The following is a 144,179-nucleotide window of genomic DNA, read 5'->3' on the forward strand; positions in this document are numbered from 1 at the left end:
CTGTGGTGCCCAGAACTGGACTCAGTACTCCAGGTGAGGTCTGACCAGAGCAGAATACAGTGGCACTATTACTTCCCTTGATCTAGATGCTATACTCCTATTGATGCAGCCCAGAATTGCATTGGCTTTTTTAGCTGCCGCGTCACACTTTTGGCTCATGTCAAGTTTGTGGTCAACCAAGACTCCTAGATCCTTTTCACATGTACTGCTCTCAAGCCAGGTGTCACCCATCTTGTATTTGTGCCTCTCATTTTTTTTGCCCAAGTGCAATACTTTACATTTCTCCCTGTTAAAATTCATCTTGTTTGTTTTGGCCCAGTTCTCTAATCTGTCAAGGTCGTTTTGAAGTGTGATCCTGTCCTCTGGGGTGTTAGCCACCCCTCCCAGTTTGGTGTCATCTGCAAATTTGATCAGGATGCCCTTGAGTCCATCATCCAAGTCGTTGATAAAGATGTTGAATAAGACCGGGCCCAAGACAGAACCCTGTGGCACCCCACTAGTCACTCTTCTCCAGGATGAAGAGGAACCATTGATGAGCACCCTTTGGGTTCGGTCAGTCAGCCAGTTACAAATCCACTGAGTGGTAGCATTTTACCAGCTTCTTTACAAGAATATCATGGGGCACCTTGTCAAATGCCTTGCTGAAATCAAGGTAGGCTACATCCACTGCGTTCCCTTCATCTACCAGGCTTGTAATTCTGTCAAAAAATGAGATCAGGTTAGTCTGACATGACTTATTTTTCAGAAATCCATGCTGACTATTGGTGATCACAGCATTCCTTTCTAGGTGCTCACAGACTGTTTGCTTAATGATCTGCTCCAGAATCTTCCCTGGTATTGATGTCAGACTGACTGGGCGGTAATTATTTGGGTCCTCTCTTTTCCCCTTTTTGAAAATAGGGGCAACATTTGCCCTCCTCCAGTCTGCCGGGACTTCGCCTGTTCTCCAGGAATTCTCAAAGATGACTGCCAGTGGTTCTGAGATCACATCTGCCAGTTCTTTTAATACTCTTGGATGGAGTTCATCTGGCCCTGGAGACTTGAATACATCTAAACTAGCCAAGTATTCTTGTACTATCTCCTTAGTTATTCTGGGCTGTGTTTCCTCTGCTGAATCATTTGCTCCAAATTCTCTGGATGCAGATGCTCTGCAGCTGAGTCTACAGCCCTATTGATTTCATGGAGTAAATAATACTATTGCTCCATCTGGTTCAGTATTGCCTTTGCTGACAGCAGATTTCTACAATTTCAATCAGGGAACTTCACCAGCCTTTTGGGAAGTTGCTGGGGACTGAACCTATGACTGCATGCATGCAACGCAGGTGCTCTACCACTGAACTGTAGCCTGTTACTCCCCCCTACCCCGCAGTAATGCTGTAATTCTAAACACATTTACTAGGGAATCTAACTGAACTCAGCAACAGTTACTTCTGAGTAAGCCTGTTGAGGAGTGCCCTGAAAACATAAAGTAGGATTGCCATTTTTTGGCTTTAGATTTCACTGTTATCTGCCCCAGTCCTTCTAAAGGAGGGGTGGTGAAATTGTCCCCCCCCCCAATGCTGTTGTACCATAAGCTCACAGTTTATGTGGGGGTTACGTTCCAGGGGTTGCGCCTAAAGCCATAATCACAAAAAACACATTGCGTTCAATGGCATGTGGAATTGCCAAAGGTTTTTTTCCATGGAATCCTGCCCCGTTTCTGCCCCCTTTTTTAAAAAAAATTTTTTTGCCAAGTTTGTTAAGCTGAATGCACACGGGTTAAATGCATGCAATGTGGGGGCTTACTGTATTTCAATTCCCAACATGTAAGAGAATTGTAGTCCAGTTATATCTGGAAGACCATAGGTTCCCCACCGACCTAGAGAGATATGCGTTGGACTGCACATGTCAGATTACTGTAGGAACTGGACACATAATGAATATATTGAGTCTGGATATCATTACCACATTGTAGAAACTTCTGTAGAGGCAGAGGTGTTCGTCTGGTGCAACAAACACAACCAAGTGACATTGTAACGCAATTTCTTATGCCATGATAAGCTTCTGTGGACTCCAGTCCACTCCATCAGTTACATCTGATGGACTCCAGTCCATGAACACTTCTGCCATAATCAATTTCTTAAGTCTTTAAGGTGCCACAATATTTTGTTATTGATTTGCATTATATTGCTTTCAATTTGATGCACATGTAAAATTGCATTCCCACATACATTCTGGCACTTGATGCAAAAAGACATTTTTAGAGCATAATAAGACAAGAATTGGGTTTTTTTAAAAATGCACAAACTAGATTCCCCCCAGATTCCACGTCTATTAGCCTCACATAAGGGAAGATGCAGAGGAGAATTCAGGAGTCAAAATGGGGAAGAAGCAAATGTAATACCCTGCCTTGGCTGTGGACAGGTTTGAGGATCAGTAGCAGAGGGGAAGTGTGTGAGCATGAGTCCTTGCGTAAGTGACAATGAATGGAAGCAGGAAGAACCCAACTTAGGTCATCATGCAAAGCATTTAAGCAAGTAGGCTGAATCGTGCAGATGAAGATTGTTTAAGGTATACTGAGTTGCTACTGATAAAATTAGTCAAGGATCAAGATAAAGAAGCTTTTTGTTTCAATTTTGGAACTGTAAATACCGGTATAGTTCCAATACTACATATGTATATTTCTTTTTAAAATGTTCACAAAGGAAAATGCAACTAACTTGCAAAGCCTCATGTCTTCCCAAATTTCCTATTAACCCAAAGGGAGGAAAGTCAAGATAACTAAATCAGGGGAAAGGGAATTCCATAGGTAGGCAAACTGAGCCAGCTTGTAATATCACCTGGAATCCATTGCTATGCAGACACTATGGCCAGCCTTCATGAACTTATATATGGATTTATTCTCCTCAACTGTTTGTGTATAGGGGAATCCCCACTTACACAGGGGTTCCATTACTGGCTACCACCCATGTCAGTGGGATGAGTGTATGTACCATCTAGTCTGCCTCCAAACTGCCCCCTTTGGATGCCACAAATGGCACATGTCACTGGTCGAGTGCGTTCTGATCATGCATGAGTGGGGAGGGGCCTGTATATGGTTCAGGGGTGCCAACTTGAATAAAATATTGGGTGGAGGCCAAGTAAGCTTCACTCTGCATAATCGATCACATGATGGGGCGCACCCACACTATTTGAATGGCAATGCCCATCAACTTTGGGGTGGCTCAGCTTCTTCAGCTATTTTATTGGGGAGGGTGAATGGACCTTGGCCCCGGAGTTGGCTCCTATGATATGGTTTTATACAAGGTCAATCAATATACTTGCAAGGGGAAATTTGCACCCTCAACGTTGTCCAATTAAAAATTGTCCCCAGACCCACGTCACCGGTCACCATTAACACCAAGCCTCCTAAGCCCAGCTCAAATGGCCAGTCAGTGCTAAGAGGTCCAGGAGAACCGATCTGGTCACCCCACCATCCTTCCACTCTGTGGTGTAAGTCATCTTCAGGAATGACAAAGGGCAAATCCTCACCATACTTTCAAAGCACAGTCAGCAGACATTTAAAGCAATTGACTCCCCCCCTTAAGACTCTTGGAAACTGTAATTCTCCCCTCACAGAACTACAATTCCCAGCATCCTTAACGAACCACAATTCCCAGGATTCTTTGGGTGGGGGAGAAGCCATGTTTAAATGTATGTTGTGAATCTGCCCTTTCCAGGAGCGTTCCTTGCAACAGCCGGCGGCTTCACGCGAACAAGACACTTTTGTCTTTTCTGCAGCAGTAATCGACGCCTCTGAAGCAAATTGCATTTGTAGACAAATTATTGGATCTTTGAACTAAGAGACGGCTTATTGCACGGGAGAGCCAGAAAAGAGCGCAGGAGGGGGAGAGCTGCGCCCAACAAGTTACTTACTCCATCCCGTTGTTGGGATTAAATGAAAAACACTTTTCAGTTACAAATGATAGCAATGGATAAACTGATTGTATTTATTTTTTTAAGGCTGTGCAATCCTAAACGGGCTTACTGGGACGCTAACTTCCTCGAAAGAAACAGGGCTTTCCTTGCTCACAATAAGGACTTCAGGGAAGATACGTTTCGAATGGATCATGTGGCAGTGTGAAATAGATCGGAGATCTAAGAAAGCCCTCCCAACTTAGTTTGTCCATGTTGTGCCGCGTATGCCCTCTCCCCTTCCCCGGCCACAGGCTCCCCCTCCCCACGAGCAACACCGCCTCCGAGGGGCTCTGTTGGGGCGCCGCCACGTTCCGCGACCGGCCCAAGGAAGCAGCGCTCTCCTTGCTGCCGGCCGGCAGCCAGGGCGGATCCTTGCAGCTTCGGCGCCGGGGAAGGCGCGGACTGAGGCGCAAAGCTCTCGTCGAGGTCTCCAACTCACGATCCCGCTTGGCTCCAGGGATCGTGCCGGCGGCAGGGCCCCGCCTCGGGATCTCCAAACTTGGAAGGGGCGATGGGCTCTCTCCACTGGCCAGGCGCAGCCCGGCCCGCGAGGAGGACCCACCCCGGGGGAGGCGAGAAGCCGCGCTCACCGTTGCCCTTTGGGCGCCGTCTGGCGTGAAGCCTCTTCGGCGGCGCGCCATGAAGGTCGAGTTCGCCCCGCTCAACATCCCCCTGGCGAGGAGGCTGCAGACGGCCGCCGTCTTTCAATGGGTCTTCTCGTTCCTGCTGCTAGGTAAGCGCGTCTGCGCCCCGTCTAGGTGCCCGATCCTCGCCTAGTTCGCTTGGACGTAAACAGAAACTGCAGTAAACGAGTGTGTTTGCGCCGCAGACTAGTGAAAATTTTGCTTTTCTGAGAGTTAAGCCCGATTGGAGCTGGGAATTGTAGAGTTGGTAGGGATCACGAGGGTCATCCCCCTATAATGAAGGAATCTCTTTACCCAAGTAGGACTCAAACCCACGACCTTGAGATTAAGAATCTCATACTGTACCGACTGAGTTATCCCAGCTGTCGAAGGGGATGCATATACGATCGGGCTATACATAATGGAATTCTGTGCAGGCAGCTCAGTAAGTTTTACTTTTGAGTAAACATGCATAGGATGGGGCAGGGTTCGAGCTCATGCACGGTGCAAGTTGACTCGCAAGTAAGTCTCACTAAACTGAGGTTCAGTCCCAAGCAGCTATGCTGTAAGCCTGCTGCCTTACTTAGGAGTAAGTTGCATTGAAACAAAGTGGGATTTAGGAAACCTGAGCTGAGTCTGGCTGTTGGCTTGCGGTTCTAAACGCTTTTGGCTAGGAAGTAAGCCCCTCCTCACTTGTTGTGATTTACTCCAGAGTAAGGCAGCAAGCCAGTGCGCACGTCTTTGTGACGAAATCTCCATTTAAAGCAGTGGGGCTTGCTTCAGAGTAAAAGTGCTTTAAGCTCAGACTGCACCATCTAGAAACAGGCAAGATGCATTCAGTGTCCCACGTGGGGATTTGGAAAACTGCCTACTGCCTACTAGCGTTCTAAGAGAGCAATCCTATGCAGCAGAAGCTGGCGGAAAGCAGTGTTAAGTGCTACCCCACAAGTCACGTGACAGAGCTGAATAGGTTCAGGCTCCAATTTAAGTCCCTCCTCTCTGGTCCCACACCCAGAATGCCCCTTTTTGGAAGTTACATTTGGCCTCACTTCAACTGGCTGAGCTGGAATGAGAAAATTATGCAGGGCCATCTTTAGCATATACGGTGCCATGATGCAAATTTTCCACCCACCGCCCCCCAAAGTTGTTGAGTTTTTTTTAGGGAGTCTTGCACTGCTAAAAACATACCACCGATCGCACCAGGGAAAGCGGCACACAGATTGCGCCAGGTAAAATAGCATATTAAAACGCCACCAGGGAAAACAGCATCACCGGACGGAAGGGGTGGCGATGCACACTTTTGCCCCTTCCCAAAGAGAAATCAGGAGTGTGCCATCCTCAGTGGCGTACTAAGGTCAGGTGGTGCCATTGAGGTGATTGATGGGTTAAGCAAATAAATTTTGATTACAGTACAGTGGTACCTCGGGTTAAGTACTTAATTCGTTCTGGAGGTCTGTTCTTAACCTGAAACTGTTCTTAACCTGAAGCACCACTTTAGCTAATGGGGCCTCCTGCTGCTGCCGTGCCGCTGGAGCACAATTTCTGTTCTCATCCTGAAGCAAAGTTCTTAACCCGAGGTACTATTTCTGGATTAGCGGAGTTTGTAACCTGAAGCATATGTAATACTGTATTTGTATACTGTATTACCAAAAGATCATGATCTAGGATTCCATGATCAGCAGAGATGTCTTTTGGAGATATTTAAAGGACTATCTATACCCAGAAGTAAAAACTGCTAGAGTACTGGTCTGCACCTAGTGACACATTTCCAAATTATTACTTGTAATTTTGGATCCCGGGGACCAATGGGTGGGTCGGGGCCGGTTGGCCACGAGTGGGCAGGCAGAGTAGCTTCATTTAGTCAAGCGGGTTGGTTGCAAGAAGAAGCCTCGCGCCCCTTTGGCTCCGCAGGTTCGGGTTGACGTGTCCATCATGCCTTGTACCAGATCTCAGTCTGAAACCCAAAGCGGAAATCGATTAGGAGACGTCACAAACCTCTAGAGAATGACGAGGCTTCGAAACTGGACACAAGCCCACTGTCAGTTTCACCCCAGGAGCAGGTCTTGCCTCTCAGCCCGTGTAAACGGCTTGGAGATGACAATCTCTGCAATGTCACCCAGTTGCTGCCTTGCTCCCTGAGTAAGCAGGGTAAAAAAAAAGAATAGCTTTCCGCCCACTTCTCCCAAGGGCCAGGCTTTACTTTTCAGCGAGCGTTCAACCCCCAAATCTCCAACTAAGGGCAGCAATTTGGGTCCCTCTCCCTTTCGTGGTGGTCAAGAAACCCCTAACACTTCACAGCAGCATCGCCACCCAAGGAGTATTAATTTTGGAGGGTCACTTTCTCATAACAGTAAACTATTTCCCTCCACCCACCCGGCAAAAAATCACAGTTCTTTTCAGATGTTGGTAACATCTGAAAATGTTGGGTGGCGCTGTGGGTAAAAGCCTCAGCGCCTAGGGCTTGCCGATCGAAAGGTCAGCGGTTCGAATCCCCGCAGCGGGGTGCGCTCCCGTTGCTCGGTCCCAGCGCCTGCCAACCTAGCAGTTCAAAAGCACCTTCGGGTGCAAGTAGATAAATAGGGACCGCTTACTGGCGGGAAGGTAAACGGCGTTTCTGTGTGCTGTGCTGGCTCGCCAGATGCGGCTTTGTCACGCTGGCCACGTGACCCGGAAGTGTCTCCGGACAGCGCTGGCCCCCGGCCTATAGAGTGAGATGGGCGCACAACCCTAGAGTCTGTCAAGACTGGCCCGTACGGGCAGGGGGACCTTTTCCTTTTAACTTACACTGCTGCTGCCACCCGCTGCTTTAGTGAACAAGATGAAACCCTGCTGAGCACAACAGGACAACTCCCATGGTGCTCAGCCTTCCATAAGTAGGTTCTGGAAATGGCCCTGGAGGTAGGAGCAGAGCCACTGAAGCACAGGGTTCCCAACCCCCACCTCCCTGAGATGCTCCAAAAGGATGCCATGGTACTGAAAACTGCCAGTCAATCAAGGGGAGCAAGCAGGGTCACATTCCACCTATCTTTCTCCCAACAACTGTCATCAACCATGGCTACTAAGGCAGGTTCAGTGGCATGGCCAGTCATGCAGCCAGACTAGAACGTATCCAAGTTGTTGCCTCCAAGCAAGTCTGGACTGTTGCCACCCTTTCTAGTGCTTTGCCCCCAAAGGGGCTATTTGCCAGTGTAATGGTTGTTTAACTACTGAGCCCAGGGAGATCATCTTAAGGCAGGGACACACCACTGCATTCAGAGCTACAATACCTCTCAGATAAAAAGGAACCTGTGAAATTCAGAGCTACCCAAAATCCTGTCTCGCGGGCAGATGCAAGAGTGCTGATTATCATTGTGCTGATGGTTATTCTTTTTCAAATGGAGCTACTGCACCCCACCCTGGGGTCCCTTGTGAAGAAGGGTAGGCTGAAAATATTTCAAGCAAATAGCTAAATGAGGAAAGCCCTGTTAAGTCTTACAGCCTAAAACCGGTTAACAATACAAAAGATTGCAACTGTTTTTCTTATAATCTGCTTCTGAAGTCAGAGCGGTGAGTCATTTTGTTGAAAAGGGGCTTTCGTTGTACTCTTTTTGCTGCCTGCTAAAAACATTTTTGTTTACCCAGATATTGAGAATGCTGATGTGTTCTTCTTTTATTGCTGTTTCCAATTCTTTGGATGTTTTAATTGTTTTCACTAATAATTGCGTTGTATTATTCTTTCTGTAAACTGCCTTGGGGGTTTTTCGGGGGCGGGGGGGGGCGGTTACAATCACTTGGTATATAAATTTCACGAAATAAATAAAAATAAATAATATGTTTAAAAACAAACAAACTCGGAGATAGCCACATTTCACTTGCAAGCATATCTTCACCCGCATCCTAGGCAGCTCATCCACGTGGCTATTGCCATACGATTGCCCCCTAAGTAATTTATAACTGCCTGACTTTAAGACTCTTCTGTGACATACTAGAAACAGTACTGGATGTACTGGAATTATTTAGCGTGTGTGTGTGTGTGTGTGTGTGTGTGTGTAGCATAGTAATTTCTAACAGGAGAAGCTACTCTTGCAAGTTAGAATATGGAGACGAGGTGGAGTCAGATACCAAAGTTATTGTGTGAGTATAATCAGATGCAGCTATTGGGGGGTGGGGAGAGAAGGAAAGAAAAATAATAGTAGCGCCATGGTGAAGTGCTACAGTATAACCCACGCCCTACTCCTTAAACCTGAATGATGAATAGAAATGGCATTAAGGAAGGAGTGCTTCAAAAAAACCATGCAAAACAAATATTTATTGTTCCTTCATTGAGATGGTTGCGCAGGGCTTCAGTAGCCAAGCCTTCCTCTTCTCCCCTATAAAAACATAACATAACCATAACCAGTGGCTACTAATCAGCTCATTATCCATTGGAAATAACCTTCTAAGATCCTTCACCATAGCTGTCGAGCCATTTGTTACAGCAAACTGAAGTCAGAGCTTCAATTTTCCAATTAAGTATTGGTTCACTGAGACTTCTCTGTCACATTACCTTCCTCCCTTCACCTTCTTGGGGATTTTTTTTTTAAAAGCTTTAACCACAGTTTAGCTGTAATTTTTAAGAGTAGTTTTTGTGTGAATTACCATAGATTGTTTGATGCTGTATGGTACTACTAACTGAAAACAGGGCAAAGAGGAGTTACTAAAAATAGCCATACCAACCAGTGCAGAGTTTTATATACAACCATCCAGATGGAAAAGATCCTGCTGGTTTCCAGTCAACTGCTTGGACCAACAAAATCTGCACAGCCCACCTGTGACTTGAAAAGCTGTCTTTCTGAAAGCACTTCCTTTGATGGGAAATAAAACTTTTCCAAAGCCACAAATTTGCTTTGTGAGCTACCCTGCACTTTTGGAAAACTAGGCTAGACATTTTTCTAAATAAAGTCCATGGAAAAGAATGGAAGGGAGAATAAACTTGGGTCACTCTTGGCTGCCTGCACACCAGAGTTTTTAAGAACAAAAAGTAAGCCTGCTGAATCAGGCCAATGGCTCATTTAGTCCTTGCAAGCTGGATGGGAGCACAATGCACTCTGCCCACTTGCAATTTGCAACAACTGGTTTTCAGAGGCATAGTGCCTCTGTCTGTAGTGGTAGAGCATAGTCATCACAGCTTGTAGCTATTGATAGCCTTGTTTTAGTAATAATAATAATAACAACAACAACAATAAATTTTATTTATACCCCGCCCTCCCCGGCCAGGGCTAGGCTCAGGGCAGCTAACACCAGTAAAATTACAGTAGAAACATAATAGGAAAAAAACCCCAATTTAAAATACAGGTTAAAATGCAATTTAAAATGCAGCCTCATTTTAAAAGTAGCCCAAAGATCAAAACCATAAGGGGAGGGAAACATAAGGGTCAGACTGAGTCCAAACCAAAGGCCAGGCGGAACAGCTCTGTCTTGCAGGCCTACGGAAAGATGTCAAGTCCCGCAGGGCCCTAGTCTCTTGTGACAGAGCGTTTCACCAAGTCGGGGCCAGTATCAAAAAGGCCCTGGCCCTAGTTGAGACCAATCTAACCACCTTCCGACTTAGGAAGTCCAAAATGTTGTCATTTGTGGACCTTAAGGTCCTCCGCGGGGCATACCAGGAGAGGCGGTCCCATAGATATGTGGGTCCTAAACGTTTTATAACTTTTGAAATAGTTCTTCTGAAATCTCTTGCTTAAAAGATTCCAAAAAAGGCCCTGATGATGACTGAGGTTTTCTGAGGACACAAAATGTCAACACAATATGCTAAAACTTTTTTGTATATATAGGAAATTAAGATTTGTACATTTCCTTTTGAGAAGCTACAATCGTTGCCAATATGAGTTATGTACAGCTGTTCAGTTTTGCAGTCCTAAACCCATTGATCTGGGAGTAAGTCCTACCGGTTTCAGTAAATACTTCCAAGTGAATGTCTTTAGGATTACTGCCATTGCAAAACAAGAAATGTGATCCATTTCCTAAGCATAAACGTATAAAGCAAAACTCAGCAGGATAGGTTACTAGGTCACTATTACATATGGAAGCAACCTAAAAACAACTGATTAGTGGTTTTATTAAATGTACACTACTCCCTCAGCAGCATAGCAAATACTGTAAAGGCTGATTAATTGTTTCATGCTCTGAAATGCATCCTTCATTAAAGTGAAGCACTGGACATTTGGCAATTCACTTGAGGAAGTTTGAAGTATGATATGTGTTCCATCACAATTTGACTATACTACAAAAGGATCGCAGGAGGAGCTAAATTATATACCATATTTTCCCATGTATGAGACAACACCCCCTCCATTTTTTAGTCCAGACTTTGGGGTTGTCTTATACACGGAGTTCTACCGTAAGTCTGTGGTGAGCTATGCGTCAGCTCAGGGGTTCCTGGCAGCTCCTGAGTCAATGAGGCTGGGCTGCGGAGGTAGCTGTGGAGCCAAGCCGAGGCGAGGGAAGCAAGATGCAGGCTCCTGCCATTATGCAGTGAAAATACAGCACCACTTCCATCAACCAGGGCAGTGGGTCGTTCAGGTGATTTAAAAGACTGATTTCTTAATTTTGGGCTCCCAAAATTGGAGTCATCTTATACATGGGGGCCTCTTCTACACAGAAAAATATGGTAATTTTCTGTAGGGCAGAAATTAACTAAAGTACCTTGGTGTGACCACCACATATTGTTTCCCCCTTATGCTGGTGGAGTTGTAAGGTACAAGAAACATATGTGGTGACATGAAACTATGTACCAAAGTTCTGAAAGCAGGTTGTAATGGAAACTGATATTATTGTTGGCAAACAGGTTGCCCTGGATGCTAAGTTATGTCTCATCCAATTTTGACGGCCAATTCTGACCTTACTTCTCAGCCATTAATTCTATATATCTGTTGCTTGCCCCTCATCTAGTGATCTGTCAAGTGTGGAAGGATGCATCTTGTTATTCTATAGATCTATTGCTTTTAAAAAAAGTCATGTTCTTTACCATTTCCAAAAAAGCCTGACTCATAAAATATGTGCCGCCAGGGGTGATGTGGACCCTACCGACTTTGCTTCTACTTTGGGGCCGTTTGTTATTTATATGACCTAACAATCCCATGGTTGACACATTCCCACTAAATATGAGTTTATTTGGCAACATTCATGATTATTTGGTACAAATAGGAACCCTGTATTCCCAGTCACCTGGGCGGGGTACAAATATAACAACTACTACTATTGAAAAAACAAATAAAGCAAAATGTAGTATTTACCAAAGTCTTAAGCATCCAGAGATTGTGCTGATGATGTTTACATTACTTTTATTGCTGCTGCTTACCTTGTGAGGGGTGGCCCTGAGGAACGCCAATCAAGGGACTTCAGAGAAGTCTAGTATGGCTTCGCGCATGCTGTAAATTGTGGACAGCTTGGTGTGGAGTTTTCCAGTTGTTAGCACTACAACAGACTTTTGAGCCAATGTTACAAATGCAATTTCTCACTGGAGAGAATGCAGAACATGGCTTCCAAATTCCAAATGTGTGATGTGTGGAGTGTCGCATTGTATGTCTGAGCCCGAATGAACAACCAGGAGGCACCTTTCCTTCAACCAGTGTGGCTAGTATAGGAGCAGTCAGAGCTGCAAGAGTCCCCTTCATAGCAGAGCTCTTGTGTCCTTATGAAACACTTCTCCATGACTAATATAGCAAAAAGCCATTTGCATGAATTTGTGAAAATACTCTCTTGGAACTTTCAGCTTGTGGCTCATTTGTCCTAGCATACATCTAGTTTCTGCCAGAGGCTGCTCTCCAAAGCAGAACAGACAAAGATAGCAGTTGTTCTCTTATTAATCATCTGTAAAGATCAAGGACATGGTGACACAAGGATGGCAACTGCATGGGGCTTCATGCAGATGAAAGAAATCAAGTCTCCTATCATTCCTGCTCGGCTCAGGCAAGTTTCTGTATATGGATGGGGCCCTACTGAGCATAGATTTTTCCAGATCTACTAATGGTTTATGTAGCGGAATAACTGCTAGGGAATTATTGGCATCTGTCTGTCTCGAGAGTCAATGGAGTCTGCCTCGGGGGTGAAATCAAACCGCTGGAAGATCACAACGTCTGCTGTGGCTGCAGAGACCGGTAACTCCTAACTGCTGCTTCCCAAGTTGTTTTTGTTGCATTAGAGAACTGAAGTGACCTCTCTGGGGTGCAAGCCTGGGCAGTGTTTATTATGGAGGTCTTGTACTGTCCAGATGACAATTCCCCTCTCTTGGCCTCACTGACGTGGTCCAAAGGAAAGCAGAGCAATACATTTGGCACCAGCTTGGCTGCAGGTGTTGCCAGAAAGAGGTATACAAGACACCATCCAGGTATCTTAGAGACTCCATTCTGGATTTGTGTAGAATTTGCTCCTTAGTCTTTTCTTCTCCTGCAGATGCCCCACAGGGTAGCAAGTACAGTTCCCCCCCCCCCAGGGAAAATTAGGACCAGAGTTTTCCTTCGCCTAGATGGTCTACCTTCCTGGGTTGATGAGCCACACCTGATCCTCACTTCCCTCTATGGCGCGTGCAGAAACCACCTTTTTGACCATTGGACCCACTATTGGTCTTGTCTGCTCAATCTGCTGGATCCTGTCTGCAGGGGAAGTCCCAAACCCACTGAGGGTTTGAGACCCATTGGCTACCCTCCCCTGGTTTAGTCAGCCAGTCGGAACATTTCCCAGAATGTGGCTGCTGTCTCATGCTGACAGCTTCTAGCAGCCACAGGTGAGAGCTGAGTGCAGGATGGGGACCAAAGGTGGGCAAGCTACCCCAGAAGTAGCATGATGTGTCCCCCGCCAGAGTTGTTCCTCCTAACCCCCCATACACTCCATACAAGAGAATAAAATGTTGCAAATAATTGGCGAAAAAAGATTGAATCCTTAGCACAGCATGCCACTCAACGTGCCCAGTGGTGCAGGGCAGGACTTTGGGCAGAAGTTCAGGGCCTCACTCAGCAGAATGAGGAAGAGCCCCCTGCCTCAAATGCAGCAAGGCTGGCTTGCCACATTTGAAACACGGCCATTGAAAGGAATTGCAATCCCACCTCTCCACATTCTTATACTGTTCAGCCTGGAGTCTAAAATTACCAAACGGCTCGCTTCTTTGTCGGTGAGGATGAATTGACTTTCTGTCATTCCATCCAATGCTCTGACAGCTCCTAAACCATTTATTATTCATTAATAGAAGCTAGAGGCACAGCCTCAGACAAGTGTTTCCTGCTTAATCCAATTAGTGTAATAATGTTTTGTTTGCTGAACACCCAGGGCGGATTAAGCAAAATTGAGACAACTTGCTTCAGTGCAATGACTTTGTGTGGTGCTTTTCTATTAGGTTTTTCTTTTATGTGTTGGATCCCAAATAATGTTGCGCCTATGTTGTATGTCTGCCTGGAGTCAGGCTGTTTAGATGAGGAGCTATACAAGTGAGCCAAAGTGGAAGTCTGGCTCCAAGCGCTTGCTTTCATGTATGTTGCAGTTCCATACAGTTTGAGGGTGAAAATAGGGATGTTGTCTGAATGCCAACACAGCTCTCTCCATTGCTGCACATTGCTGAAAGCTCTGCAATGACACCTCCTGCCATGTAACAGAAGCACAGTTATCTTCTTTTTAAACCTGGGGAATCTCTAATCTCACTATGAATCTGCTTGTGTATGCTGTCTAATACAACAAGTGGGTATTGCAGTGCAAATAAATGTTGCAGTGTGTTGGGCTCCCTATTCAGGATTCCAGTTGCTCCATTCTTTTCCACCACCCTGAGCAGTTTGCAATCCATAGCCACTAAGCACACTTGGGCTGGATCTAGACACATCAAAGAAGCGTTTCAGTTAAACACATTGCAAACTTTCTATGAGAAATTGGGTTAGCAAAAATGGAACTCCACAGCGCCATCTGGTGTCACAGTGTTAGAATGCATAAACAATGCATATAAAGCGATTTTTCTTTGCCAATGTAGCTGAGTCCTTGGTCCTCATAGGTCTGTTGGTGAATCACTCCCCTTCCTAGGCTTTTCCCCTGCACACTGCAGGGTCCCCAGCCCACTATCTTCTTCTTGTCTGTGAATGTTGCCATTTTTGGATGTGAAAGCAACAGCAATCACAATCTGAACATCAGAAATAGAGGAGATTATATATATTTATTATATGAATAAACACTTACATCAGGAATGGAAGTGAAGCTGATGCTCTTTTGTGAACTGGCCACTACTTTATTTAAAGGGAATCCTCAAAATTGTTGCCAAAGCCCCCGAGAGACAGTTTTTTACTAGGAACAGGTACAGTGGTACCTCTGGATGTGAACGGGATCCGTTCCGGAGCCCTGTTCACATCCAGAAGCGAACGCAACCCACATCTGTGCATCTGCGCGGGTCGCGATTCGCCGCTTCCGCACATGCGCGTGACGTCATTTTGACCGTCTGCGCATGCGCAATTGTCGAAACCTGGAAGTAACGTGCTCCGTTACTTCCGGGTCGCCGCAGCACGCAACCCGATAATACTTATCCCGAAGCTACTACAACCCGAGGTATGACTGTACTGGAAACCACAGAGGGTGCAAAGTTCATAATCATAGCAACATATATTCAGGACTTTGCAAGGCTGTCATCTGCTGGTAAGTCTAGTATTCAGCAGGGAGCAACAAACTCTGGTTCAGGTGAAGGAATTGCAAGATCTAGGCTAGGGAGCACACATGTAAACACACTGGAATCCTTGAGCTCTTCTTTCCTAATAGACAGCTTGTTGTAACACACAGTACATCTAAAATCATTGTGTTTTTGGTTCCCTAACCCACAGCCCTCAGAATATACTTGGGGAGTCTGAAAAAGTTTCCCCACCCCTGCTCTTGGGTCATGTGGGGTATTATTTCAGTCTCACTTCCTCATTGGTCATTAATGTGTCACCTATGGCCCTGTTTCCTTCAAGCCACCCTGTTTCCCTTAGGGACGTAAAAACTGATGCATATCAAGGGGGGGGGACCCTGCCCAAACCACAAGATGTTTGTGCCCTGCCCTCAATTTCATTTGTGCTAGAGGTGAAACCCAGCAGAGGGACAACTTTAGAATACACTTTCAATAATAAGTCCTTGTCTTGGAATATCTGAGGGAAAGTGCCTATGGTCATGAGAAACACATTTAGGTTGTGTACACATTTAAAGCACCCCCATGCCAATTGAATCTTGGGAATTGTAGTTTTCCCCTTGCAGAGCTAGAGTTCCCAGAACCCTTAACAAACTACCCTCTCCATCTCCCATTTTATCCTCACAACAACCCTGTGAGGTAGTTTAGACAGAGATAGTGACTGGTCCAAGGCCACCTGCTTAAGATTTATGGTGTTTAGCAGGGGCTTGACCCCTGGGGAAAACCAAAGCTTGCAATTGGGTAGGAGAAATCACGCATGTGGAGAAAGTCAGGGATAAATTGAACAGGAAGGTGCAGGAACTAAACTGAAATTAAATGCAAACAAGAGTGGTGGAGTAGGTCATCCTGGATGGGCCCGTGGCAGTTGTAGTCTAAATGACTGACCATTTACTCTTTCAGGTCCCTAACATTGCTCAGAGTGACATGCAGAGACTGACCAGTTGAACTACCTGTGTCACTGTGTTGCCTTTCACCAAAAATATGTTGTTGTCCAAGGTTTATGTAACTTGGTCTTCAACTTGCTTTTAATCAAAGCTGCTTAAGAACTCTCTCATGTGTTTGTTGTTGATCTTTTTAAAACCATGAGCTTTGTTAACTTTGCTTAACAGGTCATTCAGACAAACACAGAAAGAACAGTGGGTGTGTTAGTTTGAGCCTTAGTCTTTCTGAGTTCATTTGGCCCCCTACCCTAAGGAAAGCAGGACACACATCTCAGGATAAGCCCTTGGTTAGTACAAAAGCAAACCTATCCTATCAGCTTTTGTTGCTATCTGGACTGTGTGGCAGCCTCTGTGAAATCTTTGAATAGCTCTGCCAGGTACTAGTCATCAAACTTTGTGTGACTTTCATACCTCAAGGTCATGTTGATGTTAAGCCATGTGGAATCCTGCCAAGGAGCTGAAAGGGTAGTAATTCTGTCAAGCCAAGTGAGACTATATTGAGTCATTGTCATGTCAGGAACTTGCTCAGCCACAAATGGAATACGTACATCTCGGCTTTTGGAATAAGTTGCAAAACTTGTGCTGCAAGATACTTGTAATACAAGAACTCATGACCACTTGCTTGATAAATTGAGAGGAAAGTTTATCATAACTGTCCTCTCCCCTGAAACGTTCTCAGGATGCTTTTGCTTTAAGTTCTGCACGTACATGGGATTATTGTGCAGGCTCTAAATCTGTTAAAGTTTGGCACTTCTCTCTTTTGAAAGTGTGTTACTCAAGAAAGGTCTGGCCTTCCATGTCTTTCACTCTTCCAATTCCTTTCTGTCTCCTTGTCTCTTGCCAAATAATTTCTAAATTGTGTCGGATTGTGCATACAAGCTATATTACAGGAAACAAATGTATTTGATTTGGATGAGAAAGAAAATTGAGAGTTTAAAAAAACAAAGTTTGGCTTCAGGCAATTTCTTCTCAAGTTCATTTCCCTTAAAATGGTGAATTCCTGTGCACATCTACTTAGAAATATGTTCCATTGATTTAAATGAGCTTACCGCTAAGTGAATTGATGTAGGATTGAAAGCAATGGAGGTTACTTCTGAGTAGGAATGAACAGGGCAGCACTGTTGGCTGCCTATTTTTCTGAGGCTCTTGTTTGCTGTATCTGCCACTGTCGTGCTAGCCCTGATATTGACTGTGGATATCTGAAAAGCGACTTTTGCATCTATTCATGTATACATGTCAGAATTAGAATAGTTTATCATTAGTGTGGTTGAAAGGTTCCTTTTTATTCCCAAAGCTAAAAATAAATTATTGCCCAGCTTCAGCTTGAAACTGTCATGGAATTGTAGTACCGAACCACATATTCTCAGCAGAATGATTAATATTTATCATTTTAAATTATCCAAGGCAGGACATTATGCCTCCGTGCTCTGATTTCTGGTTTTATCAGGCAGAATGACAAAAATGAAACAAAATAAAGGAGAAGCCTTTGAAAGGGCAAAATAAAACCCCCAGAATTTGATGAAGGATTTCAAAGGGTATACAGTGGTACCTCGGGTTACAGATGCTTCAGGTTGCAGACACTTCAGGTTACAGACTATTTCTGCTAACCCAGAAATAGTACCTTGGGTTAAGAACTTTGCTTCAGGATGAGAACAGAAATCGCGCAGCGGCAGCAGCGGGAGGCCCCATTAGCTAAAGTGGTACCTAAGGTTAAGAACAGTTTCAGGTTAAGAACGGACCTCTGGAACAAATTAAGTTCTTAACCCGAGGTAAAAAACAAAACAAAAAACCCTCTTTCTATCTCTCTGTATCACATACTGATATAACAGTGGTGACCTTAGGCATAGGAATGTAAAGAATAGGATAGAACTCTCCACTGCTGTCAACAGCAATATGGCAGTGTTACGAGTTTTGAGGGCAGAGAGCAGGTTGTACAGTGGTACCTCAGGTTACTTACACTTCAGGTTACATACGCTTCAGGTTACAGACTCCGCTAACCCAGAAATAGTGCTTCAGGTTAAGAACTTTGCTTCAGGATGAGAACAGAAATCGTGCAGCAGTGGCGCGGTGGCAGTAGGAGGCCCCATTAGCTAAAGTGGTGCTTCAGGTTAAGAACAGTTTCAGGTTAAATACGGACCTCTGGAATGATATAAGTACTTAACCCACTGTATGTCAGAGTTGAGAGCAGAGAGTTGCAGAGAAGCAAAGTAGCAAGCTGGTGTGGCTATGGGGGAAGCACCCTCCATGGATTAGGTACAAGGAGAGAACCCTCAAGAGGCTACTGTTGGCCAGCCATAGGGATCACGATGGGAAAGGAGAAGGAAATGGCAAGGAGGTAAAATTATGAGTTGCATTCATCGTATCAAATGTTTTGTGTTTTCTGTGTCTGTGTTTTTAGCACAATGCTGCTGTGGAATCTTCATGATCTTTGTGTTTGGAGATTACTGGTTTATCTCAGCTATTTATGCGCTCTGGCTCTACCTCGACTGGGAAACCCCCCAAACTGGGGGGCGAAGATCCAAGTGGGTCAGAAACTGGACTGTGTGGAGATACTTTAAGGAATACTTTCCAATTCAGGTGAGTGAAATATTTTGCAGTGAAAGTTAATGTGTTTGTGTGTGCACGCTTGTGCGCTCTGCGTATGTCCCAGAGCATGGTGAGGAAAGCTGATGTAGTTTGCATCTCGTTAGGATTCCACTTCTGTTTTGTTCCATTATTATTCCTGTGCTGAAATTTTGCATGTGTGGATGGCCAGTGTGAAGAGGCCATCACAGAAACATGGCCACACGTTGCACTAAACAATGGCTGAGCACCACATTATGGTCCTAGATAAGCCTTGGGCTTTGCATACTCCCAATGTGACTGGGAGAAATGGTTTTGAAAGCTTTCAATCCTATTCTTGCTTAACTACTGCTTGCTATGCAATCCTAACAAACCAGCTATGGTTGGCTTGAAACAGCTTGAGCACAACAGGACTTATTTCTGAGTAACTGTGCATAGATTGCATTATAACACTATGGAGCTGAGATCTCTGTGTCTATATACTCTACAAGTTCCACCTCCATTTCTTATTTTTAACCCAAATTGAGGTCTCTTCCAGAGAACCTGTTCTTTGAGCAATCTTTCTTATTTGTGGGTGTGGAGGTTATGCAACAGGACATGAAGAGAGTGTGGTGGTTAAGAGTGGTAGTCTCGTAATCTGGGGAACCGGGTTCGCGTCCCTGCTCTTCCACATGCAGCTGCTGTTGTGACCTTGAGCTAGTCACACTTCTTTGAAGTCTCTCAGCCCCACTCACCTCACAGAGTGTTTGTTGTGGGGGAGGAAGGGAAAGGAGAATGTTAGCCTCTTTGAGACTCCTTAGGGTAGTGATAAAGCGGGATATCAAATCTAAACTCTTCATCCAAACTCTTCTTACCCCATAACTTCCCATGTCATCAAAATGTCTGGGGGGGGGGGAGCAGGTTTGTTTTGCAAAAGCAATAATTAGCTTTCATTGCGGGATCTGAACTGGCCAGTATGCAATTGCCAGTCAACTTTTAAATTAAGAGTGAACTTATTACTGAGCCTTTATTTCAGCTCATAAAAACCTCGGATTTGGATCCAAGCCAGAACTACCTCTTTGGGTTTCATCCTCATGGCGTCCTTGTCGCTGGAGCTTTTGGAAACTTTTGCACAGAATACACAGGTTTTAAGAAGTTATTCCCTGGTCTGACTCCATACCTACACATCTTGCCTTTCTGGTTCAGGTGTCCTTTCTTCAGAGACTATATTATGTGTGCAGGTAAGCAGTAAACCCTAGTAATTCAGATGTGTCTGTTTTTCAAAAAATAGCATTGATGTACAGTATTTTTTTTAAAATGTGACCCTACCTGATTTCCAAAGCAACCGAACACAGTTAGCATATCAGATAATAACGGTGGGCTGTATTTAACATATCACTAAGGAGAATGTTCTGCCAGTTTCAGGAGTTTTCCTTGTGCAGCAGAACATTATTCCCCTCTGCTACCCCCATACACCAAAATACAAGTCACAAAGATTCAGAACTGTGGAACAGCCATCAGAAATGGAGCTCGCAAAAAGATCATTCACCAAAGGCCTTTTCGAAAAGCCACGTCTTCACCAGCCATGGCACTGTGGGTTAAACCACAGAGCCTAGGGCTTGCCGATCAGAAGGCTGGCGGTTCGAATCCCCGTGATGGGGTGAGCTCCCGTTGCTCGGTCCCTGCTCCTGCCAACCTAGCAGTTTGAAAGCATGTCAAAGTGCAAGTAGATAAATAGGTACCGCTCTGGGGGGAAGGTAAAGGGCGTTTCCGTGCGCTGCTCTGGATCGCCAGAAGCGGCTTAGTCATGCTGGCCACATGACCCGGAAGCTGTACGCCAGCTCACTCGGCCAATAAAGCGAGATGAGTGCTGCAACCCCAGAGTCAGCCACGACTGGACCTAATGGTCAGGGGTCCCTTTACCTTTTACCTTTAATGCTTTCACCTGGCACACTTTGTTCACCTCGTAAAGTAAGCTCTGGGACATGGCCTGATTCTCATAAGTGTTCTCCATCTTCTGATAAACAGCATTCCACATCACCAGAGGATGCAGAAAGAGGAGATTCCGCTCTACAGATGTACTCCTCAGTGTCTGGGTAGTGAGAGGGTAGGGGGTTGCAGATGGGGATGAAGGATTTAGCTTCATTCACCCCCTCACATGATTATTAATTGCATGAGCAGGGCCGGATTTACATATAAGCTAAACAAGCTATAGCTTAGGCCCCCACTCTCTTGTGAAGCCCCCAAAAATTTAAAGGGAAAATAAAACTGGATGTACATTTCCAAAATATAAGATAAAAAACAAATAAAATAAAACCTACATACAGCAACTGTGTTTTGTGTTGTGGAGGCTCCTATGATGTAAGTAATGGGCCCCGCCTGCTAGCCTGCTCCCTAAAATATCACTGGTTAGATACCTATTAGGTCCATAAATTACCATATAGCATATATTCAACACAAAAAACAGTGACAATTTGTTGTTGACAAAGGACAGCTGGACATATAAAGGGCCCCATTACCTTCAGTAGCTTAGGGCCTCATCAAACCTCAGTCTGGCCCTGTGCATGAGAGGGAAACACCCAAACAGGGGTCATCAAATTCAGTAGTAACAACATGTAGGCTTTAATGTTTCATAAGTTAAAACGGTAGTTTGTTACAGAGCATATATAAGAAATAATTGGATATCAATTACAGATGAATCCACCATCTTTTGGGATAGCTTAAAAAAAGGACATAAGAGCAGAACATTGAAATCTAGTCAGAGTATTAATAGCAGCTAAATGGTGTACTCCCATAATTCCCACAGAACAAAAATAGTTTCAGTAAAATTTGTTTTCTTGCCACAGTGACAGAATTAATGGAGCTGGTATGCTTAAGGGAAGGTAGACAGAGAAATGAGCAATTTGAGAGTCAGTGGGCCCCTTTTAAGTACATGAAATGAGAACCTCAGTTAATTTTTAAAAAAAGCTTTTCCCACTGCTATCATATTCAATTAAATAATTTGATCATTGATGTTGTAGATATTTAAATAAACTGTAATATGAGTTTTTAGAAAACATATTTATATTTGTCTTAATACAGGATTATTTCAAAATAAACGGTACAGTGGTGCCCCGCAAGACAAATGCCTCGCAAGACGAATGCCTCGCAAGACGAAAAACTCGCTAGACGAAAGGGTTTTCCGTTTTTTGAGTCGTTCCGCAAGACGAATTTCCCTATGGGCTTGCTTCGCAAGACGAAACGTCTTGCGAGTTCTTGCGAGTTTGTTTCCTTTTTCTAATAGCCGCTAAGCCGTTAATAGCCGCTAAGCCGCTAATAGCCACTAAGCCGCTAATAGCCGTGCTTCGCAAGATGAAAAAACTGCAAGATGAAGAGACTCGCAGAACGGATTAATTTCGTCTTGCGAGGCACCACTGTAAATTAGTGACTCTTAGATTGCATTATGTAATATGTCATTTGTAGACTGTTTGCATGTTTATAATAAAGAATTAACTACTGTACAGAGCACAAATTTAACTTCAGATATTTTCATTCCACCTGACTAATGGTTTCCATGCAACACTGATCAGTTGATTGGGTATTCTGTTATTTATTCATTCATTCATTCATTCATTCATTCATTCATTCACTCACTCACACTTTCAGGGCTGGTTTCAGCATCTAAGAAGAGTGTGTCTCATGTGCTCAGCCACGAAGGCGGTGGAAATGTTGCTGTGATTGTAATTGGAGGAGCAGAAGAGTCTTTAGATGCCCGTCCTGGAAGCTTAACTCTTAGCATCCTCAAAAGGAAAGGGTTCATTAAGGTGGCTTTGAAACATGGGTAAGTTCTATGTGTAGACCTCACCCATTAAGAATAAAGTGGTAACACACAGGACATTAACTGGGAATCGAGAGAACTTGTCATTGAAATAAGATGGAATGTAGGTACCCAAAACATGAAATGGACTACAGTGGTACCTCGGGTTAAGTACTTAATTCGTTCCGGAGGTCTGTTCTTAACCTGAAACTGTTCTTAACCTGAAGCACTACTTTAGCAAATGGGGCCTTCCGCTGCCACTGCGCCGCCGGAGCACGATTTCTGTTCTCATCCTGAAGCAAAGTTCTTAACCTGAGGTAATATTTCTGGGTTAGTGGAGTCTGTAACCTGAAGCGTATGTAACCCGAGGTACCACTGTACTTGATAGTATTTTATAAGTATATCTTCTTGTTGGCCACTGTCTGTCTCAGGAGACAATGGAGGAGTGTGTCTTTGGGGGTGAAGTCAAATGGTTGGAGAGTTACAGTGCTGTAGAGACTGATATGAGATAGACATGTTTTGTTGTGCTGCTGCAGATGCACCATCGCGTTTCTTCTCTCTTCAGTTCTCCCCAGCAGTCAGCCCTCCTCTGGTCACTGCTGCGGATACACAACCTACCTGTCTGTCTCTAGCACTGGGGTTGTCTGCAAGGCATTCTCCAACTTTTGCAATGCAGTTCCCCAGCCAAGTAACATCATAGTACGAAAGCACACCTGCTGTGCCACAGTGTGCGTTGACATGCATTACATTAGGGGAAATTGCTAGAGAAAATTGCATACAAAATCTGTCAATTGCAGTTCTCTCAGTTTCTCATTTTCCCCACCTTCAATTCAGTTCTCCATATTTCTGCAGCAATCTGTGACTTTTTAAAATCATCGTGAAAATTCATCAGCCTTTTAATGTGAATTTCTCCTAATACATTTTTGTACGGAGTTTCAACTTTTGCAAACAATTTCTCCTAATATAAAACATTTTTGTATGTTATTTTCACTAGTATATTCTTCCCTCCCCACCCCCCACTCCGATATGTGCCTTTTCGTAAATGTTGGTTGGAGAACTGCGTCCCAGAATTTGGATAAGTGCAAATTATGAAGAATTCTCACATTGTTTTGGAAAGTGAGAAATTGATCAATTTGGCTTTAAGTGTGAATTGAATTAAAATTATCCTCCACCCCACATCTATATAAAAACGAGGGAAGAAGTGCAGCGTTGTGAAATAGATTCCCCCCCAATAACAAGAACCAAATATTCACACACAGAAAAGAGCTGTCCTATACTAAGAGTCATTTAATATGCAAGTTTGAAATTGCACATGTAGCAACTTCCTGTTTCATGACTTTTTTTTTACTGTGTGCTTGCAATATTTCTTTGTAAGCAAGCTATTAGCCAACAGTAGTCCTATGGGTCATTCCCTTCCTGTGGTTATTGTTCCCGATTTCAACATTTCTTGCGTTTACTGTCATTTCTAACTTTATATCTTGGTAAAAGAGGCAGCCAACTACAATTTCATAAAAATCTCGTGCAAGTTTTTTTTCTGCCCTGTGCTCAATACTTCACTGATTTTGGCTGGGGAGAGGGCTGCCTGCCTGGGCATGTGCCCTGTCTGTCCATGCCAGAATGTTTAGGCAAGCATATGGGCTGGCCATGCTTAGGTTTGGCAATAGTCCACACTGGCATGTGGTCTCCACATGATTAGCCAAGGGTGAATGGGGCCCTCAGGCCAAAATAAGCTTAGCCACCCACCTCTGATGTATGCAGTGCTATTTTTCTAGAAAAACAGGTGCTGGAACTCACCATGAACACCTCCCTCATTCTCTTAGAATGGAAACAGTGCCCACATGAGAGGTGCTAGAACTGAGTTCCGGCTGAAAGAAAGCCCTAGATGTATGGCATCTGCTTAGTTAGTCCCATTGGACTAACCTGGTTTAGTCCTGGACTAATATTGCATTTAGTTGTGTAAATGGAGGCTTAGTCCTATTGCCTGTTGAGCTTTTCCTAGGAGGCAGTAGGTAGCAACATTTTTAAAAACATCTACCTGGCATCTACAGTGTAATTGTCATGAACATGGAAGGTCTGAATGCTACCATATGTGCCAAAGTTATTTGTTGTTGTTTAGTCATTTAGTCGTGTCCGACTCTTCATGACCCCATGGACCAGAGCATGCCAGGCACTCCTGTCTTCCACTGCCTCCCACAGTTTGGTCAAACTCATGTTCGTAGCTTCGAGAACACTGTCCAACCATCTCGTCCTCTGTCATTCCCTTCTCCTTGTGCCCTCCATCTTTTCCAACATCAGGGTCTTTTCCAGAGAGTCTTCTCTTCTCATGAGGTGGCCAAAGTATTGGAGTCTCAGTCCTTCCAGTGGGCACTCAGGGCTGATTTCCTTAAGAATGGATAGGTTTGATCTTCTTGCAGTCCATGGGAGTCAAGAGTCTCCTCCAGCACCATAATTCAAAAGCATCAATTCTTCGGTGATCAGCCATCTTTATGGTCCAGCTCCTTTAAATGGGTATACTTGTCAACCCATTGACGTGAATTATGTCAACTGCGTTGTTGCTTTTCTCTGGCAGGGCTCAACTGGTCCCAGTGTTTTCTTTTGGGGAAAATGAACTGTTCAAACAAGTTGCAAACCCCAAAGGATCAAGGCTCAGAACATTGCAAGAGAAACTGCAGAAGATTATGGGGTTTGCATTGCCTTTGTTTCATGGCAGAGGAATCTTTCAATATAGCTTTGGCGTGATGCCTTACAGGAAACCTGTTCACACTATTGGTAAGTTCTTTTTGCTCACTTTTTGCTCTCGTATGCACATGTTTAATATACAAATCTGTGTCAAGAAATAGTAGCTGCTTAGCCTTTGCAAACGGTTCCATATACCATCTAAGCACCAAATGCAGAAGAGGAAGAAGTTTGAAATAAGCATTTGTCTCTTTCCTGATCTTTTATTTATAGGTTTCCTCCTCTCCCCCTGCCCTTTGACTGTGTTGTGTTTATATGTAGCTCATAGAATTTGTCAGCAGAAAATAATCTGCATAACATGCTTCAATTCATACTTTATTACCCGCATCCCTATGTTGTACGGTCAGTGTGGTATGTTGTGTTAAGAACATCATAAGAGCCTTTGTGGATCAGACCAATTTTTTTTTTAAACTATTATTTCCATTTATATACTGCTCTTCTTACAAGATCCCAGAGCAGTTCACAAGTAAAATACAAACCAAACAACTGCAACAACAAATCAAATAAGATGATATATTAAAATCACCAAAGCTTCAATACAGCAGTGAGATAATAAATACTTTGATTACATATCCAATAAAACACTGACAGTTGGGAAACTCTGGCCCGTGAGCGCTCCAATTGGAGAACAGCCTTTACCAAAGTTGTCATGGACTTTGAAGATGCTCAAACTCAGGATGAAAGGGAGAAACGTGCTAAGAGGAAGGCACGCTTGGCAAATCCACACCGTGATCAACTCCTGCCAGGAAACCTATGTTCCCACTGTGGGAGGACATGTGGATCCAGAACTGGCCTCCACAGTCACTTACAGACTCACTGTTAAGACCATGTTCATAGAAGACAATCTTACTCGGATATGAGTGATCGCCAAAGGAGGAGGAAGGGGGACTTGGACCAGAGAGATTTGGGTTCCTACTGTACTCAACCAAGAAGCCCACTGGGTACACTTCAGTGATTGTGGATCCCATTATATCCCAGCTTGCTTACAGATTCCATTATCTTTCAGCTGAACTTATTATATAGGATAATTATGAAGATAAAATGGAATAATCCCCATGCATGTCTCCTTGAGCTCCAAATAATTAGTGATTTAAAAATGTCCACTTACATTCCCATTTGGTTATCTACCAAAACCAGGTTATTTCAGGAGTTTGATAATATGTTGAGCAGTTTGTACTTTTTCCTATATTGCATTCCACCAATCCTGTACTTTGCGTAGTTTTCAAATGGTAAACTTCTAGCAACACACCATATTCTTGAGGCCTTGTGCTAGTATTATGTCAGCTGCTTTAAAATGTAAACAGAATCATAAGATATGTTCTAACCACTTTTGTCAGGAGTGAAGAGAGGACTGAAAACCACTTCTGGCTCAACTTTTGATTAAGAGAAGTGCTCTTCTAAAAAGTGGTGTTTTGCTTGCTACAGTATGATACGCCACAGAATATGTTGAGAGGTAGATTTGCAATTGTAAATACAAGTTAGAGATCATTAGAGGAGGTGTAGGAGAGAGGAGAAGAGGCTAAGAAAAGAACGAATGCTAACTGCAAAAACACTAGAACCTAAAAGGACAGGTGCATTCCTTTGTGCACTGACTGCTTAATTTAAACTGACCGATGCATGAGCCTTTTAGGGTGGAGCAGGTTCCAGGTGCTGATTCAACCTGTTGCTTTATGAAAGTGATTTAAAAATAGCAAGAAAGAAATGCATGGTGGATGTGATTGAACAAAATAACTAACTTTTGGAAACTGAAAAGTATACAAGAACAATTTGCAACAAAGACACAGTTCTGTTAAACAAGAACACAAGGAGATCAATTGGCATACTGGTCATTTTAGACTGTGAATGCCTAGGTAAGTATAAGGACAAGTTCTATGATGTTTTGTATGCCTTTGTATCTTTAAGTACTTGTAAACATATCCCATGCATATAATAGTGTCCAAAATTTACAAACTAGTTCTAGGTTTAGATGGCACCATAAAGAAACAGGTTGTTCAGATAGCAGGAGTCATTTGATTATAAATATTGAATAAGGAAAATGTGCCCATTTTACTAGCCCAATAAAGTACAGTGGTACCTCGGGTTACATACGCTTCAGGTACAGACTCTGCTAACCCAGAAACAGTACCTTGGGTTAAGAACTTTGCTGCAGGATGAGAACAGAAATTGTGCTCCGGTGGCACGGCAGCAGCAGGAGGCCCCATTAGCTAAAGTGGTGCTTCAGGTTAAGTACCGTTTCAGGTTAAGAACGAACCTCCAGAATGAATTAAGTACTTAACCCGAGGTACCACTGTACTTCCATTCCTTAATAGGCAGATGCCTGTAATTAACAGAGCTGCAGCAGAAGTCCTTCCCACTTGCAAATCTATTTTCTTTGGACATATTGACATACTCTGTTTTCAGAATGGCTTCCTTTCGGCAAAAGAATCTGTCTTCAGTATGTGAGACTGTTTGGAAAAGCAGTTCGTTGGATGTAAACCACTTTGATTTAAAAAGCAAAACAAAAAACAATCGAGCAGTATATAATTTTTATGAAATAAATAAAATTGGGAATTTTACTTTTCATGTGACCATTCATTTTGTTTGTTTTCACTTGCAAATTGATATTGCCATTCATACTGTATGTACATGAAGAAGTGTTGTAAGCAGCAACGTTGTATAGATCTTTGTTAACAGCTTCTGGTGAAGTGGTGACACTGATCCTGTCAATTTCGCCAATATTTCCTTCTTGGACATTGCTGTTGCTCTGCAACAGAAACAAAACAGAACAGAACAGTGTGCTCTGCACACAGAACCATTTTTGAAAAATGTATTCAGGAAACCAACATAGTAAAGGGTATCCACATGCCTCAGTGTGAGTGGTACTGAAAAACCGATAGGTAGATATTCCTAATGTCCACATTTGACAAGGTTGTTTGTGATGCTCTGCTAATGCAGGGAAGTTTAGAATTTGGATAGCTCTGGAGGTCCCTTACAATTTATGAAAGATCATTAGATATTTGGATCAGAGCAATTACACAGATGACTCTCACTGGGATTTTCTTATTTTGTTTTTGATTTTGCAGTTGGGAACCCTATTGCGGTGAAACAGAATCTGAATCCCACCGTTGAAGAAATTAATCAACTCCATGAGAAATATCTGCAGGAACTCCAGGAGTTATTTGACAAAAACAAAGAAAAGTACGGGATATCAGAGCACGCATCTCTCACATTTACCTAAATGCAGGTTCAAGTACAAGGAGAATCTGATTCAGAAGAGTTGCTTGCTGGTGAAAAGCAACCTTTTACCCCATCCTACCCTTCTCTCCAACAACTTACAAGAGTTACAATCTTCTTGTGTAGCTGGGTACAATGTGACGCATTTGCTTTTAAAAAAAATGATTTGCGGTTCTCTCTGTGTTTTTGTATACTGTGTTTTTCTCTATTGTCTGGGAATGCATTTTTATTCCTTCTCTCAATGGATGCAATTCTGCAACAAAACATTGCAAATCTACAAAGAATCCTAATGCTTTTTAATCTTGTGCTTTTTCCGAGACAGACTCAATCTGTAAGCACAGATAATTGGTCTGTACTATGTGAAGAAAGCGCTCATGGAATAAGTCTAGGGCTCCCATGTCATCAGTCTTGTTCCTCCAGGAAATTTTTCCTACCTTTGAAACAGGTAGGGATTTTGCAGAGGTACGCTCTTGCAGAGTTCAGTTAGTATCCGAGTGGTTGCAGCAGAGAAGCCTTTGGTTTGTTTGTTTTTTTGAAAGAGAACTGTATTGTGTCCATCTGAGTTGACTGAATAATTTTAAATGTTTCTGATGAATGCTCGTGTATGGCTTGTTGCCTAGCTATTGATCTGTATTTAACTATGTAATGCAGTTTGTGGCATATTCAGCATTCCTAAGCCATATGGTATTGTACTTGAAGTGATTTAATAAGCCAAAGATGCTCATTTAGCAGGGATGGGAACTTTGTACTTTTGTAATTGGTGTGTTTATTTAGAAGAGTAGTGTGATGAGGCAAAATTGATGATTCTCTGGGAAGTTTGTTCACAGCACCCCTCCCAAATGATAATGGTAATAGAGGAAGACAAACCACTTTTGCTTCTAAAGGAGCCATGTGTTGTGATTTTTCCCCTTTCAAAGCTCATTCACCAAAGAGACAGGTGGGAAGAGGTGCAATTAATACTTTGCGATGTAACTTTTAAAATATTAGAACTGTGTTGCATATTCTCTAGCTTTCAGGTTGAGAACAACAATTTCAGTGGGGCAGAAATATTTTGACAGAAAAAAGTATTTGTAAACAATCACTCCCCTCCTTTTCTGTTCTGTATTGTTGTTTTCCCTGGAGGCAAGTGCTTTTGCACCTATTTCCGCCCACTCTGCACTGCTGGCCTTCCTCATTTAAGTCACATAGTGATTCCCACTAAGAGTATTGAGTAAACAGGATGACATCATTGCAGCCCAAGGACAAGGAACCTTTTTCAGCTCCCGGCCTGCATTCACTCTGTGGGGTCACATGACAGTGGTGAAGAGGGCCAGAGCAATGGATGGCATACCTTTCCACAGTAGGCTAGATTTTACACTCCCTCTTACACTCCTCGCGATGCTCCATCCAGGCAAGCAAGGAGCATTACCTGAGTTCAAGGACACATTCCAGCCAGGCAAAAACTCCAAGGAGGCTGCAAAGCAGTGCTGATGAGGGCCGAGTAGGGTGGCTGGGCAAAGTCCCAAGAACAAGATAATAAAGGCCTGAATGGCTGCAACTGGCCCGTGGGTCCGAGATTCCTTCTCCCTGTAACCAATTAAATACAGCAGTGTATTGGATGGCACTGGGATCAATTAAGAAACAGGATAATCCTTCCTGGTTTAGTCACATGAGTGACCCCATCAAATCCGCTTGATTTTTTTTTGTTCTTTCCAAAGCATGTTTTTTAGTAATCAAAAAGCTTTCGGCAGAGGGGAAATTAAGTCTAAGTATTATCAATGGAAACCATGAAAAATGAGTTGGTGAAACAGCTCAGTCGGTAGAGCATGAGACTCTTAATCTCAGGGTTGTGGGTTCAAGCCCGACATTGGGCAAAAAGGTTTCTGGCATTGCAGGAGGTTGGACTAGATGACCCTTGTGGTCCTTTCCAACTCTATAGTTCTATGATTTGAATGTGTAAAATTTCAGGCATTTGTTCCACTGGAAGCATTTGTCAGTTCAGAATTACACACACACACACACACACACACACACACACACACACACACACAAATTCTAAATTCCTAATTTAGAGTTGCTGAGAGTTGCACCAACTAACCGAGCATGTAGCTATAGTTTTTCATTTGAATCGAGCCCCCAGACAACTGGATCATGCTTTGGAGGCATTGAGATTATTCCGGTGCAACTGAACAGCTGCTTGACATGAGTGATGTAATGCAAGAACTTAATTAAACAAGACTGAGAGGAAAATAAAGAGATGATATGAAAATTTGCCAATATTATTTCCCTCTACGAAGCACCCATGCTTGAAGAGGGAGCTGGAAGTGGGGAGAAAAGAGCATATCTGGTCCAGTCCTTTTAGTTTCTGATGAGAATGCTTGCTGAGGGACAAGCTAGCTAAGGCCGGACATCCTAGCAGCTGCTCTCCCTATACACAGAAGGTTGGCTTGCTATCAGCATTTGCTTAAAATCCCCCTTGATACCACATTCTTGGTTCTTATGTCATTCTCAGCACTGCTTGTTCACAAAATTATTCAAAGCTCATTACTTCCTCGTGTGTGTGTGTGAGAGAGAGAGAGAGAGGTCATGGGTCATGGTTCTTACAGCTACTGATAGCCCTATACCTAAGACATCAATGATGGTTGGCCCCACTGAGATTGGCAGAACGGAAGGCAGGGAGTCTGGCAGTAGGCAGAGTCAATGACAAGCAGAGCCATCTCATTCTAGTTTTGTGCCCTGTCCTCTGCTGAGTTTTACAAGGACAACATGGGAAACTGAAGAGAAGGAAGCTGACACGTGGGAGTGGTTAAAGGCAGATTGACGTTGGTGGGACAGTGTCCTGTTCATTCTAATGGACCCATCTCCACTGCCCACACTTTCCCTTAAAACCCCCAAGGAAAAACAGTTCTCTTACCATCTCCAAGCCCTCCCAGAAGAGAGTGACCACTTGCTAGATATGGCAGCAGTCTGACTTAGCAAAAGGCAACTTGCTACCTTCCAAGTGAAAGCAGTTCAGAGTGGGAGTATGGCTTCCTATAATAATCACATAGGTAATCCTAGCCAATCAAGAATAGCCCTTCAACAGGCGCTGCAGTGTGTTGAACATTTTTGCAAAATACATACACGCAAACTGCTGTTTTCTGCTGCTCCAGCCTTGTTGCTGTATTATGGCTTTTTAAAATACAGATTGATTATTTTGTTGAACGGAAGCTCAAGAAGAATAAACCATTTTGATATGAATATGTGGGTGTGCTTACATGTACTCAATCTTTTATGTGTGTTCTTTCATAATTATCTAGCAGCCCATTGATGAAGAGATTAGCTTCATGCGGTTTTAGCTTAGCCAATGTCTTTCCATCATGGTTTTATCACAATATCTTTATGCTATTTATATTGGCAGACAGTCCACTAAGATAATCTGCAGACACATCATGTAGTTCCGCTCCATTCAAAGGAGCTGGGTGTTGGTGATTTTCATATTCTTTGCACAATGGCATGTATGCAGCATGCTGTAATATAATGAAAATGAAGAAAGAAGGAGGTTTGATTAAGGCTACAATCGTATTCCCACTTACCTGGCAGGAAGCCCCATTGAACTCTTTGGGGCTTACTTCAGAGTAGACATGCACTGTAAATGTCTTGATGTATTAGTGTCTCATTACTGAACGAACGAAGGAAAGGAACAGCTGCTTCCTAGTATAAGGCTCTCAAATTTAATAATGGAAGATCAACATTGCAGCTTGTTGCTATGGAAGGGGAGAGAGTGAATTATCATTTGGAATATGAGAAGGGGAGGATAATATTATTAGTGTTGTGTATTTTCAAAGTAGTCTTAAATATTAAATATCTTCTCCTTTGCAACAGCATTATCCTCCTATTGTGGCTGGATTCTGAAGCAAACACAGCCTGTTGACCAACTACTTTTCTGATATATTTAGTGAAGTAAAGTGAATGAACTCCAACTCCCATCAGCCCCAGCGAGTCTGGCCATTGGCTAGGGATGATGGGAGTAGGGATGGGGGAGATATTTGATTCAGGTAGCATGTAAAGCCGAATTTATCAAACTTGCACTTTCTGAAACAATATGAAAACACAGCCATCCTTTGAAATTTGCAGTTAACTGAATTTTGGGGTGTAGTTTTCCAACCAACCAAGGTCAAACAGTGGTCAAAACAGCATACGAAATGTGTTTTATCAGGAGAAATTTGCATTAAAATGCAATTTAAAAAATCATGATAGGTTCTTCCTGGGGGGGGGGGGGAATCTCAAATTGCTGCAGAAATGCAGAGAACTGAATTTAAGAATGGAAAAATGAGCAAGTGAGAGAACTGAAAGTGACAGAACCATCCGCCGCCCCTATATGAGCATTATAGTTCAGTAATATCTGGAGGGCCAAAGGTTTCCACACCTGACGTTGAGGAAGAAAACTAACCAATCTCATATTTCAAGGAACATGTTGACTTTACCTTTGTGTAGTAATGCAGGAGTGGGTCATTGCTTGCAGCCAGGGCTTTTTTGAGACAGTACTTACTGGTATAGAATACCAGCACCTCTTTTTTGGTCCCTCATGACAAGTATTTTGTCCTGGCACCTGCAGCATTTCTATCAGTATACCTCATATTTTACAAAAAAAAAAAAGGTTCTGCCTGCAGTTATGCAAGACAAACACACCTGCTTTATATTTCTTTAGCTCCACTAGATGGCATATCTCCTTTCTCGCCATCCATTTGTTATTTGCCAAATTGTGGACGAGAAAGAAATAGCCTGGAGAGAGCAGAAAGTGAAAACCTACTCTCTGCTTCATTTTTGTATCATCAAAGCAAACCCCTTTCTATCCCTATGCTAAATCATCTTTCAGTGTCATGAGCAGTGGCTTATGGGTATGATTTTCACATTAGTAAAATATTCCTATGGTCTGAAGGGAAACCAGAGTTTCATGTTAGAAACACCAAGAACGAGGCCAGCACGTACATAGCCAACTCCTGAATCCACAAAGGTGCTGTCTGCAGGAAATTTTAAAAACCTTAGAGATGATTTCCACTAAGCAAGGAGCCAGCTGCCATTTAAACCAACATAAGAGAGAAAGTCATCAAAATTGGGCTGTGGTATATAGCCTTTGCCCCTGTTTCTTCCACCAAGGTCCATTCCATCATCCAATGCCAACCATAAGAAACCCTGCAACTGACCGTCTTTGCTCTGTTACTCAAGAGAAGAGTAAGAAGCCTGTTTGTAAGTTCCTAGGTCAGTGTAGGTAGATTTGAGCTGTTTGTCCATCTGCCTTCATCCCTTCTATTCTTAATAAAGCTTTATTTAATTGGGTTGTTGGAGTCCAGAATGTGTGTTTGCTAAACTCAAGGATTTTTGTAATCTCCCATGTGCCCTAACTGCTGGGTGCATTCTACTTCGTATAAGATTTGGGGTGTTAGAGAAAAGGAAGCTATTCTGATCTCTGGGAGAGTTTAAGAGCTAAGTGCTGGCTTCACTCCCCAAGTGAACTAAGAGGGATCTGGCTGGAAAATGCAGGGTGTGTTGTCTCAGGATCCTTCCCCCCTTTTTTTCTTGAGCATGCCAGGATCCTGCTCCTGCAAGTTTGAGAGACAGTGGTGTGGCAACTGTTACCAGATAGTCAATACACATCTGGCCTACTCTACAAGGCAGTTGTGCAAGGCCTCCTCCTTCCATCAAACACACCAGAACTAATGGTCCTGCTGTACAATCCTGTTGCATAACAGTTGCTTTTAAACCATCTAGTGCAAAAAAAATCTGTGAGCGATGCAGCACAGCATGCTTCATTCTTAAAGCTTATACGTGTAACACTATGATCTAAGTAAATGCTAATTGGGTATATGCACCAACTTGCATAAGTTGTATGATGAGAATGATTGACATGTGTGTGTAATTATATCTGTATTTAATGACTGGTGATTCTAACAATCAAGTGGGTGATTAGATGAAGTTGTAAGCTTATAAAGCAGCCTTGCAACTAAATTAAGAAAAGCTACCAGTTTAGGAGGAGAAAATACTAGCCTGTCCACCCAGTCCCCACTCTTCTATGTTCATACTTGTATTGATGGATGGTTGTCTTGTTTTAAAAGAACTGACAGACAGCCGGTTGATGGGAGCAATATTTGACAGTGCTAATCTGTATTACATAGGATTAACCAGGCTGAGTAATTAACTTGCATAAGCCCTTTAGGGCATTTAGAACACCCAAGGCATTCTTTATATTGTGATGTAAGGAATACTGAAAGGCAGGCAGCATTCCTTGCATTACAATAATTCATTCATTTTAGAGGAATGAAAAGCAAGGATGAATATCCTGTAGTACAGTGATTCCCAATTAGCTAAAAAAACAACACCTCAACAACTTTGCTAATATCCATATTTTTACATCTAGAAATATGGCAACCCTACCTAATTGGGAACCACTGCTCTAGAACAACAACAAACAACCTATATCGGTGCAAAAGACAGCAACATATGATCACAGATTAGCTAATTAAGATATCTCATTACCCAAACCAATCTGTTCTATTTAGTTTGTATTCCACTGGTGATCCTGACCCCCTTCCCCTTCCAAACTTGCATATACCACCATTAAACCCCCAAGTACATGAATTGATTTCATGTAGAAGCAAACATATTGCAGTCCTATACACACTTACCCTTGGAATGTCCTGTTGACATACTGAGATTTACCTTTCAGCAAATATGCATAGGATTGCACTGCAGAACCTTTTATGTTTCTTCTGAACTTACATGAAAGTCAAAGACAGTTCTTACAAGCAGCAGGGAAGAGGCATTCAAGGTGTCATAATGCTTGAATTTAGAAGTTAACTGTAAATTGTTCCAACTTCATTAATCCAACAAAATGAAACAACACCCCACCCCTGAGACACACTTGCCAATAAAGTCTGTCAATGATTGGCAACCAACTTTGCCAATAATGCCTACCTGATTACTTCCAATGTCCTACTCTGGGGGTGGAGAACCTCTGGTTCATGAACCAAATGTGGTCCTCAATACCTCTTCAACTGGCCCATGGGACTCTCTCCATGCCATGCTCCTCAATCTACTACTCCATGCTAGCCTTGGATTTCTTCTGACTGACTAGAAAGTGTCTCGTGGACTGTGATAATGCTTTTTGCTTTCCTTGATGGAAAGGTGGGTGAACAGAGGGGTCCCAAAACCTCCAGCTGCAGCATGAGTTGAATGTATCCTATCATACAAATATAATCTGCATCCATTGCTCTGCTGATTTTTGCCTCTGGTCCCCGCCCCCCAATTATACCTATGAGGGAATGTGGCCCTGAGGCTGGAAAACATTTCCTACCCCTGTCCAACTCAAATGCTACTGCCAAACTCTGACCCTTGGGGAGAGCTGGTTGTGCCCAGGCTAATGTAATATTGACCACAAATTAGGGTATAAATGTTGAGGGGAAACTGACCAATGTAAAAGATTAACTGGACTTTCCTAGGAGCTGCCCACATAGGCATATCAACTCCTACTAAGCCGTTCCAAGAAAGACATTATGCCAAATATAATGTATTTTTACTGCCCTGACAGAGAAATCCACATCTGGGGATTGGCCAGTACTGCCATCTTATCAGGTGAACTCTCACCCACTGAACTTAGTTCCTTCAAGATAAGATTTGAATTGGCCACCTTTTTTGTAACTATGCAAGTTTGCATGGACTTTGACTAATGATCTTTCTGCCCTTTGAGGCTGAACATGGTTACAGACTGAGTCTACAGAGCGTGCCTGGAGGCTTGCTATATTTTTTTTCCTCTGACATCAAGTGGGGTGGATTTTTTTGTTGCTGTTTTGTTTCATTCGCGGATCCTAGAGACTGCTTGCTGCCTGTTTACAGCAGACAGAGGATAGCCTGTAAGGTACAGAAGTGGGCAGGCAGAGACATGCACACTACTGGAGAAAACGTTATAGAGTTCTATTGGAAAATATTTAAGCTGCATTCATTATACTAGTGCAGGGGTCAGCAAACTTTTTCAGCAGGGGCGGTCCACTGTCCCTCAGAACTTTTGGGGGGCTGGACTATATTTTGAAAAAACAAAACAAAAAACCAATTCCTATGCCCCCAAAATAATCCAGAGATGCATTTAAAATAAAAGCACACATTCTACTCATGTAAAAACACGCTGGTTCCTGGACTGTCTGCGGGCCAGATTTAGAAGGCGATTGGGCTGGATCCGGCCCCCGTGCCTTAGTTTGCCTACCCATATGCTAGTGCTCTGAGCTAACAATGTTATAGGGATTCTGACAAAACATATAATCCACTTCTGTCAAAACAACCACTGCAATGCTTGTACATCCAGATCTGGCCCCTCTTTAGGCAATTCTGCTTTATGTTTTTTCGCTGACAGGTGTTCTTGGCAACCATTCACAAACACAGAGAAGAATGAAAATTCTGTACTGAATGTTCCAAACCAATCAAATTAAAGGATTCCTTGGTCTGACAATCTGGGGAAAGAGGCAGACAGCTGTTGCTTAAGAGGCATGTGGACAGCTGTTTCTAATCTTACGGGTGAGAGTATTGCAGCATTTGTCTGAGAAAAAGGTATGGGTGTGTGTAATACACATCTGCAAAATACACATTCTGACTTCCATCCATTTCCACCTGCTGCAAGATTCAACCTGTTTTAAAAGTAAGCCAGCTCTAAAAAATGTAGGCAGTTGTTCTTAACGGTTGCTTGTATGCCAAGTGAAACATCATGGCTGTAATCCAAAGCTCTAGTTCACAGGCCAGAATACCTTGTTGGCAGGATGGGCTTGGGTATATCATAGTGTGAAGTACAAATTGTCTCTACCACCATTAAGGTGCCCCATATTTTTCTATACTATATTTCTGGCGTTTTTGCCAGTTAAAAACATATCAATATAGGCAAAGTATGGCATCCTTAACACAGTTGTCACCGACTCTGGGGTTGTGGCACGCATCTCGCTTTATTGGCCAAGGGAGCCGGCGTACAGCTTCCGGGTCATGTGGCCAGCATGACTAAGCCGCTTCTGGCGAACCAGAGCAGTGCACGGAAACGCCGTTTACCTTCCCGCCAGAGCGGTATCCTATTTATCTACTTGCACTCTGACATGCTTTCGAACTGCTAGGTGGGCAGGAGCTGGGACCGAACAACAGGAGCTCACCCCCTCAGAGGGATTCGAACCGCCAACCTTCTGATCAGCAAGTCCTAGGCTCTGTGGTTTAACCCACAGCGCCACCCGTGTTTTAGGATAGCTTGATCCGAAAATGGTTTGTTCAGAATGAAGTTCCATCCATTTCTATCCAATCTTTTCAAGCCACAAGCATAGCTGGGATTGTAAGATGAAACGGCTGCTACTGGTAATTCTGCGTTATTTAACTATAGTACCCACTCTTATGTGGGTGTTCAGTTCCAAGGGTTCCGCTTATACATTAAAACCCCGTATATTTAAACCCTTGGAGCTGCTCCACAGCTAGTGGGGTGGAGGGGGAGGAGAGAGAATCCCCAGTACCTCCAGAGTCTGTGTGCCTAGTGGGCCTTGCCCGGCAACGGAGAAGAGTTGCTCTATGACATGGGTGTTTTTCTGGTATAAAATAAAGAGCACACAAAGCTTAAAAGAAATTAAATAAAAAACTTGTTCTTCTGCAAACAATGCACTGGGTAGTGCCGCAAGCATATAACAGTTAAAATAATTGCACAGTTAACCACAGAGTAATGATCTCCATTTGGTAACGGCACCATGTTAGAGTCAAGAAAACAATATTGTTTGAGCACGAGGTATAGAAACATTGACATATTCAAACACAACCTTTATTACTTTGTTTCAGCAATGCTCTGCAAGCTGTGCTATATCAGCATATTCAGTAACTCCAGAAGTGTCAAGCTGATTTAGGCAGAAATCCCAACCCCACTCAATAAGTCCCATTGTATGTAGAGGGACTTCCTTCTGAGTGATCTGTTTTAGGATTGCAATATAAGTGAAGATAAGAAGGGATAGTCTGTGAAGCCCATCTAGTGTTGTACACTGTTTCCATTTTTTACTCTGAAATAATGAGAGTATTTTGATATTTATTCATTAAACAAAGGACCGAAGGTGGCAAGTGTTGATTTTGAAAGCCGCTATCACTGAATGGTTACTTGTTGGCTTCATCAGTGTAAAAGTTAAAAGGCATGATTATTGATATTTCATTTTTCACTTAGGGGACTGTCTATCTTTAGAGTTATGTTGGCATGTAATACCAATACTTAAGGCCCATAATATAGCAACCTTGGTGGAGCTAATCAGGTCTGCAAACCCTTGCACATATCACATTTAACTCTATTGGAGAAAAGTGCCTGATATTGCCATGAAATAAACGAAGACTCCAGATGGATTTGGTGCTTTTCCAAGTAAAGTATGTAAAATATATTGTTACATACCCCACCCTAATCTCTGAACAGTACAAATTCCAGGGGTTCCAGGCGCTTACCCAGGGTTCAGTTTCCTTGGAATGAGGGACAGCTGAGACTGTGGTGTCTTTATGGTTTATTTACACATATACACAACCCCAGAGGCTCACAGCACTAACACCCCAGAACAGGCTTCCTCAAACTCGGCCCTCCAGATGTTTTTGGGCTACAGCTCCCATGATCCCTAGCTAGCAGGACCAGTGGTCAGGGATGATGGGAATTGTACTCTCAAAACACCTGGAAGGCCGAGTTTGAGGAAGCCTGCCCCAGAAGGTGTTGCTTCTCCCGTAGTCACAGTCTTGGATTCTGGCAGAAATCAAGCATGGCTCTCACTATCTGGCTTGTGCCAGCAGCCCACTCTCAGCTCATACACAGTGGTACCTCGGGTTACAGACGCTTCAGGTTACAGACGCTTCAGGTTACAGACTCCACTAACCCAGAAATAGATACTCGGGTTAAGAACTTTGCTTCAAGATGAGAACAGAAATCGCACGGCGGTGGCGCAGCAGCAGAGGGAGGCCCCATTAGCTAAAGTGGTGCTTCAGGTTAAGAACAGTTTCAGGTTAAGAAATGGACCTCCGGAACGAATTAAGCTCTTAACCTGAGGTACCACTGTACATTCAGCTTTTGTCTTTCTCACTACCAGCCAAGTGAGTGAGGGGCTCCACCCATTTGCTCTCTGGATCAGAGCCACTTCTTTTGTTATACTAATGACAGTCCTCAGGACCATTCACTCACAAAGAAACTAGCCTGACTAGTTCAACAATGAACTCCTCCATTACATTTTAACCCTTGCTGGATCCAGGATCCCAGGACTGAGAAGGGATTCAGGCATCATACAGATTGACACCCTCCCCACAAAAAACTCCCAACAATATGTTCTTGCCCCGAAGATCTTATGGCTGAATTTCTATGAACTTGTAATGGAGAAATTGCAGCTATCATAACTACAGAATGACTTTTCACTGATTTGGCTAGTGGAATTCTGTTCAAATTGCAACATACCACCTTACCTTAACCACGTTTCTTATTGCTTGGTTCTAACATTGACACAAGTGCTATATTTGACTACACACAAATACACACAAAGTTTTTCCACCATTGTGGTTCTGTGATTGCAAAACTCTTTTCTGTTTTTAGGCCCTGTCATAGCCTGCCTTGTACAAATATTTTCTTAATGGTAGGATATGAATAAGTAGAATAAATTTGTACCAGCTCTTCTTTCTAAAAATGATATCTAGCTCACCAGCTACTAAATAGTAATCATATTTGCAAGTGAAAGCTGCTAAAATGTCACTCCCCCTCCTCCCAGCCTACTCTACTCTTGCTGGAGTACTGCTCCCATCATATGCAACCATTGGCCATGCTGGTTAGTGCTGATGGGAGTGGGAATCCAACAATTTCTAGAGGGCAAAGGGTTCATCACCGCTGGTGTTGTCCAACACTAGCCATTTACCTAGTTAATCTGAGAATCTAGGGAATGGAGGGTAAAATTATAAATAGTATAATAAGCTATTTGTTTTTTCCTCCTGACCACACTTCACTTATTGTTGACATTTGAGTCTTCAAAAGGCAACTTGCAAAACAGGTCTCACCATGCTTCAAAGGGCTGTTTCTGGGGTTTGTGCCATCCATTCAGGTGGAAAATTACTGTCGTGCTGTTGGAGTTAAGGCCTTACAGTGTGAGAGACAGACTTTTGGATATTATTTGCAAACAGACGGGCAAGGAAACAAGATGGTTGTTGGAAAACGTGGAAGCCAAGACCCAAGTTTGGGGCAAGTACTCTTTGGTGAGAGATCCCCAGCAGAGATTTAACATTGCAAAACATGCAGTATAGAAAAGCATGGAAATATAGGATGTAAAACCTTAAAAATGTCCCCTTTCCAATGAACTTCCACATCCCCAGACCACACAATTAAAAAGTTATAAAATGATTTACTTACAAAACCCTCCAATGTCAGATTCAGGTGCTTTTCCATACAGGAGTCTGAATAAGTTGCACAGGCAGTAAAATGTAGCTTAGTTACAAAATGGTACAAGTTTCTAAACTATTGGTAGGAAAACTTTAGTTTCAGAATCCATTCTTGTCAGCAAAAAAGGCTGACGTAATGTTTCATGAACAGTTCATCAAATGCATTAAGTGCAATCCTAAATTGGCAGGCATTGGGGGAGGAAGAATAAAGAGGAGTGAGGTTAGAGAGAAATTAAGTGTGAAGCAAAGCAAGATAAAACCTACAGTGATAATTACATAAAAGCAAAATAGTTATAGTGACAATTGACACAATAATTGTTGGTGATAATGCAAACATTACACTTTATGAATCTGGTGAGAGGAAGTGGGGGGGGGGGCAAACTCGACAACCAGTTCTTAACTCACCTCCGGACTGTCATTATTTTGCAGGAGGGATTAGAACATACCCATTGACCACCGGGATTAAATTCACGGCATGCAATGCCTTAAGAGAGAATATTATGAAAATGATATACAGGTGGTACATGACCCCAGTCAAGCATGCAAAAATCTATCATTTGCCCGATAATAAATGTTGGAAATGTAAAGAGACTGAAGGTACATTCTTTCACCTTTGGTGGACGTGCCCAAAGATTAAGGCTTTCTGGGAAATGATATATAATGAATTGAAAAAGGTATTTAAATATACCTTCTTGAAGAAACCAGAGGCCTTTCTCTTGGGCATGGTCGGCCAAGTGGTGCCAAAGAAGGACAGAACTTTTTTTATGTATGCTACAACAGCAGCAAGGATACTCATCGCAAAGTATTGGAAGACGCAAGATCTACCCACTCTGGAAGAATGGCAGATGAAAATGATCGACTGTATGGGACTGGCAGAATTGACGAGCAGAATCCGTGACCGGGGAGACGAGTCGGCTGAAGAAGATTGGAAAAAATTTAAGGACTATTTACAGAAACATTGTAAAATTTAAGAAAGTTAGATGGTGTTGGATTGAAATTGAGAGGTTTCTAGCTGCAATAATATATAAGAACATAGATGGGGAAAAGAAAGGGTTTGAAAAATAAGGTAATGTTATAAGCTGTAATGCTTTAAATGAAGGATTTGCTGAACAAATAATCTTAATTGGGATACAAGAAGGAGAAGTATGAGGAGGTCTGAGAAATTTGTTATTTAAAAGTATGGTTTATGAATTTTATGCCTGTGTTTAATGTTTCTGTTTGTTTTGTTTGTTTGTTTGTTTTAAAAATTGGAAAATTTAATAAATATTCCTTAAAAAAAAAAATAGAACATACCCATTGAAGCAAATAAAGTGGATGAAAGTACTCCATTGTCCAACTCATTAAAAAACAACTTTCTACAGTTAGGAAAGAAATGGGGCAATGCAGTGAAAAATGCAGAAAAACACATAATGAACAAGAGAACATATAAGCATCAGGCAAGCAAAAACAAGGATGAATGCTCATTGCTGTAAAGGTAAAAAAGGCGCTCATCTTGCTTTCAGGCTGAGGGAGCCAGTCTTTGTCCACAGATAGCTTTCCGGATCATGTGGCCACCATGACTAAACCGCTTCTGATGCAACAGAACACCGTGATGGAAGTCGGAGCACATGGAAACACTGTTTACCTTCCCGCCACAGCAGTACCTATTTATCTACTTGCACTGGTGTGCTTTCAAACTGCTAGGTTGGCAGGAGCTGGGATGGAGCAATGGGAGCTCACTCCATCATGGGAATTCAAACTGCTAACCTCGTGATCGGCAAGCCCAAGAGGCTCAGTAGTTTAGACCACAGCACCACCCGCGTATAACCTCTCAGCAAACAAATCTGTACAAATGCTAAGTAAAGGGTGGATATAGCTTAACCTCCAAATAAATTTTGTGCTAGCCAACTAGGATGAATGTTCAAATAAACAAGTTATCTAGAGGAGAGCCATGAAATTGAACAGTTAGAGACAGAAGCTAGTTCTTTCAGCAGATGCTTCCCATCTCTTTCACTGCCACAACTTAGTTTTATAATAAGAAAAATAGCCCATGGGTGGTAGCGGGAGGTAAATCTCTCTCTCTCTCTTCCACGTGAATTTCCAAGTCTGGTTTCAACCTCTGCCCCCCTCTGGGAGAACATTCATACAGCTGAGCAAGATGTGCACTTTGGCTCTTAGATTACCAAGTTAAAGTGCAAGGGGATGGCATTTCATTTGGAATATGTCCCTGAGATACAAAAAGTTGGACAAAGGTTTCTAACAGAGTAAAGTTCAAGTGTGTTCAGCTCCATCCTGCTGGCTCAGTTTTTAACGCTGAGATCAATGTCCAGCTTAGAGTACACAGGGCATTTCCTCCCTCACCGATAGTTTGGTTATTGATAGATAATCAAGGTTTCGGCCACAAAGAGGAAGGGTGGATGGAAGGGAGGGAGGGAGAAAAGCTTAGTCTCTTTCACCCATGCACTGTTAATCCTCCATATTTAGGTATCTTGGCAATTTTCTTATGGTAGGAAAAGTACCGATAATCAGAAACTTGAAGAAGTAGACATTGATAGATGTGTATGCCTTTCTGCTATCACCAATTTGGCAGTGACCTAGACATTTACAATGGCACCTCCTCCTCTCTGCTGGGTCAGGTCATGGGAGAATCTCTTGACAAGATGCCATTCAGACTCTTCTGTTGTATCAGTGCTGAGTTCACCCATCATTTGAACCAGCAGTTTTGGGGTGGCTTAATAACTGTACATATATAACCACAAAACTAGGTAAAAGTCTACCAGTCTGATAAGCAGAGTAGGTTGTGCTTAGGTGGGAGAAAGTTCTTGCTGTATTTCATACCCTCCTGACCATTCCAGATCTGCCCATCCTCCATTTCAATTTCCTGCCTTGCATCCCTGCTGGTTCTTCACTTGTTATTGTTGAGCTCAAGCAAGGGACAGGTAAGGTAAAGGTAAAGGGACCCCTGACCATTAGGTCCAGTCGTGACTGACTCTGGGGTTGCGGTGCTCATCTCGCTTTACTGGCCAAGGGAGCCGGCGTACAGCTTCCAGGTCATATGGCCAGCATGACTACGCCACTTCTGGCGAACCAGAGCAGCGCACGGAAACGCCATTTACCTTCCTGCCGGAGCGGTACCTATTGATCTACTTGCACTTTGACGTGCTTTCGAACTGCTAGGTTGGCAGGAGCAGGGACTGAGCAACGGGAGCTCACCCCCTCAGAGGGATTCAAACCGCAGACCTTCTGATCAGCAAGTCCTAGGCTCTGTGATTTAACCCACAGCACCACCCGTGTCCCAGTAAGGGACAGGTAACTGAGTACAATAGAAGTGAAGAAATGGTCTTCTTGTAGCTTAGTTATCTGCTCTGAACTCAGGCAAGAGGCTGATGAACTTAAACCAACATTCTTCTCACACCAGGTCTGAGACCTTGTGAGACTTGTCACACATTTAAAAGATTAGGCTAGTTGATGCTCACACTGGTATCTTGTTCCAGGAAGCTGCCCATCATTGTAACACATATACATGTAGACTAGTAAAACATTTCTGGTTAACCCCCAAAAGGGATGATCTCATGATTCTTGTGGTTTAGAAGCTGCCCCAAGCATTTTATTTGCACCAAATCAGGCACAGATTTTAGACCAGTCATTGTGAGGAAGGAAAGTGAGCATGAACAGTAGAGTTAACTATCATAAACAATGTAGAGTTTTGTGCCCCATAAAAGACTTGTTTTATTTTTTATAAATGTGTGGAAATGATATAGAAATTGTTTCTGTTCCCAGAATTTGAAACTATGGTGGCCAAGTGTGTGTGTATCTGTATGGAGGAGAAAGTAATTTCCCCTTACATGTTTATCATAATTAGTTTATCTGAATGAATTGAGTTGACAATACAGGCTAATATTAGACACAAACTGTTCACCTTAAAGCTTGAAAAGATTAATAATTATCCATTGCAATTTTTCTTAAATACTGGTTATTATTTCAATTATTGTATTTATATTCCGTCCTTCTGTCAAGGGGCTAATGATGGCATACATCCTCCCCCAGGTCCCCCAATTTTATCAATGCAACAACTCTCTGAGGTAGTAGAGAGTGACTGGCCCACAGTCACTCAGTGAGCTTCACAGTGGTGTGATGCCTTGGATCTGGGTCTTCCCAATCCTAGACCAACATTCTGAACATTATGCAGACCACACTTTTCGGTCTTATATTTTGTCTCTTTAGCTCACTGCTAGCATTCTCCTGTTTCTAATGCTCAATAGCCATTTGCAATGGCACATCCTCCTCTTTCTACTGGGTCAGGTCATCAGAGAAACCTTTACCAGCCTCTTGGGGACTTGTCCTTTGTAACTGGGGCCATGTAAATAAACCATTGACAAAGGGGCAATGATGATTAATAGTTGCCTCAACCAGCAGATTGGCCGCTAAGACTTACTTGACCTGCTGACTTTTATCTTGTCTGCTCATTCTACCCTATCTGTTGACTTTACCCTGTCTGCTGATCTTATCTTGGCTGTTACAAATTAACAGCCCTTTGGGCTGCTGCTCCCTCCACAGTCTCTACCTTGCCCCACTCTTCCCTTTACCCCCACTTCAACTGGCCACCTCTTTAAAGAGACAGTAGGAAGGGCTTCTAAAATTAGATGGGAAAACAGTACCAGCTTAGTTCCATTGACTCCTGGTCAAGACCAAGGTGCCCTCTAAGGAGGTCAAGGGGACATTCTCCACCTCATGGATCACATGTTATTTCTCAGATGCAAAGCTCTGGCTGTTGGCTCTCTACAGTGAATGGTCATTGTTATCAACAATTCATGGTTGCATGCATTAGAATTATTCTTGCAAAAGGCACAAATCTCTTAAATTCAAGGGGGGGAGGAGTGATTGATATCCTAAGTGTTATGAGGTAATTTAACCATGCATTGATGCACTGAATGCATTATGTTGTTGCAACCCATTCTGGGGTCTATGACAAAGAGTGAGATGTTATTATTATTATCATCATCATAAATGTTCTTAAGTTAACTGTACATATTTGTTTTATAGTTACATTGCTATAATATGATTAGTGATATAACAAACACGTGCACTTACTTAAGTTGCTACTAACTGAATTGCTCACCCACGTTTCATCCCAAGGTCCCAGGATGGGTTATAGCAATATAAATATACAATACGAAAATCAGTAAAAAGTTCTAAAGAGCTGAATAAGATCAGGGGCCCATCTTGTCTGGCAGCTTGTTTTCATGGTAGCCAGATTTCTATGGGAAGCCCCTCAAGGAGGACATGGTGATGCCTCTGACAATGGAATTTGTCTAAACCCCATTTAAAACCATCCAAGTTTACTTAACAGGCATAATGAAAGGAAGTCAGAAGAGGATGCAGGCCATTAGAAGGAAACTCCTATAAATCCCTGGAAATCTGCAAAATCAGTATCAATAGCCAAGAGGGGAAGTGCTCCTGAGCTTGGGTCCCGCTTGCAGGCATCTGGTGGCCATTGTGAGAACAGGACACTGAACTAAATGGGCCATTGGCTTGATCCAGTAGGTTTCCCTTATGTTCTTAACCATTAAAAGTGGCTCCATGCTTTATGTGAGTTGTTTGTCAAAGGTACAATGGTACTACCAGTGCTTAAACTGCCAGGTACATGCTCTTAAATGCTCATGTGCTTGGGATGGAGGGTTTAGCACAACCAGGGCTCTCAGCCCCACGTCAGCTGACACTTATGGGTGTACACCTGTTGCTCACACGTTGTACATTTGCCCCAGAAAATCATGTAATATAGCAAACATTGTTGATGTGTGGAGCTTCTCACAGTGAGCAGATTAGAGACTAGGACAACAGCTGCTTCCTGTACAGCTTTGCTCAGGACTTTAGAACTAAACTGAAAGCGTGGGGGAAAGACCTTAGAAAAGAGAAAGGATGTTGTGGATGGCAGTCAGTGCAACATCCTCCATTGTAGATTGTGGTGTCTACATTGTCCTTCTCCTCCGCACTGCTGTATGAAGTAGCAGAGTGTTGCGGGGATCACATTTGCCACACCTATAGAGCAATTCTGTGTGACATCAGTAGGAAATAATCACCTGCCCTAAGGCTAACATCCCTGGTACACTCACCAGGAATCAGAGCATGTTCAAAGGTAAAGAGCTCATTGCCAAGTGCAGATAAGTGAATCGAAAGGGTGCTGTAATTTCCATTTTAAATCAATGGCGTGAACCGCTATGTAAACATATGCAAGATTGTGTTGCCTTCTTCCTGATGCAGTTAGTAGCAACCATACTTGCTATAATATGCATAGCTGTCAACCTTCCCTTTTTTAGCAGGATATTCCCTTATTCCAGCGCCGTTTCCTGCTGCTATCCTGGATTGTTAGATATCCCATAGACTGTCCCCGGGACAGGTGAGGCTGCTGATCCCTTATTTTCAAATCTGAAAGTTGACAGCTATGATAATATGAAACATCTTAAATAAATGTCAAGTGTGAGGGGAACACCCCCCCCCAATTTAAAATGGATTCCTTCTTTCAAATAAGCAAAAACCCTGAAGCCGAGTTTCCTGTGCTCCATTCATGGTTTTCCTGCAGTCTCTATAGTGGTTGAGAAAGAACATGAGGGGATTACATCGTTATGTAATAAATAATAACTTGCTTAGATGGTAGAATTAAATGGCAGGAGTCGAGCAGGCAAGCCTCATTGATCCGTATGATAAACTACAAACGAACCATTAATTGTATTTATTCCATTTCCTACCGGCCTTTCACCGCGAGGTGCCGGGAAGGGTTGCAACGATGTAGAATAACAGCATTAAAATCAATTAGCAATCAGAAGAATAGGGTGATTTCTCCCTCCCTCTCTCTCTTCCCGTATACATATCAGGCTGCAATCCTGTGTGCATGATATACTTGGGTGCAAGCGCCCCCGAATATTTTCTGACTGGAACATGCACGACACGACTTGTATCATCACATTGGATCAGGAGCAACACATGACGATGACGAAAGTAACGCTGCTGCTGCTACTACTACTAATGCAAGAGCCGATAAGCCCACGAGAGTGTCGTGTTTATTTGCAATGCAAAGACAAGATATATATAATATTGCACTCGGAGCCTACTTTCCCCCAGCAGCAGCTGTTAATGGGTCTCTTGTGTCATTCACCAGCGGCCCGCCAGCGGCTCCCGTAACCCCAGGCCCGGCGGTGACCGATAGTAACCCTTCGCGCAGCTCCCTCGCGCAACCCTCCTCGCAGACACAGCCGTTTTAGAACGCGGCAGCGCCAGCCCCTCGCGCGCCACCCCTCGCCAGCCAATGAGGATCCTCCGCCGAGGCATATGGAATGAGGATGCTCCTCGGCGGCGGTGGCGATTGTGAGGTGCGCCAGCTCGGAGCGGAAGGAAGGGAGGGAGGGGTCGGCGAGCGAGAGAGAGAGAAAGGAGGCGGTGGCGGGGCATCTCCGCGGCCTGGGCGCCGCTCATTGGCTCCGAGGGGGTTGGGCCCGCCCCCCGAAGCTGGAGCTACACAGCGCGGCGGGCCGAGGCGACCCTCGGCACACGCGCAGATCCCTTCGCCGGCTTCCCCCTGTTCCGGCCGCGGCGGTGAGTCAGGGCTGGGGAGCCGGTGGGCGGGCGGGCGAGGGCGAGCCCAGCTTAGCGGGCCGGCGGGTCAGAGGCGGCGGCGGCGAGGCAGGAGGGTCTCAGGCGGGGGGGGGGGTCTTCTCAGCCGCTGGCTGACGAACAGGGTCTCTTCTCAAGGGGAGGGAAACGCGGGATCGGGGCCCACAGGATAGGGACGGGGAGGCGGCCACGGGCCCGGAGGTGCACGTGGGGAAGGGGCCGGGGGTGGGCGCTTCGTGGCACTAGGCCTGCTGGCTTCGGGACCACCCGATTTCATTCCGATTAAATCCCGAGTAACTTCACACCGAGCTACACGTCGGCACTTTCGCTTCTTATTTTTTATTTTTTGCTCGGTTGAGGCCCGCGGAGGTGGCAGCTGCGCGCATGCTTTTCCCCCTCCGAGGGTTTTGCTTCCGAGCAGACGTGCCCTGGGTTGCGCCGCGGCATGTACTTACTAGGACGTCCCGCCTTCCAGGCACGTCTCTGCCGTGCCCCGGGTGGGTGTGCAAAGTCGTGCTCGGTGCGCCGGAAAGGCAGCGGCTTTTTCACACGTGCAGATCCGTCGCCTGGAACAAGAGTCCGCTGATAAATAAGGAGGCGGTGAGCTTGTGTCCGCAGGGCCGTCCTATGCAGGAGGCTCCCTTGTGTACAGTGGAATTTAGACCCTAATATGATTTAGGTTTAGGATTGCCTAGAAAAGACCTTTCTTATACTCTCAGCTAGGATGAAAAAAATCAAGAGCAGTAGAGCCTACACTCCTGTAAACAATACTCGGGTGCATGTGCACACACAGTTCTGAGGGCTCTGTCACTTCGTGCCAGCTAGAATTACAGTGCTAATTCTCCGCTTGCGTAAAGATAGTGGAATGGCTAGGACTCCAGTTCTCTTTTAGTATGTTAGGAAGCTCTTCCAAATGCACATATAACAACAATTTGATACTGGTTGGTGTACAGAAAATGTATAAACAAGCATGGGAAGAGGAGGGAAAACCCACTTTTACACTGCTTTTCCTTTTGCCATGTACAAAAGGATTATAAGGCTATAATCCTAACTCCTCTTAACTTGGGGTACACATAAATAAATTCAATAGGACTTGCTTCTCAGTAGACATGGTTAGCGTTCTGTAATTGGGTTAGGTTAGGTGGACCGCCGCCCCCCCCCCCATGTATATGAAGACAACTTTCACTCAAATCCTGTTCCAAATATGCATGTTCATTGATACACATTGCTGGGGTGCATAACATGTTGCCAAGAAGTGCAGATGAGGCTGCAACCTGGCATCCATTCATATTAAGTGTGTTCTGGGTGTTTAGGGAAGCTGTAGACTCAAGCTGTTATGGATTGGTTCGGCTTGTTAACAGTGAAGTTGGTAGGGATTGGCTAGTGTTACCTACAAGATTCTGATCTCTCACAGATCTGTCCTCTCTGTTGGGTTGCAGCAACCTCTCATGGAGACATCTCCTGGTTTTTGTTTCCCTTTCTGATTCTAAAGAGCAGGGAAAGATATACAATAGTGTTAGTGTGGAGGATGAAAAATGTAGCCTCCCAGTCAGACATAGTTGGCTGCAGCTTAAAACACTGCTTATAAACTGATTCTGAAAAGTTGATAATGAGAAATTGAAATGAGCATTGTAACTAGAGGATCACAGCTAACATGATTGTATTCATACTGGCTGATGAGGTATGCACTGAGTTTGTATCAACAGTGTAGAGTAGAGGCCAACCTGTAATGTTGCACTTCTGACATGATACTAGATTCTTTCATCAGAGTTGGAGAGGTGGTTCTTTGTTTTGAAGATGCTAATTGATTGAACTACACTGATACATGATTAATCATTAAGCTACATTGAAATCTTACTAGGGTTAATTAAATATCAACTGTTACGGTAAGCCTGCAACTTGCGCGCATTTAATTTGTGCGTATTCAGCTTTATGCATGTGGCAAAACATTAAAAAATAAAATTAAAAATGGGCAGGGTTCTGGGAAAAATGACTGGTGATTCCACCTACCATTGAACACAATGGGTTTTGACTATGCGTGATTTTGGCTTTAGGCACAATCCCCGGAACATAACTCTCACACAAGTTGAGGGTCTACTGTATTGGTAAAACATACCGTATTTTTCGCTCTATAACACGCACTCGACCATAACACGCACGTAGTTTTTAGAGGAGGAAAATCCGTAGGCATGCCACCCGTAGGCATTCCCTCCATAACATGCACAGACATTTCCCCTTACTTTTTAGGAGGAAAAAAGTGAGTGTTATGGTGCAAAAAATACGGTAAGTACAGGATGTGGCTTCAAAAAATTCCTGCAATTTTTCCATGTAAGCCATATTTCTGGGTAGCTTCCCCCCCTCATTTTCATTTCAGGACATAATTATGGCATTTTGAATAATTCAAGCCTTTTGTGTACTCACTGGATCTTGTAGATAGGTAATTGCAGTTACTAATTTCAAATGGGCAAAAGTAGGGCTCTTAAAATCATGAGATTTCACTACATAACTGATAGGCTTTGTTTAGGTTGTTTCTTTGATAGCTGACTATTCATTGTCAAGCTACCTCTCCATAATATGGGAGTTCAGATGTATTTATATTAAAATAAAACATTTGTGTAAAGAAAAATAAACAGACAGACCATGTAGCATAGTTCAGTGGTAACGCTATTACTTTTTCTTTTTCTGGATTGCCAGAACCAGGGATGTCAACAGGATTTTCTTGGCCTAGTGCACTGTATGTAGCTTGTACTTTGTCCCTCACCAAGAGTTATGAAGAAAGACATGAACCTTTTACATAGCTATACCCATTTTAGCATTTATATCAGCAGCAACATTCCCCCTGGAGAATTTCTTTATCCCCTCATAAGTGTGGAAACAGTCTCCATGTTGCTACTATAGTTGTATCTCAGTTTACAAACTTAATCCATTCCGGAAGTCCGTTCTTAAACCAAAACCGTTCTTAAACCGAGGAATGCTTTCCCTAATGAGGCCTCCCATTGCCGGTGCCCTTCCACCATTCGGCTTCCGTTCTTAGACCGAAGTAAAGTTTGCAAATCAGGACACTACTTCCGGTTTTGTGGAGTTCGTAAACTGAATAGTTCATAAACAGGACTGTTTTTAAACCGAGGTACCACTGTATAACCAATAAACACCCCCCCCAACATGCCAGGGTTGGGCTACACTTCAGAGCTGTTACTCTATTCCCTCTGCCCCCCAAATGGATATACTAATAATGATATTATTTTCATTGCAGGGAATTAAAATGTTCGTACACTCAATGATTGTTTTGCAAATATTTAAACCTGAATGCAAGAGTATAAAGTCCTTGTTTCTACCTTCTGCCTTGCAGTAGCAGTTGTTTTCACTGGGCAGCAATCACAACTCTGCAAGAAAAGAAGGGTGGGGGACAGCTTCAGAATGAACCATGCATTCTCTTCTGTTATCTGAATCCAGAAAAAATAATAATCACACACATCTGAAGGAAGACCCAAAGTCAGCTTCAAAATGAACCAGGGTCTTCCTGGTTTTGAGGGTCTTCCCTGGTGGATGTGTGACTCTAATATTTTTCTCTAGCACTTGTCTGTCACATCTGTTGTTTCAAAAATTGGCTAGAAGCACTGAAAAGCAGGAATAGGCTGATGGCTCACAAAGCAGTTGTTAAGAGGGGTGTCTGCATGTCTTGCTTCATAACTCTTGGTTCGTAAAGGCTAAAGACTTGTTTTTTTATTTTATTTTAAAATGAAAGTTCAGAGTCCAAACTCTGCTGGCTTTGGGCCCAGTTTAGCAGTACTCTCCTCCTGCTGGGCCTGGAGAGGTAATTATACAAAACTGCCTCAATCTTGCTCTTCTGGTGGCACACTGAGGTTTCTATTACACAGGTGAATTTTTTGTGATTAGTGGTTGTGTCATGGTTTGGCAGTGTTCCGCAAGCATATTGAGGCGTACCAGGTGTGTTATCTGTTGTTGAAGTAAACGTAATAATAGAGATAAGTGTAGGCAATGGTGCCCTACAGCATGTGTCTGGATGAGCAGGAAAGGGCATTCACCATAAATGTATGGATGGTATGTGGAAATTTCTAAAGCTCAGAGCAGTACATTAAACAGCAAGCATTAGCATGACAAAAAGAGACACGGGTGGCACTGTGGTCTAATCCACTGAGCTGCTTGGGCTTGCTGATTGCAAGGCTCGCAGTTTGAATCCGCAGGATGGTATGAGCTCCTGTTGCTCTGTCCCAGCTTCTGCCAACCTTGCAGTTCAAAAGCACACCAGTGCAATTAGATAAATAGGTACCGCTGCAGCAGGAAGGTAAACAGCGTTTCCATGCGCTCTGGCTTCTGTCATGGTGTCCCGTTGCACCAGAAGTGGTTTAGTCATGCTGGCCACTTGACCTGGAAAGCTGTCAGTGGACAAACGCCGGCTCCCTCAGCCTGAATGGAGATGAGCGCCGCAACCCCATAGTTGCCTTTGACTGGACTTAACCGTCCAGGGATCCTTTACTTTTACCTTTTTTTTACTAGTAGTGGGTAGGCACTTTCTTCTTTATAGGAGTTCACACCAGAGATGATGAAACATACAAAGCTATCTTTTTTCAGAATAAAATTGCATACTCTGGGAGGCAAACTGAGTTTCTTAAATTTGTAGGTGCTATACCACAGAACTATTACCTATAGAGGGTGGTGTAATATGGTGTTTATTTCTCTGCTATCACCTGCATGTGGGCACATTTCATCATGGAAATGCTTTTCTATGTATACCACAAATTGCTTATCCCAGTGCTATGTCTGCTGCATCATGTTCATAATGGTACCACAATTTATGCATGGGGCCTGTCCTTCAGTTTAACCCAGTAGGAAAAGCTTTGATGGTGGAAATGTTTTGTGAGCATATTGCAAAGGCTTCATTAATAAGGGCAATTGCTTATAACAAATGTTTAAAACATCATCATCTTGTTTGTGAAGGAACCCCAGTGTGTTTTGCGGAATTTGGGAAATATTTGTTGGCACATATTGGCCCGGTTAAGATGTAACATTAAACTATGGTTTACCAGTATGTGTGTGAATATTGGCTGATACCCATCTCCCTCCCTGTCTGGTAGGGCCACAATGAGATTAAAAGTGTCAATTAATAGCAGTCTGGTGTTGTACCTGCACCCTGAACTGTGATTAAATCTGCGTTATAGAAACAAACAAAAAACTATGGTCAAAAATCACTTTGTCTGGGTTTGTGCATAATGATAAATCACAGTTAGTTTAAAAACAGAAGTGAAAACTTCCGATCTTGTGGTTGCAGCAAAGAGAAGGGGACAGTGCATGACCCTGACCCTCTTACTCATATAATGATAAACCATGGTTTACTATTATCTTAATATAGTCATAAATGTCGTGTGGAGCTCTAGTCAGACCTGCCAGCCTTCACTGTGGCCTCACATGACTTTTAGAGGTACCTTGTAGCTCTTTGGCTGTTCTCTGTAGGAGGAGACCATTTGTGTGAGCCAGGTACTGTGCAAGAAACCTTAGCCCAGGCATAGACAAACTCTGCTCTCCAGATGTTTTGGGACTACAACTCCCATCACCCCTGACCACTGGTCCTGTTAGCTAGGGAAGATTGGAGTTGTAGTCCTAAAACATCTGGATGGTCGAGTTTGCCTATGCCTGCCTTAGTTCCTATTTCTGCTTTCCTTATTGAAGAAGCTACTAAGGCTTCCTAGAACCACCAAGGTTCTGATGTATAAGACAATATATGTTTTGCTAGGATTTGCCATGGCAAACATGGCTTTTTTGCTTTGCAATGTGTGACTTTACCCTAATTCTCACATGTGAAAGAATGTAGAGTGCAAGAAATGCATATTTAAACAGTACAGTGGAACCTCGTGTTACGTACCGTCCTCCTTGCTAACACTTCAGGTTACGAGCTCTGCTAACCCGGAAGTAGATGCTCCTGGTTGCAAACTTTCCCCAGGATGCGAGCGGAAGTCATGCGCCAGCAGCGCAGCAGCAGCACGAGGCACCATTAGTGAAAGCGCTCCTCGGGTTATGAACAGTTTCAGCTTAAGAACAGACCTCCAGAACGAATTAAGTTCATAACCGGAGGTACCACAGTAAAAGGTTTGCTATTTTTTGTGCATTTTTATAGAATGCTTCACTAACAGTACAGGGTGAACATCTTGCTTGTGTGACTTGCCTTAGAAAATAAATTTCAATGCAGCAATTAGACTATTTTATAATTCAAACTTTATTCTTGAAATTGAATCATTGTAATTGTAGGTGACTTTTGGGGGGCATCTTATGTACATAGATGGTATTGTATAAAAATGATATATATGACCTTAAGCTAGAACTCCTTAATCTAGGCATAGGCAAACTCTGGCCCTCCAGATGTTTGGGACTACAATTCCTATTATCCCTGGCTAACAGGACCAGTGGTCAGGGATGATGGGAATTGTAGTCCCAAACATCTGGAGGGCTGGAGTTTGCCTATGCCTCCCTTAATCAGTTGATTAAAATATAATGGCATAGTTACTACCAACTGGCACAGATACGTCTTATTTCCCCCTGTATAATCTGTAGCATGAGTCTAACGTGTAGCAAGCAGGCAGGAAGAAATGAGATTTTTACAGATGAGATGTGGGCCTTTTGAGAACTTATCTTCTAAAGTTCCCTGTAGTGTCTTGGAGAAGTTTCTGATGGTCTGTCTGTATACCTGTGAATATCAAAACAGGCATTTAGGATGTGGCTGCATGGAACTTATATTCTTTGCCCTGGAGTATATTATAATTATTTTAATTAATTAATTAATTAATTAATTACCAAATGACTTCTAGACAGTTAATTAATTTTTGTCTGGATAACTTGAGTGTGTTAGAAAAGATGACTTATGCAGAGGGGTCAACAAAGATGTAGTTTCAGTGAGAAAACATTAAAAATGTGGGTACACTTATCCCAGACCACCTTTTTCTATGTGTTCTATGTGTTCCAGTGTTCATGGAGGGCCTGAGCCTGATGAGCTAACAATGGGTGGTATTCAACTTAATTGGAGTAGATGGATTAAAATGAATGAACATGACTAAGTTAGATCCATTAATTGCAGTGGGTCTCCTCTGCGTAAAGCTTAGTTGAATACTACCCAATAGCCTTAAAGATAGGCTAGCTACTCTGCTTTATCAACATAGAGTTCATGATTTGGGGTATTTGCTGTCTTGATTAGCATTGAAACCTAGTCCACTTGCTGTCCTAAGTAATCACTTGTAGATACTTGTAGATCGCTTGTAGATACTTCAGAGATTAAACACACTAAACTTAAATCAAATTACATTTTTTCTTGTATCCAAGGTCTAAAGCACCTTCTAGCAAGTCCTTCAACAAAATGATGGCATTGCATTTTGCTAATAAGGGAAGAAAGGCGAAAATTACATGTTTCGTTTATGGTTTGCCAAAATCAGAAGTGAGGGGAGGGACAGAAGGGGCCTCTACTGCTGGCAGGAACTCCTAAGGTATTTAGGAAAACTGCATTAAAAGAGAAGCTCCTTCGCCCAAATATTTGTAGTTTGTGCATCTTACTGCTAGTTCACCAAGATCTAGTACTCATTTTGTGACAAACTTGTATCTGAACTGTACCACTTGCATAATTGAATGCTTTACTGTATGAAATCCTCGAGATAGAAAATGTCAGAGAAAGCTTACTCCTGATAGTCTAATATTTTATTTGTAGAAGTGGGTGCAATATTCAGGTTTTACACTGTGAAATGCCCTGAGATCTATGGATGAAGGGCGGCATGCAAATTTGATTTATTATAGTTGTCGTTGTATTATTATTATTATTATTATTATTATTATTCAGTTATGAAAGCTGAATCTGCAGTCTGAAGTGGTATAGTCATGGTGTATCACCTCAGTAAACACCAGGGACTTAGTCTTTGCTCTTGTAGACTGGATAAGTTTGCATCTCACATCTCCCCTACCTGCAGCTTGGTCATTATTGAAGGCAACATGTCTGGGTATCTAGAGCTGGTGACTATAGTCTTCTGTTTATCCAATTAATCTTAGTCAACTACCAAGTGGTACTTAGTCACAATGATGCTCTAATTCTGTAGACAAAGGACATCTGTTGTATCTATAGTAAGGAATGTTATCTCTCTTCTTATGTTTGAAAGGCTTAGTAATAAAGGTTTTCATTGTTTCTTAACCATGCACACATGATGCAAAGCCTAAGCAACTTTTTGATCTCATTGGATAAATGAATTCGGTGGGAATTACAAAAGATGAAAGTGTTGGGGCTGCTTGGCATCGTACAGCAATGAATTAGCACTATATACTGACCACATCTTACTGTAACATTTGAGGGTTACTTATGTTTCTGAAAATACAGAACAAATGCCTTGAGGACTTCCTCAAGTGTGCCTGCAAGCCTGAAGTTGTAACATACACCCCTGCTCACATTTTTAAAGGCTCTTTTGACATTGAGACCTGAATGCACTCCAGAATTTGGCACCTCAAATGTCAACAAGGATAGCAAAAAAAGAAGAAGAAAAAAAGACCATTTTATTTTATCAAAAAGAAAATAAGCATTCTTACTAAAAAAAAGTTTATGAAGCTGTGTGTGTGTTAAAAATAGGTTGCATTAAAAACCAATAAAAGACTATAATTAATTATATTGAAAAGCATGCCTTGGAACATAGAAAACCTAGGATGCAGTAAAATTGGTTAGGGAAAGTGGAGTGTTATGTTGGATGAAGGAGATTTGGCTGAAGTTGATATTGGAAGGAAAACTGATACTGAGTAGAACAGGGGTGGTGAACCTCTAGACTAGAGTCTGCAGGCCAAACTTCACCCAGCAGGGGTTCAGATTTAGTCCACAAGCATGATTTCCCCAAATTATGCCCACCTGCCGTAAAGCAGTAGTCTGTGATCACAAAGTGAGCAGAATAGAATGAGAGATTTAGCACAGGAAAAGGGCAGTTTTTCCCTCAAGAGGAAGGGACCCAATTTGGGGCTTGAAAGCGCAAGATAAAAGGAGCAGGGAGAGAAAGGCTGAGACACAGAGACTGGGATGACAGAGTAAAGAGCTAAAAGAGAAGGGGCATTCTGCCCTATGGAGCAGAAAGTGGGTGAAGTAGATGGCTTGGGGCTGGTAGAGAAGGCAAGAGGGAAAACGAAGGCTTTGGCTAGCCAATGGACTTGCTTGCCAGGGAAGAGAGGAGCGAGATTTCATATCTGCCTTTATTTCTCATATGTTGGAGTTTGTTGGGGTGGTAGTATGGAGACTTCTGAAGTGAGAAGTAGTAGAGGGTAAAAAAGAGACAAGGACAGTGATGTGTATGTGCTACTGTGTGGAAAGTAACATTTCTGTAGTGGGTTCCAAAGATTCCTAGTTGCTAAGGTGGAAAACATGTTTTATGCTCAAGTTGGGCTTAAATATTAAAATAAAAAAGACTACAAATGTTGTATTCCTGGTAGTAATTGGGTGTTAAAAGTTTTAAAATGGTGCCAGACAGGAAGCTTATCCTAAATATCTGAGGTATGGCTCCTACAAGTGCATCTTTATTCTGCTGTCCTAATGAGTAGAAGGAAAGGGATTAATTTATTTTGTGGGTTTTCTGGTGGGAGCCTTGGGCCTTTGAAACTACCAGATTAGCTATTGTGGGGAAAGAAGTAAGATTTTAGGTATTTGCATCTTGGCTTCACATGTTTAGAAGGTGTCTGTTGTTCTTTTCTTTAACTTTCAATTTAGAAGTGTTTAGAAAGATTCACAGTGAAGAAATCAATTGATTTCACAGGAGGTGGTGTATCTCTTGAATGTGCTCTGACTGAGTTACTTTAATGGAGATTCTCTCCAGGCCAAATTAACTTCACTTCTCAGGTACAGGCTACCAAAACAAAAGCTGGATTTTTTTGGGTACTTTGTAACAAATTATCCAACATTCAGTTAATAAGTGTTTAACATATGAATGACTGTAGCTCAGTGGTAGAGCACATGTTTTGCATGGAAAGGATTCCAAGTTCAGTTCCTGGTATCTCCAGGCAGGGCTGGGAAAAAACTTTGTCTTGAAACTCCAGAGACCTATTGCCAGTCATTGTTGAGAATGCAGACCATAAGCAAGCTGGACCAGTGGTCTGATTTGGCATAAGGCAATTTATACCAAAAGCACAACTAGCAGAAGGAAACTCCACATGTTAAAAGAAAGATTCCTTGGAGACTACCTCTCCCCATACATGTACTGATTGCTTCCTTGGCTTCTGGTTTGTGATTATCACAGTTGGCTGCAGTGCCTGAGTTGTGCAATTTGGATTGTGACTACTAGTTAATAGTAAGAGATATTCAGCAAGTTACATTGACACGATAAAGCATCAATCAATACCAGCCCCTTGCTAATTCAACCCGAAACCTACCACTAAGTAACAGTACATAATAGGGACAGCACATGAGCCATGAAGAAGCCACTATTTCCTCCTTTCCTCCTCCTTTGCTGCCTTCTGTGATGCAGTTATTTTATAGCCCAGGCAAAAGATGCTCCTGCTTGCTTGCCTAGTCTTCACTATCAATGACTGCATGAACAATTCCTATTCTCTGTTGCTCTGCTATTTCTGTTGTCTGCTATTGGAGATAACCCCACCCCCTGCAAGATTCAGTGTACTGAGGAAAGTGCTGGATTCTTGTAATATGCTTTCAATCCTCAGTGTGCCCTGGGTTGTGGAATTTCTCTCCTATCCTTTCCCAATCTCTGAAACAGTTACAAAAAAAGGGTCATGCACAGTCATTGTGTTGCACAACTAAGTGAGATGCTGCTAGCTAAACGGTCAGTCTTAAACTACTTCATAAAGTCTATGTTGTTATCTTTATGGACCTTACACTTCTGATTGCCGTACCTCAGATAGTGTGAGACACCTGGAAACCACTGAGCCTCTTGGGCTTGCTGATCGGAAGGTTGGTGGTTCAAATCCACACGATGGGGTGAGCTCCCGTTGCTTGGTCCCAGCTTCTGCCAACCTAGCAGTTCAAAAGCACACCAGTGCAAGTAGATAAATAGGTATCACTGCGGCAGGAAGGTAAACAGCGTTTCCATGGGCTCTGGCACTCGTCACTATGTCCCATTGCACCGGAAGTGGTTTAGTCATGCTGGCCACATGATGCGGAAAGCTGTCTGTGGACAAATGCCGGCTCCCTCAGCCTGAAAAGCAAGATGAGCGCCGCAACCCCATAGTCACCTTTGACTGGACTTAACCGTCCAGGGGTCCTTTACCTTTTCTCTCTCTATATATTATTCATCTGAGGTATATATAATTTTGATTGCCAGCTTTAAGCTGTGGCTTTTCAATTCTCTCAATGCAGAGTTCATCTTTGGAATGAATTGCCATAGATTGTTCTTATGCCCCAGTGCATAAAATAGTTCTCTTAAAACCACTTAAGGGATGACTAATGTGTTTGTGGCCATTAAATCAGTCTTGTATTTAACAACTTGCCAGGTAGCTGTGAGTGATGAGGAATTCTATGCAGGTGAGTACTCTTGCCGCACTCCACTTGGATACCACGTTAATGGCAAAGGATGGAAAACTCCTTCTCTTCCACATTCAACACAGGAGGGACGCCCTCTGCTTTTCTTTCTAATAGAAGGCAAGCTTTTTGTTTTGTTTTCACTAGCCTGCTAAGAGGCCACTAAGTTTACATTTCCATACTAGCTGCAGAGGAGGGGGCTTACAATATTTTTTTTGCAGGGGAGTAAGCTTTGTGGGCTTAATTTACAAGGCTATGCTAAATCACAAAACACTATCTTTAATGTAGATAATATACTTCTGGGTTTTAGGTAGCAATTGACTAACAAAGGGTGAAAATCATCCTGCTCTTGTGAAATCCTCTACAGGCATCTGACCAGGAATTGTTTTCTAAAGTGAGCAGTGCTGGGGCTCAAGACCCTGTGGAAGTACTAGCCTTTTATATTGGAAGGGTTTGTTCTAATTTACAATACAGTATGGTATAATTACTCGGGATAAGAGGGAGAACATTTGTGTGTGTGGTCAATTCTAGAGGTAAGATAGCTATGCTAGTGAGTTATAGATTATGTCAGACATTTTCAACCTTTGTGAGTCCACCAACTTGACCAGCTACATTCTTTCTGTGTCACCCCTGTGGGGCTCAGGAGCCCAGTTATGTCACCACTTGCCTGCAGAGCTGGCAGCCTCTCACCCATTTTTGAACACCCTCCCTTGGGGAGTTTTCCCATAGCCTCCTCTACTCTCCCCTCTCTTTGGGAGTCCTCTGAGCAGCTGCCCGTCCCTGGTCTCTGAGCTGCCTCCCCCCAAAGAGGGGTGCTTTCCAGAGGCACCATTCACCTGCACAGCTTATAGCCAGGACTGCTGCAATAAACAGCTGTGCAAGCATCAGAGAGGGCATCAGAGGTAGGACAGAGGCACCAGAGGAAAGTGTGACAGACACCAGTGTTGCCAGCGGCACCCCTGACCATCATTCAAGGCACCCCAGGGTACAGTGGCACACTGGTTGAAAACCACTGGATTATGTGTTTGTTGGCACTACTGTGTTATAATGTCCAAGGCTAATTCCATGCATTTCCCATTAGTGAGGAGCCAACATTAAGCTCTGCATCTGGTTAGCCAGTACTGCATCTAGATAGCCAGAACTGCTGACAGAATGCTGAGCTAAGACATCTGCTTGTCTCATTTAATACTGGTTGCCATGTCTTCCCGATACTGTGTATATAACATCAAGCAGTAGTTGCACAGGTAGAGCTTTCCTCATCTTCTTGATGCAATTATGGAAAGAGCTATAGTAATTAACCTATAAAGTGATAGAGAGGGGCAAAGATTTTTAAAAAATCAGTTCACAGGTAAGCAAACAAATGGTAGACATTTAGATTTGCAGTTACTAAACATGAACAATAAAAACCTTATTAATTCACATCATTTTTTATAAAGTATAGCAATTATTTGTTTGGATGTATTAGCAGAATAATACTATGTCTCCTGCAATGCAGAATGAATAAGAATACCCCACAATTGCCACCTTTTTATAGTGTGAAAACTTGTTTTGTCTGAAAACTTGTTTATAATTTAAAAAGCCACCATGGAAATTTTGAATCTAAAGGCGTATTAATAAAATATTTACCAAATAAAATCTTAAGGCTGTTGGTGTGCCCAATACATGGTCATTTCACAGATCACTAGACTGTATTGCTTTTGTGTGGCAATCAACATTTAATGTTTACTATCCTGGTGAGATAATAAAAAGCTCCAGAGTAAAACACCTATGTCATGCATCATGACAGTTTGTTTACCTTCACACACCCCAACTTGCTGTTGACTTGCTCAGGTTATATAATTTTGATGACTATCCTGGTAAAAGATTTATTTCACTTTACTTTTGCTGTTTTATTACAAAAATAGAGTTTGAAATCGAAGCAAGAATTCCAGTCCATTAGGCTGCATACGACCCTTAAGAGTGCAGATTGTCAAACATGGGGACAGGACCTGCCCAAGGGATGAGGAAACTGTGGTCCTCCAGACATTGTTATACTTCATTTCCCAGCAGCACCAGCCAGCCAGGCAGGCGAGCTGCAGATAATAGGAAGTGTAGTCCAATTTTTAATAGAGTAACCTTCAGGAAAAGTGTTGCATGAAGTAGCATACGAGACCCGTAAAAACCAACACAAGGCAGCTTAATCGACACTCCTATAGCTGCACTGAAACGTAACACATTCAAGGAAGCAGGGAAAACCCTACAAGTTTGTGAGATCGCGCTTAAAGCATGTTGCAGCTCTCCTAAACTCGTGATAGGCTCGTTGGGCGTTTCCCACTACCCGCTCCTGTGCAGAAACATGTGCAACCGGCTTCCTTAAAACTACTGGGAGCTCCATAGCGGAGCTTTTCCTCCCCACCCCCACTGAAACAACCGCAGCCGCACCTTTTGGCTCCAACCCGGCAGCCAAACCTTGCTTATCTTTTGACACCGAATCCCTGTGGAATGCGCGTGAAGCCACGCTTCCCCTATGCGCGGCGCTCCCTGAGACCCCCCCTCGAGGGGGGCGGAGTTTACGGGCTGGGGGCGTGGAAACAGGCCAGTCCCGGCTGGCTTGCAGCCACGTGGGCTCCTAGCGGCTCCTTTTGTCTGGGTCTCGGATGGGGAGGGGCGGGCTAGAGGGAAGAGGCCGCTCTTCGAACCGCGTCACAAAGCGGATTTTCCGTTTCCACGGCAACGCCTCCTCCGAGGCTGCTCTCAACCCCCGGGACAAGGAATCGGATGGCAGTGGGTGCTGCCTGGTACACCTAGCGGGTGGGGGGCGGGGGGACGAAGGTCGCCTCCCCTCCCTCCCGCCCACCAAGGGATCCCACTTGGCCAGGTAAGGTTTGCACCCCAGCCAGAGTTGCACCTTTCGAAACAGCGCTGGGCCTCCTCCGTCATCCGGGTGACGATGCTGAAAGACGCCAAGCAAGCGTCACTCGGCTCACTCAGCGCTTTCTCTTCGCCAACTTCCACGCGTTTCCCCCGAAGCTATGTATAGATATATATAGATACAAGTTGCCCCAACGCTTTCCTGTTCTCCTGTTAGAAATGAATGGCGAAAGGGCGATTGTTCCGTTCTTTGGTTTTAGCTCCAATTTTAAGATGCTTATATCCACTACTGGTTTTTGGTTTTTTAAGATAGCGAGCCACAAGCACAGCGGAAGAAATAAAAACATTAAGGCACGTGTGCTATCAAAAAGGAAAGAGGCCCCAAATAATCTTTCCTTTAATTCACGTAATTAGTTCCGGATTTGACAGTTTCCCCTTGAACTGAATACTGCTGCCGCATAGCTTTTGATGGGGCTAGGTTATCAGCAGGCTTCTCACCCAACACCTGTTACTGCTGCTAGTTGATGAAGTAGCTGAAGACTTAACTGCAGTCCTATGTACACTGACCCAGGCTTCCTAGTAAATGTGCATAGGATTGCAAGCTAAGGTTGCAATCACACACCAGAACGTAAGACCAATTTAACTCCCATCACACTTAGTAGACACACACAGGATTGTATGTGAAGTACATATAAAATAGATCAGTAGCTTAAATTTTGTATCTGGGTGTTTTCAATCCATTATTTTTCTGTATTGTCGCCACCCAAACTGGGGCAGAAGCAAATGGTTTGCTGGTTCACTGTGGAGCCTGATATATGTTGCAGCAAAGTAATTTTGTGACATATTTTTCTTTGTTTGCAGTATAGCCCTGAAATGCAACTGAGCAGTGCACAGAAAGTTCAGCAGGTAGTAAAATTAAAGTGTATAATGTGCAAACAACTTTATGATAAATATGTAAAATTTATAGCAAAGTGCATTTGTTAAGATACTGTTTTTATTTACTACATTTATAGTCCACCTTTCCTCCAAGGAACTCAAGGTGGCATACATAATTATCCCTCTCCTCATGTTAGTCTAACCTACCTCACAGGGTTGTTAAGAGTATGAGTGATGGTGACTGGCCCAAGGCCACTCAATGAACTTTATGACCGAGTAGGGTTTTGAACTGGACGGTCTCCCAAGTCTTAGTCCATCACTAACCATTACACCACATTGGCTTTAGCTGATACCTCGTGCATTTATACTTCTGCTCTGCATTATACTTCTGCCCTGTAAAAGGTGCAGGGGAGCAACTGTGAGTACGATTGTGTTTTAAGTGGGAGTTTCCTTTTCATTAACAGCTATAAATTCATATCATGTACTGTATGGGCTTACACATTGTTTCCCTTCCATGTTTAACTCTACCAAGTGAAACCCTTAAACACACAGTTGACAAACAGCCACAAAATACCCAACCATGTACGCTAGTGGAAGTGCATCTGATAACATATGCAGGCTATTGCAACCAAATAAAAGTATTAGTGAGTATAGTGATACCAAGCCAGAAAAATATATATTCAGGTTTTGTTTCTGGATTAAATATGAAGTGTAATATTATCGCCCCTTCGACACCAGCATCATTGTCATATTCTGCATCTGTTTTTAGATATTTAATCATTTTGTGTATGCTTACATTGTGTATAAATTAAATTGATAATAATAATAATTCTGATAATCATGGGTCCTTGTTAATCTTTTTGAAAATTTGACTCTGTGTAAACAGCCTCATGCACTGTTCTCAGAAAAAAAGCAACCAAGTTCAGGACCAAGTACAGATCTTATCAAACATTCCATAACTTTTCCTTAGGCCATCTGAATGGAATTCATGGATTGCAGTTTGAGAAACTGTGCCCTAGGACTGTACTCTCATATTATCATATAACAATAGAGATAGAAGGGAACACAAGGGTCTTCTATTCCGACCCCCTGCAATACAGTAATTTTTTTCTCAGTGTGGGACCTGAACCCACGACCCTGGGATTTAGAGCCATATGCTCTACTGACTGAGTTATCTACTAAAATATCATTATTCTATGTTAGATTTGACTGTTGCGAACTGTGTTGAATGCTATTGTTAAAAAAGAATAAACCTAATCAAGGTTAGTCAATTGTCAAGGCGATTCTAGTTAATTTTTTTAAAACCCAGACAACCCACCTACCTCTCAAAAATGAAAACTGTATACTAGAAGTTCTTGTAGTTTTAAGCATTTTTGAATTCTTTCGGATTCTCACCTTACGATCTTGGGAGCAGATGGCCTTCCTTAGGACATATGTGCAAAAGTTGAAGAGAGAATTGTTTTGTTAAGCCCATCAGTAATTCTTCTAGCCCAGTCTTTCAGCATGTTGTTCTTGCATGTTTGAAATTTTATTATTGTTTGCAAAGTACATATTTCTGCTATTTGGAGGATACAGGCTGTTGTGACTTAATTCCTCTGTGTGAGATAGTGGGCTTTTATGTTGTCCGCAAGAGAAGCACCTGAAGATGTTTTCTGTTCCAGTTCCTAACTGTAGGCACCTGGTTGTCTGCATCCACTGCTGTGAGCAGGACTCAAATTTTAGAGTACTGGCAAATTGTCAAAAGCAATTGTTCCCTGTGACGTACCAAAAATGGAATACCACACGTGGTGGTAGATGTGCATGATCTGTTAGACATGGGCTAGTAACCAACAGAATCCAGATATGAGTGGGTGGTGCACATCTCATAGTTGGATAAATTGGCCTGTGACTTGGAATCAATATGATGTATAATTGCTTAGTCTTGGATGTTAGGTTTTAGTTTTTTTGGTTGTGAGCCTCCCCGAATGCTGTGTTGGTTGGATACAAATCCAGGAAATAAATAAGATCGTGATGCAATGGACTATGGGGTACCGTGGCAGTAATTGTATTTTGTCTGTATCTAATTAATGTAGTGCAACTTGGAAAATTTGCAGGTTGGATCTTGCATCTATTTAGGTGAAAGGGCAGCAATTAGTTTTTTATAGTTGCTTTAATTTAGTTTCACATTTTTGTCTTTAGATTTCTGCAACGTTGTGGGTGAAATACTCAGCTGAGACTGAAGCGTCTAGAAACTGCTGTCCCATCAGTAGCAACCACAACAATGAGAAGTCATTTAAGGTTTCTTTGTCTTGACACTTTGTGCTTTATTCTAGTTTAATTGTTCGTCACAGGATTATCAGATCAGCTGGTAAACACATTTTTATCTGGATTTCCCCCCACTTTCCCATTTAAGAACCGTACCTCTGAAAGTAATTATTGTATAATAATTGTATAATGGGATCAGTCAGTGCATTTCCCAGAACTCTGGACAGACTGATTTTGAATTAATCCTAAAACACATTTTCTTTGAAACAGCCTTTTTTATTTAATACTTGAGTGGAACCTGGCAAAAAATTATTTAAAGCTGCATCCATAATATAGTTTGTCACCAAAGAGATTGTTGGTGAAATAAAGCAAAGAAAGACTATATAAGCCACCTTGCTCCTTGCAGTATCAGGTGCAGCTTAGAAAGGGTGAAGTGGGAATCAACCTGCCTTCTCCCTACCCCCTTGTTTTTCAGAGTTGACTGGGACTACTCATTTTATCTCTAACAACAACCAGAGTTAGCAGGTGCTCTTGAAGAATAACTGCTCTTAAATAGTATTTTTTCAATATAATTTAATTTTAGCTGTGCTGAAGAGTGGGCCTTTGAAACTTGTTCTTTGTTATTGAAACCTAAAATGCTTGCCATGATTTGTGTTCTTTCTTCAAGATGGAGAATATAGACCATGTGGTATACTTTCAGGGAAATCAAATTCCCAGGAAAAAAATGCTGTTGGTATCCCACCTCCGCCCCCCGCCCCCAAGAACTCAATATGATATACTTGCTTCTCTCTCTCTCTGTTTTATCCCCACATCATCCTTGTGGGATAGGTTAAGAGATAGTAACTGGCCCAAGGTCACCCAATGGGTTTCAGGGCTGGGTGGGGGTTTGAATCCTGGACTCCCAGGTCCTAGTGCAGTATTTTAACCACTGCACCACAGTGGTTGTTACTTAATTACTTAAATCTTGTTATATTTTTGTAAAATCGCCCTATTTTTATCGTTATTGTTATGCCTTACCATGAATTAATGAAAACATCTCATTAAGTTTACAGTAAAATTAAATTCAAAAAAAGGTCTAACTATATTTAAAAGGGGGGGGAACACAGGTGGCACTGTGGGTTAAACCACAGAGCCTAGGACTTGCCGATCAGAAGGTCGGCAGTTCAAATCCCCGCAACAGGGTGAGCTCCCGTTGCTCGGTCCCTGCTCCTGCCAACCTAGCAGTTCGAAAGCACGTCAAAGTGCAAGTAGATAAATAGGTACCGCTCCGGCGGGAAGGTAAACGGTGTTTCCATGCGCTGCTCTGGTTCGCCAGAAGCGGCTTAGTCATGCTGGCCACATGACCCGGAAGCTATGCTGGCTCCCTCGGCCAATAAAGCGAGATGAGCGCTGCAACCCCAGAGTTGGTCACGACTGGACCTAATGATCAGGGGTCCCTTTACCTTTATATTAAAAAAATAGGGTGGTATTCAGCTAAGTTTTACTCATAGTGGAACCATAGGAATTAATGAAGATGACTAAGTTAAGTTTGTTAATTTCAGTGAGTCTACTCTGACTAAAACTTAGCTGAATAATACCCATAACAGCAAATATCATACTACCAATAATAGCAAAAAAACACAAATCTTGACCCCAACAAAACAAACAAACACAATATCCGTCGCTGCTAGCTTCTAAGCATCCATAGTAGGAAGTATTTCAGGGGTCACAGGATAAAGAGGTCTCTGGCTGCCGCCACTGCCGCAGCACCACCTCTTGTAGCTGGAGTCAGTCAGGCCCCCCCCCCAGGCCAGGTGAAAATAGGCCAGCACAAAGGGGGCGGTCCCTACAGGACTCGGAGCACCCATCAGTCCTTCAGACCATTTCCAGTGAAAAGGAAAGACCAAGGTTGTGGCACTAGAACAAAGCCAGTATCTTCTGTTCAACCTAGATGCCCTACTGTCACAGAGAGACTGCAGGAAAGAGAGGCTTTAGAAATTAAGACCTGCGCTACAACAAGTTGGTTCTCTGTTGGTTAGTAGAGGAACTGAACAATGGGGAAGACACAGCTGATCTTTTTGTCCAGGGGGCCTGTGGGCCTTTTATGACCAAGCCCACAGATACAATCTCCCTGCCCAAATTCTTACTTGAATTGCTTACTAGAAGTATACAGAGATTGCCATCAAGCCTTCTGCTTTGCACTGCATATTTGAGGACAGAAATTGGGGCTACTGGCACTGCTTTCTCTTTACATGAAGAAAGGAATCTTTAATCAACTTCATAAATTTGTTAGTTTTTAAAAGTAAAGTGCCACAAAACTGTTAAATTCATGGATGTTAATTGCTGTCTGAAACTGGTTGGCAGAATTCTCTCTAATGTTGTGCTGGTACCAGGCAGGGATTTTCCTGTCCTTCCGGGCCTTTTAGCATCCATTTAAATATTGATATTAGCACATTTAGCTGCTATTTTCTTTTTTATGGTTATGACTCCTATATTATTTAGGTCTTTTAGTGCACATTGTGCAATGTTCAGTGCTTCAATTCAATTTTATCGATAGCATGACTGTTTGTTGAAGAGTTCTGTGTAAAAGTTTGCATATCCCCTAGTTTGTAGATTTTGACCACAATCTTAATAGCATTAGCCAGACTTGTCTGTAGCTTGCTTACTCCAGAACACATGCAGAAAGGTTGGCTGGGTTCGGTTTACTGAATGTTGTGGTAGCCTTGGTTAATAATTGTGAAATGTAATTGCATGTAAAATATTTAGATTTGTAGTACATTTTTATCCCATCCTTTTTCAGATAGCTTAATATAGCTTATAGTAAGATTCATTTGAAGTACTATGAATGTAGTATGATAATTTGTGGCGAGAGCATGCCCTTCTATCATTATCTGAACTTTGGTTTGTGAGCTAAAAGCATACCATTTCTCTTGCTTTCTTACAGGCACAACAGAAGGTGTTAATGCAAGTTCTGCCAGTGAATTAAACATATATTTAAAGGCCACATAGCAATATGGCTTGGTAAGTAAGGTGAACAAGTAAGATGACATTTTATGATGTTGTGCCATTTCTCAATGTTCAAAAAACGTTCCTTATTTTTTAAAAAAAGGGTAATTGTAAACACTGTGTCATTCATATTCCTTGCTTAATTTAGCTTTAATGTATGTCTATAATTTGCAGTAAGTACTGGATAGGAGGACTGCAGCTAGTCAGTTTGGTAGGAAATTGTGAGCTATGCGGACCAGTGGCAGATTCAGTAGAAAATTTCGGGTTTCCTGTGCTTTTTGGGAAAAAAAAGTTTTTGGGGTTTTTTGCAATTTATTTTTGAGTATATTTTAAGAATGACTCTTCTAAGTATACTGATAATTTTGTACTATCCTTTTGAACAACATATATTTGACTTTATGAGGTCTAGACATTGTTCACAGGTATCTTTATACAGTGGTACCTCGGTTTATGAACTTAATCCATTCCAGAAGTCCGTTCTTAAACCAAAACCGTTCTTAAACTGAGGCATGCTTTCCCTAATGAGGCCTCCCACCACCCGTGCCCTTCCACCGTTCATTGACCGAGGTAAAGTTTTCAAGCCAAGACACTATTTCTGGTTTTGCGAAGTTTGTAAACCAGATTGTTCTTAAACCGGACTGTCCTTAAACCGAGGTACCACTGTATGGGCTCAATTCAGATGTCCCAAACACATTCTCCAAATCATGGTTTGGAGGTTCGAGAAAGTGATGCAGACTCCTTGTGCCTGAAATGCATCTTTCCTTCTACACTTCCCAGTTTACCTAATCATTTTATCATGATCAACCACTTGGCAGCAGTTTGCCTTTCAACTACGGTTTGAAATAGGTTTGTCAGCCATTGCTTGGAGGCAAAGTGCTAAACATCATTTGTCAATTGGGCTGCTGTTTTGAACTTTGATTAGATGAACCAGGAACCCTTGGAGGAAAGTGCTAACCTTCATTTGACAATTAGCCCCACAATTCTGTGATTTTATGAGTTCGTCGTGAAAAATTTGGTTAAAGAAAACAAGGAAGTGGAAGAGGGACCTGTGTAGAGAGGAGGGGTAGGTAAATGTCTTTCTCAGTTTCCTACCTCAGAACCCTTTAACTGGAGGTGCTGTGAATCAAATATGGGGGACTCATACATGAAAGATGTGCTCAAACATTTAACCTCTCCACTTTTGCTTGGCCTTTTTAACTTTGTTATAGTTCCATAAATGGAATATGAGTTTTAATTATGAAACCTAAGTCAATGCGGTCAATGTGTGATGATAGTTTCCCCCCCTTCTTTTCTGTTTCAGGACTTCATTGATCTTTTTGTGATATACTTTGTAAGCTACACAGGAGAGCATGAAATCTTCAAAAATGGACTCTATGAAGCTAAAGCATGATATCAATCCATTGCTTCTTTTTTTTATAAACTTTGTAATCTTGCTTTACACAGTTATAACTTTTATTCCATGGTATTTATTTTCTGGAGCAAGACATGTCATAGCCAAGTCAAAGCAAATTAAAGCTAAACCTGTGAGTTGCAGGCCAGGCAGTGCATACAGATCTGTTAACAGTTTGCATTGCTTAGCATCTGTATTATACCCTGGTTGTGATACACTCGACAAAGCTTTCAAGTATGCTAGGAGTAAATTTAAGGACAGAAAACTCCTGGGAACACGGGAAGTCTTGAAGGAGGAAGATGAAATCCAGCCATCTGGAAAGGTTTTTAAAAAGGTAGGCTATGTTTACGTCTTTTTTTAAAACATCCCTTTTTAAATGGAATGTGAAGCAGAGGTGAGGAACCTGTAACCCTCCACATATTGCTGAACTACATCTCCCATCATCCCTGCCTATTCGCCATACTAGCTGGCACTGGTGGCCTTTGGGAGTCTGCCAACATCAGGTTCCCCACTCCTAGTGTAAAATATTTTATGTTGTAAGGAAGGAGTATAGACAGCGTATGTGCAGTCATGGTATGGAAAGCAGGCTAGTGTATGTTTTTGCGGCAAATTTAAATATAATAGTGCTCCTTGGTAAGTTTGATTTGACAGAGGGAAGCATGTCTACTGTGTGGACCTTTTCAGAACAGTTGGCTACAGATGAGTTCTCACAAATCTTCTCCTGGGTCTTGATGGATAATTTGTATTTTTGCTACTGTTGGGTGTGATAGTGCAGTCTCAAACTTCCAGTTTACTAATCAAATTCATGGAGGTGGGTACATTTTTTATGGCTGATGGTCATCTACTGTTGCTCTAGTTTTTCAAACTTTGTTGACTTGCACCCTTGCTGGGAGAAGTTCCCAGGCTTTAAATGGTGGAGGGGACAAGAAGGAAAGGATGCCCGGGGCAGCAATTGCCTGGAATCTTGGAGGGCCCCCACAGGCCGCACAATAGTTTGTGTGAAATAGCACTGTGGGAAATGGCTGGAGACTTCAGACTTGCTTATGATAGTAGAGAATCACTGATGCATAGCTTGAGTGGGTTTTTACTTTGTTTTCATGAACCTAGAAATCCCATTGCCAAGTTACTGATGGCATCTGCTCCTCCCTCTTTGACGCATAGCTGTCAACTTACAGATTTGAAAATAAGGGACCAGCAGCCTTGAAAATAAGGGACCTGCAGCCTCACCTGTTCCAGGCACTCCAGTCTTCCTGTCCTCCTGCAGTCTGGTCAAACTCATGCTGGTAGCTTCGAGAACACTGTCCAACCAACTTTGTAACCAGAGGTTCAACTGAATAGAATCTGAATCACATGCACCACAAGGCCTAGGCAGCCTCAACTTAAGATGGCTCCCCGGCCTGGCTTTGCACTGCAAAGTTTGCAGCAGCACGTGCAACAAAATGGCGCTCAGCATTCAAAAACCCCCTCAGCTTGCATTAACTAGCCACACACAAGGCATGCAAGCTCCACCCCCCAGTCGTTCTTAGACTTCTTATTGGGTGAGCAACACAGCCAAGCAACACAGTTGGAGCCTCCCTCCTCCCTGGCCAGCAGGGAGGGAGGGAGAGGAGCTGCTTCCTTTGAAATTTAAGTGACATCATTTAAGGGACATTTAAGGGACATCCATCAATAAGGGACAGCAGCGGGACATGGTGCTGGAATAAGGGACTGTCCCTTCAAATAAGGGACACTTGACAGCTATGCTTTGACGACTGTCCTGAACGCAAAGATCTGTTTGCCCAAGTTCTCCATACACTGCAGAGAAAATACTTGTATTTGACAGACCAACACCTCCCAACTCCAAGTCCTTTGACTTTTTCTCTTGGCTCATTTTGGTGAAGGAAAGAATCGGTGTAAGTTGTTCATGCCACATCTTTTTCTTCTCCAAAACAGTTCGAGGTGCTCTAGTGGGCATTTTGGTGTTGGTAGACACTTCCATGTGCAGGAGTTAAACTCAACATTCTCCATTTAGTTCCAGTGCTTCAAAAATATTGGCCCAGTGCATATGTAAACCCAAGACATAGTTTGGCTTAGTGCAAACAAGCAAACTGCCACATAAAATAATGGGACAGTTTTGCTCCTCCCTGGTTGTTTTGTCGCTGTACTGAACCAGGCCATGGTTTGGATTAATGTGTCATTCAGACATGGGTTAGCTCTTTTCAGACATGCCAAGAGCTGTGACAAAAGGTTGCCCCAAGATTCACATTTTGTGGTTTGTCTGGAGAGCTAAACTAGGAGACTGGGTTCAAATGACAACACAAAGCCAAAAAATGGCCTAGCTGCACAGCAAAATGGCCATTACCTGTGCAGGTAATGTGAACAACGACGCTGTAAAAGGGAGGAGTGCTCTTGTGATTTTAAAGTCTGGGTGAGTAATCCCTTCCTAGCATGGAGGTACAGGTTTCTTATAGATCTGTTCAGTAGCTGTCTTTATTTTCTGTCCCAGCAGTCACTTTTAACTGTCCATTTAAAGTCTTCTGTTTCTGGAGAATCACGTAACTGGGATATGGTGTTAAACATAGCTTAAATTGTGCCTATAGAGTAGCATTATTAGAATTGAGAAGAGGTAGGAGCGCTCATTAGTGCCACAGCTGCCACTCTTATTAAAATTGTTGTTATAACTATTAATAAATAAAACAAACCAAACGTTATACACTGAGCCGGCTTTTGACTTTCCTACCGTTTTCTTAAAACAAAGGAAATTGTGTTAATGCCTGGCCAGTCCATCTTCAGGGGTCTTTTACCATCCCCATATAGAGAGACTGGGGACTAACCTTGGACCCTGTATGTGCACTACTGCTGAGTTAAGACCCTCCTTCCCACATTCAGCAGCAGTGCAGGGAGCTCATCCAGTGAACAAATTAGTCATATTGCCCTTGTACCACTGCTCTCTTACCTATTTTTTATCCTCTTAAGTTTCTTCTTGTTGCATATGGAGGATTTTAATGGGAAGCCAGGGCTGTGTGCTCTTGGTTTTTTATATACCCTTGAATGTAAGATGAGGAAAAAAGTACGCCCCTTCTTGCTTGCATTCTCTCTTCCTGCCAGAGGTCTTGAGGCAGGGGATGGATTGGTGATACTTGCGGGTAGCCACAAATACTGGCTTCCTAGTGAGTCCAGCTAAAACTTGCTATTCATGAGCAGCGAGGGCTTGTGATTCATAAATGTGCATGACCCTCATCCTGGTTGGCTTGAAAAGTTACAGAAAACAACTTGTTATTGCCTGCACACGGCTTTTGAGCATAGATTAACATTTTAGCTACTTAGTAAGTTTATTTTCTAAGCATAATTAGTGGAATGAATGTTCAGTATGAGGGAGCTTTAGGCCATTCTGTTATGCAAGTTATTAAACTACTTGGCAGTTGCAAAATGCAGGGATGGAACTGCTTATTCTCCTCTTATTTTTCTTTTTAAGGGAAAGAGGTGGGGGCAGGGAAGAATGATCTGATTAAAATGTTGAGTTTATCCACTGGTGGACCACTTTTGAGTTGTGGGAGCATTGTAGTTTGGCCTTGAAGTGCAGCCCAGGACAAGCTTTTCCAGGACACTTCAGCCCACGTGTCCTTCCTCTAGCAGAATGGTCATCTTAGTTTCCCCACTTTTTATAATAATGTGTCTGGCAAAGCTTTATGAAGGGCTGTCTTCCTTTCTGAGCTTCTGTTTGACCCCTCCGCCCAACTGGACCTGGGAAGTGAGAAGAAAGAGAAGTGAGAGTTCAGTTCTTTGCCCCTTACACTCTAAAGCAGCTTGGATAATGTCAAGGGTGGACCATGAACTCCACAGAGCTGACCTCCTCTCCACAATTGTGTGTGCCACTTTTTGGGGTGGGGAGAACCGATAGAACCTTCCAAGTTGCTCCTGCCCAACCTCCTGCAGAGAAGTGAGTCACATAACTGGAACACTTATTCCTTCAGCAAGCCTCATTCTCCCAGCTCCATGTCAGTGTTAACATGGTGGCTAAAGTAGGGAAAAAGGAGTTGTCAGACTGCATTTGGTACAGCTCACATAAAGTATTTTAAAAGCCATATTGGCTTTTATTGAACGTGCTAGACCACTGAAATGGTGAGCGTGGTGTGATGTTAAAAACAGATTCAAATATGCATGCAGATAAGTCATTGGATAATTTTTGTTACTGCTTTCAGCCTTTTAGCTAAGATCAAGTGTAGAATTATATCATGCCCCGTCATCACCAGGTTTCTCAGGGCAGTTCACAAACACAAATACAATAACCAAAAACAAACAAAAACCAAGCTGTAAAATACAACTAAGTATCATAGCCTCCAATTCATCTGTGCTGACTTTTAGAAACATGCTGAAAACTTTTCTGTTCCTCCAGAACTATGCATGTAGCTAAGAGTACACCCCCCCCATGGTCAATCGATGTATGCTTTTAATTTCTATTTGTTTTAAATTAGTTTTTAATTTTCTATAATTTTATCATCTGGTTTTATGTTGTTGTAAACTGCTGCAATATATATATATATATATATTTATGAGACAGCAATATACAAATCTATTTTATAAATCAATCAATCAATCAATCAATCAATCAACGTGACAACGCTGTCCTGTGTCCATAATACTAATGTCAAGAAGGCTCTCTGGTGAATAGCAATCAGAATAAGCACACTTGCTGCTATTCTGTTTTGTTCCATATGATGGCAGTATTGGATATGTTCTAGTTTATTTAAACACAAACAAAAAACCCCAAGTGTAGATGATAAAATCCTGTTTATTTTCAAGTGCAGAATTGCTGGTGAATTTAACTGCTTGTCTTATTTTTTCCTTCCATTACTGAAATTTAAGAGCTTATGCATAAAAATCTAAAGTTTTGGGGGATATTTACAACAAAATTCTGCATTCCCATCTGAGAATTGTTTATTTCTTTTGTGCTGAAAAATAGAATTTTATACATTTAGGAGAAAATTGCAGTGCAACAAACGTTTGTAATCTTCCTCTGTGTCCTAAGTGGCATATAAGGTTAATAATTTATGTCAAAACTCTTGTATGGAATCTGAAAAGGAGGCTTTCCTTTTAATTCAATGAAGGAATGCAAGCTGAAGGGTGCAAGTTGCCATTTTGTGCATGTTGATTTGAATGCAGGTCTCATTGACGGCAGTGGGGGCTTACTCCTAGCAGGTCTTCTTAGGAGCACAACCTTAGTAACCTCATGGCCACATTGAAATTTACTTCATTTTTGATCACAGCAGACTCGTATTTGTACTTAAGTGTTATAACAAAAAGCACACACTAGAGAGCAGTGTTTATCTTTTTATGCTCACTTTTGTCGAACACTTTCTGCTTGTGCGGTGCAGCACTAGGTAAATAGCCTTCTGTGTGCGAAATTGCATAGATTAGACACTCCAGTCTCTTCCTATTAAAGCTGCTGTCTGGTGTGAGGCAGGGGACTGGCGACCACACTCAGTTCCTCAGTGGAGACCAAGAGGAAGGCCGGTCTGGGATCTGGGGCAAACACTGTGCAGCATGGGCCCCTTACTCACAGTTGCTGCTCTGTGTAGGAGCTTTAACAGGAAAAACCTGTTATCTGTTTTGCTGATCTGGAAACCCATAGCCTAGAGCAGCTTTTTTAGGGAAAATGGACCACAGTTTTTGCAATCACCCGGTTGGACATGCCTGGCCTAGATGTATTAGTAACTTCAGTCCTTTTTTTATAAGCACAAACGTAGTCCAAAGGGCTGGTATGAATCTGAAAATCAAAGCTGTTATTGGGTTTTCAATCTGAAATGTCTAATTGTTGATAACAACAAACACCCTTTGAAATCCCTTTGAAATTTATTTGAAACCCTTCCTGATGTTGTGAGGGGCAAGACTGCTTTTGGGAAACTGCCTGTTGCAGTCCTAGCCCTTGGTTGGCAGCGCACTTGCGCTAGCCAAGGCAGGAAGTGGGGTCCAGGTGGGGTCATTTGTGGGTCATCTCTCTGGCTGGTACAGCATGGATGCTAAGATTGGGCCTGTCGCTATCATGTGGCGGTGGCAGGTCTGCATAGGATCTTCTGTCATCCCATCCCCACTCCAAAATGCCCTGCTTCTGGGGGGTTTCTGGTGGAGATACTACCACTGGTACATTCCACCTGCTGCTTGTGTGGGCACTTTGGGGCACTCCTCACTAGCAGGCCTTCCCCGATGTCGGAGGCTGGCAGAGCTTTCCTGATGGTGAGGGCCGAAGAAGCTGAGTAGAGGACCCCTCTGCTCTATGCAGTATCCTTTCCAGCATGGTGGATTGGGGCTTGGAGTTGTTTCACCCCTGAATTCTTCTTGAATAGCACTTACAGATAACTGATACAATTCTGATACCGTATTGGCCCGAATATAAGCCGCACCCGCAAATAAACCACACCTTTAAAATTCAAAGCAGGGGGAAGACAATACCCGAATATAAGCCACTCCCTTAAAATTGGACTGCAGGCTGAAAATTGCTGCGGTTGGTAGAATTGTAACTCTTAGCCAATTTAAGGCTTTGATCTTGCAAGCCCGCAAAAGTTACTGTACAATTGCTAAAAGTGCAAATTGCAATTTAATTGCTACAATTCCGCAGGCACTCACACCCGCAAATGGCAAATGAACCGTCTTTAGCTCTCAAATAGGCAATGAAACATTTTTTTGTTCCGTTTTACCGTATGTCTGTTTCAGCAGCAATATCGTAAAAGCCCATTTTTGTAAGGTTGCGAATTTAAGCCACACTTTCACTTTTCACGGTTGGAATTTGGGGAAAAAAGTGAGGCTTATATTCAAGACCAATATGGTATTTGGTATAACAAAATTAATCCATTCACATTCAAAATTAATCCATTGATTAGGGAGATAAGAAACAGTTCTGTACTCTTCCTTTTCTTTATTGTATTTTTATTCATACAGCACCACTTTGCACGGTAAGTTTTGGAAAGTAACCTATGCAAAATGTCATGTCTGCGTCTCATGGGCCTTTCAATCTAAATATTGTTAGACAGGAAAACAAACATGGAGATGAAAGACAAAGGCAAGCAAGTACACAGAAATGCAGTTATGCATGCTTAGGCTTGTTTGTGATTTTTTAAAAAGTCTTTTTTTATTTATTAAGGTTATCCTTGGAAAATATATTTGGCTCTCGTACGATGATGTTTTCAATAAAGCGAAAAAATTTGGAGATGGATTAACTGTGTTGGGCATTCAACCGAAGACGAACATTGCCATCTTCTGTGAAACTAGAGCAGAGTGGATGATCGCTGCCCAAGCTTGCTTCATGAACAACTTCATACGTAAGCATTTTCTTATGGCAATATCAGTTTTTTTGTGTGCTTTTGGATACACTGAGAAGGTTTTCCTAACACTTTTAATGACTTGTGTAGGGCAGCTACTATTGTCCCTAAATTAGTATGATTAAGTTTTGTTTTGAAGATTCTTCCTCTGTCTCCTCCTAGGACTTGGGTTGCCATCTCCATGGAATTGCAAAGATACCAATTCCTAGGATGAGCCGATGGTTAACCTTCTGGCTTTGGGAAGGGTGGGAATTTCCCTTTCTCACACAGCCTTTCTTAGGTTTGGTTTCCTCCAAGCACATGTTTTGGAGGGCAGGCAGTTTTCTTCCAAGCATCACACTTCTTTTCAGCCCGGAAAACCATCGTTTCAAGTCCAATTCCAGTTCATTTGTGCAAGAGCAGTGCTTCAGCAGTGCTAGAGCATTAGGAAGAACGTTGTGACAGTAAGAGCTGTTTGACAGTGGAACGGACTACCTTGGAAGGTACTAGACTCTCCTTCATTGCAGGTTTTTAAGCCGAGGTTGGATGGTCATCTGTCAGGGATTCTCCACTTATAATTCCTGCATTGCAGGGGGTTGGACTGAAAGGCCTTTTGGGTCGCTTCCAGCTCTACAATTCTGTGATTCTAAAGGACACCAATAAAAGCATCCTCCTTAGTAAGAGGCAGAGAACAATGTCTGTAGAAGACTGAACAATTCTTTTCGATTTTTATATATTTGTATTGTATGTTCTCACCAAAAAGTTAATAGGAGCAATTAAAAGACCCTTTCATGGTAAAACAGCAAACATATATGAATGAAATTTGTTTCATTCAGAGAGCAGTTTTGCAGAATGTTAAATTACAACTCAAAAGAGAAATCACATAAAGCCCAAGTAGAAAAAGGAACTGAGACTGGTATAATAGGCCATTGTAAGCAATTGCAAAAAGCACTTTGAAGATTTGGTAATTCTTCCTTGGCAGATTATTATATATAGCTTCTCTATAGCTGTGGGAGTAGCTTGTTACAGCTTTTCTTTCAACGGAAGCTTTGCTGCTTCTGTCTCCCCTCATAGTTTTTGCTCTAATTACTTCAGTATATTCTGAGGAAAATAGAACTGACACCCATTTAAAAGGAAAGCATCTCATTGAATGTAAGCTGGACATGTAACATGTATCTTTGCAAAATCTCCACAAGCTTGGCATGTAATACTTTTGCTACTTTCTGGAGCTGCTGGGCTTGGCAAGAGCATGGCCCGGGCTTGGGCAGTAGTCCCCTTTGCCAGTGTAAAGATGCAACTTCTGGAGCTAAGCCTATGACAGGAAGTGGTTGCTGACAGGAGGGCTGCCTTGCTATCGTTTCTAGGCCAGGAATCAATGACATCATGCCCTCCTGATGTTATGAATTGTGACTCCTGTCACTCTCAATTATTATTGTCTGTGCTGGTTGCAGCTGATGAGAGTTGTAGTCCAAAATTGTGGAAAGTACCAGTATCATGGCTACTTCAGTTCTAGATGATGGAATAAAAGAAAAGCTGGCACAGCTTCCATTATTGTATAGGCTACGTAGTGATAGTTGGTTCGTTCTTCTTCTTCTTCTTCTTCTTCTTCTTCTTCGTCGTCGTCGTCGTCGTCGTCATACAACACCCTATACCCACAGGTCTCAGGGTGGTTCACAGGATAAAATCACAATATAAAACCACAAAATATACATACAGTCATACCTCGAGATAAATACACTTCAGGTTGAGCACTTTCAGGTTGCGCTCTGCGGCAAATGACGGTAAAAATGACGTCACACGCATGTGCAGAAGCGGTGAAATGTGACCCGCGCACGCGCAGACACACTGTCGCACCTTACGTTCTGTTTGGGATGCAAACGGGGCTCCAGAACGGATCCTGTTTGCATCCCGAGGTACCATTGTAATCAAAATAAAGACGAGAACAACCCAATGGTAGGGGGATGGTAAGCTTAGAGGAAGTTCAAGCTTGACATTCCCGTCTTCCATTTTTTGTTGTTCTTTTCCAAATGATACTTGGTGTGTCTTGGTGGTGGTTTACAGGATAAAATCTGAGCATGCTCAGTCCCCCTTTTTTTGGTTGTGGGGAGAGACTCATTATGGCTCTTTATTTTTAGGTTTTTTTAAAAAAAAGGTAGTTTATAAAACCTTTGCCTTCCCCTGTTCCTCAGCGAATGAATGTTTTCCCCTCCGAGTTCCATTTCTCTCAGCACTCAGCAGCTTAGTTCACTACTAGATTGAGTGGTGATCTTTGCTTCTTTTTTATTCATTAATCTCACATCTTTATTGTGTAGCCAAGGGCTCTCACCAAATCATACAATACTACAATAAAAAAGTACACCTCTCATAAAAAAATTGCAGTATCCGATATCTTTTACAACAATAAAAACGTCAACACTCTCAACCGTAAACATTTCCTAGAAAAAAAAAAGGATTTTACTCACTCGCAGTCGTATTCTGCATTTAGTTTCAGAGCCAACAGTTCTCTGCTATCTGTGACTTGCTTCATCCACCTTGATTATTAAATCATTCTGGCAATCAAGCATATGGGATTTCCATGAATCACAAATATTGGAGTTGCAAGGAACCCTGAGTGTCAGCTAATCCAACCCCCTGCAGTTAGGAATCTCAATTATTTTAATAGACAAAATCACAACTAGAAAACTAGCTGAGTCAAATATGATCTGATAACTACTAGCTGACTTGGCTGCTTCTGCTGTGCATCTTCCTTCCCTCCATGTTCATCTCTGTGGTTCCATGGTAAGTTCCTCCTCCATCACCGCCTTGTTCACCGGTATGCCTTTACCTGGCCATGCCTGTCATCGTTATGTAGAGAGTGTTTAGTTCCCTCCTCCAGAGATCTGTGGAGCACATGGGGCATGCACAATATCCTCGGACCTCTTGGAATATGTTTATGAAAGTAATGGAAACAGCACATAATGCATTTCCAGTGCATTCTCTCCCTTGTCAAACACTCAATAATTCAAAGCAACAGCTATCCACATCACATTTGCAAATCCTTATTGTGAATCAATAGAGACTTAAGTATCAACACAAGTAATATCTACTTTGGTTCTATGGCATACACAAATTATGGTTTGCCTTGGTTTGGGTGAAATTGCAAATTATTGTTTGCTGACACCTTGGAGCTAAGAGACGTAATCAGAATTATGGTGTGGTAATAAAGCTCATAGTCACAAAGCCATCGTTCATAATTTGGCATGACATCTGAACTAGCTCAGTACTTGCCTGCAGGGGGCATTGTGGAAAACACTGCTGCAAAGAAATAAATTACACTGGAAGGCAGCATTATGGATAATCCGCCTCCCCCCCCCCCCCGCTGTTTGTCTTAAAAAAAAGAGAGTTATTAAAGTACCCAAAAGCTGTATGTATAGATAGATAGGAAGATAGATAGATAAAAAGCACCATCAGAAATACTGCAATTCTGTGGCAAGTTCCACTTAGACCTTTATAAAACTTCTAAGTTTCAAAAGGGTCAGTTTAAGGTAATGTGAAAATGTAGGGAAATGCTGAAATATGTGGAATCAAGAAATTTGCATTTGAAAGGGGGGTTGGTAGGAAGGGAGATGGTGGGGATTTAAGTGGATGTTTCAAGTTTCTGAGACGTGCTTCAGCTCACAGCGTGACACAGCATTTGGTGATGTCAAATGAATGAACTTGGCTGACTTGCTTGCTGGCAGATGGTAATATTGTCATATGCTTTTCACGTAGTCGTTTCTGAAACTTGAGTTGCAGGCAGTGAAATGCAACGAATTAAATTTTGTTTAATTTTTCAAGGAAATATGTTTGCTAATCTAGATTTGGCCAAGTACTGCTCTTCCTGAATAGGCCTGATTTAACTGTGCTTATTTTTTTAAATCTTCATTCTTCTGTGGCACATGTCCCCTCCATCTACTAACTGCATTTTAAACTTTACTGTTATTTTAAAGGATTTTTCTGCCTGATTGTTATGGTAACTTATGTGCATATTTAGCCAAAACTGCCCTGATTTTTGTTCTTGATAATATTTTTATTCCTTGGAGATAAGTGAATGAACATTGTTCATGGTCCAATGGGACAAACAGTAGAGCATGTCCCTTAAATTAGCCCCCCCCCGCCCAGAATTAATTTCTTTAAGTAATGTATTTTTTGCTCCATAAGACGCTCTTTTTTCCTCATAAAAAGGGGAAATGTGAGTGCGTCTTTAATGAGCGAATGATGCTGCGCAGAGAGGGAGAGCTGCGCAACGCCCCTTCAGCGAAGCGGGAGGAGAAATGGAGCCCCTTCTGTTCCTCCTCCCGCTTTGCTGAAGGGGCGCTATGCAGTTCTCCCTCTCTGCACAGTGCCTCTCCTGGCAGGGCTATCCCAGAAGCCAGATCCCTCTTGCTATTCTGGCTTCTGGGATTCAGAATATTTTTTTTCTTGTTTTTCTCCTCCCAAAACTAGGTGTGCCTTATGGTCTGGTGCGTGTTATGGAGCAAAGAATACGGTATTTGAAAATAGCTCCATAACAAGAATTGTCTTGGAAAGCTTTTTCTGCTTTCTCATTGCTAGAAAGTAACAAATCTACACCTGGCGGCTTTTACTTTACAGTTTGTAACACTATAATTTTTAATCAGATTTTATTTGTGCATGAAGAATTGCTATACACAGTGTTAAGTGGCAACTCGGTGGATCAGACTGCACGATAATCACTTGCAGCTGCTGTGGCTCACTTCATCTCTTTCTCCATGACATCAGTGCAGCATTTTGTAAACTGGACAAGCTTCTTGACTTCATTAACTGCCTAATTGTTTTTCACTTCGTTCATCTCCCCCCCCCCATTTCCCCCTCCAGTTTTTAGGTGAATAATATCAATGGTTTTTTGAGAGATTATACTCTTTCTTCCTCGGCTTGCTGAGAGCCTGCTAGGGAAATCTTGTGTTTATATAATGAGGGTCATTGGACTGAGCACAGAGAGCACATGGGAACTAATAAAGGCAATCTTTTGTACTTTGCTCCCACCAAATTAAAGAAAACAATGTACATGTGTACTTGCTTTGCAACAGTTTGGAATTGTGTTCCTTGTTAAATACCCTCATGGCAACCATTCAGATTTCTGAATCAAGGAAAATGGTTTTTGTTGTAACCAGTGACTCCAAAGAACTGCATTGCAACTAATAGCTGAATTGTATGCCTGGAACTATCAATTTCAGGACCTTGTATCTGAGTATAAGGCTGCAATTCTACAGCACACTTCCCTGATGAAATGTCCTGTTGAACTTTGTTTAGGATTACACTACATGGTTTTGATTTATCAACGTACAAGGCTGTTTTTCAGGTGCAAATGCACGCTTCAAAATCCACAAGCAAGCAACAGCAAATTCTTTCACAGCAAATATGTGTGCATATCTTTTAAAAAGCACTTTACAATCCCATACCGTATAGGTTAATTGCTGTTGATATATATAAATAGTCATCTTAAACATGTTCGCTGAGATGTATGAGCTGATATGCATGTTATAGCTTTAAGCTGAGACTACTGGAAACCGTTTTGTTGTGTTAACGTACTTCTGCCAAGCCCAGGCTTTCATTCTGACACTGAGAATTCCCAGGCTACTGCTATGGCTTCTGGGAAGTGGCTGACACTGACACAGAAACTCTCCATGCATAGGACCAGAATGATGAGATGGCTGGCATTACATAGCACAGCTACGGTTGGGGTCAGAAAAATGGCAGAGGCTGCTTTTTAAATCACTTTGCACAATAATCAGGATGTTATAGCAGTTATAGCAGAACTTGCTTTCAAGTGAGCAGCGTAGATACACAGCTCTGATGTCCATAAAGCAAACCCATTTATATTTGTAGAATTCCCAAATTGATCCAGATCCTTGTGCACAACAGTGAGTTGCATACAGAGTGCTATGTATGAGGTCCTTTCCTGCCAAAGTAATAAAGCCACCATCTGTTTTCTCAGTGCTGAGGAGACTGTTGGCTGTTTGCAGTTTAGTAGCGCAGAGAGCTTGCTGGGGAGACCATGCATTAAAAAGAAAGGACTCAAAAATAGCCTAAACAAGGTTTTAATAAGAAAAACAAAAACTCCTTTTACACTAAATACATTAACAACCAAACCAGACCCAACCACCAACCCATCCCCCAGGGTAATGGGAGAGCTAGGTGCTGCTCCTTATATACTACACCCAAATGCTGACACACCTTAATCAAATACAACTCAGCAGCACCTGCTACGTTTCACAGCTGTAAAGCTGGGTCTCGTTATCTTACTCTGGCCCTTGCTCTGGCCCCTTAAAGACATACACATCGGGTGGAACAATGATGAACCTTTACATTTAAAGAAACCAACATTCAACATTTCCCCTGCGGTTCATCATTGTGGAACAAAAACATAAAGCATATTTTGTACATGTCTTTCATGTGTAACCTTTGGAAGTGCTTTAGTAAAAATGTCCGCAATTTGATTGTCACCTGGAACATATTCAAATACAATCATTTCGTCAGCAATTAGTTTCTTTACAAACTGTAAACGTAACCTTAAGACTCTAGTGCGCTGCGTATTGGTCTCTGAACACAGGATAGCAAGTCCGCTCTGGGAATCAAGGTAAACTTTTACTGGTAGTGTTACTTGCATCTGTAGGTCTGCAAATACTTGCAGATACCATTCTACATCACGAGTGGCCTGAACGCATGCACATAATTCACTCTCTGTTGTGGAGAGACAAATAATGGTTTGTGTCTGGGACTTCCATTCAAATGGACAACCGTTATAACAAAACGCCATACCAGACACACCCCTGCAATTATTTTGTTCCACTGCATGAGATGCATCGCAGAAAATTTCAAAACCTTTGTCAATACATGTTGTAAACTGCAACCTATAATGTTTGGTGTGTTTAAGGTAATTTCTGAACATCACTGTAGCTTTTTGGCTCAAAAACTGCCTTATTGGCATACACAGTATTAAAATGTTCAACTGCAAAACGTTGTGGCTTCTGTCTCTTTCTATCTGAACGTCTCAGTCCAGAAGGAGAGTCAGACTCCTCAGACTTAATGGGACTAAGTGAACCACTAGTTTCAGGTTGTAAATCATTGTCAGATTGAAGAGATGCCTGTAGGCTAAGCTCACGGTCAGAAAACTCAAGAGAATCTAACCTCCCCTTGGGTGCCTGTGACTTTAAATCATCAAACAAATCAGATTTAACAGACTTTTTCTCTTTTTCCATTAATTCAGAAGCACCATTTCCTGCTGCTGCTGCTTCTTCCTCTTCTTCCTCAGTATTATCTATACCATCAGTATCTTGGAAGACAGCAACTCCATTCCAATTTACAGTTTGTATCATGCTTCTGGTAATATGAAATTTGCCAGTTGCTGGTATGTAAATTCTGTACGCCCCCTGCTGGTAGCCCATTAATTTTCCCTGAACACTACGCTCACCCAATTTCTGTTTAGCGGGATAATGCATAATTACATCTGAACCCCAAATGCGTAGGCATTTCAGATTAGGGCGTTTTTTAAACAGCTTCTCATAGGGGGTGACATCTAAACCAGAATGATAACTGCGATTTCTAACATGGCAAAAGGCATTAAGCGCTTCAGCCCAAAAGTCTTTGGGCAGATTAGCATCGTGCAGATAAGTTTTAACCCCTGCCTGTAGGTCACGCTGCACAACTTCAACAAGCCCATTTTGCCAGGGACTTCGGGGGCAAGATAACTCATGAGTAGTCCCCTGCGCTTTCAGGAAATTCTCAAAATCCTCAAACAAATTCCCCGCCCCGGTCAGAAAACAGGTTCTTAATTGGTTTGTTAAAGTGCGTTTTTACCCAGTTGCAAAAAACTTTGTACTTCTCAAATGCTTGGGACTTCTCAGCTATTGCATAAGTCCAACAATATCTACTATACTGGTCTATCAGAGTGAGCCAGTACTTAGAACCTCCTAATGATGGTGGGAGTGGCCCAACTAAATCACAATGTACATGCTCAAATGGCTCAGTTACTTTCCTATCTGAGCATCTACCCTTGCGTGCAACCTTAATCTTATTCTTGCAACAGGATAGACATTGCATAAAGAATTTACATGGTTTTAAGTTGAGGCCATTAACAATATTCTTTGTCTTAATTACATCAGCAAAATTCAGGTGTCCCAGAATTCTGTGCGCCTCATGGACACACCCGGAATGTGGCCTTACATTCCTCAACCCCTGGCTTGACTGTGCTGCTCTGCAATTTATAGGCGATTGGGAGTAGGTGCGAAAATACAGTCTATATAAACCATCAGATTCCCGGGCATATAATAGACGTTTGTTCCCATCGAAAAACTCACACATTGACTTTAAGAAACGCACAGTTATGCCTTGACGAGCAAAGCACCTTACTGACAATAAATTGTCCACTGACGGGCAGTAAATGCAGTTCGCTATCGTAATGTTTAAAGAGTCAAGTTTAACAGTACCCCTGCCAAGCGACTGCAAGACTTGTGAATTGGCTAAATGTACATTACCAATTTCCTCTTCGAAAGAAATAAACAAGCTCCGATCATTGCAAACGTGCTGAGATGCTCCTGAGTCAATAATAAAAGACTTCCACTTGGCATCTTTAATTCTTTTACGATCTGTTGTCCTAGCATGGAAAACTCGTGGCTCGTTTCTGTCTCTACTATACGATGTCGGCTGCTGGGCTGACAACCGTGACTGACGAACAGAAACAGGCTTGGGAGTACTTTGCTTTCTTTTGGATCTGCAGTCCTTTGCAAAATGTCCTTGCTTATTGCAGAACCAACAACGCTTGGCAGCTTTAAATACAGTTGTATCACCACAAGTTTGCATATGGCGTTCCTCATTACTTCTGGAAATAGGAGTGCTTATGGCACAAGCCTCCCTTCTGTCCAACTCGCCCATTAATCTTGCCGTCACCCCTTCCACAGTTAATTGTGCTGGTGGAACGGCAGATATCTGGCTAGCTATACCATCGAAGTCCTCATTAAGGGAACAAAGAATGATAAAAACATACTGAATATCAGGTATCTCCATGTCCCTTCGAATTAATTCGCAGCTTATTGCCTCCAGACGTCTCAAGTGTGCTGCCAAATCACCACCAGGCTGCAACTTCGTCTGGTACAACTGCTTGAAAAACGTCAATGCAGACGCTGACTCTTTTCTAACATGCACTGCTGCAAGACTGTCCCACATTTCTTTGGCAGTTTTCTTATTTCTTATATAGACTACTTGCTGGTCACTGACTGCCAAATTAATTATCGCCCTGGCTTTTGCATCTCCTTTCGACCAAGCATTAGTCACAGGGTCAGGAGGGTCATCAGTTACATAGGTCCATACTTCTCTAGAGGTCAAAAGCGCCTCCACCCGAAAAGACCATAAACTATAGTTCTCATCTGTTAGCTGTGGGAAGACCAGAGCCTTCTCAGCTTCAGGAACCCGGTCAACCATTCTGGAACTCTTCCAGACCCACAGAACTACGCTAACAGGAGAAGGAGTTTTCAAACCTTTCTCAGAGTCCAAAAATATGCAGTCATCCACTCAGCAGCTGGGCCCATAACCAAAGATGTTGGCTGTTTGCAGTTTAGTAGCGCAGAGAGCTTGCTGGGGAGACCATGCATTAAAAAGAAAGGACTCAAAAATAGCTTAAACAAGGTTTTAATAAGAAAAACAAAAACTCCTTTTACACTAAATACATTAACAACCAAACCAGACCCAACCACCAACCCATCCCCCAGGGTAATGGGAGAGCTAGGTGCTGCTCCTTATATACTACACCCAAATGCTGACACACCTTAATCAAATACAACTCAGCAGCACCTGCTATGTTTCACAGCTGTAAAGCTGGGTCTCGTTATCTTACTCTGGCCCTTGCTCTGGCCCCTTAAAGACATACACATCGGGTGGAACAATGATGAACCTTTACATTTAAAGAAACCAACATTCAACAGAGACTAGCTGAAACCAAAGTCCCCAAGCAGGTGATCAGAGTGCCATATTCCTGCAAATATTAGATACTCCTTCTGCCACTGTTGGGCTAGATGCCCCTCATGGTCCTTTCCAACTCTACAGTTCTATGATCCTATGATAATATGGGAGGGAAGTATCTAAGGTGGAAGTCCTTTCTGTGCTCTACTCTCTCTTATTGTGTTGAGAGTGCGGTGTAGAACTCAAAAGTCACATTACCTCTTCTGTAAAGAAAAGAAGAGGGATCCTGCTAGTGTGGCTTGGAAAAGAAGACTGCAATTCTTCAGAGGACAAAGATGCATAGTGAAACCAAAGTACATTTGCATTTTATGTTTCTCAAAGTTTGAAATCTTGAATTTGAAGCAGCAGTGTACTGAGACGATTTCAGCATGCAGTGTCTCTTTTGTATCTTGGACATTTATAGTATATGAGTCTAATAATAATAATAATAATAATTAATAATAGGAAATTCATTATTCATTTCCTCCCCAGTTGTTACACTTTATGCCACTCTAGGAGGCCCTGCGATAGTACATGGGTTAAATGAAACTGCAGTGACAACCATTATTACCAGCAGGGAATTGATGCAAACAAAACTGAAGGTAAGGATTCTCCTTGACTAGATAAATTGGATGCATGTATACAAATGTGGATTTTGTTTGTTTGTTTATGCAATTCTGTAGAGGAAAATGTGATATATAGTGCAGGTTTTTTTCTCGCTCTACAGATTTATGTTCTTATGTAACAGAAAATTATGGAAGTGTAAATGATTTGGATGCACCCATAGTTTCCATTTAAAAAAGGACTGTGATCCCCACCCACACAATGGTGCTTAACTCAATACAGTGGTACTTCTGGTTGTGAACGGGATCTGTTCCGGAGCTCCAGCCGCATCCCGAGGAATTCGCAACTGGAGGTCCCGCTTCTGCGCATGGGCGTGGTGCAGTTTAGTGCTTCTGCGCATGCGCTCGGCAAAACCCGGAAAAATACTTTTGGATTTGCCGTGTACGAATCCCGAAGGAGTCTGTTCCTGAGGGATACGTAACCAGAGGTGAACGCAACTAGAGGTACCACTGTACTAGATAGTCCTCTGACACTGACACACACTTCAGGGAATGTGGGAAATTTTTCATTCTTGCAAAGTGTCATGTACATGGACGGTGTGCTATGTATAAATGTTTCATTTCCTAGTATTGTGGTAGTAGTAGTAGTCGTTATATTTATTTATATCATACCCTTAGTAGGGCTATGCTGCCCCATATCTTCTATTTGTGGCCTCTTGGCCCTGGATCAGGCCAATCTGCCCTGCTTGTACCAACCTACCACCCTGTCCAGGATCTGTCCCCAAAGCAAGTCAGGAGGTGCAGCTCAGGTGGAGGGTGGGGTTTGTGTGCCTCTGAATTTGTAATCTAGCTGCCACGGTTTGATCTTATATTGTAAAAAGCTGTGTACATCAGTTAGCCAGTAATACAGCCTAAACAATTTTAACAAGATTTGCGGGGGGGGGGGGAGAGCCAGCAAACTTGTCAAGACGCGATGGGTTGCTCTCTATTTGCTTCTAATTGAACGAAGCATGGAAAAATCATCGCAAATCTGAAGTTTCTTTCCATAAAAGGGTTTGTTAAATATCCTGTTTTTGAGCATTGGCTTCATAGGCCAACAACTTGACTCACAGTGTAACCATAAAAGCACTTTGGGGACCATATGTCTCCAAGTGTAATCTATATTATAATTCACTAAAAGTATTTGTAGCAGCAGAGCCAGGGAACCAAAAGATAAGATGGCTAGAGGAAGGAGTGGACAGAAGAAGAAGAAGAAGAAGAAGAAGAAGAAGAAGAAGAAGAAGAAAGGATATATGGAGAAGAATTCTGAGGGGAAATGACAAGCAAAATGGGCAGCTGAGAAAAGCCATGCCTTTTTAAGTTCATCATTAGAACTTTAATGCACACCGTTTTTAGTGTCAGCAAGAATTGTTATAAATTACATTGATACTGTTTATTCCAAACATATTGAAATTTCACAACCGGCTGCTTGTGGTAGTAAATAGTAATTAATCAACTTGCCCTCTTTTTACCCACCCTTCACCATAAGGTTCCAGGACTGGTTAAAATGTGAAAATTAAATCTTAAAATTGGTTAAAACAATTTGCAACCAAAAGAATAGGGTTAAAACAAGTTACGACTGAAAGAATATACCTTAAAAATATATTAGCACTGTTAGCAGCTTAAGGTAAAGGTAAAGAGACCCCTGACCATTAGGTCCAGTCGTGACTGACTCTGGGGTTGCGGCGCTCATCTCACTTTATTGGCCGAGGGAGCCAGCGTACAGCTTCCGGGTCATGTGGCCAGCATGACTAAGCCGCTTCTGGCGAACCAGAGCAGCGCACGGAAACGCCGTTTACCTTCCCTCCAGAGCGGTACCTATTTATCTACTTGCACTTTGACGTGCTTTCGAACTGCTAGGTTGGCAGGAGCAGGGACCGAGCAACGGGAGCTCACCCCATCATGGGGTTTCGAACTGCCGATCTTCTGATCGGCAAGCCCTAGGCTCTGTGGTTTAACCCACAGCGCCACCTGCATCCCCACCTAGCAGCTTAGATGACATCAAATTAGCTTTTTTGAATGTGCTCTATTTACAGCAGGTTGAACTATTAAAGTATAGAATGCAAATGTAGGGCATTATGATTATTATGATGGAAACAATTAAGCTGTTTGCCCCATCTTTTTCTGCAGAGTATTGCTTCTCAGATTCCTCTGATGCGCCATATTATTACTGTGGATGGCACACCAACAACATGGTCGGAATTCCCCAAAGGGGTAATCGTTCACACGATGGCATCTGTTCAAGCTATGGGAGAGAAAACAGAAAACTGTACGTATACCTTTTCCTTTTTCCTAATGATAGTATTTTCTTGATAAAAGTAAAGGAAATCTAAGACATGATAATGCTAAATGTGGTTAATATCTTGCCAGTTACATTCTGCCCAGGGTATATGGTGGATGAGTGTTGTGTTGATAACTTATTATTTTTAGTGTATGTTTGTTTAATCAGGATACAGAGTTTGCATAGCAGTATTTTTTTAAGAAAATAACTTCTAAGGAATACCTGATATCAGGTGAACCTACCAGTGGAAAGATGCATCCTGGTTGCTAGTAAAACATGAAGGGCAAACGAAGATTCCAGGGACTACTAGAAAATAAGATGGAAGCAGGAAAAGTGTATTGTAGGGTAGCGGGAAACAGCAGCACTTTAGGACTCCCAGGGTTCCTGTTCCCTAGTGTCCAGAGAAACCACTTATCAGTCACAGCCCCGACTTCACTCATTGGCTTAAAATGGTGACATATAAAAATGTAGAACACATTAAGGTTTACAAAAATAATAACTTAGTAGTCAATATTTTAGATTTTCAGAATCTTTCAATTTTGCTTTCTTTCAAATTGTTTTGACGTTTGCTTCTTTTTTGTTTTAAGTTCCAGCCAACAAGCAGAAGCAGAGACCATTGCCGTCGGACATTGCAGTAATAATGTATACCAGTGGTTCTACAGGTGTCCCAAAAGGCGTTATGATCTCGCATTGTAATCTTATTTCTGGTATAACTGGGATGGCTGAAAGGATTCCTAATCTTGGGTATGTAACACACGTAATCCTAAATGACGCTTTTATCGCTTTATCTCTAAAATTATTGAAATGAACACATTAGTGTATATGTTGTTAACGTCCTTAGAGAAATATAGTACAATGCTGGCTTTAATTAAACTTCTGTTGCACAAAAAGAACCCCTACTGTAAGAACTCTTCATGCTCACCTAAAATGTTGGAATATATGTGGTCAAATTGTTCTGGTTTATGTTCTTTAGTATTGGATATTCAGAAAAGAGAAGTTCTGCGACTGTTTTGGAAGTCTGGCAAGAGTACCATTTTCAGTACAAATAGATTGTCAGGAATGATAAATCACAAAAAAACCCAGACCTTTTTGCACTAGTGTGATTGTATTTTGCAAAGACAAACATGTTTATTGAAACCTCAAAGCTATTTGGAACAAGGGCTTTCCTGTAGCTTTGTTTACCCTTTGATAGTTGAAGCTTAAATATACTGCAGAGACACCCATCCATGGCCAAATGGGTGGGGGCGTCTACTTGCCAATACCTGAAATTGCAGTAACATCAAGTGACCTGTTTTTGGCCAAGCAGATTTTGAAATGAAACCACACCAGAAAAGTCACAGCACCAGTGCCTGCAACCTCCCTTTTGGCTTAGCCCTGTATTTACCTTCCCCGACAACTGATGTCCTATGACTTGGGGCTGGGGCAGATGAGTGTGTGACTTGGCCAAAACTGCCTCACAGGCCAAATGGGGAGACTTTGTGGACCAGAGGTCCTGTCCCCCCGCAATGGTGCTGCATTTTATGTTAATTAAGTAGGGAGATGAAATGTTCTGACTGATTTAAGAAGAAGAATGGTTAGTAGTCTTACTTCTGGTAAATCATGCTGCCAGAATGCTTTACCACATGCATGAGGAGAACGTATAATTCAGCCTGCTCTTGTTTAAATATGACAATATGCCAGCATTGCAAAGTTGTTGGGCCAGGATGCTCTTTAGATTATAATGCTGCTGCAGTCTCAAGCAGTGGGTTGACACAACTTGGCACAGAGCTTACCGTAATCTCTCTCTTATTCCCCTAGAGAGAAAGATACTTACATTGGATACTTGCCACTTGCTCATGTTTTGGAGTTAAGTGCTGAACTTGTTTGCTTGACTCACGGATGCCGTATTGGCTACTCATCACCTCAAACATTAAGTGATCAGGTAAGGTTCTCCCACTTCCAAACAAATCAGACCATAGCACGGTTCTTAAAAGCACATTTTTCTACTACACAAATTCCCCTTCTGACACTCCACACTAATAGGGGAAAAAGCTGAACAAGCACACAGTCTGCTTGGCTTAGACCTTGTATCAATGGTAGCTTCTTCACGGCAGTCAGTAGTTCTGATCTACTATGCAGCAGTGATTCATTTATGAATCTGCCTCAGTTGAGCTGAAAAAGCACTTTTAAGGGTATTTACAATTAAGGGTTGCCTGCCCAAAGATGAAGGTAAAGAAGTGGTGTTTTTGTCCTAAAAGAAGGTTCTTTGTATGGTTTGGGCAATTTGTTTTAAGCATGGAAACTGAGTGCATTTTACCCTTATAATTTTTGCACATTCTGCCCTAATACTGCCTTGCGTGTAAGTGCTTAATAAACACACAAGCATAACGTGACTAATCCCCCCTTTTTTTCAAAATCTGCACCCACTTTCCAACTGTACACACAGCATTTTGTGTCCAACTACCCACTGAAAACAACCTTGGAGCATAGTATCAAATTACGCATTTTAAAAGTTGTCTAAAATATGTGTGAAATTAAGTATTTGTCTACTTAACAGGATATCTGTTTCAATATCTCTTGACGAAAATATGTCGTAGATGCTTTCTGACCCAGCGCTATGGTGAAACGTGATTTTTTTTCAGTGTGTGCATCTTTTACGCCGGGCAAACAAGAGGATTTTTGATGAAGACTAACTTAAGGTTACATGTTGCTTTCTTCACTTCTCTTTTAGTCCTCTAAAATAAAGAAAGGAAGTAAAGGTGATGTTTCTGCACTGAAGCCAACTCTAATGGCAGCTGTGCCGGTAAGTTGTGCGTTTGAAGCCTGCCTTTTTCATGAGTTACATACGATGAGATGATGATTTGAAGGTAGTTTAGTACCTTAGGAATTTCTCTATTGCCCGCTTAAGCGGTTCCCAGGTAATGCTTCATTCCACTATGGCAGTGCATGGGGATAATATGTGGGATCTCATGGCAGCTCTGTTGTTGCTTCACTAAATGCCTCCTGCTTCTGGAACTTCCCTGAAATATCCACATGGTTGGGTGAATTCATGTTTTCAATAAACAACAATGATAAAACTAATCCTGCCAATTTATATTATTAATAAACATCGTATTAATATTTACTATGACATGTTTCCTAACAATCACAAGTGGAATAAAGCTTATTTTCCTCCTCTTGCCTCCTCAGTGCAGCCCCCCCTAAAGTAGTATGAGCAGATAGATTTGAGGGGAAAACAGTTAACGTTTGAAGTTGTTTTATGCCAAGCTTTCTGTTATGGTTCATGCTGTGTATCGGGTGGGGAACTGCTGGCCCACAGGCGAAACTTGGCTTGCCAGGCCTCCCCAATTGTCCCACCAGGCCATTTTTTAGGAAGCTGTGTCCACCCACCCTAGACCTGAAGTTGTCCATGATGTTCGTAGGGATGGGGCTTCAGAGAAACAGTTGGGAGCTTAAAGTGAGCTCTGGGTTATTTTTCTGGCGTTGATGGGTGGTGACAGCACACCTTGCTGAAGGAGGGGGAAGCTGTTTCCATTCAGTTGAAACTTCTTCTCTCTCCCAGTGCTGCTCTTTGAACCTCCAAAAGCTGGAGGTTAAAGTGTTGCACTGTTTGAAAGCCCTTTCCCAAACAGTCCTACACTGCTCTTTAAAACCTCTGTGCTGCTCCTCAAACCTCTGAAGATTGGAGATTTCGGAAGCAGTGCAGAATGGTTAGGGAAAGGGCTTTCCAACAGCCCTTTGTAAACAGCATGGTACTGCTCCTTATGGCCCTGTTTTAGGAGGTTTCAGGAGCTACGTGGAGATGTTTGCAAAGGGCTTTCAAGAAGCCCTGCACTGCTCTTTGAACTCCTGAAAACCAAAGCCCACCTGTCAAATTTGGCCTGCCCCCTCTAATGTTCTTTAATACTAATGCCCTCAGAGACCTGTGCAGTAAATTGAAATTTATCGCCTGTTGTTGACTTGCTTTGATACGCCTAATTCATTTCTGTAACTAGGAAATCATGGATCGAATCTACAAAAATGTCATGAATCGAGTTAACGAAATGTCCAATTTCCAACGTAATCTGTTTATATTGGCTTATAATTACAAGATGGAACAGATTTCAAAAGGCTACACTACTCCATTGTGTGACAGGTAGGTAACTGAGGGAGTTTTTCCCCTTAAGGGGTGAAGATTTTACTCGGGGAGATGGACGGATGAAGAGCGGCCTGCATGGCTTAATCTGTCACGGAACCAGGACACTTTTGCTGGCTATTAGAAGACAGGGCTAGGTAGCAATACACAAATCTGGTAGTCTGGATGGGAGGATAGATACCTTAATTAATGATCAAAACCAGTACTTTGAATTGAGCCTGGAAATAAATTGAAGAGTATTGCCGTTGTTTTCCGAGTGTCTTTGGGCATATTTATGTGGGAAAGCAGCATGCAAATAGTAAAAATAATAAAGTATTTAAAAGAAAGAAAAAACCATTTATATTACTCTGTTGCCTAGTCTGTATTGCCCGGTCTGTATTCCCTCTCATCTGCCTTTGTTTATAAACTTACACACACACTTTCTAGGAGTACGGTAATTCCCATTAAAATCAGTGGGACTTACCGTATTTTTTGCACCATAACACTCACTTTTTTCCTCCTAGAAAGTAAGGGGAAATGTCTGTGCGTGTTATGGAGGGAATGCCTACGGGTGGCATGCCTATGGATTTTCCTCTAAAAACTACGTGCGTGTTATGGTCGGGTGCGTGTTATATGTTCGGGGTCAATTTCGTCCAGGGGGTCCGGCACACTTCTCTTGCGCAGCTCTGGTCTTCCCCCGGGACCTTTGACTCAGCAGAGCGTAAAACACAGCGGAAGTAGAAGCTTGAAACGTTCTGTCGTGTGGTGGCAATAACTCAGGCTGACACTTAGCAGTCTCCTTATCTTAAAGTCTTTATTCCTTAGCAAAACACAACAGTTATAAATCTCCTGCCTGGAGACAGTTCACCCATCTTGCTTGCTCAACGGAGCAAACACACAGACTGAAAGCACACAGAGAAACCACTCCCTTTCCGTGTTCTATGCCCGCCCTCAGAATGTGAGGCGTCATCACTCAGAACTCTTAACCCTGTAAGTTCTGAGCCTCTCCTATCACCCCCTCTCGAATCACGTTCTGAGAGGACCTCTGAGTGTTCAACACCTTCCCCATTGCCTTCCGCCCCTTCCTGGCATCGTTGTTAGGCACCTGTTGAACCTCACGAACCTCAGGTTCGCACTGTGCGAAACCAACCCACGCATTTGTGACCTGAAACCTCTCAGGTGGAATTCCCTTTGTAGCCCGCGAAGACCGCCTGGGCACAAACTGGGGTTCTTCTCTTGACCCACTGGGGCCAGCGTGTGCGTCTTCCTCATCAGAAGACTCCCCCTCTGACTTGACACTTCTGTGAGCTTTCTCCATTATGCGCACAGGAGATGAGGGCTCACTCTTGGACACTCTCTTAACAACCTGTGGAGACGCCCTACTCTGTCCAGGGACCTGGTCTCCACCAGCAGGTTCAGGCTCTGGCTCTCTTTCCTCCTCAGAGTCGTACAGACAATCTGAGACAGTGTCAGAGCGCACTTTGCGCCTTGCCCAACCATCCTGCTCAAAGAACTCAGCCTGTTTACTGACCAGAAGCTTGGTCTGATCACCTTCTGGGTATGCGAATCTCCACCCTTTTGTCGCAGGTTCATACCCACAGAAGATCATTTCCTGGTACTTTGGACCACCCTCTTGCTGCAACCACTTTGGTACAGGCACCATGGCCCTGCAACCAAACGAACGGAAGAAATGCACCTGTGGCTTCTGTCCGTTGAGCAAGAAATATGGGGTGTCACCTACCACTGCATTGTAGCACCTGTTCATCGAGAAATTGGCCGTTTTTACCGCCTCCCCCCAAAAACTGTGAGGCAAACCAGAGTCATCCAGTAGAATTTCGGATGCTCGAACCAGGGCTTTACTCCTAAGCTCTGCCACGCCACTCTTCTGAGGAGAAGTCACCTTGTGACGTATCCCCCTCTGGCGAAAGAAACCCTTTAGAGCAGACCCAGTGACCTCTGAACCACGGTCAGACTGGAAACCTTGCACCTTGGTGGAGAACCTTAGTTCCACCTCAGCAACCCAATCTTTGATCAGTTGCGTTGTCTCCTCCTTTGTTTTCAGTGTGAATGCCCATGCGTTCCTAGTAAAATCATCTGTCAGCACCATCAGCCACTTGGCCTTGCCCAGACTTGGCTGTGGCATACCTAAAAGGTCTGCATGCACAAGCTCAAAAGGCCTTGTGGTTACTCTCTCTACCCTGGGATGGCTAAATCCCTTGTTTCTGGCTTTCCTGCAAGCCTTGCAATTCAAAGGTTTACCACATTCTTTTACCTTGCAACCTTTGGTGCACTCTGATAACATCTGGACGTCCTCACAGGACCCATGTGACATCCTCTTGTGCCACACGCAAGCACACGACACATGAGTGTGGTCAGTGGCTTTCCCAGCATTCCCCTCACCCTCGAGAGGTGATTCCAGAACAAAGAGGTTGTTCTGATTTTTTTCAACACGTACCAGTTGCTCTCCACCTCTGGAAATTGTGCAAACATTGTTTTCAAAACTCACAGAATATCCCTCCTGTAAAAGGCATGGTACAGATAGCAGGCAATGTTTTATCTCAGGGAGAACATAAACCTTCAATTCAGCCTGTAAAAAAGAGACAAACATGTTAGAAACATGGGTTACACGTCCCTGTGAACCTGTAGCAAATCTAACTGTTTTCTCAGTTGAAACAGCCTTGCAGTTCCACATTTGTACATCAGGTGGCGCTGTTACCAAATGGGCATTCGCAGCCGAGTCAACAACCCAACGAAGCACTCTCCCCCCTCTGGAGTTGTCCTTCTTTGTTGCCTTTGCAACTGACTTCCTGCTGCCCCCGACCTTGGGGCGTTCGCTGCAGGTGGTGTTTTCCACAATAGCCATCGAAGCAGTCAGCTGATAAGCTTTCTCACGCCTGCCTGCGCTGTTGCCATGGAAACCCGACTGGTTCCCATGGGAAATGTCCTTGGGACTTTCCTGCCCTGGCTCCTTTGCTCTCTGTGGGCAGCTGCGACGCAGGTGCTCCGGAGAACCGCAAACAAAACATCGCCTAGTGGAAAACTTTGCAAATTTGCCTTTGGTCTTCTCTGCCCCCCCCAACCTTTCCAGCAGCCCTCCTCCTTGAGGCTTTTCTGCCGTTGGGAAAATGGCTTTTGGCTTCTGCTGTGGTTTCTCTGCAAACCCCCTCCAGCTCCTGCCAAACAGCCTGGGCACTCTCAAGACTCTTGGACTGGCTTGCAGCCCCATTCTCTGGTGCATCTCTCAGCTGTTCTCCAGCATGCAGCTCACGTATTGGGGCATTCCGGCAGCCCTCCAACACAGTCCCAGCCCCCTCTGGGCCTTCTGGGCATTCCTCAGCCCCTCCTTGACTCTCTGGGCGCTCCCCAGCTTCTGTGCAGCATCTGGCCCCCTCTGGGCGTCCCTCAGGCTGGCGTCTAGCCCCCTCTGGTGTGGCTCCCACTCTCTTCAGTGCCTGCCAACCGACCCAGGGCTCCTTCCCATCTGCCTCTTCAAAAGGGACTGCACGCGATTCATGGCTGTCTGCCATCTCTCCCCCGGGGGCCCAGCTTACGTACAGGTACCTCCCGGTCCGGCAGATCTCTCCCAGCGAGCTCCCTTCGCTCCAGCTGGCTCCAGCTACTCCTTAGCTGGCCTTTGGCTGCTGCTCAGCCTCTTTGCCTGCAGTTTCTCTTTCCCAGCGTCTCATCAGCTGGCCTCCGGCTGCAGCCTCCTCACACGCACGAACGTTGCTTATCTTTATTGCTGACCTCCATAACCTGTTCGGGGTCAATTTCGTCCAGGGGGTCTGGCACACTTCTCTTGCGCAGCTCTGGTCTTCCCCGGGACCTTTGACTCAGCAGAGCGTAAAACACAGCGGAAGTAGAAGCTTGAAACGTTCTGTCGTGTGGTGGCAATAACTCAGGCTGACACTTAGCAGTCTCCTTATCTTAAAGTCTTTATTCCTTAGCAAAACACAACAGTTATAAATCTCCTGCCTGGAGACAGTTCACCCATCTTGCTTGCTCAACGGAGCAAACACACAGACTGAAAGCACACAGAGAAACCACTCCCTTTCCGTGTTCTATGCCCGCCCTCAGAATGTGAGGCGTCATCACTCAGAACTCTTAACCCTGTAAGTTCTGAGCCTCTCCTATCATTATAGAGCGAAAAATACGGTACTTCTCAATAAGCATGCATAGAATTCAAAGCATAGAATATGATGCCTTTCCATAGAAAAGCCATGCACAAAGTGGCTAACTACAGGAGTAGCTATAAATAATAAGCAAAACACATCAAAAAGTATACAAAATTGAACAATTTCCACATAAATTGTGCCATATATGTTGCAGAACTTGCTATGTGCAGTGATTTCCGATTCTTTATCATTGATATTATTTTTATTGAGCAATAAAAACATACTCTTAACCTTTTTAGACTTATTTTCCGGAAAGTCCGGATGCTGCTGGGTGGCAAGATTCGGGTCTTGTTGTGTGGAGGAGCTCCACTTTCTGCAGCAACTCAGAGATTCATGAACATCTGTTTCTGTTGCCCAGTGGGACAGGGCTATGGACTAACAGAATCCTCTGGGGCTGGAACGATAACAGAAGGTAAGTGGCAGGTTTAGGTTGAGGTGCCAATCCAGGTGTAGAGATATAGTTAGGTGTTACCAGTAAAGTCCTAGTACTTTACTCTCTCTGTAAAGTTGACATGTACTTTAATATGGAATTTTCTTCTATATTAATGTATTTTTTAACTGCTGATTTATCAGTCTTTTAGGTCAGCTTGTTTTTACACCTAACTTTTCTTGATAATTATTAATGTCTAGTTTAGAGGTTTTTATGATTTAAGTGGTATACAGATTCTATTAAATAAATAAAAACAAATGGTGCATGAGGTATTCAAAGAAATATTTCTAAGCTGTACTTCTTGAGTTCCTAATGTCTTATTTTCCAAAATTTCAGTTTGGGACTATGCCACAGGCAGAGTGGGAGCACCCTTGGTTTGCTGTGAAATCAAGCTCATGAATTGGGTAGAAGGTAGGAAGTTCTTAATTCAATGTGTGATTATTATCCTTTTGTTTGAAGACCGACTGAAACGTTTTGTTTAAATAGAATAATGTGGCAGTGATCCAGTGAGCTCTTTATTAACATGCTTCCAAAGGCTGGCTTGCTGGTGGCTGGACTAAAAGCAACTCCCTCTGGTGTTTCATAAACTACCTATGAGAGCAGAACTAGTCCTAACATCAGAGATCATTTATCAGCTTTCCCATGATGATATTTCCCCCCCTTAGCTTTAAAAACAGCCAGTGGCACCTGATTTGGGTTGAAGATGTAGCCCTGCATTGAATGATCCTTTTCCTTTGACTATTTCCAAGACTGTGAAGCAGCCCACTGAAACTCTTAGCAACAGGTGGAGGGGAGGAAACAGTGACGTCTCTGAGAGAGAAAATTCGGCTTGGGAGGACATGTGTTAGCCGCATAGTACCCCAAATGCAGGTCCTCTCTGCCACACATTCTTCCATGCCTTATGTTCCACGGTGAAAAGCTTGAGGTCAAGAGGCAGGTTGCTTGTTTTCCTCCAGCCTCACTGCCAGCTGAATATCACCCATGATCTGGGTTCCATGCCATCTGAGGAAAGAGAGTTCTTAGCTAAAACCCCTTTGCTCAGCTCACCCTTCCCTTTAAACCTTCCCCCCCTCCTGCAAGGTGCACTTTATCAATTAGCACAAGGTTTTGTTTGTGTCTTCTCAAAAAGTAGTAGTCGGTGGAGAGACAGCTTAGTCAATTCATTGAGCAAAAAGAACAAAGGGTTAAACACAATCCTTTTTCCCTGTCTCTAATTACATTTCCTAAGACTGCAAACTTATGATCTCTTGCTATTCTGCATAATATCGTACTGCTGCCTCTCTCCCAGGTGTGAAGTGTTTTAAGTCTCCATAGAATTCCCCCTTAAATTGCCCACACATAGCTAGATACTGGTAGGTAGCCGTGTTGGTCTGATGCAGAAGAAATATATATAAAAAAATAAAAAAATTGTCCAGTAGCACCTTAGAGACCAACTAAGTTTGTGCTTGGTATAAGCTTTCTTGTTTATGCACACTTCTTAGTTGGTCTCTAAGGTGCTGCTGGACAATTTTTTCTTATTTTTAAAATATATTTCTATAGCTAGATACTGCTAGTCTTCCCCTGTCTGCCCTGTGTAGGTTATAGGCACAAGGGGTTTTTGGAGCTCTTATTTCCCATCTTTCAGACAAGAGAAATGTCAACCTAGGAACATAAGAACCTAGGAACATCTACTCCAGCATCCTGTTCTCATGGTGTCCAACCAGCCACACATGCCAAACTCATAAGCAGGACCTGAACACAAGAGGACTCTTCTCTCCTGTGGTTTCCACCAGTCGCAACTTATGGAAGGCAAATGAGTATGGATGCATTCCATAAGAAATAGGAATCCTGAATTCATGCTGGGAAGAAATGATACATTGGTTTTCTAGCTGAACATCTTGTGTCAATTTTTCAATAAATCACCTGTCGTGTTGTGCACAGAAATGTTGGAATAAATATTCTTAAAAGAAAGCGCAAGAAGATCAGCAATATTTTCAGCGTATTTGTTCTATTTTCAGCAGTCTGGAGAAATAATCCAAGCACTATATATTTTTGTTTCTCTCTTAAGTTATATTATAAAGTCCGCTAGATAAAGAGAAACATACACAAGGACTTGCAATGCTTCAAAATGCTGGATTCACTAAAGTTCAGTGTAAACTGCATTTGATTTGTTTCCCTGCTTACTTTGAGCCTCATGATGGAAACTGTGAGTCATTGTTAATGAGATAAATGTAGACAACTAGGTCTATAAAACTGGCACCCTAACAGCTGTGTGTTAGAGCGGATTGTTTGGATTCAGATGTGGAAGACTTGGGCTCAAAATCTTGTTCTTAGGCATTGCTTTCAGGGCCACTGCACATACTAACCTCTGTGAGAAAAGTAATCTGCATATTGGAAGAGCACATGTTTTGCCCCATTGCATCATATATCCTTTTCCATTTTGCTAAGTATGTGTGAAGGGGCATCTCATTTCATCTGTTATCTAAATAAGCTGCACAATCAACTAATTGCATCTCTAGTCAGCTTTTGAAGTTCAAATTGATTCATTCGCATCCCGTGCTCCCTGAAATTGGCTTGTCTGGGGTCAGGAGACACCCCAGAACAGCACACAGGGGAGGAAAGGGGGATTGTTCTATCTGGCAAGCTGTAATACTTGTGCTGTTGGAACATTCCTCACAGTGCAACAGTGAATTCCACCCAAAGTTCTCTTCCTCTGCACATCCTCAGTGGTTTGGGCATTGTAACATTCTGAGGTATTATTGCTTACGGTTTTCAAGTTTATGTTGCCTTGAAACATAGCATAACATATTTTGGAATGTGGCTACTCTGTATTTTAAAAATATACGGTAAATATTTACACATTAACACCCCCCTTCATGGAATTTATATTATAGGTGGATACTTTAACACAGACAAACCATATCCTAGAGGTGAGATTGTTATTGGAGGTCAGAACATAACTATGGGCTACTACAAAAATGAAGAACGAACCCGAAGTGATTTCATGGTGGATGAGAATGGACAGAGGTGGCTCTACACTGGTGACATTGGGGAATTCCAGGCAGATGGTTGTCTAAAAATTATTGGTGAGTTAATCCTGTAATATTTGACTGAGCTAGACTATTGCAGTAATACCATTTCATGCCATGAACATGGTTTTTCTATGATTTATATGAGCATGTTCAAGATTTAAATGCATGTTGTGGGACTTTATGAAGTCACTAGACAAAAGGTTTAATGCAAGATCATTTTTTTTAAAAGTCCAGCCCATGATTGATCTGTTGAAGGGCTAAGCACATTAGCAGAAGTTAGCCACAGAAATCCAGTCTAGATAATTAAATCTCAGATTTCCCTGAAGAGGGAGTGATTACGGAATTCTGTGAAGCTGGTCCCGAAGACCTTCGCTTCATTACTGTATTTTAGTTTTTACTATTATATTGATGATTAGGCTTTTGGTGTTAGGAAATGGATATCTTAAATGGTTTCATATTGTATAGGATTTGGATGGTTTTGTATATCTTTGTGAGCTGCTTTGTGGAGTGTGGTTCACAAAAGGCAGAATAGAAATCCGTTAAGTAAATAAAAATAAAAGAAACTCCATGTCTGCAGTGAGTCTCCTCCTGTACACCTGTGTTTAATGTATTCTGAACTTTTAATGAATATCATGTTAATTTTATTTCCCCTTTTTATAGATCGGAAAAAAGACCTTGTAAAACTTCAAGCGGGAGAATATGTTTCTCTCGGTAAAGTTGAAGCTGCTTTGAAGAATCTTCCACTGATAGATAATATTTGTGTATATGCGAGCAGGTAAGACAGCCCATGTAATCTTGCGTTTGTGCTAGAGCAGTGTTTGCATCTAGAAACTTTTATATGCTTTTAGCTGAAAAGTTATCACGTGCCCTTTTGAATTTGCATAGACTTGATAGGAGAATAAATTCCTTCTGATCCATTCATCACCAGCTGGTGAATCAATGGCAAAGAAGAAGAAAAATTAAAGCTAGCTGTGAGTTACTGTCCAAAAACATCCATATTTAATTGTCTTTGAAGGGAACTGCTAATAGGTTTTTGTCCCAAGACCAACTGCTGAATTGGTTTACAGAACTCCCATAAGCTTAGATCTTGGCTACATGTTACAGCTGTTCACACTGGAAGCAGATACTGGAATCCTGAAGCTCTCCTTCCCACATCTTGTCCTGTCAGGCAAGGAGAAACGGAGTGTCTTCAAGCCCAGGGTCACCCATTGCCTTTCCCTGATCTCCTACGAAGGAGGAAGGGTACCGAGCAAATGAAAAGAGTAGGAAATAGCTTTTTGCCTGACAGAGGTGTTTTGTTTTTGTTCATTTTAATCTAGTGCGTCCTGTGGAAAGTGCAATTGCAAATCTTCATTGTTCCCCATCAACTCCTGCTGACACTTAACAAACAAGATTTAACTAATCAGTAAGATTTAACATCCTGCCAACCTAGCAGTTCGAAAGCACCTCAAAGTGCAAGTAGATAGATAGATACCGCTCCGGTGGGAAGGTAAATGGCATTTCCATGCGCTGCTCTGGTTTGCCAGAAGCGGCTTAGTCATGCTGGCCACATGACCTGGAAGCTGTACGCCGACTCCCTCGGCCAATAAAGCGAGATGAGCGCCGCAACCCCAGAGTCGGCCACGACTGGACCTAATGGTCAGGGGTCCCCTTTACCCTTTTAAGATTTAACAATTGTCTCCTTGCCTGAAAAAAAGTATTTCCTGCTCCTTTGGTTTCACAGGGGCTCTGTTGCTCAGGGTCTTTAAAGGTTTGTTCCTGTAATGTCAAACCATGGTTTTGGTTTTATGTCTGAGCAAGTCTGATATGATGGCTTTACAGTGTAAACTTGCCATGGTATGTGTAAACTTGCCATGGGGTGCACACTGCAATAGTAACTCTTTGGCAAAAGTAACATGTGCTCCACTCTATACTTGGGCATAAGTTTAGGAAAAAATGTGATCCATGTACAGTTGTACCTCAGGTTAAGTACTTAATTCAGTCCGGAGGTCCGTTCTTAACCTGAAACTGTTCTTAACCTGAAGCACCACTTTAGCTAATGGGGCCTCCTGCTGCTGCCGCACTGCCGGAGCATGATTCCTGTTCTTATCCTGAAGCAAAGTTCTTAACCTGAAGCACTATTTCTGGGTTAGCGGAGTCTGTAACCTGAAGTTTATGTAACTTGAAGCGTACGTAACCTGAGGTACCGCTGTATAGTAAAATACGAAAAGTTGCATAAAGCCAAGAAGAAATATAAACATCAGTCTGAAATGGTGTGCATCTCTCTCTCTCGCTCTTTTTAGTTTCCAGTCTTACATCATTGGATTTGTTGTGCCAAACCATAAAGAACTTAAAGAGTTAGCACGAAAGAAAGGATTTAAAGGAACTGTGGAGGAGATATGTAACAGTCCTGAAATGGAAAAAGAAGCACAGAAGATTATAGCTGAAGCTGCTCACATAGGTAAGCAAAATTGGGAAGTAAAATGCAGAACAGCTGTTAATTAAAGAAAGGTATCAGAAGAGTGATAGGATCTTATTGAAAATATTAGATTCATTTTCATCACCACTAGTTGTTGAGGAATTGCTTAAAAAACAACAATTAAAAATTACAGAAAAGTTTCATCTGCTTTCCCACATCCTGTTTCCCACACTAGCCAACCACATACTTCCAGGAAGTTCACAATCAAGGCATTAAGGCAACAGCTCTTCCCTGCTATTGCTGTTCATATTCCCCATTCACATACTCATCTTCCATGAATGTGACTAATCTCCTGTTGAAGACCTCTAAGCTCATGTTCATCACCACATCTCATTGTATGGGATTCCACAAATTAATGGTTCATTGTGTAAAATACCTCATTTGTCTGCCTTGAATTTGCTGCCCATTTCTTTTATTGGATGACATCAGCTTTAGTATAGTATTGTCAAAGTGGGAAGAACTTGCTTTCTGCACCCCATACCTGTTTTTCAAAACCTCTGTGATTCCCATTCTTCTAAGCTAAGCACCCAAAATGTTTTAGCCTTTCCTCAGAGGGGATGATGCTGCAGTTCCTTGATCGTTGTGGTTGACCTTTTTCTGCCCCTTTCCCAGATCTGTGCTTTCCTCCTTGAAATACACTGTGTAATTTCATGTTTTTTATTTTTCTGCTGTTGTAGCTAATCTGGAGAAATTTGAAATCCCACTCAAAATTCGTTTGAGCCCTGAACCTTGGACCCCAGAGACGGGCTTGGTGACAGATGCCTTCAAACTAAAACGGAAAGAGCTTACTGCACACTACCAGGAAGATATTAATCGAATGTATGGAACAAAAATAAAATAATGGTTTTTTTTTCTTGCACCACTTTGCTATGGTGAGCTCAGATCAAATAGGAAATACTTGAATCACATGTCTCATCACTTGGGACCAACATTAAAAACATCTTTATTCACTCTCAGCTTATGCTGTTTCTTCTGATAATATCAGCATCTTTAACTGGCAGGATTAGTAAAATGTTAAGGCAGAAAATTGGTGTCTGTCTCCTTTTTCCCTCCCTTAGTTTTTTTCTTCTACCTTGTCAGTGAGTGGATTTTCCTAAACGTCCTTTTGGGCTAACCTGATTTTGAAGCCTCAAGTTTTTAAACCTGATTTATAAATCCTGTATAATGTTTCCATTCGTAACTTTTTGAAGTTTGGATATATAGAGGGAGAACTTGGCTATATACAAAATGATTAGTTTGGGGGCCTTTTTTTACGTAAATATTTAAATATTAAAGAGGTATCAATGTGAAATTATGTACAATGAAATGACTTATAGGTGAAAATCATTGTTGGCCAGAACACCAGATTATTTGTTGCTGTGCAATTGTTTTGTATAAAATTGCAAGAGAAATAGTCTGATATTCTGACTTATAAAGTAACAGCTGAAGTATGTGCCTGACAATTTCCTCCTACATATATATTTTATTTTTATCTGAAATAAGGAAAAATGGTCATGGCAAAGTGCTGTATATAAGCAGGCCTTCCTGCAAAACAAGGATGAATGAGGCTTGAGTCATGCAAAGTATGTTCTAACACAGCAGATGTGACACCTGTGAATAATCTGTTTAACAGACATAGTTCAATTTTGAAAATATATTGAGGCCATTTTATAAAGAAATTGACTTGTTAAAACTAGTGACAACTCAGTTTTAAATGAATTGCATTCTGATTGACAATGTCCTTTACTAAGATGGGACTTTTATGTGTGTTGATTTTTATCTGCTTTACAATTCAGGCTGCTTCTCTCTCTTTTTATTATTATTATGTGCATATAAATCAGCAGTTACAGTCCAGTTCAGGTCTAGCTGAAGCCCAAATGTTTTAAGAACACAGTCGATTGTGACGTTCTCCTGCACAAGCCTAGCCAAAATGGATTTGAATTGCGTGTGTGTAGGGGGTTTGCACAAGATAAATTCATGGTGGATTGTGCCGTTGGAGAACATTTTCAAATGTACTGATGGTGATTTGTTTACTATTGTCTGTCTCAATGTCATGGGTGCTGATGGAAATGTCGTCTTTAATTATCCCATTGTTGGTACCTTACTCCTGAACGCAAGTTACTTGGGCATCTCATTTGCTGTTTCGAAAGAAAACATTCTTCCAGATTAACTGTATTTGAGATAATAACTTTGAGTCACATTTTTTTTGGGTCATTGTTGTGCCCAAAATCTTCAATTTGAAAATGTGTTCCTTTGTGTGCTTCATTATAAATACTACCATTGGGCTCCAGTCCACATGCTCTGGCACAGATACCTGTAGAAGCAGAACATGATGAACTGCAGAATTGGGGAAAGCAGTGTACAGGCAATGGCATGGGCATGCTGTGCTTTTCCTGACATTGAAGTGGTGGCACAGCCCTTGCTGATTCAGTTCTGTGTGGGCATCTGAGGGTTAACTGGAGTTCCAGATTGTTATGATGTGTTGAGAAAGTTTTAAGTGCCACATAAGGTCTCAGTCTGGAAAACCTTTCAATATTTGGTTAATCTACTTACCCCCCCCCCCGCAACATTACAAGTATAATTGCTATGGTCAACTTGAGAATATAGAAGATGTAGAGTAATTGATATCCAATTGTGACATCCCACAAATGAGATTTCTTCTTCCTCTACTCTTCCCTACAGCCCCCTTGTGCCCCCCTCCCAATTCTACTTGGTTGGGTGATCCTCTGGAGCAGGTTGGGGGCTGGGAATGTGGGGGGGGGGAGGCACATCTGGTGCAACGGTTGATCTCTCCCATACACGAGTAAGTCTGAAGTGTGGAAGAGGCTTTAATTTGAAAAGGTTTACTTTCTTTTCTATCAAATTACGAAAACAGTGGCCTTGGACCTATATCTTGGTTAGTAGGGCATTGGATATTCAGATTTTGGACACTATCTGGCCAGCATTAAGCACTTTAAAACCCATTGATGGAGAATGAAAGCTTGCTTCTCTCCCAGTGAAAACAATGGAGCTTACAAATGCTTAATTTTGGTTGAATCATGCCCATCCTTTACTTGAAAAAAATCTGTGGCCACAGATTCTTAAAAAGCTTTAATTGGGGAGGCAAATTAACTATTGCATCTTAATTAGAAAAAAATTACAGAATGTGTATAGAGTGATATGTTCTCCTAATATATGGAGTTGTATTGCAAAGTGTCAGGTAGGTTTCTATAATTAAAATGAGTTGGCTCACTAATTGAAGATACTACTGTATTCCTTGGGAACTCAATTAATGCATTAGGACTTTGCATTTGGTTTATTCTTTTTATGTTATGAAACGAAATAGGCTGGTGGAATTATCTAAATCTGCCTTCCCCAACCTGCTGTTCACCTGATTTTCTGGACTACAACTCCCATCACCCCCCAGCCAGTAGGGCCAGCATGGTCCAACAGTGCCTGGAAGGCACAAGGTTGGGGCAGCCTGATCTAAGCTAAGATACAAGATCCCACAGCTGCAAATGAGTAATTGAAGTTCATTTTTTTAATTTTCAAAATCACTTTGGATATCATTTTAAAAATTACGGTTGCCTTGGCCATGAAAACTCATTTGGAGAAAAATAAGGTAGATGGGTGTTAAAAATATTTCTTTCATCTTGAATTGCTCAATTTCACATTTATCTAGTTCCTCTATTGTGCTTAAAAATGTTACATACCTTCTTTAATAACAATTTGTGGGAATAGCATTTGTGACACAATCCAGAACTAAATCCATTGTTCTATTGAAATCAATAGACTGATCAGTCCATTGAGCCCAGTGGGTCTGCTCTGAGAATGACAAATGTTAGATACTGCCCTCTGTTTTTTAAAAGCATTAGATGACACATTTCTGATTGTATGGGTTCAACCTTGTCATTAAAACTGATGGATTTTTAAAATCATTGCTAACATATCTCTGAGAATTCTCACAAATTAGTTTTCTGAGCATCACTGTGCTCTCTTTATTGGAGAAATGTTGTATATGACAGCTATTGTTTGCAGTGAAGATACCAAATGGCCTAACATGTGGCTCCATGTAGGGAGAATAGCTTATTATTTCCATTGAATGGTTTTCATGCTGGAGGGTTCTTTATGCTTTTTTAGATTCAGGTACTAAAGCAAAGAACCAAAGTGAAAAGACTATGGGCCATAAATAGTCTTTGATCACCAAAATTAAAGGAGTGGGGTTTTTTGGGTTTGTTTTTTGGCAGTCTCTTTTTTATTTTCCTTGTTTGTGCTGCAGTATCTTCTAGGCTGTTGAACTGTGAGCATTCTTTCATCCCTCTGGCTGCATGCCATCGTGGCTGCTCTGCAGCAGGACCAGAAGTAGAAGTGAGCAGAGGCAGTAGGCCTTCCTTAGCAACCAGACCTGGAAACGCAGTTGTGTAGCTTCAGAAACTTAAGAGCCTTGCCATTTTTAAAAAAGCCATTGCTAGACATTGCATGGCAAATGTGTGTAAACATCTTTTTGGAAAAGAAGAGCTGCAGAGGAGAAGTCCTCCTTGAGCTTTGGCCTTCAAGCAGTTTTCTGCTTCCCTCTATCACTACTTTTCTACCCACACAGCAAAAAGATATTTTGAAAAGCAGTTGAGAGAAGCAGTCCTGAATTAAAGAAATGGGCTGGAGTGAGACAGGGTTCAGCAATTCCTCCCTCTGCTTAAGAGTACAGCTCCCATAGCTGCTTCCCCACATTTTCCAAAATAGTAGGGAGATGGTTATGTAGCTATATGCTACTTTAGCTTTGACCCACAGGGACCATTTGGGACCATTCGCTTCCTGTCCCAGTGAAAAGATGTAGTTTTGAAAGATGGATTTCAGCATTAAATGTGATTAAGATATTCCTGCTGCCAAGGGGGGATCTGCCTTCCCATAGGATTCCACATTGCTGTGGGATCTAGTGAGTAATGTGACCACCTGCATGTGAGTGATCCTGTGGATCTTGCCAGCTTAAAACCACAAAGGTTCAAGCCACAAGAATGTGATTTCCACAGGACTGCAGATGTGGGAAGAGGTCCATAGTTATTCAAGATAGGAACTATGGGGAAACAGAATGAACTGTAAAAGTGCCACATTTTTAAAAAAAAGTTCAGGGTTTAAAAAATCAATACATTTTGCCCCAGATACTGCATGTATCCTTGAACAAGGAGAAGCAAAGCTTCATGTGGAAATGAATGTAAAAGAAATTGCCCAAGCACTTCTTCCTGTCATTCATTTCACCAGGTCTTGTGATGGAGCCCCATGCAAACTCTGTAGAAAAGAATAAAGCAGCAGTGATTGTACCCTTTTGTGTCAGGAAACACTTTTTATGTGGTTTTACTGATGCTGCTGCTATTGCAGTTTACAATTAATACATCTATTTACCTCAAGGGGAAGCTGTCTTTTTAGCAGTAAAATAATTCGCTGAAGTTAAAGCTAAAAGCAGTGTGCAATTAAAACTCAAAATGAAGCCTACAAGTGTTCTCTGGGCTTTTGCTTTTTAGCAAAGATGAAAAAAATGTATAGAGTTGAAATAAAAAACTTCCTTGAGCCTATAATGCTTGAGAATTTATGCAGCAAATTCAGCAGAATAGAAACCCTTAGAAAATAACTGTTGGCTGCAAAAATTTCACAAGCTGGGTTTTCTTTCTTCCTGCTTTAAGACTTCCACTTCACCCATTTGACTAATTTTTGAAATTTTTAAAGTAAATGTAATGTGTGTGTTCTTCTGGGCTTGTATGAAAATTGTTTGCATTTGTTGTCTTCTAAAGTGGCAAAAAGAGAGAACTGTTTTAAAAGGCTGTACACATATTAGACCAAGCTGAAAACATAACTGGATGACCAGTTCATTGTACTAATTGATTATTTAATGTAAATTCATTCATCTTGGTTGTTATTCTGAACTGCCTGAAAATGTGTCTATCATAACTTGAGTTATATTGTATGAATTATTTATTTGTAATTGGACATTTACACTTCAAAAATAAAATTAAAATTGAGTTTCACAAGTTAATTTGCTTCCTGTTTTGTATTTTTCTAGAGAGTCACCCTGAAGGGCCTTTAACCCTATTCCTTGCTTCATAGAATTAATGACAGTGCAAGCTTATATATTATATGCCTGCTCCATGGGAATTACCTTCAAGTAAGTGCATGCCTAGGACTTGCTGATCAAAAGGTCGGCGGTTCAAATCCCTGCGACGGAGTGAGCTCCCGTTGCTCGGTCCCTGCTCCTGCCAACCTAGCAGTTCGAAAGCACGTCAAGTGCAAGTAGATAAATAGGTACCGCTCCGGTGGGAAGGTAAACGATGTTTCCGTCCACTGCTCTGGTTCGCCAGAAGCGGCTTCGTCATGCTAGCCACATGACCCGGAAGCTGTATGCTGGCTCCCTCGGCCAATAAAGCGAGATGAGCGCCGCAACCCCAGAGTCGGTCACGACTGGACCTAATGGTCAGGGGTCCCTTTACCTTTTTACCAAGTGCATATACCAGCCTTTCTCAACCTTGGGTCCCTAGATGTCAAGACCCCAAGGTCTCCCTTTATGTTGAATAATAACACCTGGACACAGTATATTAGGGTAAATGGGCAAATTTGGGCCACAACTTTATTGGTTACAGAATGTGAGCGGCATTGGCTTAGGCACTGGCACTGAACGGACTATATCTGACTCCTGCCCGCCATGCAGGTAGTCCAGTTGGGGTAGGGGAAGCCCTGTTGATGTACATCAACTAAGAGTTCCGCCCAGGGTCCCCAATGGGGTTGTGGCATGGCCCTAGCCCCTACCCGGGCTTCGGACAAGATCCATGCCCCCAGATCCCTTTAACGAAATACCCTTAAAATGGAGGGGCAGATGATGGCCACATCTCCCCTCTCCCAAACCAGGCTTTACCAATGCCTAACCGCCAAACCTTCCAAAAGTTGTGATGATTGCTACAAGGTAGGCGGAAACCAAATGGCCAGTGCCAATTTGCCAAGTGGAAAAATTCCTACCAGGCCCCCTCAACAGGCGACCAACCGAGGTCCATAGCAAGGCCAATATGTTGAACGCTTGAAGGGAGGGCGGGAGATCTGCGGAAGCTGGAATGAGAAGGGAGATCCCCTGGCCACGTGGCTGCTTAAAAGCACTAAGCCACACCCTCCGGCCAGGGTCTCCCTGATGACATGGGGGCTTAGCAGGAGGCCACATGGCCTGTCCACAACACCACCCCACCTGGAAGTGGAGCAGCCTTGTTGGACTACCATTCTCATCATCCCTGACTGCTGCCCCTGCTGGCTCTGGATGATGGGAGTTGTAGTCCAACAACATCTGAGGACCCAAAGTTGAGAAAGCCTGGAATACTGTATATCATTGCATCCAAACTCAGAATTGGGAATGCCTTCTTCAGTTGGAAGAGGAAGCAGTGTCTGCAACCCAAGACTAAAACACTCACTTTGATGCCTTTATGACTGATATTATGACTTTGATGCCTTTATTATGTGCCAGTGCTCCATGCCCCCTGTTCCTGTGATCTAGTCTGTCTTATGTGAACAGCAGCATCAGCAGTGGAGGGGACAAACAGGTGTGTCTTGAGGCATCCTTATCTAGTATAAGCACTTTCAAAACCAGCCCACTGTTCCAAATTCCTGTGAGCAATTGTGCATTTTTTGCATTTTCTTAAATGGCAAAGCGCAGTATTAGGTGGAGTTGTATCCTGCTGTAGTCTCGCAACTCCTTGGACAGTGTTTAGCCCCTTTGGGTTTCTGGGAACATTTTGGCAAGAAATACAGAATGTGCATATTTCATGTGAAGAAGAAAAAATCTTGAGAATGTTACATAAATGCCAACATTGATGTAGACCAGATGGTCCAGCAGCTCTACTCTTTTATAGAGGGTTTGGTCCCATTGGAAATGGTGCTTATTTTCTGATTCTGATTCCACAGCTCTTTCTGAGGTTTATTATACACTGCCGGCAGAAGCTGGGGTGCTGTAATTGGACAGGAGTTGTCTGTTTAAAAGCCCTAGTGAACACACAGTGATTTGTACAAGCGGCTACATCGCTCCTAACATCACATTGCTCATTGATGCTTGGCTGAACTAGAAACACTTTCCATTGAACTACAGTGCGTTTGAGGTAATACAAAGCTTTCTGCAGCATTTGATCTGTGCCTGTTCTTGCATGTCATTGCTTCTTGTAGCAGTTGCCAAATGATGCACATTAATTTTATTATATTTCATAACATTTATATAGTGCTTGATTGTCAAAAAGAAAAGAAAAGAAAAACCCTGTAGCAGTTTGTAGGTTTTATCTCTGTAGCCTCTCCCATAATAATGTGTAGTGCAGGTATAGGCAAACTTTGGCCCTCCAGATGTTTTGGGACTACAACTCCCATCATCCCTAGCTAACAGGACCAGTGGTCAGGGATGTGGGAGTTGTAGTCCCAAAACATCTGGAGGGCTGAGTTTGCCTATGCCTGGTGTAGCGGGAGAGATTAATGAGTGGGGTCCTACTTTGGAGTTCTTGAAGAAGCAGAAGCCCCCTGAACTTCAGCAGTTGACCACAATTTTTCAATGAGAGAACCTAACTTGGGTTAGTTAAGGTTGTGTCTTCCATATGTTGTTGGTCTGCAAATCCTAGCAACGTGACTCAGCCTAGAGAATGATGATGAGATTGATGACGTGACTCAGCCTAGAGAATGATGATGAGATGATGGGATGATGAGATTCTGGAGGGGCACCACATTGACTATCCCAATCTAACTTCTGGGACTGGTGATTTCAGAACGTGTATGTTATGCCGTTTTAATAGGATTCATTCCGTCATAAACTGGCTAAGTTCCTTAAATGACCTTGACCCAATCTGACATGGTTACTCCCACACTGTCAATACTTTGGGGATTTCATTGCTTTCATCTGTTTGGTTCTTTTCCCTCTCTCACTCTCCTTAAAGAAAAAAGAAATTCCCCCAAAATATTCCAGCAGTTGTGAGCATAGCTTTCATACTTCCTCTGAAATAGCATACAAGCGACAGTGTTTGTTGTGGACAGTCGAAGCTGAGCTTGCTGTGTGAGGCATAAGACTAGTGTTATTCTATCTGGACTGGTTACTGTTTTGGGACTCAGCTCAAAAGTTCTGTGTTTCACCTTTGGAATCCTATACTACAGGGACCAGGATATCCAAAATACCTTGTCTCTTATGTGTGCCTATCACTTGGGTCCAACATCTGAGACCCTGCTCCATGTTCCTCTGCCATGGGGGTGGTGGGTGGGCACACATGAGGCAGGGTCTTTTCAGTCTTGGTACTGCAACTCTTGCTTGACCTTCCAAGGAAGGTCTGCGTGGCATAATCAGTGCTGCCTTTTTTTAGTGAATGGTGACTACTTGGTTGTTTAGGATGGTCTTGTGATACAAATCAGACTGGTATTCTGCTGCTGTTGAGGCAATATGATTGTCTTAAATGGCATTGAGAGTGGGTTGGGTTTTTTATGCACTTTCTTTTTCATTTATTTTTGGAAATGTTTTAACAGTTCTATTTTTTCTTAGGATTGTTCTTGACTGTTGTTAATTTACTTGGGCATCCATTGAGATCCCCTGAACTAAGAAATACTGTAAATATGTAATCACTAGGGACTACCACCACTGATCCCTCTGCTCACCAACCCTCACCACCTCTTCTGCTACCCTTATGCCCCATCTGATCAACACATACTCATTTAAGCTGACAGCACTGCAAATATTTGTACATCAGGTGTGGGAAATCTTTGGCCCTGCAGATACTGCTGAACTACAATTCCCATTAGCTCCAGAAAGAATGACCAAGGATGGCGTGAGTTATTGTTGGGCAACATCTGGAGGACCAAAGGTTCCCTACACCTGAGGTAGAGGTTGCCTTCACATGTAGCAAAACCTGCTTAGGTCTGATCTATCTGTGAATCTTGCCATTGGATAAATTTGTAGAAAAGTTGCAGCTCATTTAAAAGAATGCAACATTCCTTCTGTACAGTTCTAATTTCTTCAGCTATCTGCTGAAGAAATTTCTTGTTCACTTTTAGTTTAACATTTAATAGATTGGATCATATCTGTGCTTTGCTCCCATTGAAATCAATGGGAAATCAAGTTAACCATCAATTTATTCCATTGATTTCAGTGTAATGAAAGAATTCCTAACTTCGCCTAGGTTCAACCCAAAGCAATATTAATTTTAAATGTAAGATTCTGCTATTCAGAAGGGTGTGCATTTTTCAATTTCACCAGAGATTGGAGTAAAAGCTGTCTGAAATTCTTATTAGATTCTGAACAGTGGAAAGCTGTGCACTGTGGCTAAACTTTCCATTCACGATTCAAAAGGCTCAGATGATCAGGTCAGCTTGGACTGAACATTTTAACTTTTCCAAGCTTGGCCCTTGGACAAGAATTCTTCTTTATCCCAGCCATATATGCCATGGAGGGTCACACGTTCGGAGGAAGACATGACTGATATTCTTATGCACTGTTTTAGACTCGGATGCATTTACTGTTGAAGTATGTTGCTTGATCCATTTGAAATCAACATTTTTGTGATTAATTTTGAGTGTTGCAATGAAAGAAAGTAGATACAGAGTTGCCTGACACCAGACCATTTCTTCTTGCACCCATCCAACTTTTCAAAAGCTCCAGAGAAAATTGCAGTGTATGCTTTCCTCTGTGATTAAGCAATAATGTGGACTGCTTATTAATGCTCTTATAATGTTTGAAATAATTTTTTCTAATCTCATTTGATTGTGTTTCTTTTTTTCTTTTTTGCACCCTAAGAATATTAGCTGGGGGACTTCTGAATCTCCACATGGTTCTGACACTGTTGCAGAAGTATCTGGATGTCTCCCAGGCCAACTCCTTTTTAAAGCAAACCATGATTCACTGGTTTCTAAGATGCTATTAATTGAACAATCACATTTCTAACACAAATCTGAGGGTTTGTTTGTTTATAAGAGTCATGCAAAGGAATCGTGATACAGTGGTACTTTGGTTCTCGAACTTAATCCGTTCCGGTAGTCCATTCGACTCCCGAAACCATTTGAAAACCAAGGCGCAGCTTCCGATTGGCTGCAGGAGTTTCAATCGGAAGCTGCGGAAGACGCATCAGACATTTGTTCGCAAACTGAAACACTTCTGGGTTTGCGGCGTTCGGGAGCTAATTTATTCGACAACTAAGCTGTTTGGGAACCAAGGTACCTCTGTACATATTTACCCAGAAGTAAGTCCCCCTGAGTTCATTGAGTTCAGTTAACCAATCATGTGAATGGTGAAAACAGCAGGTTATTCTGTGGGAGGGTAATGTAAACATTCTCACAGTAAATAGATGCGCACGATTGTTGTTTAGATAACACCAATAAATGAATACTTGTGTATGGCTGTTTTTACAAGTCATGCATAAGAGAGCAATTTTATGGGGGGGGGGAGTGGGGAAGAATCCATGGGAGAGAGATCACCAAGTCTATAGTCCTGTTTGGCTTATGCAGGCAGCCCCTGGAAAGAAGGGTGGTGTTTTTCCCTTTAAAAAAACCCAGAAGAACAGCTCTGCTTGATCAGACCTGTGGCGCATCTAGTACTGTATTTTGTTCTCATAGTGGCCAACCACTTATGGAAACCTGCAAGCAACAGTACTCTCCCCACTTATATTCAGAGGCACCCTGCCTCTGAGAGTGAGCATAGCTACTGTGGCTAGTAGCCATAGCACACACATGCATACAAACACACACAGACACACACGAGCACATAGCATTGGCACTTGCTTTTTCCATATAAAAAATAACATTGATCCCCCCCCTGCCTCTATTTATGTTTCACTGTGACTATATTGCCATGGCACATTCTGCACCAAAGGGTGATTTAAATAAAAAATGAGTTCAATCAAAAATATTTATATGCTGCTTTTCTAGTCAAAGCCTGTCCAAAGTAGCTTCCAACAATAAAAATTACAAGTAGTGTATTGAATAATCAATATTACAAAAAACCCCAAAAAATAAAGCAGATCTAAACTCAACTTGTTAAAAGTCCTATGTTTGTGCGCATGCTTCAAAGGGTTTGCTATTTGAAATTCGCTGCACTTAAGCAGAAATGAAATAACAAAACCAATATGTTTTGGAACTGTCCTTCATACAAAGTTACATCTCACAGGCTCATATGCTTTCCAGATGAAGAATATGAACCCTGCCTGGTTCCATCAGCTGGCTAGACCCAGCCTGGCTTCTCAAATGCATGAAGTTTGCCAAAAGAGTTTTCCATGATGATATCAGATGTCACTGCTGGAACTAGAACACTCTGTAGTTGTGAGCATCAATACTAGCTGTTTCTCCAAAACAAAAGGCCAGCTGCCGCAGAAAAGACTCCTCTCAGTAACTAGCTTGATGTCGGGTAGATCAGAGAACAAAACTCTTGCTGTATTTAAAGCAAAATCAGATTTCCCAGGGAGAAAGAAGGGATGTTTTATTAGAGGAAGTGATCAATAAAGAAATCATCATGAGCTTGGACTGACTGTTGATAAAGACTTCCCAGAGTAATAAACACAGTATCTCAGCAGCTTAAGCACATCATTTGGGCTGGTTTCCTGTAATACCTTTTCATGAGCATCTCAAATAGATGCTTATATGTCTCAAGCCACAATCTGATTGTCATTGTGGCTACTTGAGCTTCCAGGGATGAAAGTGGTTCAAGGATAAGGATGGGAAAATCTGTCTATTTTGGTTCCTTTCCATTTTTCATTTGTCCACTCCTCAGTTTTCCACATTTCCACATCAGTGCCCTCATGAAAATTCACCAGCACCACACCCTAATCAACTACCGTATTTTTCGCCCTATAGGACACACTTTTCCCCCTCCAAAAATGAAGGGGAAATGTGTGTGCGTCCTATGGGGCGAATGCAGGCTTTTGCTGAAGCCTGGAGAGCGAGAGGGGTCGGTGCGCACCGACCCCTCTCGCTCTCCAAGCTTCAGGAAGCTATCCACAAGCCTTAGGAGCCCGCGGGAGTTCCCGCCGGTCTCCCAAGGCTTGCGGAGAGCTGCCTGCATCCCGAAGCCCGGAGCACACTGGGAAGCACGCTCCGGGCTTCGGGCAGCTCTCCAGAAGCCATGGGAGACCGGCGCAAAGTCGTGCCGGACTCCCAAGGTTTGCGGAGAGCTGCCTGCATCCCGAAGCCTGGGGCTTGCCTGGGGGTGAAATAATTTTTTTTCTTTATTCCCCCCCAAAACTAGGTGCGCCCTATGGGCTGGTGCACCCTATGGGGCGAAAAATACGGTAATATACACTTTTTCGGTATGCAATTTTACCTAATAAACCTATCTTTGCAAAGCAATTTTCTGCAGTAAAAAAGGTGTTTGTCATTTTCACGAATATTTGTATTTGCATTCACTCTTTAGTATGTGTCTTATTATTTTTTAAAAAATACATTATTTTATTATATTGCAAAGTGTGGAGAAATGCAAATTTCAAAGAATGGTTATGTTTCAGTCTGTGTATTGTTCTGGAAATTATAAATTAAGTAAGTTCACCTGTAATATTCAAGGAACCCCCTAGTCTGCATATTTAAGGAACTACATAAGCTGGCCCAAGGCAACCAGCATTGGAGAAATGGCAATCTCATCGCCATCGACATTATAGAAACATATAGCTTTGCTGTGTTGTTATAATTCAAATGAATTGCATTGTAATGTTTGTCTTCATTCTATGATGTGAGTTGGCTTGAGCAATCTCTTCTGGAATGAAAAGACAGTGTGAAAATTTTGATAGGCAGTAGAGTCCCATGGCAGACTGTGTGGGGCATCCCTTGCCCAGGAGATTCTCATGTCAGGATCTCCATAAAACACACTGAAAGCAGCATTTCCAGGGAGGAAAATGAATGATGCTGTGGAAAATAAGTGGGAGGAAGAATTATGCACACACACACAAAAATTGTGTCTTTATACTTAATGCGGCAACTGACTCATACAGGCATGTTTTCCTTCAAGTGGAACTGTAGATAGGCAGCAGAGTTCCTAAATGTTCCTGCCGATACATTTTCCTGAAACATCAGCGTAATATCATTGCTAGTGATGTAACATCAGCACAGCAGCTGGTACGTCAAATCGCAAGTGTTTCTTTGCTGGCACAATGCGTCTCAGAACAGGACTGTAAGAGAATCGGAAGCAGAGCCAGCAGACCTGCTGCTGTGAAACTTTGTGCGTATTCAACATTTACTTAGTTCAAAGTAATACGTGTATAAAGGGGGGGGGGAGGGAATAAAGTATTGCATATCAGGGAATGGGGTGCAGGGGTGAAAGGAAAGGTGCTAAAGAGGGATTGGCCATTCATTAAAAGATTGATGGGGAGGGATTTTAAAGGACACTTTAGAAGTGTGGTATTCTTTGCCAACTTGCTTCCCAAACATGTTTGACAGTTATGGCTCCTCCACACAAACTATTCACGGAGCATTCGTCTTGACTTGCTTGCACTATCTTTGTTTACAGGCCACACGATGCCTAGTCTTTATTGAGCATTTGTTCTGATTTGTTTACAGGCTGGTTATAAAGCAATGAGCTGAGCATTCATTCTGCATTCATAATGGTTTGCTTGTGGGGTATTTATGCCACACTTTTCAGAATATGATCCCATATAGTGTCCCCTCCCTCAACTTACTATTTCATCCAGTTTAGCAAATAGAGTCACTTCAAGTGCTGATCATTTTTTTAAATATAAAAGTCTGTTTGTTTTTACCAAGAGTTAAATATGCCTTCTCAACGTCTCCAGAAGTTTCGCTCTTAATGACATCTTCAATATCTTGGCCAGTCTGCTAAAGTGCAATGATCAAATAAATCTTTAAAAAAGAGCTTTTCCTTGTCACTTTCGTAACTGCAAAAAAGGCCTGCTTCTTTTTTAAAAAGCAGATTTGACGTGCTAAAGTGACACAGCACCTTAGTCTACTTTAATTGGTTAATTTATGGTATGAGCTTGAATCCCTCCTGCAAAATAGTGACAATCTGGAGGCACTCTTAGGAGTAACATGGTGGGATGGCATTTGCAGGAGGGTCTCGCCCTCCCAAAAAAACCACCCCATTGTTGAGAATTCCACTCATAACCCATAACCCCCCCCCAAAAAAAACACCTCATGTGGAAATGTGGAGAACTGTGAATTTAAGACTGGAAAATGGAGAAAGCAAAATTGACATATTTGTCCAACTCTCCTTGAAACACCCTATTTCTCTTGTCACTGAGAACAGCATGCAAGCAGAACTTTCTGGGATGTGTATCCTTTGAATAAAGTGCCACAAATGTTTCTTTTTGCTGGCAAGCACCCTGAGCCCTTTAAAACACTTATATTTAAGCACTAGCCTGCTAGCCCCAGTGAAGGGCATGCAGGCAAGTGAGTGGGCTGTCAAAAGGATGAATGAAGTGCTCCATCCTTCCTCCAGGCCCAACATAGAAACCCGTTTGGCTGCCAGAGGAGGAAAGACTTCTCCACATCCAACAGAGATTTGCAGTGGGCTGCTTCAGGAGAGATGGATTCTTGGCCCCTCTTCTGATAGCCACCCCCCACCCCCAGCAGGATTAAATAATAATAATAATAAAATATATTTTTTATTTATACCCCACCCTTCTTGGTTCGAAAACCAGGCTCAGCGCAGCTAACAACAAATTTAAAACACTTTAAAACACTTAATTATAAAAGCAGCATAAAATATAGTATAAAAACATGAATAACAATAAAATTCAAAAATCAATTAGATAATCCCCAGGGCTAGCTGGTTGAATTGGTCCTACTTGGGCCAGTGAGGAGGCCAGGGGAGAATTAGCTATGGGGTCTCAGAGCGGGTTATCTTCATAAAAGGGGAAGGGGAGGGAAGAGAAGGGAAATAAAAGATCAGGCTGAATTCAAGTGAAAGGCCAGGTGGAATAGCTCTGTCTTACAGACCCAATGGAAGGAGATTAAATCCTGAAGGGCCCTAGTCTCATGGGACAGAGCATTCCACCAGGTCGGAGCCATCACTGAAAAGGCCCTGGCCCTGGTGGAGGATAGTCTGACTTCCTTAGGGCCCAGGACCTCTAAACTATGGTTATTCATAGATTTTTGCAGGTGTGTAACTTTTTGGGGGTGGGGAGGAGACTAATTTACAAGGCTTCTTTAATGGCAGATGACAGCCAGATATTTACCTGGTGTAGCTTCCCCATCACTCCATCTCATGGCCTCCCAGTAGGGTAGCAATAAAACAGCTAGCACATTTGCAAAGCTAAGCATGGTCTGGTCTGGTTTCAAATTGGACGGGGGACCGAGTGTTGAGATTCCTGCATTGCAGGGGGTTGGACTAGATGGCCCTGAGGGTGCCTACCAACTTTACAATTCTATAAGTTTATGAATCTATGTCAGGAATAGCTTTGCCTAATTTCTGCCTTCCGTGCAACTACTAAAAGCCTAGGAGCCCTAGCTTTTAAGACATTTTAGGCAACAGTGTATTAGAAGGGTCTCACATTGCAGCTTCTATCAAAAAGAGGATGAGATGAAAAGGCAAGCTATATAATCAAATCATCAGCCTGATGGAATTTCCAAATGTGTGTAGCCTGTTGTACATAACCCAGCTACTGTTTCATTTTACAGGCCTGTCAGCTACATTGCGCTTCAGGCCGTGATGTTCAAGAAGCCATGCTCTGATAATCATTTCCCTATCATCAGAATTCTTTTAGTGCCAGCCTTTCCTGGAATAAGCAATTTGCAGCCCCTTATCATTGGTCTTTTCTTCTAAACCTGGAAGAGAAATGAAACGCACCTAAGAGGAACACGCCATCTCATTTATGTATAAGAAGGGAGGCAAATTATGGCAGTTCCGAAATCACTGTGCTATTGCAGTCTCTGCTGCAGTTGCTGATGAATTTCCATCACAAAGAAAACTGGAAAAACTCACTTATTTAACCCTTTCACATTATGCACTTGTAGCTGCTGGTAGATTGACTAGCGCTTGACTGAGGAGAACATCTTTTATAGTCTGACACATTATATATGCGAATAATGAACTCAGGTTCTGAGTTCTGACAGCTATGGGATTAAAACAGGAGAGAGAAGTATTGGTATGCTCAGAGGAATCCCAACGTTTCCAGAAGTAGGCAAAATAATCTTTAGGAAAATAAAACCCCAGGGGGCAAAAACACCACAACAGCCCAAGACTGAGCATATACAGTAGCCACAGAATACCAACCTTAGCTACATCAGTTCTTTTCTGCTGCACCTGGAGCACAGCAGCTTGTTGGTCAAGTTAGTTTACCTCATGAAGAGCAGTAACTTGCCACAGCTGTGCTTGGTTTCCAGAGAGGAAGCCTATTTACAGTGGTACCTTGGGTTACAGACGCATCAGGTTACAGGCGCTTCAGGTTACAGACTCTGCTAACCCCGAAATAGTACCACGGGTTAAGAATTTTGCTTCAGGATGAGAACAGAAATCATGCTCTGGTGGCGCAGCAGCAGCAGGAGGCCCCGTTAGCTAAAGTGGTACCTCAGGTTAAGAACAGTTTCAGGTTAAGAACGGACCTCTGGAACGAATTAAGTTCTTAACCTGAGGTACCACTGTATTTGGCAGCCAGGGCTGCAAGTGGGTCACCGCTGCAAGACCAACCCCAAAAAGGAAGACACAAAAGGGGCAAATCCCTTTGTGTTTCTCCTCCAGGATGTGACAAGACTGAGGGGGTTCGCTGTGGGTGAGTGGCCTTTGAAGAGCTTCCTCTTAGGTAAGAGATTGAAGCAGTTGGGCAGGGCAGGGGGAGATGTGTGTTATCTTGGCTTCCAAGTGAGAAGGGGAATGCTAGGGAGCCATACCTGTGTTGAATACATGAATGGAGTTCATCTAGTGTGATCGCTGCCTATTTGGTGATTCTGCTATTTTATATTTTTCTGCTGATTTATTGTCTCTTTCTTTTGTATGCTTTTCACTGCTTTGGTCCAAGAAGTGCCATATAAATCAGCTATAACATTAACAGAACCCAACCCTGAGGGTCTTGTGGGGGTCAGCAAATGAAAAACCAGGAGTATGGAGAAGAGTTGAATGCAGTTTTATGAAAGAAGGCAAAAATAGCTGGCTGGAACACCGAACAAGATCATTCCGGAAGCCACCATACTGTTTGTACGGTCCACTTGAAAACCCATATTGCCATTGCAAAATGGTTAATTCTTTCATTTCTTCATGTTTTCATTAATTTTAGAAGAGCTGGTGCAACTCCTAGTTCCACAGGAATTATTTCAAAGGCATGCCTTAGCTAAGCATCAGGTGTCCCCATATAGTTTGTGTGAATTAGAATGTCTTGCCACATCTTGAATCTAATATGCATGCAGCATCCAGATGTCTGATCTTCCAGAGCAATTTAATTTCCATAGCTGACTTGGCCCCCCTCCCCTGCACCTTTGCAGGTAGCTATGGCAACCAGCATTTCACCGCTGACATCTAAGCAGGCCACTGGTAACCATGATGACTTATTCAAGACAATTATGACTACTGGTTGGTTTCTCCTTTGTGTGTGTGCGCGTGGGGGAACATCTAAAGCTTTCTGCATCTGTATCTTTGGGGAAAGAACGACTTCGTTTCAAACCTTTGTAAGCAGGCTAGACAATCTGTCAAGCACAGCCAAATCAACAGCACCTGTCCTTTGCTTGGCAGTGTGCAGATGGTGCCGCAGACCTGCCTGCACATCACTAGGTGATAGATGTGGTATTTTGTTCCTCCAAACAGCATGCTCCTCTGTACTGTATGTGGAACCATATTTAGAAGAGCAACTCCTGTACAGAAACCAGTTACTTCTCACAGGCTGACCAGGGCAAAGGATGGAAAACACTTTGTATGACACAGATGCTAGATTAATGACTGAGCTGGGATCCATCGTACATGTTTGCAGGGAAAGCATGGCACTGAACCCTGTGCGTGTTGACTTGAAAGTCTCACTGTGCTCAGTGGGGTATATTTTTCCTAATAAGTGAAGGGGGATTGATTGTTAACCCACCCTGAGAATTGTAGCTCTGGGAGGAGGGGAATATGGTTTCCTAAAAACTCTCAGCACCCTTAACAAACTACAGCTCCCAGAATTCTTTGGGGCAAGTCGTGAGTGTTTAAAGTTGTATGATAGGGCATTTTTTTCAGCCAGAACACACTGGAACGCAGTTCCGGCATCTCTCAGGTGAGCACCATTGCCATTATAAGAGAACAAGGGAGGTGTTCATACTGAGTTCTGGCACCCCTTTTTTCTAGAAAAATAGCACTGATGATAGTGCTTTAAAGGTATGGTGTGGATGTGGCCTTTATCCTTAAACTGGACTTCTACTGGGCAGCCCCTCAAACATGTGGCAGGTGCAAATAAAGGGTTGTCCTCTGAGAGCCCTTCAAGTTGAGGGTTGTCCTTTGCAAAGTAAGGCTCCATTGCCACACTAGAATGCTCTCATTCCCTGTATTCAGAAGAACTAAGTATTCTCCATGCATGGAAGGGTTTGGCGGTGGTTGAGTTTGTTTGTTTTGGTAATTTCAGTATCTAAAGGCAGGAATGCATTTCATGGTGTTCTTCAGCTTTGAAAGAAACTGTGTGTGGGAAATCTATCTTTTAGGAATACTGATTGTAAACTCCTAAGCTTTTCAATACAAGGATGCCTTCATAAAGAATATTTGCCTTCTTGCCTACATATCATGTCAAAAAGATAAGACTGTTATGTCTGGAACAGAAGCAACAATGATATAACTGTTAGATTTCCATAACCGTTTCCAAGCTAAACAGTCTTCTCAGATGTTCGTAGTTTTCTTGAAATGTTCTTTGCCTGCCAGTTTTGGAACAGCCAAAGGAACCACAATGCAGTTCCTCTCTAGGAGCATAAAGTCAACATTGACTCTGGTCACACTGCTTTAGACAGAATTAGGGCAAAACAAATAAAACCAAGACAGATATAACACTGTGTAAATTTTGTAAATTGTAATCTGGACATGTCCTCTTTGCTGACCAAAGTGCTAACATCTTGTAAGGAAATCAGCTTGGGAAATGTAGCTTAATTCTATTTGCAGCTTATTTGCAGAGAAGCTGAGGACTTGCAACAGGCCTTGCTTTGGCACAGAAGTGCATCTTAGAAACTTTACAAATATTCTGTTTTCCTGCTGCAGGGATGAGGGTTTGCAATGTATTATTATTGTTATGTATTGTTATATTTTAGGCGGATATATATACCAACCCAGTGGCTCATAAACTCAAACTCCCAGGTTATTTGGGAGTCACCAGCAGTATGTTGTGTCAGTTGCAGTGGCAAAGCTTCCTGTCTGAGTGCAATGTGCTATTTTCTCTTTCCTATGCTTCCATATCGGACGTGCATTTTATTTTCTCTGACAACTAACTGAACAATACCTTGATGTGTGTGTGTGTGTGTGTGTGTGTGTGAGAGAGAGAGAGAGAGAGAGAGAGAGAGAGAGAGAGAGAGAGAGGTTGTTACATTACAGCAGGTACAGTAGTACCTCGGGTTACATACGCTTCAGGTTACAGACTCTGCTAACCCAGAAATAGTACCTCGGGTTAAGAACTTTGCTTCAGGATGAGAACAGAAATCGCGCGGCGGTGGTGCGGCAGCAGCGGGAGGCCCCATTACCTAAAGTGGTGCTTCAGGTTAAGAACAGTTTCAGGTTAAGAACGGACCTCCGGAATGAATTAAGTTCTTAACCCGAGGTACCACTGTATTCTCTTTGGCCACATGGGCTGGAGCTGGTAGGAGTCAGAGTCTAACAACTTTCCTTATCCCTATTTGATATACACCTATCCTACCTTTCCGCTGACGAGCGGCATACATAAAACCAAGGCAATCAATAATAGCTAATAAAACAACAAAAGTGACACAGTTAATCATGATAAAAAGCAGCATTACAGGCAAGAATTGTTGAAATTCAGCAGAATATAAATCCAGCACTTTTAAGTAGCAGGAAAGGGTGGAATTTGCCCATTCCCCCAAACTGTGATAATTTTAAATACTGTGACATTTATCCTATAGCAGTTCTGGGATGTCCTCTGTGCAGAGAATTCAAGAGAAGCATTTAAAGGCACCATAAATCATTAAGGATACATAGTAAATAGGTATTGCTGACAAGGCAAACTCCGAAAGGCTGTATTTCTGCCACATTAGTATTTTCTCTCTCTCTTCAAACTGCTGCTGTTATCAGATTCAAGACTGTGCCTTAATTTAGGCTGAGCAGCCGACAGCCAAAGTAGGCCCAAGTTGAAACACTATTTTACCATTTCCTTTCCAATGACCTCCATGTTCTTAACGTGTGTGTGCATGTCGTGTGTATGCATATGGGAAGATAGAATGCCACCGACCATCTGATTCACTTTCTCCAAATAGCTTAGTATTGCCTTGACTAACCATGGCTCTCTGGGGTTTCAGAAAGGGCTATTTTTCATCCCTCCCAAGAAATGCTAGAGAAGGTGTAGCTAAATTGGTGCTGCCCAGATGTTGCTGGATTACAACCAGGGATTGTCAAATCTGTCTGTTTTCTGCTTCTTTCTCTTTCTTTCTTTCTTTCTTTCTTTCTTTCTTTCTTTCTTTCTTTCAAAAAGGACATCTTGAAAATCCAACAGCATTTGTGTGCTCATTTTGCCTAATACACACATTTTTGCAAAGCAATTTCCCTTCATACAATGCATTTTTGTATGTTACTTCCCTAAATATATGCATTTTTAGCACACTTATACATGCATTTTTGTACACTTTACTTGGCAGGAGTAAAGTGCCATTATCCAAAGTTATTACTTGCATTGTAAAATTCAGAGCAGGGCAGATTTCAGAGGATGGCTATGTTTCAGTCCTCATTGTTTTTTCCCCAGAAAGTGTGAATTAGACAGGTTTGCCTTTAAATAGGAGCAGGTTAGGACCCACCATCCCTGAGCATCAGCCATGCTGGCTGGGACTGATGGAAGTTGCATCCCAATAACATCTGGATGGCATCACATTGAACCAGTGAACTTTTGTATGGAAAGGTTGCACTCTGCCATTAAGTCGCAGCGCTATATATTTCCTATATTCTTGCAATGGCATACTGTACACTTCTTAACGCTGTACTGTTTTATAACGCTGTACTGTTTTAACACTTGATTGGGAGCCGCCCAGAGTGGCTGGGGAAACTCAGCCAGATAGGTGGGGTATAAATAATAAATGATTATTATTATTATATTCTTGGATTTGTTTTCTTGAAGAAACTTCTTTTAAGAATTGCGTCATCTAAGCCCTCACTTTATTCCCTTTTCCTGAATTCTCTTACATGCTTCAGAAACCACTGACCCATGCACAGCAAAAGGACCACACACATTTTTGGTGCACCAGCTGTTCATTTGTTTACACTGAGTGTCTAACTGCATGTCATTAGAAGACAACTGGATATCACTTAAATACCTAGAGGAGGAGCCCCAGCATTCCTCTGGATTAACAATAATCTTTATTAGTATTATTCCTCTTATTTAAATATACAAGTATTAATCATATCAAGTTGGTTGAAAATTTCAGCAAAAGTATTCTAGAAACATCCCCATTTCCTTGATAATCCAAAGTTATTACTTGCTTACTCACAACAGAATCAAGTTTTAAAAAAATATGATGTTAATGTATCTTCATGTAGCAGATTTTATATATACAGAATGGTATACAAAGAGATTTTAAAAACTACAATGCAGTATTCAACTTATCTTTATTATTGCTTGTAAGCCGCTCTGAGCCCGGCCTTGGCTGGGGAGGGCAGGGTATAAATAAAATAAAATATTATTATAAAACACAGCCAACCGTACAATAAAATTAAGAGGAATAAAACCACTAAATACAAAGGTAACAAAAAGCAGGAAAATCTGGCCCCAAAGCATCATTGTACAGTCGAAATTCTACTTACCACCGCCTCTTCTTATGGTTGTTCCAAGTCGTGAGCGCGGCAAACCCTGAAGTAACTGGTGGATTTGCTGCTGTTCGTACATGCACAGAAGTGGGCAATCGCTGCCCCTGCCTGCACACAACGGCGCCTCTCCCAGCGATCCATTTCGACCTCCGGACAGACCTCCGGAATGGATTATGGTCGCAAATAGAGGTTCCACTGTATAATAACTGGGGCTGGCATCACTTCCCCATTTCAAAATGAAATGAAAAAACATGCCTTTCACTCCTCTCATCCTCTGTGGACTAGTCTTGATCCCATTGTCTACTTCTCTGAACTCTAGAACACGGACAGCTAACATGGGCTTGATGCAGCCCCACAAGCAATGTTTTCTTCACCACAAATTTGGTCAGATGTGGAAAAAAGGAAAAAAAGAAAGTGGTCAAAGTGCTTGGCACTCCAAGGGAGATGCAAATCACCCCTCCCCGATAATCAGAGCAGTCATTTGAGGAGTGGGTAGGGGGTGAGCTATACAGATCAGCTGAGGAAGGGGGCATGCATACATGTCTTGTATGTGTGTGCATGTGGGTGAGGATAGCCTGATAGCCACACCCACTGCCAACACACACACACACACACAAAAGTGTGTGTGCATGTGTATGTAGAAGAGAGAAATTTGAGAGTAACTAGATATGTGTTGGCCCCAGTGAGCTCACCCACCCTGCAAAAAGTCACAGTTCTTTTTTTTTAAAAATATTTTTTATTAAGGATTTTCTTGTTTTACAGAAGTGTAGTGCCTCGTATTTTTTCTTCTTCTTCCATGTAACATTTTTACAAATCCGTTTCATTTGTTGAGGCATTAGGGGGAGAAGAAAAAAGAAAGAAAAAAGAAAGGGGGGGTGGAGAGAGGGAAGATGGATGGGGGTGGGGTCGGGTGGCGGTGTTTCTATTATGTGTTTTTTTAAAATATTTTTTATTAAGGATTTTCTTGTTTTACAGAAGTGTAGTGCCTCGTATTTTTTTCTTCTTCAAGAAGTCACAGTTCTGAATCGTTCAGTCAGGGAGCTTGACAATAACTTTGTCATTTATTTCTCAACCAGGAATTCAGTTGCTGTAGGAAACTCCAGGCTCCACCCAGATGTAACTAAGTCCAGTACCACCTAGTGACTACCCTGTAGAACGACATTATCCATGCATTATCCTAGGGCATTTGTGCAGCCACAGAGAAATCCAAGAGGCTGCATAGAGCCGCATGAACAAGCTGCTCCCTTTCACATTAATTTTAAGCCAGGGAAAAATAATGTGCAGCGTTAAAAAAAAAAGAGGCTTCTTCACCAGTCATCCTAGGTCACTATGACCTTAATAGCATAGCAGCTGTTTCATTTCTACATGGATAGCAGATGCTGAGCTGCAATTCAAATGTACCCTGCTTGGGTCTTCTTCCAGCATAAGGCGATACACATTTCACACGCATATGTCTTATTTCTGCTGAATATTTTGGTGCGTGTTCACAGTATGTTGTTTTTGTTTTTGCAAACAATATGACCGTCTCCATTAATGTCTAAGGCCTCTGCTGTCTTGAAGCATGAGTTTAGATGCTGAACAAATTTCTCAGGACACATAGTTCTCTTTGACTCCCCCTCCCTTTTACTTACGGTTCATTCATAGGCTGCATTTACACAGTGGTTTATTCCATTTCCTAACTGTTAATTTCTGCATTATATTTGAGATTTCACCTGACATAAAAGCACGTCTGGAAAACTAATGGAATACACTACTTGTTTAGCATTCATTTCCAGGTTGTTTGATTCCAGAAAAAAATCAATTTGCAGACTCTTTAACCTGGAAAGTAGCAGAAGTAAAGTGTAAAAAGTTGGGGTTGTATACTCGCATACAGAGATTTTCCGCTGTTTTCATATTAAATTCTATATGAAGCATTGTTTTTTCTTCCTTTTCCATTAATTTTTTTTGCAGTATCAGCCAGCTTTCAGATACATTGTATTTCTCTTAGTTCTGTTTTTAAGTATTTGAAACAATTTATCCCTACAAGTCTTTCCTACTAATGATTTGTGGACTGTTTTAAGTATTGCAACTCCTGCAGGTACACCAAAATGACACTGACAAACATGTAATATGTGCTGATGAGGGAAAATGTTGCTTGGACATATATATTTTACAAACAAACATACATACCGTCAGTGGCGTAGCGTGGGTTGTCAGCACCCGGGGCAAGGCAAGTAATTTGTGCCCCCTAACTCGTGGATTTGCGCCCCCTAACCCTAACCCCCAGATGTTGCGCCTGGTGCTGCACCCCCCACGCTACGCCATTGCATACCGTACATACGCTACCTATTGGCTGTTGATCAATGACTTTCCTATTTTTTCAGAATTTGCCCATTTTGCAAATAGCTTTTCTGCATTTATTGGGGGGGGGGAGAATTCAGAAGCTATGAATTTGGCTGGAGTAGGGCTGTGTTCACCCATAAATAGCTGGTTGTTCTGCTTTTGTGTTGATTGAAAGAAGCAGCCTGCAGTGGTACCTTAATAGCTGAATGGCTTAGATCAGGTATCTCCAAACTCGGACCGTCAGATGTTTTGGGACTACAATTCCCATCATCCCTAGCTAACAGGACCAGTGGTCAGGGATGATAGGAATTGTAGTCCCAAAACATCTGAAGGGCCGAGTTTGGGGATGCTTGGCTTAGATGAACAAATCAGCTCCTGAATGTGGCAAACCCGGAAGTGAGTGTTCTGGTTTGTGAACGTTTTTTGGAACGTTTTTTGGAAGCCAAACATCTGACGCGGCATTTGCTTGAGTACAGGAAGCTCCTGCATCCAATCAGAAGCCACGCCTTGGTTTTTGAACTGTTCCGGGAGTCGAAAGGACTCCCAGAAAGGATTAAATTTGAGAACCAAGGTACCACTGTATTATCATTTATTATCAGTGTCAAATGGGAGGACAAAATCCTGCAGAATGAATAAATCTGAACAAACTGATTTGCCCAGATTTTTCGAATGTATCTCTAGGCTACAATAATCTGCCATGAGGTGCTAAGATTGAGTAAAACCAGCTTTCAGTATCCTTGAATGGCATTCAACAAGCTGTTGAAGAATGCTGGAGAATCTGTCTCATATGAGGATCAGTCTGAATCTAAATCCATCTGCCATTCTTTTTTGTCAGCTATCACCTGCCCTCAGATTCTCTGCCAAGTTAAGACCTGCGTTGTTTTCTGCCAGTTGTTGCAGTCTGTCAAACTATTAGTTTGACCAAAAATCTTTTCTGTACAACAGCTGTTGTATAGTTTATTAAGGAGACGGATTGGTGGCCTCTTTCCATTTTCTGTAGTAGAGAGGTGCTTTAATATGCTTGAAAAAGGAAAAAAAACAACCCTCAATGCTATTTGACTCCTCTTACAGATTGCAAGTTTGACTCAGGTGTAGACTAAATGAAAAACCAATTGCATCAACACCAATTGCATCCTGTTGCTGTTTTTATTTTGATTATGTTCATTGTGGCTTTATATTCTGATTTTACCTGAGACTATTCTGATTTTACCTGAGGTATAGGGCAATATATAAATTCGATAAATAAAATAAATAATAAAAGTACTACATGAATAGAGGACAAAACTGGGTTTTCCTGGTGTGCCAAACCTTGTTTATGGAATGCAGGCTCCAAACTGATTTATTTGCCGGGTCATATACACCTCCCTGGCAGGGCTCCAACTCCAGGCCTCTGCAAGATTTCTCCTAGTCTCTGGGATGAGAGGGAGAAAGGAGTCTGGAGGACAGTAGTACACATTTAATTCATTGTTCAATGCAAGCCTTTTGGGTTTAGTTAGAACTGAGCAGACTTCCTGACTTCAGAGCATTTGACTTCCCTGCTGGTTAATTTCCTGATTTAAGCAAGAAATAGTTTTCTTTGCTTTATTTGCACAGTGTCAGGTCATGAGAAAACTCCACCAAATCATTCTTTACTAATGGAAGCGCTATGTTAAAATCATGGGAGCTCTGGCTCTCACTTGGCTTGCTTCATTGCTAGCAATGAGAGCCATGCTACAAAGTTCAGAAAAGGGCAACCCAAATGACAGAGCTTTTGTAGTTTAGCAAAAAAAGCAAGAGGTGGCATGAGAGAAGTCTGAAATTATGCATGGCATGGAGAAAGATTCCCCCCCCGGAGGGGAGAGTGCCTTTGTGCTTGGGTCCTGCTTGTGAGTTTTCCATAGGCATCTGGTTGAGAAGATGGTGCTGCACTAGATGGGTCATTGGTCTGATCTAGCATGCTCTTGTTGAGTTCTTAAAGAGCCCCAACCTCTTCCACTTTCTGTTCATTTCATATTGCAACCCACAATTAGAAATGGAGACTTTGAACAATTATTTTCAGAATCTTTCAGAACTGGCAAAACTGGAGAACGTGGAAGATACTCATAGCCAAAATATTACCATTTGAATTCACTTCCTATATGAGATGTAGCATTGCGTTCAATGAAATTAAAATATTGTGCTTAATTTGCGAACCTTGCTTCCAAAACTGGGGGTTATAAGCACCTACTCCAGAGTTAATTCCTCAAAGCGTTCTGACTTGGAAAATGCTCAATCCCTTTGTGCCAGATTTATGTCTGAATATTCAGACATTACAATGCTCAAATGTAATTGACTGGTCTCCCTGTATGGTGTAAACCTGGGGAAAGTAATGTTTGAAGTTTCCCTAATGGGGGCATCTGCTGGGAAAGGGAGAAATCACTCCAAATTGGGCAAATGTCTACTCAACTTTTGGGTGATTTCATCTTTCCCCAGCAGCCCCTTGTTTGCTACCCCACATTAAATTTGTTTATTTAAACCATTTGAGGTCTCTTTATAGGACACAGTTCTCTTTTGGAGGCCTAAAAGCAAGCATAGCTGTCAACTTACAGATTTGAAAATAAGAGACCAGCACCCTCGAAAATAAGGGATCAGCAGCCAAAATAAGGGATTTTCCGGGCACAGGTATGTTCGACTTCTGAGCCCCTCTGAGCCAAAGGCAGAAAGCCCAGCCAGCAGCCAAATGAAGCCTCATTAATAAGGGACAGCAGTGGGACATGGCGCTGGGATAAGGGACTGTCCCGCCAAATAAGGGATGCTTGACAGCTATGAAAACAAGCAATGGACGCCACTGTTCATATAATACAAATTAATACAATATACATAATTTTCAAACCACAAAATGTCAATAAGCCAGCAAGCTTCCCTGTAACTTGAGTTAATCAACATTTAAAAATATTATTCATAAAAATGGCAAAAATTCAGCAATCAGCAATCTAAGCAATACTCTAAAAACAAAGGACAACAATCTTAATGCAATCCTCTTTACCAAAAGCCAACTGGAATAGATGGGTCCTCAAAGCACATTATTCAAGAGATGCCCCTGATTCTCCATGGAGACTTTTTTTGGGGACACAGATGTCTGCAGTAGGGAGGATGAAACAGGAAGCTCTCCTCCTGTGAAATTTCTTATGTTATCTCAGGATCCAAATAATTTCCCATATTTATCTTCATGCCTCTCTTTCCGTAAATACCCAGTGCTAGAAAGTGGGGGAAATCCTAACGTCTACTCCCTTGTCCTCCTCCTGCCCTTCCTTTCACACTGATAATAAACAGATTGCTTCAGGGAAGGATAGTCACGGTTTGTATACACGCCACTCAGCTACATGCAGAGTGTTGTGGAGCCAGTGGGAATTGAATGGGGATCAGCATCTCATGCATCAAGAAAAGGGTTGATGTCATTAATCCTCTCTGACTCAGATAGAATCTGGCAGATACACACAAGGACTATGCTCTTTTCCAAAGGGTTAATGCAGCATTCCCCCCCCCCCCCACAGAAGGCTGCAGGATTTAGCTGTTCAGCTCTCTGGGGAGAATAGTTGCTTTCAAGCAGGTTGTGTAACGGCAGATGTTTATCATCCTATTCCCTGTTCCCCTAGACCAGCAGTTCTCAATCTGTGGGTCTCCAGATGTTGTTGGACTACAACTCCCATCATCCCTGAGCTCTGGCCTTGCTAGCTAGCGATGATGGGAGTTGTAGTCCAACAACATCTGGGGACCCACAGGTTGAGAACTGCTGCCCTAGAAAGGCATTGGAATGAAGGGGATGCATAGATTTATGAGGCAGGGAGAGGGGAGGGCTGGCAGAAAGTTCAGCGGGTGCACCTTCCTTGATCATCTTTCGGTTCTTTCCAGCACTATAGGCTGCTAAGTTGCTCTGGAATAGTTGCTGCTATTTCTCATATTCCCATAGTACAGGAAAGATGGAGAACTCTTGACTCACCCATATGATGTGTTGGGTTGTTATACACATGCAGCATAGGTGGAATTGAGACTCAGGAGGAGACTTCCAGATAAGCAGGTCCCTTTGGCCACACAATGGATCTTAGCATCTCCTCACCTTTTGAGCCTACCCCCAGGCTCCCTAAGTATCTTCTCCAACCCCCAGGAGCAAATTTAGGGGAGAAGGAGGGGAAGTTGTGTAAATGTAAGAGCCATGCTCATCATTTCTCATTCTTTCATTTCATCCATTCCGCTCCACTCCATTTCATTTGTATCACGTACTTTCTCTAAGCATTCAGAGCAGTGTTTTAGCCTCATTGCAAACTGGTGAAGCAGGCTGGTACAGTGGAATCTCAGTTGTCGAACGCTTTGGAAGTCAAACGGTCTTCCAGAATAGATTACATTTGACTACCGAGCTTCCACTGTACTAGGGTCTTGCTTTACATAGGACAGCTTTCTCTCTGAAGGGCTGTCTATCTGAAGGAGTCTTCTCTTTGAAGGGCTGCCTAGTCCAAGCCCTGTTTGTAGGCAATGAACCCTAAGAAGGGGCAGTGGGAGGGGCCCAAAAGTTGCTCCTCCACAGTTAGCTCCTGGACAGCAAGCTGAGCCAACATAGTGAGAAGTTTTATACTTCTATTTGAATTATCTTAATTACTTCTAAATGTGCCTCTATCCATTCAAATCAGCAGATGCAAATTCAGTGCAAAACTGCTCCCCCCACCCAGGAGATGCATTTTGTTATGTGTGAGTGGTACTCTAGTCAGTTAGAGAAATGAATTGTCTGAAGCCACTCAGTCATGTTCTTGACTGAGCAGGGATTCGAACAAAGGTTTCGGATCCAAGAATTTTCAACCTCCCAACCCAGCAAGCTACCTATTGAACCATAAGTTGGAGCAATATTTTGTTTTTGTATGGGACATTACTGATAAAGCACAGATGGGATTGTTGTTTTGTTTTCTGTATGCCCTATCATATCAGGAATTATATGAATTGGAGGAGAGGTGACAGGAGGGAGAAATGAAATATTCCCAGCAGGTCTATAGCCACATGGATTAATACCAAAGAGTTCTCAGCATAGAAAATTACATGTGTTTTTCTTTCTTCTGGGTGTCTAGAAAAGCTATTGTAGCAATTCCTTTGCCACCAGGGAGAAAGGCTTCTGTGTTTTTAGCTGCTTTCCAATTGCTATTTATTCAGAGATTACCAGGGGAGTGGGACTGAATTTGGACCCAACAATCTCCACAAAGTTGAAAAAAGCAAACTTTGGGTACTCATACTTAGTTTACAGATGATTATGCAAGTCTGTGGGGGATGTGAAATGCCAGATATGATATACTTAGGTCAGCATTAGAAATAATATTATGAGATAAGGGACGGGTGGGTGACACACACACATACAGACTTGGCTAAGCAATGCTGCAGACAGATGATGCTGTATCAAATCCCCATGGATGTTAATCCAACATCAACAACTCCTGGGCCATTGTATGGGAACGTGTGATGAGGGGAAAAGATCGTCATCTTAGACAACAAAGCCATGTTGATTTCAAATGATGGGAAGCCCATTATTCTAGTCTTTATGTCTTGGCATTAAAAAATAAATAAATTTGAAGATTGAAAGTTTTTGATTCTATAATTACATGCTTGTTTAACCTTTAAAGAGCCAAGACTCAACTGGGAAATATCCAGGCTCTATCATCAAGGAGTCTTCAAAATCCAGTGAGAAATTGAAATGCCCTTTCACATACACATCCCTGAAAGTTACGCAGTGGGGGTGACATTTATGTTATACACAGAGAGCATGGTTGATTCAGGACTATTTTCTCATCTTGGCCCTAGATCACTCTATTTGCTTCTGGGATAGATTACGTGATGTGTAATTTCAGTAAATAAAAAGGAAGATAGCAGGATGGCAAAGAATGGGTGGTTGCACTTGCTTGGTGAAAACATAATGGAACACAAACAGCTGCCAAATTACCATCCAGATTTCACTTACTTAAATCTTTAATAGCTGCTTTTCTAAATAACTAATTCTTCCACAGCAACTGACAATAAAAATGATACAACACCTAAAACAAGCCAAGTGAAAAGTAGGACAGAAAAGTATGCCATAACCCAAATACTTACTTTAAAGAAATGTTTTCACTTGCAACTATCTGGGTGGACTTTGCAGCTGCTTCCACACTAGCTGTGTGGTCTGGAATTGTCATATTTTGTTCAGTCACTTCTTACAGAGAACCCTGACAACATGTTTGCTAGGCTGTTGCATGGCAACCTTTCTGCATAGTCTTCTTCTCTCCCCCCCCCCCAACATGATTTGTGGCAGAAATGCAGTGCAATTGTGTCACCAGCCTATTCACAGTGTTAGAGCACTGAGATTTTTCAGGACTTCTGTGCCTTTCATTAAAAGCTTCTGCCTCATGTCTCTGCCCTCTTTATTACTTCCTGTTGAGGGCAGAAGCAGTATAACTGAAGGAAAGCGTCTTAAATATCCTCTGAAGGGTCACTTCAGTTACCTTTAATGGCAGTTGCTGTTCCTGTGATGGTGTCTGAGGAGGATACCATGTGGTTGGTGCTACATTTAACGGGGGAGATGCTATTGCATAGTACAAAGCTGCATTGCTGATGCCTTAATTGTCCTTCAAAAAAAGACCAGTGCTGCTGCAGATGTGATCCTCCCAGTGGTCATTCTGTTAGAATTCCTGCTCCATGATTGCAGCCATAGGATTGTTGTCTATCACATGACGGTGTATGTTTTGACTTCACAGAGTGGGAAGTGATGGAGACAGGATGTTTGTGTTACTGTGTTCCGTGAAGTGGGACTATTGTCCTTTATTCTTTTCCTCTTTGCTGTCTGATGCTAGAGAGGGAGCCATGTTGCAGTGCTCCATGTGTGTTTATATGTAAATAAAGTACATTAGCCAAAATGCTGAGTTGCTGAGGTCTGTTACGCAACTGCGAAGACTCTGCGGATCCCTAAGTGTGCCGATGTCTGTTGGCATCGGTCGCTGTGATGTTCGGGCAGAAGAAAGCTTTTGAAGCTCCCGAACGAAAGACCAGGAGGGAAAGAACATGCCAGTTGGGCATGTGTCTCTGCCAGGGTCCTACTCAAGAGTAGGCTGAGCTCCTGACACATTCATCATCTGGTCACTGCTCTGGATGCACAACCTATCTGTCTCCAGGCACTGTGGTCGTCTGCAAGGCATTCCCACATAGCAGAGTTGATGTTGCCAGCCTTCATATCTTTTTTGCCTTTGCAATGCACAGTTGGTCTGCCAACAGGCTTGGTGCCTGAAGCCAGCTCCCTGTAGATCACATCCCTCGGGATCCTGCCACCTTCCAGAAGGACTTAGGCTTTCAACTATCATTTATCACGTTAGAAAGCAAGAGTGTGCATCTTGCTGAAAAGAGTAAAATGGGAGTGGGTCAGAACTTCAAACTCTTACTATTGTCACTGGTTTGACCTACAGAAGGAAGTAGCATGATTTGATTAGAGTTCAGAGTGCACTGTTGCCAGGTTTTAAACCACAATGCCATATAACTAGTTCCCCAGAGCAATTTCAAAGTCGGTCTGCAACAGGACATATGGATGTTGGAGAAATTGGATTCCATTAGCAAGCTTACCTAATTCACACTTCCAAAACAATATATGAACTAAATCTTTTGAAATGTGCTCTTCTCTGAATTTTTCCATGCTGTTCTTCTCTCAGGCAATGTGTACAAAAATGTACATACTAGAGGAAAGTGTGCATATAAATACATATAATAGTGGATATACAGTAGCATACAAAAATTCATTATATTAGGCAAAATTGCTTTGCAAAAAAGGAAAAAAATAGCACTAAAATGCTGGTGGGTTTTCATGAAACTTTTTCTTTCAGTTACAAACTGATGTGGAGAATTGAAATTAAAATAAGGAATTGAGAAACCTATATTTTTTAAAAAAATATTTTATTTAGGATTTTCTTGTTTTACAGAAGTGTAATGCCTCATATTTTTTCCCCCATGTAACATTTTTACAAATCCGTTTCATTTGTTGAGGCATTAGGGGGAGAAGAAAAAAGAAAGAAAAAAGAAAGGGGGGGTGGAGAGAGGGAAGATGGATGGGGGTGGGGTCGGGTGGCAGTGTTTCTATTATGCTTTATACATCCCTATATTTGACATATTCCTCCATCCCAACTTGCAGATGGCCATGAAAGGGATTTTCTGCTGATTGCTCTTTCTCTTAACTGTATTGCCCTGTAAAGCTTCTTCCTCCATTGGCACAAAGCGACCGTCGCTACAACCGCTAGAGTGTGAGTGCCTGAGTTGTGTTTGTGTCCACACTCTCTGGCACTGAGCTTTGTTTAGGAAAAGTTACTCAGCATCCTCAGCCCTTTTCATTTTCACAGAGGTGTCAGGAATCCAACCAGTTAAACCGCAAGCCTTTGAGTTCATGCACTGACTCCAGCGTGCAGCTATTGTAAACTCTTGGGAATCACGTGATGAAACTTCTCTTCAGAGGCTATTAATTCTGGCAGCGGACAGAGAAAGTTTCCAGAACTCAGGAAACTGCTTCGTGAACAGTCTTCTTGGGAGCTTTGGGAAGCACAAAATTATTTGCAGACTCACGTAAGTTGTTCAAGTCTCTTTTCCTTTGTTTCACTGCGCTAGATATAATAGTGTTTTCTTATTATTATCTTGTCTAGAACAACACTGATAAGCTATGTATTCAGATTCTCAGAGCTTTGATGCATTAAGCTTGTCTTGATAGTAAGCCTTACCCCAAAACTTTTTTTTGCCTTCCAAGTTTATATATTTCTTGTATTTTAGAATGGCTTTTTCACCCTTTGTTCATTTCTGATCACATACTCTCTTAAAATATTCCTAACTGATAAAACTGTTCTATTATTTCCAGCATAATAATATGATGGCCCTCTAGATATTGTTGAATTGCAACACCTACCAGCCCCAACCACTATAGACAAAGGCCGGTATGATGGGAATTGTAATCCAGCAATATTTGGAGGGCCACCCTGTCTCCATCCCTGGTCCTGAATATTAGCTCCCACATCTGTAATAAAGGAATAAGAATGCTTGGCATCTTTCCTGGGCAGCTGCAAAGTATATAAAATACTGATTATGATGGTGGTGGTCGTTTGGCATTGTTCCTTTCCTTTTGAAAATAGAGCAAGGATTTCCCATTTGCAGCTATTTAGTTTTAAAAAAATGTTTGTATTTATTTTGTTTCCTGGGTTTTGATTTCTGGGTTTGATGTCCCGACCTATTTCCTCTTGCAGGTTCCTGGTTCCCCCACAGAGCTTTGATGTTCACGATGGATCATTTGAACATGACCCAGCCCATGCTTGCTGCTGAAAGCACAGGACCTGCAGCGTCCACTCTTGAGAAAGGCGGAGGGAACGGAAATGAATACTTCTATGTCCTGATCGTAATGTCCTTCTACGGCATCTTCCTGATGGGCATCATGCTGGGCTACATGAAGTCCAAGAGGAAGGAGAAGAAATCCAACTTGCTGCTGCTCTACAAGGATGAGGAGAGGGCATGGGGACAAGCTGTCAAGCCTCTGCCCACCATCTCGGGACTGAGGTCTGTCCAGATCCCCATGATGTTCAGCATGCTGCAAGAGAGCATGGCACCGGCTCTCTCCTGCACCCTCTGCTCCATGGAAGGCAGCAGCGTAAGCGAGTCTTCCTTGACAGACGTTCACCTCACTATTCAAGAGGAAGTGGCTGACGCCGAGCTGGGGGAAACAGGCGAAGTGGCTCTCCTCGATGACAGCAGCGAAGGTTCTTCGGAAAGCATCCACCAAAATTCCTAGCGCTTGCAGGACCTGGAGACACAGCATCTTTTGAATGAGTAGAACTGAAGGAAAACCATTTCCCACTTTGTCTCCTGTCTCAATTTGTCGAGCACCAGTGATGGAAGGGGTGCCTGGAAGCAGGGAGGAGACGCAGCAAACAGAAAAACAACTGGGTAGGCATTTGTTGTGCATTGGAGAATAGCTTTGTTATTAAGGACAGGGAGGGATATTTCTCTCCTGGCAAATGTGTTTGCATAGCCTCTCTGTTTGCTTTAGAATGCTGCAAATATCTGGGAAGTAGCTGAGAAACATCAGGGATGTTTTGTGAATGAGCTGCCAGCCTCATGGATCTGGTCTTATGAGTGTTTCACCCCCATAAGCAAGTCTAAAAGAAAGTGTTTCTGTGGAAAATGTGGTCACCAAGGGCAGGGATAATGCAGTACCAAACAAAGAGCTTTGCTTCAGTCAATGACTAAGCAGGAGCACAGTTTAATTCATTCTTGACTCTCAAATATGTGCAGCTGTGTCAGAAGAAGTAGGTCCATGTGCCAGTATATCTGAGCAAATATTTCTTTCAGAGTGTCCATGAAAGAAATGAAGCTACATCCATTCATACCAGCAGACCATGATCTCAATCCATGCGGATACTCAAACTCTTTTCATTTTAGTAGCATTTAAAGGGGGTGGGGTGGGGTAACACAATGAAACGGAGTGGGCACTATGGCTAAATTCTACAAAAGCAGACACAGATCAGGCTAGGTCTGCATCATGATGCATGCATTTCTATGTCCTGATTTGCTGTAAGAATGTTTACCCCAATGGCTCCATTCAGCTATCATATGAAAAGTATGAATTAGAGCCCAAATCATACTTCAAGTTTCATAGCAGATGGGGGCAAATCATGGTTCAAATCTGCTTGCATGCTTTTGCTTTCCATCTGTACAACACTCTTGTTCCAATGATGCAAGATACGGAACATGGCCTGTAACTGGCAATTTAGATTTCACACTGTCACAAAACACTGGGCTGGATTCAGACTAAGTTAGTCATGCTTGAAATGATAAACTTGTCCCACTGATTGTAATGGGAACAAAGTGTTATTAGCTTAGCCTGGATCCAACCGTTTGTTTGCAAATGCCCTTCAAACTTAATTCCTGATTCTCATTTGCTGGCTGTCTGCAAAACATAGTTTGTCAGTTCAAATATCATGCTAAGCCATAGGTAAGCTTTTTAACCATAGTTTGGCACTGGTGTCTCTGAAGAACTGAACCACACTGTATGTTCATATTACAAACGCTTGGAACTTGCCAGTTAAACCTCTGCACAATTTTCATAGAGGGTTTAATAGCAATGGGGCAGAGGGGTTTTGCTTCCATCGTGCATTGCACTGGACAATAACGTCAGATTGGTCTCATAAGTATGAGAACAGAAATGCTGCCAAAATGCCTCTCTGAGTTTTCTGAGTTAAATAGCTCCAGAACATATTCATTGCCATGGGATACGGTGTGGGAAAACAGAGCATGAAAAGGGGACAGGCACAAATGAGGCAAAGAGCTCTCATTTCCCACTCCCATCTGAAAGTCTCAGTTCCAAGTTCTGTATGAGTGGGACAGACTAAATGGGACCTTCACCTCCTCTTTCTGATGTCACTGGGGATACTTTTGTTTGTGCAGAGACTTTGTTGCTCATTGACGAGTGGCTGCAGATCTCATTAAAGGCAATGGGAATATTTCATTGACTCGGCCGATCAACCCGCAAGCATGAATTCTGGGTTGCTTTATTCCAAGAGGGACTGTTTTAAGTTTTCAAAGGAGCCAAATTACTTCTGGCATGTTGCCTGGAATCACTTGAATCCTGAAACTTTCCAACTCCGACTTTCGAGTTGTCATGTTTTTTCATTGCTTTGTCCTCAATTCTTTGATTTCCGTACAAATCTACTTGTCACTCTCTCTTTGCTTCAAAAGTCAATTGTGTATATACTTTGATACCAAGCTGTATATATTTGTCTTACATATTTAAGTTTAACTGTTCCTTTCTGACAAACACTAATTTTTATTTAAATAAAGCGATCACTCTTTTGTGAATTTTCTGCGGTGTGTGCTCAGTACGCCAATGGGTTTTCTGTGACTCAGGATTCCCTGGGGCAAATCTCACCTTTTCCATGAACACTGCCTTGAGTAAGCTGCTCCGTCTCAAACTTGGTCCTCCCTCGCTTTCCCACCACTTCAATATGGAGCTAAGGTTGTTGTAAGGATTGCAACAGACCAGAATTACAGCGGCATGACTTCAACATCAGCCAAATTTTTTCCTCCCCCATCTAGCCTGATAAAGAGTTCTGGGGAACTCAAAAGCTTGCACACAGCGTGTATTTTGAGCCAACATACCTACTTTTATTTTGTGCAACAAGATAATGTTTCTGAAGCACTTGGTAGCACAGAACAAGGCAGTGGACATTCTAGTTTATGGAAATTGTGACTGAAATTGCCACTGAAAGAAGTCAACAAACAGGTCTGCTTTTGATGGTAGGAGTGGGGAGCCTTTTTAAGCTGAATGACTGCATTCCTTCACAGGGAACCTTTTGGGGGCTGCATTCCAGTGGTGGGCAGAGGTAAAAATGTGTGGGGCAGCACGAGATTTAAGGTGGTTCCCCTACACACGGTGCCAAGCTGAGCGGGCACAGAATTGAGAAAATAACTCAGAAGATCCATTTGGGGGCACCAAATTCTGGCCTCACGCAGGGTGCCATATTACAAAAGATTACTCAAGTCTTCCCCTGTGTGGGTCAATGAACAAGACTCTTACCTTTCTACAACAGGCTACATCCCAGTCATGCAAAATTCACTCTCTTTTGCACACATCTCTCTCTCTCTCCTTCGTCCATCAAGGCAGGAGGCATGATAATAGTTCAAGGACACATTTTGGCCATGCAAAACACGAAGAGGCATAGAGCAGGGCTGAGAAGAGGGGAGGTCTGGAGTGGAGGAGGGCCAGGGGAGCATCCCAAAGGCCTGATAGACTAGGGGTGTTGCATTTGGCCACAGGACACAAGGTTCCCACCCCAGGTCTGGGGAAGAGTCCTGAGGGCTGGATAAAAAGGCTCAGAGGGAGCTGAATTTGGCCCATGGGCCTGAGCTTCCCTACCACTGCACTGCTACAAGTTTTCTTAACCTGAATGTGGAATGCCGTTCTAGTTGAGCATTTGGAATTGTATCTAATACACAACAAGATCCCCTTGGAAGTCTGTGGCAGCACTAGCTGTGATAATCCCAAGCAACTAGTTCCCAAATTGCCACCCTAATATAACTGGGACATTGCTTCTCCTAGGATCAACGCTGTCTAATGTGAAAGATTACCTTACAGCTTTTCAGCAATGACATTCAAACGCTAAGAGCATCAATATTGCCATCTTAGGACATAGCAGTGGTTGAGCCTGGAAGCTGCCCACCAGCAATTAGCACTTGGGCAGCAGACTGAGCAGACACACAGGTCAACTGGTCACAATCTTCCTCACTATGTTATTCTATTTAAATTACAGTTTCTAAATTTGCCTCTATATGTAAGACGAATAAACTTATGGAAATCCATTCCTTCTTTTGTCCTCTATCTGGGTGATGCATATTTTCTTATTGGGCCATCCAACTGCTGATGATGTAAGTGGAGGAGATGTGACTGGGCTAACCTTAGCTAAAGGGCTGTTGGGCTGTCTTGGTACTCCTTTGAAGGCCCCACTTGAGTCACTGGACTCTGAGTAGCAGGCTGCAGGGGATGGCAGGAAGAGAGATAGGCTTCTGAGTGTGGCCCAGACAGGTCCGTAGGAAGCCAGTTTGAGACGACATAATTGCAAAACACCTTGCATATACATGCTGGTAGCATAATGGGTTTAAAGTGATTTAATTGGATACCAAGGGATTGGAAAGAAGCCTGCACGCACACTTTCTTGATTTCTGCAAGACAAAAGAACAGAGATGTGCTCTTTAGCACAATAAGTAATGAATATGAGAAAATGAGAAAAGTAATGGGGAAGGGGACCCCGTTGTAATAAAGTAGGTACAAGCAGCTGATGCAAATCAGAATCCCAGCAACCAGCTCCATTGATTAAATAAATAAATGAAAAATGAAATAAGACATTTTTAAGATTCTCCCTGATCAGTAATAGGAGAATTGCAATTTAACAGCCATGGCACAAAAGGAAAAAAGGCTGGGAGGGCAGAGGGGAAAAAGCAAGCTCATGTATTACCTGAGAGCAAGCCCCACTGAGTTCAGTAGAACTTACTTCTGTGTTGACATGGTTGCAACAGCACTGTTAGTTACTATCTGTCTTGCGCTCCCTGTTTCAAATTGCTAAGCTGTAGGATTTTAACCTTTTTGAAAGGGCTCCAAGGGTGCAGGATTGTAAATGATGGCAGCAAAGCCTGGAAATGTAGGGCAAGCAAGGCAGAGAGCAGCGGCTTCACCAACTACCTTGCAGAACAGACCAACGGCTCATCTAGCCAAGTGTCCTGTTCTCACAGGGGCCAGCCAGATGTCTGTGGGAAAACCCACAGGCAAGATTCATGCACAAGAGCACTCATTAATGTATGCATTTTTTACAGTCTTTTAAAAACATACGCCTTTTGTACAGGTCTCTTTGGTCAGAAAACACACTGCAAAATTCAGAGATCAGTGAATTTTGAAGGATAGCTGTTTTAGTTGGTATGTTGTTTCAGGAAATGCAAATTTC

At 42.5% G+C, this 144,179-nt stretch overlaps 3 protein-coding genes and 2 long non-coding RNA genes across 9 annotated transcripts; 3 read left to right on the forward strand and 2 right to left on the reverse strand.

The window, feature by feature from the left end:
* Positions 1-3,694: 3,694 nt before the first annotated feature.
* On the forward strand, positions 3,695-31,653 carry MOGAT1 (monoacylglycerol O-acyltransferase 1). Its single transcript, XM_053390022.1, has 6 exons — positions 3,695-4,669; positions 18,547-18,725; positions 19,726-19,930; positions 22,335-22,509; positions 25,055-25,254; positions 28,284-31,653. The coding sequence occupies exons 1-6, from the start codon at positions 4,147-4,149 to the stop codon at positions 28,436-28,438; spliced, it is 1,437 nt and encodes a 478-aa protein (XP_053245997.1). The 5' UTR covers positions 3,695-4,146; the 3' UTR covers positions 28,439-31,653.
* A 16,598-nt stretch (positions 31,654-48,251) lies between these two features.
* ACSL3 (acyl-CoA synthetase long chain family member 3) lies at positions 48,252-110,532 on the forward strand. 5 transcript variants are annotated; one of them, XM_053390019.1, is made up of 18 exons: positions 48,252-48,402; positions 63,620-63,664; positions 65,813-65,911; positions 68,802-68,878; positions 70,164-70,587; positions 77,371-77,548; positions 87,992-88,101; positions 90,232-90,370; positions 90,970-91,126; positions 92,180-92,303; positions 93,093-93,164; positions 94,357-94,496; positions 98,890-99,062; positions 99,417-99,491; positions 101,954-102,145; positions 102,752-102,866; positions 104,374-104,531; positions 105,227-110,532. In XM_053390019.1, exons 5-18 carry the CDS (start codon positions 70,213-70,215, stop codon positions 105,388-105,390), a joined length of 2,172 nt encoding a protein of 723 aa, XP_053245994.1. In that variant the 5' UTR covers positions 48,252-48,402; positions 63,620-63,664; positions 65,813-65,911; positions 68,802-68,878; positions 70,164-70,212; the 3' UTR covers positions 105,391-110,532. The 5 variants fall into 5 exon arrangements, with proteins under 5 accessions (XP_053245994.1, XP_053245992.1, XP_053245993.1 ...); XM_053390018.1 differs by lacking the exon at positions 48,252-48,402 and adding an exon at positions 62,613-62,765; XM_053390017.1 differs by lacking the exon at positions 63,620-63,664.
* LOC128414572 (uncharacterized) lies at positions 49,614-52,136 on the reverse strand. The gene is made up of 2 exons (XR_008330687.1): positions 51,756-52,136; positions 49,614-49,906 (listed from the first exon to the last, which is right to left on the reverse strand). It is a non-coding gene; the product is annotated as an uncharacterized LOC128414572 (long non-coding RNA).
* LOC128414573 (uncharacterized) lies at positions 55,016-59,347 on the reverse strand. Its single transcript, XR_008330688.1, has 2 exons — positions 59,284-59,347; positions 55,016-55,120 (listed from the first exon to the last, which is right to left on the reverse strand). It is a non-coding gene; the product is annotated as an uncharacterized LOC128414573 (long non-coding RNA).
* Positions 110,533-137,949: 27,417 nt separating the features above from the next.
* Positions 137,950-140,124, forward strand: KCNE4 (potassium voltage-gated channel subfamily E regulatory subunit 4). Its single transcript, XM_053390024.1, has 2 exons — positions 137,950-138,270; positions 138,939-140,124. The coding sequence occupies exon 2, from the start codon at positions 138,965-138,967 to the stop codon at positions 139,475-139,477; it is 513 nt and encodes a 170-aa protein (XP_053245999.1). The 5' UTR covers positions 137,950-138,270; positions 138,939-138,964; the 3' UTR covers positions 139,478-140,124.
* Positions 140,125-144,179: the final 4,055 nt, after the last annotated feature.

Source organism: Podarcis raffonei, chromosome 5 (genome assembly GCF_027172205.1).
Source record: "Podarcis raffonei isolate rPodRaf1 chromosome 5, rPodRaf1.pri, whole genome shotgun sequence".
NCBI classification, from domain to species: Eukaryota; Metazoa; Chordata; class Lepidosauria; order Squamata; family Lacertidae; genus Podarcis; species Podarcis raffonei.

What these genes read in the sequence shown, in the direction of transcription:
- KCNE4 (XM_053390024.1), top strand. Translation starts at nt 138,965, where the DNA reads ATGTTCACGATGGATCATTTGAACATGACCCAGCCCATGCTTGCTGCT.
- MOGAT1 (XM_053390022.1), top strand. Translation starts at nt 4,147, where the DNA reads ATGTTGTGCCGCGTATGCCCTCTCCCCTTCCCCGGCCACAGGCTCCCC. An exon ending in CTTCTCGTTCCTGCTGCTAG is followed by an intron (nt 4,670 to 18,546) that starts GTAAGCGCGTCT and finishes CTGTGTTTTTAG; the next exon opens with CACAATGCTGCTGTGGAATC. An exon ending in AGACTATATTATGTGTGCAG is followed by an intron (nt 19,931 to 22,334) that starts GTAAGCAGTAAA and finishes TCACACTTTCAG; the next exon opens with GGCTGGTTTCAGCATCTAAG.
- ACSL3 (XM_053390019.1), top strand. Translation starts at nt 70,213, where the DNA reads ATGAAATCTTCAAAAATGGACTCTATGAAGCTAAAGCATGATATCAAT. An exon ending in CTCAAACATTAAGTGATCAG is followed by an intron (nt 92,304 to 93,092) that starts GTAAGGTTCTCC and finishes CTTCTCTTTTAG; the next exon opens with TCCTCTAAAATAAAGAAAGG. An exon ending in ATTTGTGTATATGCGAGCAG is followed by an intron (nt 102,867 to 104,373) that starts GTAAGACAGCCC and finishes CGCTCTTTTTAG; the next exon opens with TTTCCAGTCTTACATCATTG.